The 121,896-nt window shown below is 50.2% G+C and overlaps 6 protein-coding genes and 2 long non-coding RNA genes across 18 annotated transcripts; 2 read left to right on the top strand and 6 right to left on the bottom strand.

The window, feature by feature from the left end:
- Positions 1-1,489: 1,489 nt before the first annotated feature.
- LOC132338720 (interferon alpha-inducible protein 27-like protein 2A) lies at positions 1,490-4,567 on the bottom strand. 3 transcript variants are annotated; one of them, XM_059868519.1, is made up of 7 exons: positions 4,449-4,567; positions 4,116-4,171; positions 3,815-3,874; positions 3,606-3,635; positions 2,608-2,658; positions 2,079-2,240; positions 1,490-1,853 (listed from the first exon to the last, which is right to left on the bottom strand). In XM_059868519.1, the coding sequence occupies exons 2-7, from the start codon at positions 4,117-4,119 to the stop codon at positions 1,762-1,764; spliced, it is 399 nt and encodes a 132-aa protein (XP_059724502.1). In that variant the 5' UTR covers positions 4,120-4,171; positions 4,449-4,567; the 3' UTR covers positions 1,490-1,761. The 3 variants fall into 3 exon arrangements, with proteins under 3 accessions (XP_059724502.1, XP_059724503.1, XP_059724504.1); XM_059868520.1 differs by having other exon boundaries at positions 4,419-4,513; XM_059868521.1 differs by having other exon boundaries at positions 4,415-4,487.
- Positions 4,568-5,458: 891 nt separating this feature from the next.
- LOC132338724 (uncharacterized) lies at positions 5,459-7,622 on the bottom strand. 4 transcript variants are annotated; one of them, XR_009489521.1, is made up of 6 exons: positions 7,466-7,622; positions 7,146-7,200; positions 6,832-6,891; positions 6,487-6,549; positions 5,953-6,040; positions 5,459-5,684 (listed from the first exon to the last, which is right to left on the bottom strand). It is a non-coding gene; the product is annotated as an uncharacterized LOC132338724 (long non-coding RNA). The 4 variants fall into 4 exon arrangements; XR_009489520.1 differs by lacking the exon at positions 5,459-5,684 and having other exon boundaries at positions 5,797-6,040; positions 7,466-7,621; XR_009489522.1 differs by lacking the exon at positions 5,459-5,684 and having other exon boundaries at positions 5,797-6,040; positions 7,462-7,560.
- A 1,020-nt stretch (positions 7,623-8,642) lies between these two features.
- LOC132338723 (uncharacterized) lies at positions 8,643-10,482 on the bottom strand. 3 transcript variants are annotated; one of them, XR_009489516.1, is made up of 5 exons: positions 10,325-10,482; positions 9,978-10,033; positions 9,671-9,730; positions 9,307-9,387; positions 8,643-8,849 (listed from the first exon to the last, which is right to left on the bottom strand). It is a non-coding gene; the product is annotated as an uncharacterized LOC132338723 (long non-coding RNA). The 3 variants fall into 3 exon arrangements; XR_009489517.1 differs by having other exon boundaries at positions 10,295-10,390; XR_009489519.1 differs by having other exon boundaries at positions 10,311-10,334.
- A 2,701-nt stretch (positions 10,483-13,183) lies between these two features.
- On the bottom strand, positions 13,184-15,186 carry LOC132338715 (uncharacterized). Its single transcript, XM_059868514.1, has 2 exons — positions 15,065-15,186; positions 13,184-14,530 (listed from the first exon to the last, which is right to left on the bottom strand). Exons 1-2 carry the CDS (start codon positions 15,169-15,171, stop codon positions 13,915-13,917), a joined length of 723 nt encoding a protein of 240 aa, XP_059724497.1. The 5' UTR covers positions 15,172-15,186; the 3' UTR covers positions 13,184-13,914.
- A 3,603-nt stretch (positions 15,187-18,789) lies between these two features.
- KIAA0319L (KIAA0319 like) lies at positions 18,790-49,234 on the bottom strand. Of its 3 annotated transcripts, none has more exons than XM_059868471.1 (21): positions 48,942-49,234; positions 47,698-47,894; positions 43,242-43,894; positions 37,961-38,234; positions 35,374-35,475; positions 34,447-34,544; positions 33,223-33,310; positions 32,124-32,216; positions 31,419-31,551; positions 30,329-30,557; positions 29,469-29,592; positions 28,788-28,920; positions 27,801-27,949; positions 27,346-27,497; positions 27,033-27,171; positions 26,548-26,707; positions 24,570-24,712; positions 23,474-23,596; positions 22,890-22,980; positions 22,451-22,542; positions 18,790-20,518 (listed from the first exon to the last, which is right to left on the bottom strand). In XM_059868471.1, exons 2-21 carry the CDS (start codon positions 47,867-47,869, stop codon positions 20,331-20,333), a joined length of 3,336 nt encoding a protein of 1,111 aa, XP_059724454.1. In that variant the 5' UTR covers positions 47,870-47,894; positions 48,942-49,234; the 3' UTR covers positions 18,790-20,330. The 3 variants fall into 3 exon arrangements, with proteins under 3 accessions (XP_059724454.1, XP_059724455.1, XP_059724456.1); XM_059868472.1 differs by having other exon boundaries at positions 47,728-47,894; positions 48,942-49,233; XM_059868473.1 differs by lacking the exon at positions 23,474-23,596.
- Positions 49,235-49,375: 141 nt separating this feature from the next.
- On the top strand, positions 49,376-53,131 carry NCDN (neurochondrin). Its single transcript, XM_059868492.1, has 6 exons — positions 49,376-49,620; positions 49,984-50,970; positions 51,113-51,339; positions 51,513-51,737; positions 51,956-52,098; positions 52,396-53,131. Exons 1-6 carry the CDS (start codon positions 49,519-49,521, stop codon positions 52,860-52,862), a joined length of 2,151 nt encoding a protein of 716 aa, XP_059724475.1. The 5' UTR covers positions 49,376-49,518; the 3' UTR covers positions 52,863-53,131.
- Positions 53,132-58,961: 5,830 nt separating this feature from the next.
- On the top strand, positions 58,962-81,117 carry TFAP2E (transcription factor AP-2 epsilon). 2 transcript variants are annotated; one of them, XM_059868495.1, is made up of 8 exons: positions 58,962-59,092; positions 59,200-59,646; positions 59,943-59,994; positions 72,726-72,944; positions 75,368-75,596; positions 75,812-75,930; positions 78,908-79,049; positions 79,586-81,117. In XM_059868495.1, the coding sequence occupies exons 1-8, from the start codon at positions 59,066-59,068 to the stop codon at positions 79,872-79,874; spliced, it is 1,524 nt and encodes a 507-aa protein (XP_059724478.1). In that variant the 5' UTR covers positions 58,962-59,065; the 3' UTR covers positions 79,875-81,117. The 2 variants fall into 2 exon arrangements, with proteins under 2 accessions (XP_059724478.1, XP_059724479.1); XM_059868496.1 differs by lacking the exon at positions 72,726-72,944.
- Positions 81,118-92,285: 11,168 nt separating this feature from the next.
- Positions 92,286-102,522, bottom strand: PSMB2 (proteasome 20S subunit beta 2). The gene is made up of 6 exons (XM_059868515.1): positions 102,386-102,522; positions 99,841-99,963; positions 99,240-99,310; positions 95,036-95,198; positions 93,357-93,406; positions 92,286-92,516 (listed from the first exon to the last, which is right to left on the bottom strand). The coding sequence occupies exons 1-6, from the start codon at positions 102,474-102,476 to the stop codon at positions 92,409-92,411; spliced, it is 606 nt and encodes a 201-aa protein (XP_059724498.1). The 5' UTR covers positions 102,477-102,522; the 3' UTR covers positions 92,286-92,408.
- Positions 102,523-121,896: the final 19,374 nt, after the last annotated feature.

Raw genomic sequence — 121,896 nt, 5'->3', positions numbered from 1 at the left:
ACCCAACTTACGCATGGTGGGCTGGCCGGGAGCGAGAGCTGCGACGAGTCTGCTCTAATCCCGGTACCTTGGGAAGCAAGAACAAGATTTTTCTGCATAGGCAGCAGTTGGGGTCAGCGGGGCTTTGCTGCTCGGCACAATCGCCCCCAGCCACCCCTCTCCCACCCAGCTGGCCGCCCCAGCCCCTTAAAAACAGAGACCACCCCCCCCCCCCCCCGCCCCCCCAGCCCCGCCCAAGCTCCTGTGCAGCCCAGGGATCGGTGGCTGCTCCGCCGGCGCGGCGAGGGGAGCAGCACCCGTTACTGTCCCCCCTCGGAGAAAGGCTGCTGTCCCCAAACACCCACCGCGGGACCGCGGCACCCCAGGCCACCAACCTGCCACCAATCTTTTTTGTGCTTATTGTGCTCCGACAACCAAGGGCGTCGGCCAGAAATATCCCGTCAGGAAGGGATGGGTCAGAGGATAGTTCAGAAGTTTATGAAACCGTTCGCTCATTTTCACTTTCGCCTTAACTCTTGGTGGTGCTGTCTCTGCTAGAGCAGGACTGGGGCTCTACGACGCGCAGGAGCGGGTGTCCTGAGCCCGAGGCTGCAGGGATGCACCCACTCCACCCCTGGGGCTCTGCCAGCCCTGCAGGGCAGTGCCATGCTGTCCTGAGGATTTGCTGCAGCAGTGCCAGGGTCCCAGGGACTGCCAGGACTGCCAGGCTGCAGTGGGAGCCAGCCCCTGGCTGTGCAGGGGGACAGGGAGCAAGGCTGGAAACATTGCCTGTGCAATCCCTTCCTGGAGCAGAGCACATCCCCAGCTGCAGGGCAGGAACCTGAGCCAGGACACACACCAAGAATCTCATTTGGGCATTATGAGGCAGAATTCCACAGGATGCTTTGCAGCCCCATGATGAAAGGTGCTATAAAACTGCAAAGTGTTAATTCAGAAGATGTAACTAGGTCACCAGTGCATCACAACCTATATGAAACAGACATTCTCTAATATGAGAATTTATAGAGTTCAATGTATGGTATTCATAAGTGGATTATTGAGACCCTCAAAAGAGTTTTTGTTTCAATCATATCTGTGTTCTGGAAAAGTGATTAAAAACCTTTAACCTTAATAAAAGAGTGTATCCCTCCTCCTTTCCTCTATGATGCTGGAATCTAAAAGCAGTTTACAAACCAGTACACAGCTTAAAAGCACAATCTCACAGATTTCAAATGGGGAGGTTCAGCAGTTTCTAAGCCACAGTTAAAATTGCAGCTGATCACCTGCACAGCCACACCTGGTGTTCCTACCTGGTGGTTCCCACTCACACTTGGTTCTGTTCCTCTGGTGTGGGCTGTAACTTCTCCCCTGCCCCAAACTGAGTGCAGGGGAACTGGGGGCACCATCAGCAAGCAGGTCAGTCCTGGGGACTGAACATCTCCTGTGCCCTGTCCCCCTCTAATGCCACCTTCACCCAAGAGCTGCAGCCACACAGAAACACCAACTCTGCTGCAAGCAAAGCACATTTATTGGCTTCAGGGCAATTGCTGCTCACAAGAATCCAAAGCTTTTAAAAGGGGAGGCAGAGCTCTGAGGGGTCTGTGGGGGTTTCCCAGCATCTGCATTTTGCAGGCAAGGCCTTGGGATCAGGAACCTGCTTTGCTTCTCTTGGTTTGCTCGTCTGGAGTTGTCTCCTCCACAGGTTTGTCATCTGAGTTACTTTTCTTTGGGTTTGTCACTCGGATTTTTATCTATTTTATGTTTGTCACTTGGAGGTTTCTTTCACTCAGTGAGCCAGTCACCGGTTGCTGCACCAGCTGAGCCCAGGGCAGCTGTCAGCCCAGCTTGGGCACCAGCAGAAAGACCTGCAGCTCCTGCAAAGACAAATCGAGATGTGAACTCCCAGGAGCATCAAGGCTGCCTGCTGAGGGACCGAGCCCTGGGCACAGCCAGCCAAGGATCCCTCCTGGGCAGGGAGAGCCCAGAGAGCTTGGAGCAATTCAGACCAGGGAGGAGTTAAAGGGCTGCTTTGCCCCTAGAGCCAGCATGTTTTCCCTGTCATGGAGATGAAGCCCAGCTCCCCTGCCCTCCCCACTCACCGATGGACTGCAGCACAGCCACGGTGCTGCCAGCAGCCACTCCGCCGCCGTTGGCGATGGCAGCTGCCGACATCATCTTGGCAGCGACGGAGCCGGCGGCGATGCCGGCGCTGGTGAAGCCCAGCGCAGCAATGCCCAGAGGGAGGCCAATCAGTGCCAATCCTGCAGGGAGGACAGAGCAGTGTTAGGGTGCTCTCTGTGACCCACATCTCCCCCTGTCACCTGCCACCAGAACCAGCTGCCCCAAAAGCACCCAGGGACCAGAGCGGGGAGCGAGGGCTGGGGCTGCAGGGATGGGGACAGCCATGGGCGGCAGGAGAGGAGCAGTGTGCAGGGCTGCAGCAGCCGGGACAGGCAGAATTGCAGGCAGCACCCAGAGCTGCCCCTCCTCCCCTCCTCCTCCCACCTGCACCCCAATTCTCCCCAGCCCTGGTACTTGCAGCCCCCAGCCCAGCCCAGTCCCCAGGACCACGCAGGGCTGGGACAGGCAGTGAACCAGAGCGCTGCTCATCCAGTGCCAGACCCTCACCTGCTCCCACTGTGGCTCCAATGACAGTTCCAATGACACTTCCATTATCCTCTGAGAAATAAAATGGCAGGAGGTGAGGAAGGACATGAGCATGGACAGCAAAGCTACCCTGAGCAGTACTGAGCACTCTGTGCCAGGCAGGGCAGAGTCCCAGAGCCAGCAGCAGCTCCTCCAGCCTCCCCCTGCCTTCATCTGCCTTCAGCCCCTGAAGACACCTGGGAAGAGGCCACTGGGTCCCACTGCCCCCCCCCCAGGTTGGGAGGAACAGTGAGAAGGGGCACACCCCGTAGTGCCCATCCACCCTGCTCTGACCTGCCGTGCCCTGCCTGCCGCCCCCACCAACCCAGAACAGAATGGGACACACGGCACGTGTCAGCCCAGTGTGTCACCTGCACTGCCCACATGGCCCCTGTGCCCACAGCCACCCTTGAGCACGGAGCTTGTTTTTTAAATTCTTACCTCGTATTTAGACCTATGGCCAACCCATGTGTGCCTCAGACCCAGAGCCCCCCAGTGGCTGGAGGATGCTCAGGCTGCTGTTTTGGGGGTGGCTGGCTGCCCTTTGTGGGTGATGGGATGCTCCAGGATGCAGCCGAGGCTCAGCGGTTTGGGCTGTGGGGACACCTGGAAGGCTGCACCCCCCTAAAGGTATCCCCAGTTTGTTCCAGAGTTGGCCTGCAGTCAGCTCTGCTCCCTGAGCACATCCAGCACCTTTCTGCTCTCCATTTCCACCTCTGACCACAGCTGCCAGTGGACACAGCAGTTCTTGTCACAGAGCAGTCACCTGCCTGCACAACCCATGATGCCATCAGTCCTGACCCCCTACCCCAGCAGTTCCCGACTCTTCCCACCCCATTGGGATGGATCCCTTTCCCACAGTTTGGGCACATTCAGACCAGTGATGGCTTCAAGGGCTGCTTTGGCTTCAGAGTAAGCCCAGGGTACAACCCCGTGTTCCCACCCTGCACAGCCCAGCCCTCCCTGCCCTCCCCACTCACCCTCAGATCTGTGGTCCTCTGCTGCTGCTCCTGCAAGGGAGGACAAAGAAGCGTTTATGTTACTCGCTGTGACCCACATCTCCCCCTGCCACCTGCACCAGAACCGGCCTCTCCAAAAGCAGAATTGCAGGCACTGCCCAGTGCTGTCCCTTCCCTCAGCAGCACAAGCAGCAAAGCGGAGCGCTGCTCATCCCGTGCCAAACTCTTACCTACGATTGTACATCCAATGACGAATAGAGTGACGATGGCAACGGCGACTGTACGTGTACCTAAGAAGGAAAACGGCAGAAGGGCAGCAGTGTGGGCAATAAAGCCCCTCTCAGCTGGAGCCCAGCCCCCTGTGCTGGCAGGGTCCAGAGGCAGCAGCAGCTCTCCCAGCGCCGCCCTCCTTCAGCCCTGCAGACACCCGGGAGGAGAGGGGAGAAGGGGCGAACCCCAGGGTCCCTGTGCCCCCCTCGATCTGCCCCCGTCAGAACCCACGCCCCCCACCCCACGAACCTCCCAGCTTACCCATGGTCTGCTGGCCAGGAGCGAGATCAGCGATGAGTCTGCTCTAATCCCGGTACCTTGGGGAATGAGAACAAGATTTTTTTGCGTGGCCGGCAGCTGGATTCAGCGGGGTTTTGCTGCCCGTCGTGATCGCCCCCCGCCACCCCTCTCCCACCCAGGAGACCCTGTCCCCTCCTCTCACAAAAAGAGACTATCCCTCCCCCCATCCGAGGCTCCCGCCTGGCTGCTCCGCGGGCACAGCGAGGAGAGCAGCCCCCGTTACTGTCCCCCCTCAGAGAAAGGCTGCTGTCCCCACGCACCCACCGCGGGACAGCAGCACCTCACGCCACCAACCTCTCGTGTGTCCGTTGTGCTCTGCGTAACCAAGAGCTGCAGGAAAGGTGGAGCTAAGGAGGGTTGCCGGTCAGCTGATTTCTGGGAAATCAGCTAGGAAGCCGCTCGCTCAGTTTCGCTTTCTCGTTGGTGCTTGGTGGCGCTGTCTCTGCTAGAGCAGGACTGGGACTCTCCCGTCCTCGGGGTCCCACCCTCGGGGTGTCCCCTCAGGGAGCCCTTTCGCCCCGAAGGCCTCGGGCGGGACCTGCGGGGGCTGAGGGGGACGGACGCGCCGGGCTGGGGCTGCTCAGGCTGTGCCAGGGCTCCTGTGGCTTCACGGGGCGTTTGCCCAGCAGGTGTGGGACCGATGAAACTCCGCGGCTCCAACGAGCACCCACAGCAGTCTGGAGGGGAGAGGTGAAAAAAGACATACCTCTTAACATTCCGTAGCGCCAGCCGGCTCCATATGGGGATATAAAGAAGTATGTAGGGTTGGGAGGGAAAGGCGAGAACTGCAGGGCTGGGGGCGCAGGGCACGGGGCTGTCCCTGTGCCGGCCGTGTCCTCCAGCCCCAGTGAGATTCTGGAAGGAGCCAGTGGCCATGGTGAAAGCCGAGACTGGGCAGAAGTTCTGGGGAGCACATCCTCCACGTGCTTGGATAGCGAGGCAGTGCCATGCCCAACCCATGTTTGCATCAGACCCAGAGCCCCTTGGCGGCTGGAGAGTGTTCAGGCTGGTGTTTTGGGGAGTTTTGGCTGCCCTTTGAGGCTACAGTGATGCACCCACTCCACCCGTGGGGCCCTGCCAGCCCTGCAGGGCAGTGCCATGCTGTCCTGAGGATTTGCTGCAGCACTGCCAGGGTCCCAGTGACTGCCAGGACTGTCAGGCTGCAGTGGGAGCCAGCCCCTGGCTGTGCAGGGGGACAGGCTGGAAACACTGCCTGTGCAATCCCTTCCTGGAGCACAGCACATCCCCAGCTACAGGGCAGGTTCCTGAGCCACGACATACACCCAAGTACTACAACACAGACACACCAGCACTGTTAATTTATTGCTTATCTACTGCTCCAAATCATTGAAAGCAGAAGCTGTGGGAGGGATTGGACTTTCCAGCCCCAGGCGTTTGAAGATGAACCCGTGTGCTTGGAAGGAAGGAATCTTGCTTTTGCTCCCTTGCATTGAACATAGGGAGCTGTTTCTGCGCCAGCATGCAATCAGCTGCTGCCCTAAGGGCAGAGTCAGGCCGTTTATGCAGCCCCTGCAAAGAGAGAGGTGTGATGTTCCAGGAGCATCGACGCTGCCTGCTGAGGGACAAGCATGAGGCAGGAACCTGAGCCACGATGCACACCAGGCACCACAACACACACCCACACCAGCAATGCACTTTTATTAAAGCTTTCAAAAGCATTTATTGCTCAAGGCCATCCAAATCTGTTAAAGGGATAGTTGCTGGTCAGTGAGGGCATTCTAGTTCATGCTGTGGGAAGACATGAAGCAGGCTGCTTGGAAGGAAGGAAGGAAATCACCTTCTGTTCACTGGCCATGGTAATCAGGCTTTCTTCTTCTCAGCAAGGCATTGGCTGCAGCCTGGGGGGCCGGTCTTTTGTTTCCCCCCTATAAAAACATGAGTATCAGGTCCCAGAAGCATCGAGGCTGCATGCTGATAAACAAGCTCGAGCCAGGGACAGCCAAAAATGTCTCTCAAGCAAGAGTCTCCCCAGTCTGTGCCACAGAGTTGGCCTGCAGTCAGCTCTGCTCCCTGAGCACACCCAGCCCCTTTCTGCTCTCCATTTCCACCTCTGGCCAATGCTGCCAGTGGGCACAGCAGTTCTTGTCACAGAGCAGTCACCTGCCTGCACAGCCCATGATGCCCTCAGCCCTGACCCCTACCCCAGCAGGTCCTGGCTCTTCCCACCCCATTGGGATGGATCCCTTTCCCACAGTTTAGGCACATTCAGACCAGTGATGGCTTCAAGGGCTGCTTTGGCTTCAGAGTAAGCCCAGGGTACAACCCCGTGTTCCACCCAGCACAGCCCAGCCCCCCCGCCCTCCTCACTCACCAGGATCACCATGTGCACCCCTGGCATTCACAGAGGCTTCCATGGGCTGATTCATTGCAACTGCTGCAGGGAGGACAGAGCAGTGTTAGGGTGCTTGCTGTGACCCACATCTCCCCCTGTCACCTGCACCAGAACCAGCCTCCCCAAAAGCACCCAGGGACCAGAGTGGGGAGCGAGGGCTGGGGCTGCAGGGACAGGGACAGGCATGGGCGGCAGGAGAGGAGCAGTGTGCAGGGCTGCAGTAACAGGGGCAGGCAGAATGCCAGGCAGTGCCCAGATCTGTCCCTTCCCTCAGAAGCCCAACCAGCAAAGCTGAGAGCTGCTCATCCCGTGCCAAATTCTCACCCAAAATTGCAGCGCCTATGACCAGAACTGCGAAGTATGCCACGGCAACTGGAAGAAAGCCTAAGAAAGAAAATGACAAATGCGCAAGTATGTGGGCACTAAAGGTCCTCCCGGCTGGAGCCCAGTGCCCTGTGCCAGGCAGGGCAGGGGCCCGCTGGCAGCAGCAGCTCTCCCAGCTGCAGCTCTCCCTCCTTCAGCCCTGCAGACACCCGGGAGGAGAGGAGAGAAGGGGCGAACCTCAGGGTCCCTGTGCCCCCCTCGATCTGTTCCACGCCAGGGTCCGGGCCCCCCACCCCTCGAGCCACGCAACTTACTCATGGCAGCTGGACAGGAGCGAGATCAGCGATGAGTCTGCTCTAATCCCGGTACCTTGACAAGCGAGAACAAGATTTTTTTGCGTGGCCGGCAGGTGGGGTCAGCGGGGCTTTGTTGCCCGGTAGGATCGCTCCCAGCCACCCCTCTCCCACCCAGGAGACCCTCGCCCCCTCCCCTCACAAGAGGAGACCCCCCCCCCCGAATTTCCGCCCCGGCTCCTGTCCAGCCCAGGGCTCGGTGGCTGCTCTGCCGGCACAGCGAGGGGAGCAGCCCCCGTTACTGTCCCACCAGAGAAAGGCTGCTGTCCCCACGCACCCACCCCGACACTCCACGACAACAAAATCTTGTTTATGCTCTGTGGGGCCAATGGCGTTCGGAAAAGCTCCCGCCAGTCAGGGCAGCTGTGGGTCAGCTGATTTCCGAGAAATTCTGAAGCCGCTGGCTCAATTTCACTTTATCCTTAACTCTTGATGTAGCTGTCTCTGCTAGAGCAGGACTGGGGCTCTCCCGTCCTCGGGGTCCCACCCTCGGGGTGTCCCCTCAGGGAGCCCTTTCGCCCCGAAGGCCTCGGGCGGGACCTGCGGGGGCTGAGGGGGACGGACGCGCCGGGCTGGGGCTGCTCAGGCTGTGCCAGGGCTCCTGCGGCTTCACGGGGCGTTTGCCCAGCAGGTGTGGGACCGATGAAACTCTGCAGCTCTAAGGAGCACCCACAGCAGTCTGGAGAGCAGAGCTGGAGCGCTCGGCCTGCCTCCTCCCCAGAGGGCAGCCTCAAAAACCAGCCGAAGCCCCCGTCTGCACCCCCCGTTTGCTGCTGCTGCTGCTGCCCTGGGTCAGGATGCAGCAAGTCATTTCCCTGCCCCCCAGAGGACGCCCAAAATCAACATTCCCCTGTCCATTTTTCAGAGCAGTGTGGAAGGCTGGTGCAGCTGGGCCAGTGTAGGGAGGCCCCCACCACCCACACCCCCATGCCCGTGCCCCTGCCCAACTTGTTTGCAGTGATTCAGCACAGACAGCCGTGGCCACACGTGCCACAGCTCCCGGCAGGCATCCCCTGGGTGCCAAGTCCAACCTCACATCACTGGCCCTGCTCACAGCACCCACAGGCAGCAGAGTCACTGCTCAGTGCCACCCCTGAGACACCAACCATTGCTGCCACCACAGCCCTGCTCCCCCCAGGCTGCTCTGCCAGCACCCCAGGAGCTCCCCCATGGCTGGTCCACAGGGATCTGGCCCTGAGGATCCCAGACACAGCTCCCAGGAGCCAACACAAGAGCCCAGCCCAGCAGGAGCGGTGGGCACAGCGTGTCTGGCAGGACCAGCACCCCTGTCCCACCCCAAATCAAACAGAGTGGGTGTGCAGGAGGACAGGGAGCAAGGCTGAAAACACTGCCTGCTGCAATCCCTTCCTGGAGCACAGCACAGCTCCAGGTGCAGGGCAGGAACCTGAGCCACAACACACACCAAGAGCCACCAGACAGACATGCTGGCACTGTTCATTTATTGTTTAACATGATTTTATTAGTAAAATGAATGCAAAGCATGTAAAGCAGAAGCTGTGGGAGGGATTTGACATTCCAGTGCTGGCCGTTCGAAGACAAATCCAGTGCTTGGAAGGAAGGAATCTTGCTTTTGTTCCCTTGCGTGGACCATAGAGAATCATTATGCAATGATGGAAGGGCAGAGTCAGGCCATTTATGCTGCCCCTGCAAAGACAGAAGTGTGATGTTCCAGGAGCATCGATGCTGCCTGCTGAGGGACAAGCATGAGGCAAGGACCACCAGGGATTTCTCCTGGGCAGGAGAGGCAAAGGTCTCCATGGAATGTGTCAGGGAATTGGCCTGCAATGAGGTCTGCTCCCTGAGCACATCCAGCCCCTTTCTGCTCTCCCTTTCTGCCTCTGGCCAATGCTGCCAGTGGACACAGGGGTTTTTAGTTCAGAGCAGCCACCTGCCTGCACAGCCCCTGATGCCCTCAGCCCCAACCCCTACCCCAGCAGGTCCTGACTTTTCCCATCACATAGGGGGTTTATCCCTTTCCCACAGTTTGGGGAGATTAGAACCAGTGTGGAGTTTAAAAACTGGAAATGCTTCAGAGCAAGCACAGGGTGCAACCCAATGTTCCCTGCCAGGACAGCCCAGATCTCCCGCCCTCCTCACTCACCAATTGTGACAATAAGGGCAGCAGCCTTGGTCATGCTAACCCCCGCTGCAGCGATGGCCACTGGTGTACCACTTGCCACGGCTGCAGGGAGGACAGAGCAGTGTTAGGGTGCTTGCTGTGACCCACATCTCCCCCTGTCACCTGCCGCCAGAACCAGCCTCCCCAAAAGCACCCAGGGACCAGAGTGGGGAGCGAGGGCTGGGGCTGCAGGGACGGGGACAGCCATGGGTGGCAGGAGAGGAGCAGTGTGCAGGGCTGCAGCAACGGGGATGGGCAGAATGCCAGGCAGTGCCCAGAGCTGTCCTGTCCTTCAGCACCACAACCAGCAAAACTGAGCGCTGCTCATCCCGTGCCCCACGCTCACCTATGAATGCAGCTCCAATGATAAGTCCTACGAAGAACACAATGCCAAGGCTTTTCAAACCTAAGAAGAAAAGTGACACAAGGGCAAGAGTGTGGGCATTAGAGGTCCTCCCAGCTGGAGCCCAGTGCCCTGCGCAGGCAGGGCAGGGTCCCGCTGGCAGCAGCAGCTCTCCCAGCACCGTCCTCCTTCAGCCCAGCAGAGGCCAGGGAGGAGAGGAGAGAAGGGGAAAACCCCAGGGTCCCTGTGCCCCCCCGATTTGTCCCACATCAGCGCCCATGGCCCCCACCCCTCGAGCCACCCAACCTACCCATGGTCGGCTGGGCGGGAGCGAGATCAGCGATGAGTCTGCTCTAATCCCGGTACCTTGGGAAGCAAGAACAAGATTTTTATGCGTAGGCAGCAGGTGGAATCAGCGGGGCTTTGTTGGCCGGCAGGATCGCCCCCAGATACCCCTCTCCCAGCCAGGAGACCCCGGCCCCCTCCTCTTAAAATCAGAAATCCCCCAGTCCCGCCCCGGCTCCTGCCCGGCCCGGTTTTGGTGGCTACTCCACCGGCACAGAGAGGGAAGCAGCCCCCCCTTACTGTCCCCGCCACAGAGAAAGGCTGCTGTCCCCAAACACCCACGGCGGGACCGCAGCACCTCACGCCACCAACCTGTCCTGTGCAAACTGTGCTCTGAGGGACAAAGGCTTGCAGGAAAGTTCGAGCCAGGGTGTGTCTGGTAGAATGATTTCCGAGAAATTCTGAAGTCGATCGCTCAGTTTCACTTTCTTCTTCACTCTTGATGGTGCTGTCTCTGCTAGAGCAGGACTGGGGCTCTCCCGTCCTCGGGGTCCCACCCTCGGGGTGTCCCCTCAGGGAGCCCTTTCGCCCCGAAGGCCTCGGGCGGGACCTGCGGGGGCTGAGGGGGACGGACGCGCCGGGCTGGGGCTGCTCAGGCTGTGCCAGGGCTCCTGCGGCTTCACGGGGCGTTTGCCCAGCAGGTGTGGGACCGATGAAACTCTGCAGCTCTAAGGAGCACCCACAGCAGTCTGGAGAGCAGAGCTGGAGCGCTCGGCCTGCCTCCTCCGCAGCGGGCAGCCTCAAAACCCTGCCGAAGCCCCCGTCTGCACCCCCGGTTTGTCCCGCTCCCTGCAGCCACTCCTCAGCCCGAGCCCGCTCCGGGCAGCACGGCGGAGGCGCTCAGGGCCAGCGGGTGCCGTGGTTCATGCGCCGCTGCAGCTGGTTGAAGGGGACCAAATCCAGTTGCAAGTTGATCTGGTTCCTTTTTACCAGCCCCAGGGACGCATCGTCTCTCCGGAGGCTCCGTCTGGTCTCTGCTGGTGATGGGGGCTCCTGGCGTGGGGGTCCCAGCCCAAAAATACATACTTCTTAACATTCCATAGCACCGGCCGGCTCCATATGGGCATATGAAGAAGTATGTAGGGTTGGGAGGGAGAGGCTGATGCCGCAGGGCTGGGGGCACAGGGCACGGGGCTGTCCCTTTGCCGGCCGTGTCCTCCAGCCCCAGTGAGATCCTGCAAGGAGCCAGTGGCCATGGTGAAAGCCAAGACTGGGCAGAAGTTCTGGGGAGCACCTCCTGCCCACCCCCAGTCCCATGGGCCTCTCTCCGGTGCAGCCCAGGTGGAGGCACTGCCAGATGGCCCCTGTGCCCACAGGCACCCGGGAGCTCCTCGTGTTTGGAGCCGTGGCCAACCCATGTGTGCCTCGGACCCAGAGCCCCTTGGTGGCTGGAGAGTCTTCAGGCTGGTGTTTTGGGGTTTGCTGCCCTTTGAGGGTGCTGGGATGCTTTGGCATGCTGCTGAGTCTCAGTTGTTTGGGCTGTGGGGGCACCTGTGCAGCTGCACCTGTGAGGAGAAGTGGGCACAGCCAAGGGCCATGTCCTGTGAGCCCACACGGGCCAGCACAGATGGGGGGCAGAGGTGGGTGCCTGTGCTTGGAGCCACTTCCAAAGGGGAATCCCCTTCAGCCCTGGCTCTTGGCTTGGCAGGGGTCCCCCCTGCTGGTGCTGCTGCTGCTGCACTGGGCCAGGATGCACCAACTCATTCCCCTGCCCCCCTGCATCCCCCACGACCCAAACTCACCATTCCCTTATCTGTCCGTGTGCCAGAGCAGTGGTTCAGGCTGGTGCACATGAAGGCAGTGTAGGAGGGCACCCCCCTCCCACCTCCTACACCCCCATGCCCCTGCACATCTCATCTGCAGGGCCAGGAGGAGGACGCAGGACTCTGGGCCCCTCTCACCTCCTCCCCACCCACCAGCTCTGGACTGGGAAGGCTGGAGGTGCCTTTCCCCGTGGGAGGAGGGATACAGCTGAGAACTCAGAGGCCTGACAGTCTGAGGGGACTGTGGGGGCTCCCAATGCCCAGCACAGCTCAGCCATGGCAGGGTGACAGAGGGGACGCACCCTGACTTCAGTGACCTTCCTAGCCCTAAATCTGCAGTTGGAATGGGACAATGGCAGGTACAGGGAGTGTTCCTGGTTTCCCAGGGCTGCCCCCTCTCAGGACAGGGGAGTGAGGGCTGCGTGGGGGTCTGGCTGTGGGCAGAAGGGGCTGGCTGGACACGGCGTGGCCGTGACTCAGCACCAGGAGCTGTGGCCACACGCACACCGCAGCTCCCTGCAAGGAGCCCCCGGGTGCCAAGTCCAGCCTCACGTCACCAGCCCAGCTCACAGCAGCCACAGGCAGCAGTCAATGCTCAATGACCCCCCAAGACACCAACCACTGCTGCGGGGCACAGCATGACACAGCCAGGATGCTCTGCCAGCAGCCCAGGAGCTCCCCCATGGCTGGTCCCCAGGGATCTGGCCCTGAGGATCCCAGACACAGCTCCCAGGAGCCAAGACAAGTGCCCAGCCCAGCAGGAGCCGTGGGCACAGCGTGTCTGGCAGGACCAGCACCCCTGTCCCACCCCAAATCAAACAGAGTGGGTGTCCTGAGCCTGAGGCTGCAGAGATGCACCCACTCCACCCCTGGGGCTCTGCTGGCCCTGCAGTGCAGTGCCATGCTGCCCTGAGGATTTGCTGCAGCAGTGCCGGGGGTCCCGGGGACTGCCAGGACCACAAGCTCACGGCTGCACTTACCCTGAAACCGCTAAGCCAGGGCTCTTGCTTCGCAGCCGAGTTCATCTCCAGTCACCTCGGCTGACCTTGGGCAGTCTCCCAGTGCTGGGTGTTAGAGACACTCCAGCCCGAGTGGCCCATGCAGCCCCAGCCCGTGGCACTGTTCCCCCAGCCCTCGACCGGGCTCTCCCGGTGACCTTGGAGAGCTGCACCCAGCTCCATGGGATGCTCACTGCATCCGGGGCACCTCGTGTCCCCTGTTCCAGCCCGGCCCCCCTTGTCTGCTCCCACTATCCCTCCTTGCCCCTGTTCTGTTCTACAGACAGGTTCTACCCCATTGCCCTCTCTGTGCCCTGTCATCACCACCAACCCCTCTGCAGCCCTGGGCGTGCCCCCCACCACCGAAGGCATCCCCGAGCCCTCCCCAGCCCCAGTGCTGCATTTTGCACCTGTAGACCCCGAGCCGAAACCCACCAGGGAGCTGTGACCTGGGGCAGCCCCTCTTCCACGAATTCTCCATGCCCGCAGACCGGCTGTGAGTCCCCGGCCAGGGCAGCCCCCCGTGTTCTCTACGTGCCCCGAGAGCAGTTCCGTGCCCGGGCAGGGTGGTTTGTGGGCACCAGGCGGCTTTGCAGGGGGAGATGGAGGAGCCGGGGGCCTGCCGGGGCCGGCCGTAGTGGCACCCACGGCCCGCAGGCACCCAACAACCCCAGCTTGGCTATAAAAGGAAGAGTCTTTTTTTTTCCCCGGCTCCGCCAGCGCCGCGTCCCTGGCCGAGCTCTGCAGCCGCTGCCCCGCAGGGGCCTTTCCAAGTTTTCCCATCCAGCGCTGCCCCCCCAGCCGGCTTCCCCCGGCTCATCCATCCCCGGCAAACCCACTGCAGCAGCTGCTGAGTGACTTATAAAACATCAAGAGGCCCAGCAAGCAGGAGGGAGGTGGGTGCAAGGAGAGCGCTGGCACAGGGTGCCTGGGGAAGCAGCCCGGCTCCCGTCCGACCGTCCCTCCGCCCGGCATTGCCCGTGTCGGGGCGGTGGGCGCATGACCCTGCTGCACCCGGCCGTGGTGGTCAGCACTTCCCTCCGTGCGAGTCCAAAATGCGATGCCGATGTCACCAGAAGTTGGGTTTCCCACCCTATCCCATAGGCGTGGGGTGTCCCCACTTTGCCTGGCGGAGGGCGCCTCAGCTCCCTGGGGAGGGGGCGACCCGCCCGGCTGCAGGGGGACACCCGCAGGCAGAAGGGCCGGGTGCTGCCCGCAGAGCCCGATCATTCACCACCCAGGACCTCTCTGCAGCCGGGACCTGCCGGGGGGCCCAGTGTGCCCCCAGCCGCACAGGGACTTGCTGCCACCCCCCGCTCCTCCGCCTGCACCCGGGCTGGCCCCAAACAGGGGGGGCTGCGGTGTCCCCCTCCCCAGGGTGTCCCCTTCCCGCCCACGCCGAGCCGCTGCCGGCGCCCCGCAGCAGGAGCATCCCCGGCCCCGGCGGGCTCAGCACCGGCCAGGCTCGCTGAAGGTTAAACCTTGGCTGCGGGGAAAGCCCCGCTGCCCCCCGCAGACCCCGCACCTCCCGCCCGCGAGGCCACTCACGGTCCTGGAGGTGACACCGGCCGCAGCAGGCTGGGCTGGCGGCAGCGAGCTGCGGTGACACCCGGCACGAGCACGCTGCTTCCCTGCTCGCCTTGACTTTGCCACAGGACTCCTCCGGCTCGTCCGCAGGAGCTTGCAGCATCCTCCAGTTCAGCGGGAGAAGTTCCTCGCCAGGGAGGGAGGGAGGAGGGAGGGATTTAAGGCAGACCCTGCCGGGGATGCAACATCTGCGGGTACAGTCGAAGACCCCTCGCTCGCTGGGCACCCCAAAGCTCCCTCCTCGCTCTCCGCATCCTGGTCTCGGTGTCCCGGCACATATGCCCGATTCTGGGTGATCTCTGCTGAGAAACCCTCTCCCTCCCGGACAGAGCCAGCCAGGGCTGCCCCCAGCATGCAGACAGCCGGCCAGCTCTGCCACCTGCCCCACGTCCCCCTGGTGCCCGCGGGGGTCCCAAAGCCATCTCGTGGGGGAGCCGGCACACACCACTGGGCCCAGCAGCATTCCAGGGCAGCTCGAGGGCAAAACGGAGCTCATGGAGTGCACAGAAGGGTAAAACCTGTCCCCACCTCAGCCACACGAGATTCTCACGGCCAAGGGACCCCGTGGGGATGGAGATTCCTGGGTTGACCCAGGCCACCCACTTGGGGTGTCCGCAACCTCGGGGCGGTTGTTCCAGCATCCCCAGCTCCCAAGTCCGGGGGTACAGGGCTGCTCTGCCCACCCGGAGCCCCGCCTGTCCTACCTGCGGAGAGCTGGCAGGGCAAGGGGGACCCCCTGCCCGGGGCAGGATGCTGGGAGACGCCTTAGCGTGGTTCCCAAAGGGAAAAGCCAGGGCCAGCAGCGTGGCATCCCTCCCGCGGCGGTCCCGGCAGCTCCCTGCCTGCCACGACACCCTCCCCACCCCGGGTGCGCTCTGTTTGCCTGCTATTTTTGGCAGCCTCCTAAGAGCTCCTCTCAGGCTATTAATAATGAGAGTGAGAAATTCGTTTGGCCTCTCCTATATAAGGAAAGGTAGAGGCTTAGAGGCAGCTAAATATACTGGCGCGTGCGGGAGCGAGCGGGGAGCCTTTGGCACCGCGTGTGGAAAAGAGATTGTTTGAACAATGGAAAGACGGACTCACTCGGAGCACGGGCCCCGCCTGGACCGACGGGCGAACGGAGGGATGGACGGAGGGTGACGGTGCCCGCGGGCCTCCACCGCAGCACCCGCATCGCCCCCGATGCCCCTCGGGGCTCTGCCTCAGCAGGAGGAGCAGCGGGAGAGGGGAGGCAGGAGCAGGGATGCTCTGCGACTCCGGCTCCGAGCCAGCCACGCTCGCCCCAAAATGCCTGTAACAATCCCCACCGGGCCAGCAGCGAGCCGGGGAGTGACGCTGGGTCTGTGCCCGGTCAGGAGGGACGTGAGGGGGGCTGGTGGCGGGGAGCAGGTGGGCTGTGGTGGGGCCACCAGTTCCCACTGGGACATGACCGGCACAGGGTCGGTCCTCCAGCTGAGCCCCCGCAAATACCGGCCCCTCTCAGGGCCGTGACCAACGCTGCTGCCCGGCTCTGGAACAGCCCCGGGGGCATCTTCCGCAGCCGGTGGTAGAGGTGCCACATTGTGGCATCTCTGGCACCTCTGCAGGGTGCCAGAGGTGCCACAATGTGTCCCCAGCTCCCAGGGAGCCACCGGCACCCCCGCAGCGTGCCCATACCCTCAGCGCAGGGATAATTTAAGGAGCACATCGTTACTGGAACTGTGTCCCCCCCGCGGCTACGGGAGACCCGGGCGAGGTGCGGGAGCTGCTGTCAGGGAGAGCCCGGCTGGAAGAAGGAAAGCAGCAGCAATCCAGGGAATCCTAATGACAGGAAGGCGCTGGGGAGCAGCGCCAAATCCACACGGTCGGAGCAAGGACAGCACATGCAGCAGAATGAGTACAAAGAGAGGAAAAACCGGGTTCCTCTGGCTCCGGAAAGAGCCTTTTGTGTTTTGTTTTGTTTTTTTTTTTTTTTTAACTCTTCGTAGCCACGGTGCTGCTTAGGGAGGCAAAAGTGGTGTAGCTGTGACTGCAGCCCCGACCTCCCCGGCTCCGTCACGGTCCGACAGGTGCCTGGCCTTGGCCTCGGTGCCTGCGGCCAAATCCCGGCACCCGAGGGACTGCGGGGCTTCCCCGGGCTGCTGAGCCACCACAACAGCGGGACAGCCGTGGTGGGAGAGCCCTCGAGCTGCTGCCTTGGCCACTGTCACAGCTGCCTCAGTTTCTTGAGCTGCGACATTCCAGCAATAAAACTCATTTCACAGACTGTGACTGTGAGCCTGGGGCTGCTCTGAGGCTCCAGCCCAGGACCTGTTACCCCCCCTTGGGGATATGACACAGACCAGAAACTGCTGAAGGCAGGAGCAGCTCTTTGCCCTCAGGGCAGTGAGAAACCCCATTCTCCTCTTCTGGCGCTGCCCCGGGGCTGCTGTAAGTTCTCCCCACCCACCAAGCCGAGCCAAGCTGGGGAGCTCAGCAGATCCGGCTTCCTCTGTCCTTAGGTGACATTGAGGGAAGTGAACTCAGAGGCTCCAGCCCACCCCATGGACCATGTGAACTGTGCACGGACAGAAGGACAACTCTGAAGGTGAATCTCCTTCCCTCTCCAAAAAATCTGTGTCTGAGTGCCATAGGTCCCTCCTGGCTGCCATGGTGCTAAAGTGTGTTCCCTACACAGCCAGCCCCAGCAAGAGCTGGGTGGCCACAGTCATCTCCACTAACTAATAAATGTTCATCTACTGCACGAGGAGGTGATGCTAGCCAGGTGTGGGGCAGCTGCTGTTTTGCTTTCCTGTGAAATCAAGTCTTAGGTGAGAACTGTTCCACAGCTGAAACTGGACAAAGAAGCAAAACATCTTCCCATTTGTAAGAAACATCTTCCCATTTGCAAGAAGCATTTGTTTAAAAAAAAAAAAAGACTTTTAGTCTTGACCCAAGTAACACTGGAATCACCAAACATCATTAACCAAAGTGCAGACAGCTTGGGCACCCCCAGCTATGCAGTAGGATGTGGAAAAGATTTAAGAGCAAACTATTGAAAAACTATAGAATCTGCCTTAAACATCTTCACCAGCACTTGAATATGTTAAAGGAAACAAAACTGAGTGAAGGTGCTGGTTCATCTGACAGATGTCTCAGCCTTTAACTTCCACACGTGGGCAACTTGTAGCCAGTGTCTAATTGTGAAATCATAAAGCATAGCAATGCAGAAACCTTCCTGAGCAAGGTCACGCTCACGGTGCTTGGGTAACAAACCGGCAGCAAAATCAGTGACACTGGGAGAGGAGGAGAGCAGGGAAAGGGATTCCAAAACCCCAGGGAAGCTCTGTGCACACACCTGGGGAGGGCTGTGCCCCTGGGGCACTACAGCAGACAGCCCATCCTGCTCTTGTCTCGGGCCAGAAGTTCCCACCTTCAGCCTGGGGGGGTCCTCTTCACCTCTGTCAGCTCCACACGTCCTTGTGCCCCACAAAGCTGGGGTGCAGAGCCTGTCCCCCTTCCTGAAGGCTTGGTGGCACTGACGGTTAACATGTGGAGGGGGAAGAGGCTGCACAGCCAGGGAATACTAATGGGAGCCAGGAATCTAATGTGAGCTTGTGCTGTGCTGTCACAAACCTGCACTCAGAGATGGTAAGTGACTTGGAGCTGCTGGGCACAGAGGGAAGGCCAAAGCCCAAACTTGGGTTGGGGTCCAGCCCCCCAGTACAGCACCCCACCTGAAGGGCTGTGACCCCACAGTGAAGCACAGGGTAAAGGAAACAACTGCAGCTGAACAAAGGTTTTGGAGGTAACAGCTGCACTGACTGTAATTCCTGTAACAAGCAGCCAGGCTCACTGAAAGCCCACCCTGTGTCTGTTGAGAAGAGCACTGACCCCTGCAGCACCCAGTGCCCAATGGCTGAGCCCCCACCTGCTGCTGGGAGCCCTCCCTGGGATGGGCAGGAGTGAGGGGCTCAAAAAGCACAATCCCCAAGGATCAGAACCATGCAGAGCCCAACAGCTCCTCTCTCCCAGCACAAAGTGCTCCCAAGTGCACCCTCAGGGCCACACCTGGTCAATCCCTGCAGCTCCAAACCCTCCTGTTCCCACAGTTTGTTCACTTACATCCAAATGAAGGGACACACAGAGGGTGGTGTCACCCAAGAGTTAAGTGTGGGGCCATGGGACAGCCAGCACTGGGCTGTGCCCTCTGAGGAGCCTCCCAGGGTCAGCCCTCCCCGTGTGTGGCCCTGGGTGGGTTTGGAGGGAAGGAGCCCTGGGGAGAGAGGGCACAGGAGCCTCCAGGAAGGGGAAGCCTGAGCCAAGCCCCAGCTGTGAGCCCAAGCAGAGGGTGGCCTGTGCTGTGACACCAGCAAATGCCACAGCCTCAGCACTGGGAGAGCTGCAGGCTCCAGTGCTGGCCTGAGGAACAGCTGATTGCCCAAAAAATAAACTCAGCAGCAGCCACGACTACATTCAGTGAGGGAACATCCCCTCACGTTCAATAGTGTTTAATCTTCATCTAGCTCAACACAAATCAGTAGTGCAGCAATATAAATACAACTGAGGAACTTAAAGCCTTTTGGCTTTCATAGCTCAAGAAGAAAAAAAAAAATCCAAAGAAACCAGTTTCCAGTTTTTAAATTAAACACAAAGAAAGGCAATGAACTGCCCACCCATCCCCAGAGAAGCAGTGGCATCCTTCATGCCAGCACGAGGCTGAGCTCTGCCCGAGGACAGGGTGCAACTCACGACAGCAGCACAGTGAGATAAGGGAGTGGGAATGGGAAAGGACCCCCCTGCCTGGCCCTGGGTTCAGGCAGCAGGGACACAGTGACACGCTGTGCCACGTGCTGCTGGCACTGCCCACCACCCCTGGGCACCCAGAGTTCCCTTTTCCACCACAAAAGGACACCACATGTGCTCTTGACACTGTGATAGGAGCACACAGGGCTCTGCAGCCACAACAGCACAAGGCCAGTGAGCTGCCAGCCTGAGGGAGCAGCCAGCTGGGGACTGCAGAGACCAATCCCCATCACCTGGGATGTGCAAATTTTAAGGGAAAAAAAAAACCCAAACCAAAAAACCACAGTACATAGTGTTCCATAACTGAGATATGGTTAATGTCCAGCCCCATGGACAGCCTGGTGACCAACAGAAGCTGCTGGGGCCACAGAACATGTCATAGCTTTGGAAGGAAGCCAGACATTGGACACAGGTACCAAAGGTGGGTGTGTGCATCCCCAGCTCTGGTACCAAGCAGGACTTTGCTGCAGGAGGGGGTCTCCCAGCCTGGGCAGCAACCACAGGTCAGCTTTTCACACACAAACAGGCACCAAGTCCCAACACTTCCCATGAGAGTGGCCTGACAGCGAATTGGATCAGCCACAAACCCCTCTCCTACCTGCAAACTGCCAGAGTGTGGCCAGAGTGTTTACATTCCCCCTCCTCTACACTCCAACAGCAGCAAGTGCGTGTGAAAGGACAAATCTACATTAAAATAGTGCTTAAACCATTAGGGAAGGTGGGAGTAAAGGAGAAGAAAGTTGCTGGACAGCACAAGTAGCCTGTGGTAGGCTATGGGAACCTGAAGGGAGCTCAGAGCACAGCTCAAGGACTTGACTTTGCTTCTCCAAGGAGCTCCAAGGCAAGTGAGCTGGAAGTCCACAGGTGCTGCCTCCACTGCAGTCTGAGGTGGCTTAGGAAGGTCCTGCACATTCACAGTTGCTCCAAGTGGTTCTGTCCTGCCCTCTCCAGATGCCAGCTCCATCCTTTTCTGACTCTTCTCCTGGGGTTCACAGTTGCCTTCTCCTCCCTTTGATTTCCCTTGAAGTTCAAATTCAAGTACAACCAGTTTTAACCGAATGAAAAGAAACCCACAAAACCAAAGTTATTTTCTGTGAAACGAGTTAGCAGCGTTGTCCTAGTCAAAGTGGCCTCTGAAGGCCCTGGTAGGACAGGGACGGGATTGGCCTTCCCTGCTGAGCTCCAGCCAAGGCTGCCCAAGGGGAGCTATAGGATTTCCTCCCTCTGGTTCTTGGCTTTGAGGGTCAGCTGGCCGTTGCGCAAGGAGCCGTTCTGGCTGCGGAGCAGTTTCCCTTTTTCCCGGTCAGGCCATGTGAAGATGGCTTCATCACTGTCCAGCTCAGACTCTGAGTGCATCAGGCTCGTGTTGAGAACTTGGGCCTTCTGTCTGCCACCTTGAAGAGGAAACATTCCCAGGTTAGAAAAGCTTTTAACACCAGTGAGGACCTCACCTTGCTCCATCCCCTCTAAGTCTCCTTTTCCAATCACGTCTAAGAGGCAGCAGAATCTGACTTTCCTCTGTGTGTCTCTTATTCCCTGTGATGCTGAAGCCAAAGTGATCCTGTCTAAGACACTCTGGCATGTCAGAGGTCACAACAACACTCCAAGACAGCACAAAGCACAACAAGCAGACAGAAAGGCAATGATGTGACCAGAAGGGGCTGTGAGTACATGTGGGAGCTCTGTCTCCCTGACCTTGCTTGGGGCATTGCCTAGAAAATGCTTGGAGGGCTCACAACTGGAGTAAGAGAATATGCAGGTGTGTGAGGGAAGACATCTGCCATCTCACTACCCTCTCCCTACTCTCCTCTCTGCTACTCCTGCCTGCAAGGGAAGAGAGATAAATTAGGATGAATTTAATCTACAAGGACAGGAGAGAGACATCTACTGATATTGTCAGCAGAGGAAATATTTAAATTTAGCTTTTCCTTAATGGAGAAATGCAACATTTCCTCTGTTAGCAGAAAGCTCCCTGGACATATAGAGCAGGGAAAAAGACTTCAGTCAGCAGCCAGCCTCAGAAGCAGCAAGATGAGTTTAGTTACCAGAGAGCAAATGGTGAGGCACATTTAGCACATTTATTGCACAGTGGGCTCTGAGGTGACAGATGGTCAGATTAAAGCAGAGTTGGGTGCTGAAGGAGGGAAACACACCCGGGTTTCCTGCAAGGGTATCCATGTTTGAGCAGCTGGGACAGCCTGGTCCTCAGAGGAACAGCTGATCAGTCTGTCACTGCAATGCCCTCCATGCTGCTCTTGGGCACTGCTCACTTTGCTGGAACACCATTAAATGGGATAATACCAGGATGAGCAGTCATTTTCTGCTAGCAAACAAGGATCAGGGACTCTTTTCCATGCACAGTTAACACATCCCCTTCTCTAAACAAAACCAGGACACACTCTGATATGAAACACACACTCAGCAGCTGCAGAGCTCCCTGGCATTCAGCAGGGCTGTACTTGGCACATCCTTCCCAACACTTCCCTCTTTTCCTGGTCAGTCAGCAGGTGGCCATGGCTTGGTTCATGTATCAGATAAAAACACTTCAGCCTGAAATAACTCCCTGATCTTTGCAAAGCACTGACAAGCACTCTCAGGTCAGCAATGCAGGCAGGAAAATGCTGGCTAAGAACACTGAAGACAATTCCTGCCTTTCTGGAATGGGCCAATGGACCTGTAGCCACATGGAGCACTGAGGAATTCATGGATCTCCCTCTGAAATGCATCTGCTTACTGGAAAACTAGAGGATGAGCTAAAATGTGAAATTTTCACAGCCTGATGCACACAGGAGCAAGAATAAATAAGTTGATGAACCAGTTGTTTGTGGTGGGTGAGCAGCAGAGCAGAAATAAACCTCAATCTCTCCAGCACACAAGTATTTTGAGGTTGTTCTCAGGTGTTGATCAGTTTAGTGTAATGTTTAGTGCCACTGAATTCCTGCTTTGCTGTAGAGAATGACCAAAGAATTGCATATTGGCAAGAAGGGAACTACCAGAACCTAGGGGAAAACTTCAGAGCAGAAGTTACAGTCAAGACCCAATTTTGGGCTTCCTGAGTCAGGCTGTTCTGCACAGCTTAATGCATCCACCTCCTACTTCTAAGGTACCAAGTGGAGACATCAGGACCAGGCCAGTTTCAGCCCCAATTTCCAAACCTAAAAGTTAGATGACTTTACTAAATACCTCATATACAGATCTGAGACAATCTCTGAGACCTCTCTGTCAGTCCCTACATCACGTTTGTTTCACTGTGATTTTAAGTCCACTGAGGAAGAGCCCTCAGTCAGCACTCTGGAAGTGCTGAGCTCTTCCCTCTCATGTTTTACCTGCTTTGGGATTTGGTTTTAACTCCAGGCTTTCTTGATCCGTTGCATCCAAAATCTTGTATTTGCTTTTTCTTTTGGATTTTCCTTTCCGTCTAAAGGGGAGAAAAAGGAATTAAGAAACAGTCCATTTCCAAAAGAGCCAGAAGAAAAACAACTCTGATCTTCAAAGCTAAAGCACTTGCTATTTAGGATTATGTTCACATTACAAAGCAAAACATTAAAATATTGCTCAGTTGCACATTTATAGGTTAATCCAAATTTCACTTCTTAACATAACCCAGAGTTCTGGAACTTCAACATTTAACTTGAAACACTTAAGTGAGAAAACCCAGCATCCCAAGGCTCAGCAGATGACCTGCTGGGTATGAATCTTTAACCTCCTACTGCAGACACTTGGCTGTGAAACCTGGATACAGCAGGGGTTTGGTCTCAGTCCCACCTCTTGCAGCAGCAGATCACCATCCACGACAAGATTCCAAAGGCAACCACGATGACAAAAGATGCAATGATGACATACAGCACACTCCACTCTGCAAGCAAAACCCCAGAGATAAACACATTTTGGCACCTCATACAATTGACAGTGCACATTTTAGGGGACTGTTTTTGGGAAAGGAAAAGCAAAGCCTGCCTCTTTGCAGAATTAGAGGCTGGCATTCCCCACTAGCAGCACCACCACATCCCCTTGGGAAGATCAAGATCCAGTGTGTGGACTTGCTGGGCAGTGTTCACGGTGTGCTGGTTTATAAAATTTGCTCTCCTGTGGCAGGACAGAGATGACAGAAGAGAGCTGTGATTTATACAGCCAGAATGGACCCAACTCTTAGTGAGTGTCCACTGGGAGGGTGAGAAGGGGACTCACTCCCCTGTCAAACATCTGCCCAGAGGTGAGACAAGGGTCTGTGTGCTGGTGTCAGCACCTCATCAGAACGACGGGGAGACAGCAGGTGCCTGGCATGTGCCCAGCCTGGGTTTCAAACAGGTTTCTCTGCCAAGGTGCCCACCCTGGGAGGGGTCACGTACCGCAGTTGCTTTCGCCGTCCCCCATCTGCACCCTGAGGAAATTCTCCATCCAGAAGGGGTCACACACGCAGCGCTTGGTGAAGGAGTCACAGCGCCCGTGCTCAGAGCAGTTCAGCTGACAGGCTGGGGGCCAAAACCAGCAAGGTGAACTAAATGACTCACAGGTGAGGCAAAAATGGGACAAAATAGTTCAATCCAGCCAACCCCTCCTGCAGGCTCTGATCTGAATGTGGCCCCTCTGTAGCTCATTCATAGCTGAGCCGTAATCACAAGAGGTGAGAAGTGCAAAGTAAGCACCTGGGCTTCCTGCCAAACTGAAACATCCCACTTCACCAGCAACATATATTTTACCTAATAAATCCTCATTTTGACATACAAGTTATGGAATTTGTATATTAGGCAAGTAAATGTTTTTAAACAAAGTTTTGATTTTCCAATTCAAACCCTGCCTGTGAGACAGACAAGAAACAAACAGATCCTTTGGAGGCACCAAACAGAACTGACAAATGGCTTCTGAAGGCCACAAAATGGTAAGATCAGGAAGTAATGAAAATAATTACTTTACACAATTCTAGTTTCAAATCTCTAACTGATCAGCAAATGATCCTCACAGGATGGATCTCACAGAAGAAAAGCAGTGCTAATGTAAAGATGTAAAATAATGATAGAAGAGGAACATTTCTTGCAGACTGATGTTTGTGCTGCACAGGAAATGAGTGGGTTCACAGCTACCAAGATGTGCAGTTTATTGTTTTCAGGATGACACTGATTTCAGTGGCTATAGTCCATTAACACTGTATTTTAGTTTCATAAGTATCAATCTGCTTTTGGTTTTGTGAACTCTTATCTTCACAGCAACACTGCAAGTAATTATTTATAAGAAGTTGAATAGTGAATAGACAGAATTAATTGGTAAATAAGTGATTAGTGAATAGTCTAACAGACTTAATTTTCTGTTTCCCATTTATTAACATAAAAGCTCCTGCAGTGAGTGTAAGTGTGTGGGCATGTGGGTGGTTTTAGCACCCTTATTTCTGTCAGGCAGCTGAAAAGAAGGTAAAAGATGTTCAGTCTGTCCCAAGAGACTCTCACTTACTGACTGTGTTAATCTCCAGGGCCCGGAAGATGAGGAAGTCTGACTGTTGTTTCCTCAGTTCGTTCTTCAGCGTCCAAGCCACCTCTCGTCCTTTGAATATCTGATGGGGAGGCTGGTTCTGCACAAAGAACACCATCTTCGTGCTGGAAGAAAGGGAAAAATTAGGAATTATCTGCTGCTTCTCCAAATATCAGGTGGAGAGCCATACTCTTCAGTCTGTCATTAGAGGGACTTACTCAGAATCCCAAATTTATCTGAAGATCAAACTTCTGTCTCTGTTTGAAAGCAGTAATGGCAGACCTGGACCTACAGTAGAAAACCCTTCAGGATATCTGATCCATTCATGTTTTCCAAGCTAGGGCTGCACTGTTCTTGAATTTGCACTTCAAGCAGATCTTTGCACATTCATGCTAAGCATCAAATCCCCAAACTTTAAGGTCTTGCTGTTTTCATACTCTCCTTCCTTCCTCGCTGTGGGATCCTGAGATTTTACTATCCTGAAACTTGAGGGTCCATTTACATGCTCAGCACAGAGCTGAAGCACCAGGCAATGGAAGTTTACAGTCTTTTGCAGAGTTGAGTTTGAATGCACCAAGTGCTGTAGCCCAAAAACAACCCAGGTGTGAAGGATTCTGTATTCTGCAGCTTTACTGCATTAACTTTATGATAGAAGAACTTGTTCCTCATGGCTTGCTCACCTTGCAGAGCCCTGTGGATTCTTTAGACTCACAAAAGGATGCATGAATGTTTGGGATTTATTACCACTAGTGAGCTTATGAGTCAATGGCATACCAGTGAAACCCTCAGGGTATGAGAAAAAGAACAAACCAACAGTCAGAGGTTTTAAAAAAAGCTCTTTTTTAACAGCACAAGTTACTTTGACAGTGGAAGTAAAAATGGTATCTTAAAGCCATCTGTCAGGATACAATCTCTGCTCCTATATAACACTTCCCACTCTTTTGTCTGCTTGAACACATAAACAGATGAAGCATTAATGACAAGAATCCCTTACTTGCCTTACTCAGGGGCGACTGGCTTGCTCATGGCAGAGACAGAGAGCTACAGTTACAACAGAAAGTGCTGGCTCCTCTGTTCTCAGCTCTCTAGGTTTGCATGGACAATGAATTCTGATTTTCCTGCTACAGCAGGCCAGGTGGGCACAAAGGAATCGATACATCAGAGCACTCAGCTAGGTGTAAAGTAACAGCAGATTTATTGCTGACTTGCTGCAGGACTTTAAGCATGTCCCTTAAATCTTCTTCAATGCTTTAGATACTTTAAAACTACTCCTCTTTTAATAAAAACTAAGTGCAATATTGCACTCATTTCAACTGATTTCCAGTCATGGCTTGTTGCCACTCTCCAGGTAGACAATACCACCCTGACACACAGCCCTGATCAGCAGCCAACTCCCATGTGTTTAGGATAAATGTAGAATATTTTTTAATACACTAAGTCAAAGCAGTTGTGTAGGCAATAAAGCTACTGCAGAATTAGTGGAAGATGTCCCTGCCTGGGGCTGCGTGGTTGGAACTGGATGATCCCTAAGGTGCCTTTCTACCCAGTCCAGTCTGTGATTGTACGAGCTACCAACTTGGCATGAATGTGAGGGGGATTGTTACACACTCTGGGGTGTTGTGAGTGTTTCAGCAAACTCCTGCACCAAGCCCCATTACCTCTCCAGCTGCAGAACATCCCTTCACAGAGTTTCCACAATTTTCAAAAACAAATCAGATTTGTTCTTATTTAACAGGTTTGAGGTGAAAATACATCAGCAGCAGCAGTTTTCAAGGGCAATGCACCATCTCCAGAGGGGAAAGATACTCAAGACCTGCTTGGCAACTCTGATCCGAGCGGGAATATCAACGCTAAGCAACAACTCCACATGTTCCAATGATCCAACCTGCTTTCCAAAAGGCCTTGATTTTCTAAACCCTCAAGCAATTCCTTGCTGTGCACCCTCCCAGATGAATCCCACCTTTGTTCAGTGTATGGCTGGATCTTTTGCACAGTGATGTCTGAGTCGAGGACCCCCAGCAGCACCCCAATCTGCCGGATGAACATCCCCTTCTGCCGCTCCGTCAGCTGGCTCACGTTCACATCCAGGATTATCTCCACCAGGTTATTTTTCCTAGGATCTAGAGAGAATGTAGATAGTACAGATCTTTAGAGTTTCTATTTAGCAGCTTGGACACAAGGCTGGGTTTTAGCTATCTTTCCAGGATGTTTCTGATTTGAACACAGAACTAGAGTGGCACTGTGGGAAGGGACACAAGTATGGCTTCCACAGGTAACAGAAGCAGTGAGAGTCAGCCCTCAAAAACCACAGGAAAACACAACCACATCCCCTGACACTTTTGATGTTTACAGTTCTAAACTGGACTAGATGACACATTTTAATACCAGTATACTGTATCCAGAGGGCTGCAGGCAAATGTGCTACAGCACAAAACCCAGACTCACCAGGTTTGACCTCCACCGTGGTCCTTTCCACATCACTCTCTCCTTTGGCATCTGTTACTCTGAGGTGAAATGTGTAGGTCCCTTCTACCAGATTGGACAGGAGGAGGACAGGATGATGGTCTGAATTATTTAAGACTTCCTGGAAGGCAGAACAAAATAAGTATGTGGAAACAAAGGATCAAAGCATCACCACATATTTTCATATTTCAGGATATGACAGAGTAACAGCCCAACAAGGAGCTTTGTATTTCCTCAGGAGCTGTCAACACTACCTTGCACTGATTTTTGTGATCCTTTACAAAAGAAAGCTCACCCCAGCTGCAGGGCTGCCCTCGTCCCGGGTCCACAAGTAGCTGACAATTCCCTTATCATCAGAGGACTTCGATCCATCCAACTCTGCTGTGTTCGTGGGCAAGGTGATGACAACATTACCAGCAATCTTTGCAACGGGCGGCTTGTTTATCTCTAAATAAACAGAGAGAAAACACTTGAAGAAAGATCTTGTAATGCCCAGTCGAAAATTACTGCATTAGATCTCCAGTGTACTCCAGAAATCCCAGTCTAACCCCAGGGAAGAGAAGGGAAATACTGCAGGATGAAGCTGAAAATACCATTCCTCCAGAAAAGGGCAAACCTCAAGGCCGTTTCAGTGCTCTCCACATTGTCTCCCCTCCATTCCTTACTTTTGCTGTGTCTCTGAACACAGGTTTTGCTGAACTGCTCAGAGATAACCTGTGACTGAGCAGCTCTGCTCGTGGCTGGACGTACCTTCCTTGACGATGACGTTGACAGAGCTTTGGCTCTGCAGGTTCCTCTCATCTTTCACTGTCAGAGTGAACTCATATGTCCCAACCTGGAGGCCTGTGACAGTGGCAATGCTGCTGTTGGCATTCTCCAGCTTCACACCATCTGGACCCCTAACCAAGACACAAGGGGTTTGGTTAGTTTTGGACATTTTTCAGGGGTTTTGATAAGTTTAAACTTTGCACAGAGCACTGGAGGCAACCTCACTCTAAACAGGAGCCTGGAAATAATAGGCCATTATAAAAATCAAAATTATGTTCTCCAGTTACAGCAAGATAATCTAAAGAATAAGTGCAGGATCCAGAACAAAAAGTGCAATTTCTGGCAGGTTAATGTTTTGGTTAATTTTAAACCAGAGGAAAACTGATAACAGCACTTAGGTGGTGTTTACAAATAGTGGTACTTTCAGCAACTTGGCTTGTGAACTGCACAATGAGCCAATTTTGTTTAAAATAAAGGTGCAAAGCAATGACAGTCCTTCATTTCTAGGGCTTTGTACAGACATTGCATTAACAAACAGAAAAAGTTACTGCAAGTTGCTCATAAGCTTTTTCCTGAATTCCCTAAAGCATTTCAGGGAATTTAGAGTTGAACAGAACTCTGCCTCCTTTAAACAAAGTGCAAAAGCATCAAGTTAGGAGGCCCTGCTGTTGTTGATTACAAGGGTCAGTCTCTCCAAGAGACCAAGCCCAAGTTCCACTGCTGTGAATGGAAACACAGCTGAGCCACACCATGCTCAGAGTGGGAGCCAGGCCTAGAGATGAAGGCAAAGCTATTTCTCATGCCCAAAGAAAACTCCACTTCTCTCCAATCAAACATAAATCCTTGTCTTATTCAGGTCATTGGTAAAGCTTGTCAGGCCCCATGTGACCATGACTGAACACCAGGGAGGTGTGGGGGTGTTTTAAATGAAAGACTTGGATACACAAGAACATGGAAGGTGATACACACCGTGTTTTTTCCCAAAGATAGAAGACAATCTTCTGGTCATCTGAGCTCTTGCTGCCATCTAGAGTGGTGCTGTCCACAGGAAGAGTCAATTCTTTATCTGGACCAGCATCTGCCTTTGGGGGCTTGTTGTTCTCTGGAAAAGAATGCAGGATTTCTCAAACACTCACCATAAAGGTGAAGCTTAAAACACCACCATTAAGATTTTCTGCATGATCTCCAGTACATCCCTTGCCCACTACCTTGTACTCAGATAAAGTGAGGTTGAAAGAAAGCAGTTAAGAATTCCAATGAGTATTTTATTCACACATCTGCAATAAAATGAGACTGAAAACTAGGAGTTCTGATTTTTGCTCTCATTCTCTCAGTACTGCTCCACTTTTCCTGCCCCTGCCCCAGGACCCAGAACTGTGGGCAGACACAGCTGTTTGGAAATACAATCCTGCCTTTATTGTAGGAAAATATCAATTAGGTTACATTGTGTAAAATAAGAGCATGGCCCACAAAGGTAATATTCCTACAAGCTTTCTTTTGCTCATTTATCAGCAATATATCAGCCCAGAATGTTCCTAAATCAGAGCAGCTTTTCTGAAAGTCTTCATAAGATCCAGAGGTTGCTGACAGATTGCTGCTCACCTCCAACCTCTCAAAGGGAAGCAGCAAGAGCAGGTAAAAGCAGCTTACCTGGCTGGACTATCACAGTGACCTCTGCAGTGGACTGGTGCCCAGCAGAATCAGTCACTATGAGCTGGTAGGTGTAATCACCTTCCTGCATTGCAGAGAGCTGCAAGACTGGTGTCCTCACACCCTGTGAGAAAAGATATTCATGGATTAAAAACGATCCTCATGCAGATGAGGGTGGACCAGAAGGCTCTGATTCTAAAGTAACCATTACCAGCACATTTTAGGGGGGTTATTACCAACTCCTGCTATGGGAGCAGGAGTCTGTGCCACTCAGCAAAGCTCTTGCAGCTAAATTTATGCATACTACAAGGACACTGTTGTGGGACATAACAAGAGTAATGCCATACAAGCAGATCTTTGGGGATTCAGTAGTTCCCAACTCCAGTAAAATCTCTGGGGAGCCATGTGCAAATCCCACACATTGTGAACCTGATTCATGGACTTTCTTATTCTATAAATTTGACAGTAGTAATAATCTTTAAAAGAAAAATGATGACATAGAAACAAGTTCCAGCATTTACTGTTTAGCACTGAGGAGAGTCTGGCCAGTATCAGCAAAATTTAGACTCCAAGATTCAGCTCTAAACTTCCCACCTCTCTCAATCCCCCCTCTTCAGCAGGATTTAAAACTGCATTGCCCAAGAAAGGAACAGGATGCCAGTGGTGAGGCTGGTGCACCAGCTCAGCCACTAAACCAACACCAGCTTCACAAGGATTTATCTTCAAGCACATACTTAATCATCACCTATTCGCTCTGTAGGATTCTAAAAAACATTTGCTAACAGTCCACTAAAATTGGTTTGATTGTAGATAAAATCCCAGCTAGTGAGCAATCCAGATGGAACACAGGAGACACTGACCTGCATCTCCATCACCTTCCCTTTGCTGTTGGGGCTGAGCAGCCACTCGTAGCTGACGATGCTGTGGTCGTCCGTGCTCTGGTTGCCGTAGAGCGTGATGGAGTTCTGGGGCAGGGTGATCACCTGGTTTGGGCCAGCATTGGCCACTGGAGGATAATCCACTGCCTTCTTCACAGTCAGGTTGGCAGTGGTGGAGTTGCTGGCACCATCTGAGTCCACGACTGTTAGACTGAAGAGGGAAAATAGAAGTGAAAGCACTGAAGAGTGATGGGGACCAGAGCTGAACACAGCCTGTTCTGAATAGAAACTTCCCCCAAATGTCCAATTATCAGCCTCAAAGTGATGCAAGGAATTCAACAGCCACATCCATCTCTCACTTGAAATCTAACAACCATTTCCAAGGTGAAACACAGAAGTGCATTACTAACCCACAAGTGGCCTGGTCACAGCACATCTCCTCAGGGAGGGTGGTACCACAAAACACAAATGCTTTCTGCTAAATCTACACCTGAACATGGATCTGATTAGTTCATGCCAACTGCTTAACAAGAAAGCAGTGATCAGTAAGAGGTACTCCAGGTTATTTTACTTTAAATAGATCTGCTGATGCAGTGATGGACATCACACCAAAATACAGACCAAAGGAAAAACACAGGACAAATACAAAAGTAAAATCAGCTACCACTTATTGCCCAGGCTGTGCATCAACCCATTAGACCTCATTCACTTATCTGAGACAAACACATTGCATTTAAAAACTGGATTTGAAGACTGCATTTCTTCCTAAGCCTCTACCCAAAGAGTTTGGATTTGACATTTCAAGAGACATTTTGTAGCACTGACAGACCAGCCATCATCTCAACCAGGGCTACAAGTCAAGAATAAGAAGTAGCTGGACAGCTTATCTCTGCTGAAGTGCAAAGCTACAAAACTACTTGAAAGTGTAGGAGTGGAGAGAGGGAACATCACAAAATGGAGTTCTTTCCATGTTTTGTGTTGGGTTTTTTAAAACCAGATTAACACTTCAGGAATCTCAAACATTTCACTCTTAAGGGATGAGAACTGATGGACTCTGCCAGGTGTGACCTACCTGAAAGTGTAATTCCCAGGTACCAGGTTGGTCAGTGTCAGTATGGGAGTGTCACTGGAAACCTTCTCCTCCCTCAGGGGACCCTTCAGCTCTTCCCAGTGGTAGCTGATAATTTTATCATCATCAGTGCTTTCTGTTTCAGTAATGGAGGAAAACACACACACACACAAGGAGTTGGAAAATGCTGCTTCACAGATTCCAAATAGCCAGTCCCAACTTCTGCCCTGGGCTTAGTGGGCAAAGGTATTTTTGGTTGAAGCCCAGAGTCTCTGTTATTCTCAGACACCCAGACTGTAACAAATCAATGCTAGCTGGGGCTATGACAACCTGAATTTGTATAAAGGAACTCCTGAAAAACCCTAGTGCAGGCCAGGATCACTCAAGGTGTCCTGTCAGTAACTTACACATTTGAAGCTTAGCCAAGAGCCCAGTAATTTTGACTGACAGTAATAATTTTTTGATTCTGAGCAGCAACCTCCAGATCTTTTCCTTTTTTAGGAGATTGGCTCAGGCCAGTGCCCTTCAAAAGGAACATGGAGAGGTGCTGGTGTGTGTGCTCTGCTCTCCTGGCCAGAGAGGCTAATTCTTTTCACTGAACTGTGTTTGACAGTGCCACTGTTTCTCTTAAACTTTATGCAAAAGGCCAGCCCAGGACCAAACACAAAGCCCCCTGCTGGATGCTGCATTTAACCTGCAGGTACTCACTGCTGCCGTCGATAAGAGTGGAAATGGTTGGCAGGGAGATCTCCTGGAACGGTGGGGACACGATGGCAACAGGAGGCTGATTCACCCGGGGCTCTGCAACAACAACCCAGCTGTTACCATGACACTACAGGCAGAAAGTCCTGGCCAAGGAACTGCAAAACTATCAGCAACAGTGATTTGTGCTTCCAGCACGTTCTACAGCAGCTTGGGGAATCAATGCTACCAAAAGGGAGTTCAAACAGTGTGGAGGTGAAGAGCCAGCACATCAGTGCTCTGGGAAGGCTGCACTGCATCAGTTTTCCCCTACTGGGTCAAGCACCAACAGCTTCTTGCCACAGTGTGGCTGCTGCTCTGAAAAGTGAAGGATTTTGGTGCATGCTGCCAGCTGCAAAGTCACTGCTTATAAGGAAATGACCAGCCACAGACTCTTGCTAACTTAGGGAGTGTAAGAGCCCTTCTCTGCCCACAAAGCTTGTACAAGAAGTCTTGCTGAAGACTGCAAATTGAAGGGGTTTTATTGACACCTGTGCTTGTCTCTACACAGGCCACTTTTAAAAGTGAGGCAGCACAAGATGCTGTATCTCCACCAGCTCATCTGCAAACCAAGTCTTACAACAGGGAATGAGATTTGACTTAACCTGCCTCTGGTTGGGAATGATATTCCTTATGGACAGGAAAGAAAGGAACCTCCAAAGGAGCTTCAAAGCTTTGGCCTCTCTTCAGTTTTTGCTCCTGCTGCTATAAGCTTTTTGTCAGACTGCAGCAAGTTTTTATGGAAGCAGTGGCCTTTCAGGGTGAGGTGTTTGCTGAGCACTTCCCAAGCAGGATTAGAGCCCTTTTATCAAGTGGTTGGTTTGATACAGTAGAGCAAAAATAGCTGTGTGTTAGCAATAGCTTCCAATCTCAGGAAATTATTTAAGATTTACATATGTGTGTGTGTGTGTGTGTGTGTGTGTGTGTGTGTGTATACACACATGCTGCAAGTTCACAGCACAATGAACTATCACCACACCAAACCAAATAATCTAACCCCATGGTACAGCTGCCTTGGCTTGTCAGAGATGGGTGAAGTCAAGGAAAATCCAATCCCAGCACTCACTTGGATTCACTGTTACATTCACATATCCCTCTCCATGAGCATTTTCCCCATCCACAACGACTTTGAACTCGTACAGGCCAACAGTAAGCTGGAAACAAACACAAAGGATTATTTACCTACAGGTTGGTGGCACCTTGTCAGGACCTATTGGAAGGTCAATTTCCTGTGCTTTGGCACAGGAGCACCCAGGCAATTGTGCTTCAACCCTCTGCAAAGGAGGGTTTCCAGGCCAAAATGGCATTACAGATATTTTAGTTTACAATGGCTATAAAACTTTTGTATTTCTCTCTGCCACAGGATTGACAGTCAAGCTTTATTTTCCAGCAACAAAAGGCAAACAGAAGAGAGATAACAGAGATTAGTTCAGGTTGTCTGGCCACAGGAATCTGAACTAGCAGATTGCATTTGAGGTGAAAAGAGCTGCATGCAAGAAGAAAATCTCTTCTTGCATATTTTTATAAATGCAAGTGTTTCTTCTTTTCCTTCTAGGTGAAATGAACCAGGCAGTCACCTCTTCACCATCCACTACTGAGCCAAAATGAGAGGATGAGGGACCAGGTGCTGGATAACAATCTTGATATCCAAAAGGCTGAAACCCAGACAGAGACTTGCACACTCCTTTCCAAAGTCTGGCTCTGTATGATATCCTCACTAAAGCCTGTAGATTTTTTTTCTGAGTGCAGTAGAATCCAGGCTGCTCAAAGAAATGTCTCAAGTACAGAACTGTATATTCACAGTACTTAGAGTCATTTCCTTGTTAAGAATCCCCACGTGCAGGAACTGGGAACCATCTCCCTGTCAGAGCTTGTCTAAGAGCAGCAGCCAGGGACATGCCACAAGATATTGCAGGGCTCTTGTTAATGGAAGCAGCAAGACCCTCTTCCAGTGGGCAGTACAAGGCTCAGACCTAAGCAGACTACCACACTGTTCCAGGAATATTCCCACCCCTTGTTACTGTTAAATTGTGCCATGTGTGTGCCTTGTCACACTGCTTGTAGGCAGCTTGTCCCTCCTGAAATCAATTTCTTCCTTCCCTCATGCCAGATCAATCTCCTTTTTCTAAGAGCCTCAGAAGAGGGCTTGCAGTTGAATGTTGGCTGCCTGCCCATCATGTAATTTCCTACTCATCCTGAAATCCCACACAAGTCTTTCCTGGCTGCTGGGGTCCCCATCTTCTCCACTTGGCATTTAACACAACAGGATACCAAGTAGCCAAAGCTTTACCTTAGACAACTTCAGGGTCTGGGAGTGCTTCTCTGCCATTACTCCACTGTAGTCTTTTGGATGAGTAATCAACTCCCACTCATAGGAATATGTAGTTCCTTAAACAAAAAGAAAAGGTCCAGATGTTTGTTTTCAAAGCCTGCCATGCTAAAGAACTGCAAAGGTATTAAACATTTACAAGGCACATTCTGCTGCACTGTGGAGAAATGAGACAGCTTGGGCTGTGGCTTTTTGGGAATATACCCAGGAAAAGAGACAATCTGTGCTTCTAAACTCATTTACTCTGGAATCAAAACCCATCTTTCAGCCTCCAAGGCAATAAAGAGCTTTGGAACAATCACAGCTCCAGGATAATAAGAGAGAAAAGCCTTATCACATCCTCAGATCCTGCAGACACAGGAATGCCAATTTTTGAACAGGAATGAATCAATCCCTGCTGCCCACAACATGGAACACACCTGCCTCTACAGCTCCCACTGCCACAGTGGACAGAGTTAAGAGAAGAACTTTAAAAATAGCTGCCAACAATTTGCATGATGAAATGAGGAGGGTACAGAATGTGTTCCTCAGCAGGCAAATACCCCAATTCAGATTTTGATCACTTGTTAATACAGCTCAGTTCCTATCAGCAAATATCAAGAATAGATGCTAAAAGTCCAATTCCTCCTCACACACCACCCTGAGAATGTGCCATCTCTTCCCACAATCTCCCAAATCCACTGGCTTTGTAGCACTTCCCATTTTTTTGTGCCTCACAATTTTCTCTAAGAGGAAGCACAAGGCAATAGCTGAGTAGGAAAAATTTCCACAGGAAAGTGCTCTCTGACAAAAGACATTTTCAAGACTGCCCTTATTACATGCCATACATAATGACTGTTTGCCTTCTCACATCCCAAGCCCTTAGCAGAATTCCCAGGGAAGCTTTACCAGGTGGTGGTTCAGGAAGCACAAATGCATTCAGCTGAACTTCATTCTTTGGCAGGGTCACTTCAACACTGTCTCCAGCAGAAACCACCAGCTCCTTCATGGCTGAAAGGGACAAACACAGAATTGGAGAGGAAGAGGGGGAAAAAAAACCCACCTTGGTTTCAGTTTATGGAATAAACCCCAGCAACAAATGATGATGTATTTTGTAAACATCCTGTTCCTCAAGAGCCCTCCCATTTCAGGTTTGGCTCCCCTTGTCAATGCAAAAGCACTAATGGGATTTACAATTTATAGACAAGCCCAAAACTGCTCTGTCACCTCTCTCCTTGCAGGTACTGAGCTGAAACGTGGCCCTTGGGCCCTGCACAGGGAGTCTCCTCACCCAGGTCCAGCAGGGTTTTACTTGACAGCTTTTTGGCAGAGAACTCAGCTGCAGGCTCACGGCACAGCAAGACAAACACTGCTACTTCCAAACTGCAATTCCAGAGCTTCACAAATATATAAAGAATCCACAGAATTTCTTTTTTGAAAAATTGCTTGAGGGCTAAGAGAATTTTTTTAAACTTGCATAGCTGACACACTGGGTATGGAAGCTCAAGATACAAACCTGGTCTCCTTCTATTTGTATTTTCTTTTCTACCCTCGCTCAAGAATTTTCTTGCCATTCCATTTCAATTAAACTGACAGGTTCCTTTTAAAAACTACAGGGTAACCTTGAAAACTATAGCCAGGGACATATTTTTTTCAGCTTTTTATTAGCATTAAGATAACCAGAAAGTTCAACACATTTCTTAAAAACACCTCTTGGCCTCCTCATCTCTCTCTTCCCTTCCCATTTGCTTTATATTTGTCTTTTTATTATTGGACCAGGGAATTATGCATAGAAAATATTCTTTCTTTAGTTTGACCCTGTCAAAGACAATGTTTCAGAGGTATGCACAAAAAATCCAAATTAAAAAAATGGGAAAAAAGGACCTCAGACATTCTGCTATTTTCCCACCTTTATTATCTATTATTTATCTATCTTCCAATTTTAATAGCTAGTGGAATTAACCATCTTTCTTTTTTCCCTCTCAAATACTCCATCAATCTTTCACCTTCAAAGAGTCCCAAGGCAAAAAGCATTCAGATCTCATTAGGAAATAATGAAAACAAAATCCAGACAAACAGATAAAAAACCTTGGAAAAACTACTCTTTACATCATCTTTGCATTGGTTAGCAAAACCAGGTGGCCCTGGCTATGTTAGTCTTCCCAGACAAACCAATGAAGGTGTTTAAAGCATATTTTCCAGTTTTAGTTGGGGTAAGCCCTTAATTAAAAAAAAAAAAAATTAACTTGTCAGCACAAGCAGCCAGTGAGATTCCTGCCAAAACCATCTTTGGATGCAGTGCTTCCCTTCCTTTCCATTTGTTCCCTTGTAAGGGAAAGGCACCCTAAATTCAAAAGAAATTCAGCTGTGAATGCTTCAGCACACTGGATGAAGTGAATTCTGAGACACCACACGAGCTGCACAAGCCATTCCCTGTGCGTGGCCAGACCTGCAGGGAGAGCTGACAGCCTGCCTGAGGGAACAGAGCTGCCAAAGGGCACTTTGGCCTGGGTGCACTTCCAACAGTCTGTTTTAGGAAATACCAGTGTGAACAGAAACATCAGCATGCTGCAGAGCAAAGCATGGGCTAACAGCCAAGTGCACTGTTCTCCACGGCTGAACTGTGCAGTGACACTTCAGGGACAGAAAAGAATCACTTACACCCTTTTTTGAGCACACATTAAGATTTCTGCTCGATTTGATGGATAGCAGCATGCCAAGGCTACTGGAAAAACACTTCCCAGGACTCTGCCCTGCATCACATCTCAGCCTTCACTTTGGGAACTAAGATATCCTCATTAGTTCCCAGCTGTCCTCACATGAAATGCTCACATGCAGATTTATGATGCTCAAGTCCCATTCCAGACCTCAGGAATTACTGGGATCCAACAGCACATGTGCTGACACACATACCTCAGTATTTTCTCCAAGATACCACAATTATCTATATATCTATCTATATATATAAATATATATAATATATATATTTAATACATATTTTATATTATATATAAAATATATCTATATATAATAGATATAGAGATATATACACATATATAGATAGATATGGATATATATACACATAGATATAGATATATAGATATCTATATATTTTATACATATTTTATATATATTACATATTATATAATACAACTATATCTATATATAATATATAGAGATATGTAGATATATATACATATATCTATATAGGTATATAGATAGATATATATAGATATATACACACACAGATATAGATTATATATGTGTGTGTTTATATATATAAATATGTATTTTTATATATTCATACATATTTATATATAATATAATATAGCTATATCTAATATATAGAGATATATATAGATATAGATAATTAAGGTACCTTGATACCATATATTTATAGATATATTTATAAGATATCTATATATATTTTTCCACACTGCTGTGGTTTGAAAAAGCCTGAGCAGGTGACATTTGCTAGAACCCTGCAAGTCCTCACCTGGAGTGGTGGCAGCAGTGCTTGGGGCTGCAGCAGTGCTGCTCTGGGCTGTAGGAGCACTGGCATTTGTGGGGACCCCACTGGGCACAGAAGTCTCTGCCTGTGCCTTTGCTGTGCTTTTCACTGGCACAGGGCTGGCTGTGGGAAACTGAGGGTGGGCATCATCAGGCTGCCCAGGCTTCTCAGTCTTCCCTGGAGCTGTCAAGTCCAGTGCCACAGGGCTGGAGAACGTAGCCAGCACTGATGATTCTGGTGCAGATGTTCCTGTGTGGATCTGTAAAGGAAGAAATTGTCTGAGTTTGACCTGAACACTGAATGGCATTTTTAAGTTGCCTTTCACCTCCTCCACAGTTAGGGAGGCTGAAAAATCCCTGGTTTGCTTTTTCCAGAAGCAGGAATTTTTACAGCTTCCCCTTCTCTCTTTCTGAAGTGTTTCTCCATGTTCTCCCTCCAGAGCAGACAGGCCATTTCTACCCCTGCTGAACACCAGTTAACACCAGATTTAGCTACAGTATTTAAGTACCAAGGCTGTTGATGTGGCAAATATAAGATAAGATATAAGATCCAGGTTCAAAATATAAGATCCAGGTTCAAAACTGCAGTGAGTGGAGCCAAAAGAACAGAAAGGTGGGATAAGACAGACCCTGAAGACAGGGACCACAGACTGGGGTCATTTACTCTGGTTGTGATTTCCTTTTCCTGAAGCTGTGCAGTTGGCCAGCATGAAGCAGGAGGATTGCAGTGGCATTTTTATGTAATAACTGAATTGTTACAGCAAGAGGAAATTTATTTTGGAATCACTCTTCAAAGCAAGGTGAGCTGGCACACACAGCTCCCTCCGTGCCTGCCCCAGGAGATGCTGCTGGGGCAGGGAAAGGAGCTGGAGGGCACAAAGCCTGCTCACATCCACACAGGATGAACCACTTGATTGAAAGTAATCAGAGTGGCAGGAACAATTTCCTTTCCTTCATCAAAAAATTCCTTTTACCTAGCCCCATTCCAGTTCCCAGCCTGCTAGGCCATACTCCTGACAATTTACTCTCCACTGTGAAGCCCATGTGTGTAGCACAATCTTTTTTTTTTTTTTTTTTTTTTCTAACTCTATTTTGAGAACATCTGCTAAATATTTAAAATGGAGCAATTTACCATCTTTGACTCAGAAAGTGCTTTGGAGCTGGATTTCCCACCACTACTGCCCATTAGAGGAGTGATTAAAACTCATATTGAAGGAAATATACTCAATATACTTTTAGACCATGCTGTTGGCATTCAGTCCAGGAAACAGGAACTGGGAAAACACTCCAGACCATGGTGGGCAACATCCTTGTCAGTAAATGGGCTGGGCTTTAGAAAACACTAAATGTTGGTTGTAAAAATAAAGCTGTGCTGCCCACACTGAACAACCAGTCAAGCCAGGAGCAGCAGTGAATTCACTGAGGGCTTCTCTGCAAGGTTTTTGTTTCAGCCTTGGGTAAATAATTTCTTCTCACCATATCTCAGCTCCCTTTGCTCACAGAATGTAAAACAATTGATTAACATCTGAGCTTTATGTACCAAGGAATCAAACACTATTTGTTAGTGTTATTACAGACAAAAGCTGTCTTCCTTTATTTGGTTACTTGCTAGTGGGCTTACTTAAACAGAAGTATGGATTCTTTGGAATCCATGCAGGAAAAATCTGGCATGCTGCTCTTCCTCAGTGGCCTCAGGACAGCTGGATGTCCCAAGCTGTATCATCTTCCACCCACTGACAGCTGCAAAGGGTACTCACTCCCTTTCCTCAAGATAAAGTTTGAAATGCTGGCAGAAGAAAGAGGGGAACAGCCAGGCAGGAACTCAAGTGAGACAGACTCTTTAAGAAAGGCACAGGAGAAGAATGTTCCCATGACTTCCTACCACTGTGGGAAACCACTTTTTGCTTCTCAGGAATCAACCCAGAAGGGTCACAAGAACAAGAGCCACAAAAAACACACAGGAGATCCACATTCACCTGCTGGTCACAGCAGAGTCCCCACTTTGCTTGGCAGTATTTCCAGTGAGCTGAATGCTTTCTTGACTCACTTTTAATTCCCCAAAAAACCCCACTTTACTGTTAAGAGAGATCCTCTTCCTTCCAAAAATCTTCAGGATGAATTGACAGCCAAATGTCTGTGGAGAGCTGGAATTAGATAAGCTTTGCCTGGGGCAACACAACAGTCAAAAATGCCTCTAATGCTTGCAAGCTGAGACATTTCTTATCTTTGCTTCATAACTCTGAATTCTTTAAAGCAAAGAACAGATTATTTCATTCTTGGGTATAAATGACAAGGAGACTAGAAGTTTGCCAGCTGTCCTATCTTATTAGCTTAGAAAATAGAGAGGAGTGACACATTGGCCTGAGTCAACACAGGAGCCTCAGACAATTTTAATTCCACCCCTAAATGCCTTTGGCCTGAGACAAATAACCCAGTGTCCTTGTCTGAGAGTCCCATGTCTGGTAGAGGGACTAGAGCACCCTGTGCATCAGAATCCACACTCAGCCCAAGTTACTTGAGAGAAAAATACCTCTGTCCTGGAAATTACTTCTATTATTTAATTTAAATAGGCCTGGTCTGAATTTACAAAATGGGCTCTTTTCAGCTTACATGGTTTCCTTGCTGTCTGCAATAAGTGCCACATCTGTGAAGATTCTTAAGACACTAAAATGTAGGTAATGTCACAAACCATTACAGAGTTAGTGCTGGTGGTAAAGAGAGACATTTCCTTGTTCCTTGTGGATGAAAAGCACCCAGCACTTGCAGGAAGTGTGACAGCAAGAGCCAAACAGTGGGCTTGATGTGAGGGCAGGAATGAGTCCTCTGGCTCTGTTGCAACACTCCTGCTCCAGCCTTTCCCAGTTGTCTGCAGAGCTGCTGCAGTGCTGCAGCAGTCCTGCTCATCAGCAGTGCTACAGTTAAATATTTCTCCTGACTGGCTATTAAACATGGGGCTATATTTTAAAATTGACAAGGAATTTTACAACGAGACAGAAAAAAAAAAAAAACTGGTGCCTGGAAAATGTCACTCACTTTAATGACAAAGTACCAATCTCCCTTAGTTAAGGGCTGATGAGCAGGATGCACTGTGGTTTATCCTGGTTCCATAGGATACAGTAAAACCAGAAATTAATGCTCACTGCACATTAGCAAATGCCATGGCAGATGGCTGTGGAGCCATCAGAACTGCAAGAGGAAAATTAAAACCCACAGAGGCAATGTTTTCCCAAAACTATCATTTTCCTTCTCTCTCAGCCTGCAAAAGCAAAGGAAAATATTTACCTTCCATACATTCAATGCTCAGCAGCAGCAGAGAAAAAGCACTTTGATTTCAAATATCCTTTCCTACTTCAGGTGTTTGATGCTCTCAGGTATGAACAGCCAGTACTGTTCCCATCTTCCTTCCTAAAGAACAGCATGAAACACCCAGCCATGTGCTCCATGGATTGGGCCTAATGTAGCCCAGGAGAAATTCTACTGATTTCAGCATGGGTGTAACTTCATTTTGGCCCCAGCTTGGAATACCTCCCCCCTGGAAGGTCTGGCCATGTCCCAGGAACACAGCCCCCAATGTTTTATCCTTGGCTCACATTAAACTGCTCTTGGATTTGAAGTGCAAGGACAGCTGCAGAGCTGGCTTTGCATTTTGCAGGTAAAGTTGGATGGTTCAATAATCCTGCAATTAGCCCAGGTGGATATTTTAATTCTTCCTTCTCTTAAAAAACTCCATCCTAAACCTCAAAAATGCAAATGCCAGGAATTCCATCATGTCACTATATTCTTGTAGAATGTTTTTATTTTTAAGAACTTGCATTTTGTTAAGAGCCACAGACTTTCTTATTAGCAAAAATCATCAAGGAGAGTAAAAACCTCTCCCCAGCACACATCCAACAGTGCACATTAATGACAATGGGAGCAATTCCTAAAGATGGGAAATCCTGCATGTTCAGCAACACTCAGAAGCTGATTAATCAGTGTAATTTAATATTTGCAACCAGTTTACTAGACACACATTGGACAGTAATAGCAGGATAACCTGGAAAGCAAAACTGCAAAAAGAACAAGCAGGGAGATGTAAAACTGTTCCCCAAGAGCAAGAGAAGAGATTTAAGAGTGGCTGCAAAGACATCTCCTCACATGTATGACAGCTGAGAGAATGGGGTCACCATGCTCAGCTCAACTCCTAGGAGAAGGAAAGAGCAGGGAGGGTGGAAATGCTGCAGCATTGCAGGGGAGAAAGAAATCTGAGCTCAAGTCAGCCTCGAATGCTGGGGGGGTTCTGGAAAATCAAACATTTGTCAGGTTTTAGTGCCTGGTTTCACACGTCACCCGGGCTGCCCAGGAGCTCTCAGCAGTGTCCCTTGGCTGCGTGCCACATCCTGCTCCAGGGAGGTGGCTCAGGCAGTCACAGCCCTACCTGCAACCCGGATTTGAAAGTCAGTCATTTCCAGAACCAGAGGCACCAGTTTTGTACAAAGCCAAATCCCTGAAACGTGGCAAAAGCTATTTCAGGAGCAGTTTAACAAAGTAGAATTGTATTTCACCATCAGGAGTGCACAAGCATTTTTGAGATAAGGCTCAAAAAAATCATTTGCAGATGTAAAAATACAAACATCACTTAACAATTCAAATGTGCCAAATTGTCTGTAACATCATGATTTACTGGCTTAACACTGTATGTATTTGGAGTAGAGACTAAACTGATTTCATTCACCCAGTGCCAAGGTAAGCTTTGGAGGATTTGAGAAACTGGAGCACTCTTCAAAAAAGAGAACATTTAGAATTAAGATGCCAACTCAAGCAAGCAGATTGACATTGAAGTACACTGTGAGCTCTATGCATGACTCTATAAAATAATGTATTTAACTGCCTCAATTCAGCATTTAAATGAAAACAGCTTTTTTTATTGTGTGGATCTGAACAGGTACTTTTACAGGTAAGTCTTCAGCTCCCAGACAATTCCCATTAACATGTCACCTTCTCATCTGGCAAGCACACTGTGTGGTTATACAGAGGATAAGCATTATGACAGACTCCATCCTGCCTCACCTTCCAACTTCAACACAGTTTATCCCAGCCAAGAAAAGGCAGCAAAGAAACCTACCCCAAAACCCAAACAAAACCCCAAACCACTGGCCATGCCTTGTTGATAGGAGGCTGAAAACTGGTAACCTGCAAGGGTATCTCACCAGTTTCAAATCAAAATCTACCTAAAGCCAGACTGAGGAGGGAGACAGCTGTCCCAGACAGCCCCACCCATCACTTACCTGGGGCAAGTCACCATCAGCATCCTGTGACCTGTTCACATTATTGCTCTTAGGAGGGAGTGGGCTTCTGGGGTTCAGTTCTCTTGGATTCTGTCCATTTTTCAGCAAGTCTTGCTTTTGATTTTCTTTCTCAGGAGCAGCTCTGTCTGCCACTAAGTGCCTCAGGACCTGATCCTTCAAGCGTTCTGTTTCTCTTCCACTGCTTCTGGAGTTCTCTGCCAGATTCCTTCTCAGGAGCTGCACCCTGTTACCTGCCAACCTCCACTTCTGCAGTGATCTCTGCAGTCTTTTCTTCCTCTGGACAGGGATGTCCCAGTCCAACCATTTGTGATTCCAAATCTTCCCATCACCTTCCATATGGAAGTTTAACAAGTGCTCTGTGCTTTTTGATTTCTTTAAAAACACCAAAACAGAATCTGAAAAGCCAGTCTTGTTGGCCTGACACATGCCAGGCATGGTGCAGTTCACCTGGATGCACATATTTTCCAAGAACCAAAAGGCATCACAGGTGGGGCGCTGGCAGCAAGTGGTCTGACAGGAGCTCAGAGTATGGAACCCTTCCAGAAGCTGCAAATGGTGACCTGCCCACGATCTCAAACGGCCACCAAGCAGGATCTTCCCCAGCTCACATTTAGATCTGTTCCAGTTTGCATCTGGGAAAGAGGAGGGAAGACAAACAGATAATTCTCAGTCCTTTAAAGCAGTGGATAATAGATCTCATCACTATTTGGGACACAGGAATAACAGAGAGAATACAGGAAAGTAAATCTGACTTCTCAGAATCCCTACCTGGCCTCACTGTCCAGTACTTACACAAGATTTTAAGGAACAATCTGCTCCTCCTGCCTAAGCCACCATCACCCTTTCCAACAGGGATGGAGAAGCAGAAATGAAGACAGAAATGTTTGTTTCAGAGGAGCCCATAATGCCCACACTGAGCAGCTGGACCAAGGTCACACAGTAAGTTCAGAGCCAGAAACTGAACCCTGAAATCCCAAGCACAGTTCTTTAACCAATTATGGCCTTGTCTCTCTGCCCATAGTCTGCCTAGAAGAAAAACACTGCAAACAGTGCCACTGGCTTGGTGCACAGTACAGAGGCATTTTTAACTCTTCCATGCTGATATTTGACATAAGTTGCTTTTTCTGACTGCATTTACTCCACTTGGGAAGTTGTTAACAATTTCTAGAAAAGGGTTCTTCAAGGAAAGCCTTGCCACCCACCCTGCCATAGTGTTTTTCATTAAAATCCCTCAACATTTGACATAATTTCAGTTAAGAGTCAAGTCACTTCAGGTCTCAGCTCTGCAGTAAAGCAGCAACTGCTTTTCATATGGATTCTTTTTTTTTCTTAGCATGAAAATTTTGAGCGCTTGCAGGGATCAATGGATTAAAGGCTTCCAAAATTCAGAGCTCTGCAGATTAAGGACTCCCTAAAAATAGCCTAATGACCTATGGGACTGTTACACTGTGCTGTGTTCAGCATCCAAGCAATAATAGGTCATTGCAAGATTACTTTACAAACAGTGTTGCTGGACTGGGAGTTGTGCAGCTGGAGAATATGCTCCAGATCTGGCTCCCTCCCTGTCAAGAATGGAGTTCTTCAACACAACACAAATGGGAAACATTTTTCTCCATTAAAATAAAGTCTGAATTTATATTACAATATCCTGATTGATAATGAACTCAAGTTTAGTGACCAAGTCATGGGGGACAGAGCTCCCTGTGGGTGTCTGAACCCATCACCATGCAGAAGGGGGAGAAGATCCTCACTCGAGCACTGAAAGGTGTAAAAGAAACTCTGCAAATGTTCAACAGCAACAGAAGTTGACATCAGGATCTTTAAAAACCTCAGCACCCTTGTCACACCTCATCAACACACAGCACTTCCTTGGAGAGAGAGCAGACAGGGAATCTGTGTGCCCAGGGCAACTGCCAACCTCATCACACCTGAAATGCCAGGACTGCCAGTCCCTGGCACCAGTGTCACAGTCCCAGGCAGGGACAAACTCCTGGCACCAACCTGATGGGGCTGGAATTAGAGCAGAATATGGAACGTGTGTACACACCAACCCCATGTGTATGCACACACACTCTCTCCAGACTTGGAGAAACAATAACAAATGGAAGAATTACACCATCCCTGTGAATTTCATCAGGATCTCATCCACTCAGCTTTACGTTTTGCCTGTAAAATTCCCTTTCTGTTAAAGGTGAATCACTGTCGCTAATATATCCTGTGCATGAGGGAAATGTGCTGCTTCCCACATTCCTAAAATCCTTCCTCCTCCTCCTTCATCACTGCTCATCATCTCTCCTCATGTGTCAGGCCTGGCTCACACATACCACTCAAATTAAGGCTTGATATGGAAGCAGTGAAATTCAGCAGCAGTTTCTAGTACCAGGCTTGGAACTGGGGCACACACAGAAGGGGGCACATTTAAAAGAAAAATGTTCCCAGGGTAGATATGTCTTGTGACAAATCCCTACATAACACAGGTATTATATTTATTCATCTCAAATGTAAAGCCTGGACCCCCAGAAACATCTCAGCATGTCAGAGCCATGACTTAGCCTGGATGACACAACACTGCCATGCTGAGAACATTCTGCTTCTCTTTTAACACACTGCTAAAACAAGATTTGAATAATATTTTGGCTACATTTCATTTCCAGAACTCTGTTAATGGCCACTTGGGACGTATTTATTTGAAATTAGCCAGTATGTTCTTCTGAATTGCTGTACATGGACAGCTTAAAACTCAGATAACTCTCAGGAAAGACAGAAGTGAACAGGCAACTCCCAGCATGCCAGATGTGAATTTTCCACAGAGACACACTGATTTTCACTTTGCATTTTTGAATTCCATGGCTTTTGGTGGGCATCAAACATTCAGACAACTTTACATGCCCTGGGAGAAAACAAAACCTACACTTGTACTCATCTGTGGAGAGCAGGAACATTCCTGAGGATGAGTTCCCTCCTAAGCTGAGCACCACACAAGTCACAAGACACCTGCACAGTGGGTGTGCTTAGTCACTTTTTCATACTGTTTTTGTCACATCAGTGGAGAAAACTGCTCTTCCCTGGAACTCAGGAGTTCCTGTCCCTGGGATGCAGCTCACAGCTTTGCTGAGCAGCAGGGGAATGGAACACACAGGAACAGCTTCTATTAATAACTTTAGGTTTACAGGCTTGCCCAGGCAGTTAATCCTGCCTGATAGCAGATTAATGATTAAAGACTTGACTCTATGGACTTTTAAACCTGCCACACAGTCAGTCAGTCAGTTATGTCAACACAGTCCCCCTTGCGTAACTCCACATGACCACACTCATTTCTAGGCAGCCATAACTCCTCCTCAGCTTCACAAACTGCTGCCTGAGTGACACAAACAAGCTCAAAATAACAAAAACTCTGCAATGGAAAAAATGTCCACAGCAGGGCAAGTATGCCCATATAATTATATTTATTTCTGCACACGCAAAAGCCTTAATTTAATGGACTCTTCACTCATTTAACAGTTGGACTTGATGATCTCAGACTTGCACTGTTCCAATGTTAACATTTCTATGAGTCCTGGCTTTAACTCTTCCAAGCATAGCAGCCCTTAAACACACCAACACTGTCTACAACACCCTCTAGGAGTCTCATAGGAGCTCCAACTCTGAACTTCCAAGAAATTACTAAAGCCAGGAAATGCAGGCAGGAAGCTCAGTTGACAAGGAAACACTCATCATCCAAACACACAACCCTTACCAGGAATACAAGCATGTTTTTCCAGGGTCTGAATTAGCCGATTAAGATCACACAGCTCATTAGCTTAATCAAATCTGCCACTGGGAACTGTCCAGGAAGGTCCAGTAACACAACAGGGATGCTGCAGCTGCCTGGAGAACATGCCCACATAACTGGGAAACAAAGCAAACCAAACCCCCTCCCAAACCAAACATCACACAATCCATTAGAGGAAAACTTCCATCCAAGCCACTAACTTGGTTATTTACTTGAGCAGGAGGTTGGTTGCTCAAGTTTGTACAGGAAATGAAAAAAATAAACATAACCATTGCCTGTAGGCAAATAAAGACTTCTGACACACTGCTCCTGTGAAGAGAATTAAACACCTTAGGGCTAAAAAACATTCCTGCCTTTCCAGGTTGCTTTCCTTAAATTAGATTATTTTCCACATTATCACTTGTCACTTTTGTCAAAAATTAAGGTCAGAAAAAGCTCTCTCTGAGATGCAAGCTACAATTTTGAGAGCTCATTTAGTAACTGCTGAGGGTGGTGCTTTGTTTGGTTTGAAAAAAACAACTGTTTTGGTTTCTCAGTTAAAAAAACAATTAAAAAGGAAACCAATAAAAAACTGATCCTATAATGTCTACAAGTAAATAATTTCACTTTTCTCTCACAGTATTTTAAACAAGTAAAAGGGATAAAGACCATAAAAATCCATACACAGTGTCCCAGAGAGATCAGAAGAGTCACCTGCAGAGGAGCACGAAGCACACAGGCAAGTGCACAGGTAGAACAGCTGCAGAATTCCCAGCTCCCTCACAGCTTTTCCCAGGCAGTATTGGGACAGGAACCGGGTGCTGATGCTGGGCTTGGCTTCCAACCTCTTCTCCATGGCCTTTGTGGGCAGCAGCAGGGTTCTAGAAACACACAGGGTATGAAACACAAAACATCCTGTGGCAATTGAAATGTTCCTGTACAGATCCAGCGAGAGTGCAAAGTGAACAGAGCATTTGTGGAGGAAAAGGAATGGCTTATCAGCTGTGCTTAGTCCAGCTGTTGCTAAGGAACTATCAATGTCTGATACCAAAATGAAATCTGTAGTGGCACAGCTCCCAGTGCTGAGTGCAAAGAGCCTTTCCCTTGTGGTTTTCTCCTCCAGACCCCATTTTTCATCTGATATCACAATAGCTGTCACTGGTTTCCAAACAGGCATTTAGGAAAATTCAGTTTCAAATATGCCTGAGGATTGGACACCCAGCAGCAGCACAAGGATAACACAGGCAGGGACAGCCCCTGCACATCTGCCCGGCGATGTCACCACAGGCACGTCCGTGCTGGCTGGTGCCAGCCAGAAACAGGGAAACGAGAGCACAACAACGCTGGGAAACTGGCAGCTAACGCCCTGGTTTGCTTCTTGTTTTGTCCCACAGGGCAGAGATCACCAAACTTCTCTGCCTTTCTATTGCCAAAGGTTATTTAATTGCCTTATATGCTAATTGAATGCAAATTATCTCTAGGTGATGCGGTAGGAGAACATTAATTATTTCACAGGTAATAAACAGTATCTATTTTAAGGGAGCAATGAAAGCATCATTAGGCACTAAAGGGCATTAAATAGGCCAGTTCTGAAGAATCCAAAGGGAATGCTGTGACAGGGAACGCAGTGACAGGGAATGCTGTCACAGCCGGATCCACCAGCGCTCCGCAAGCACTCAGCGCTTGTTACACCTCGAGGAATTGCACTCAACCGTCCGCAGCAGAGCAGAAACAGATATGGGAGGAAAACTTCACGGGGGAGCATTTAACACGCGCCCGCTCAGCCAACAGGTCCTTGAGGAAACTTTCCGCCGCCCCAGCCCCCGGTGCCCGCTCCTGCCCGGCCGGAGCCCCAGCACGGAGCCCCCGGGGCCGGGCCCGGGCCCCGCGGGAGGCGGCAGCGCTCCGTGCCGCCGGCGCGTACGTACCAAGGGCGCATGGCGAGGCTCGGCGGCTCCTCGGCGGCTCCTGGGCGAGCTCAGGCGGGAACCGGGCGCCGGGCACGGCCGGGACTCCAGCGCGGCGGGCCCGGGGGCACCGCGGCCTCCCGCCCCGCGGCCATGGCGGCGCACGCTCACCCGGAAGCTGAACCGCCGCCTCCCGGCACCAGGGCTAGGTCCGGCCGTGCGGGCAGTGCCAGGGCTGCGGAGCCGCGGGTGCCCGCCGCTCGCTCCCCCGCCGGTCCCGGTCGCACCGGGCGGGGCGGGCACGGAGGCCGCGCAGCCACAGGTGATTTGCCCACAGTTCCGCGCGGAGGCGGCGGCTTCGGGCACCGCCCAACAAGGCGGCACGCGGTTGGCCGGCGGCGCGGAGGCTGCGCGCGGATTGGCTGGAGGGGGAGGGGGAGGCGGGGCTGGCGGCGCGCGCCCGCAGGCGGGGCGCCGTGAGGGAAGGAGCGGAAACCGTGAGGGAAGCGACCGGAGCCGTGAGGGACAGGGCTGAGGGAGCGGGCCGAGAGAAGTCTGCCCGTGTCCCCCTCTAGTTCTTCAGCCGCGCTTCCCAGCCATGGCCTCGGATTCCGGGGACAGGCTCGCCACGCTGAAGCGGTGCCTCAGTGTGCTCAGAGACGCGAGGAACGACAGCGAGCAGTTCGCAGCACTGCTCCTGGTAAGGACCCGTGGGATCGCCTCAGGAGAGGGCAAAGGAGAGGCCGGACACCCTGCTGGACACGGGAGTACCCGAAGGATGCGGGGAGGTGGGGATTGGGAGCTCAGAGAAAAGCTGCTTCAGAGCTTTGAGGTTCCCTTCAGCAAAGCAGTTGAGCCTGGCCTTGACCTGGGTATGTGGAGCTGCCACACTCTTGAAACACCGTGGTTAATGTCTGGATTAGCACTGGACCAAGTGCCACCTCAGTGCTTGCTTCCCTGCACTATATAAAGTTGTTTTGGTCTCTGGTTTGCAGCAGTTCCTTCCTGTACGTATACCAAATCCTTTTGCTATGCTTACGCTCACTCCTGTTTTGTCTCGTAGGTGACCAAAGCAGTCAGAGCCGGAGAGGTGGATGCCAAGACCCGCCGCCAGATCTTCGACGCGATCGGTTTCACATTCCCGACCCGCCTGCTGATCTCCCAGCAGCCCCCAGCCGACTGCCCCCCGCACACCTTCCGTGCCCTCGGCCTCACCCTGCTGGCCTGTTTCTGCACCGACCCAGAGCTAGCTGGGCACTCCCAGATCCTGAACAAAATCCCGACCTTCAATGACATCCTGCTGTCCCCCTGCGACCCAGACTGCACAACCATGGTTGATGATGTGTACCAGTGTCTCAGTGCTGTCCTGGCCACAGCCAGGGGCCCCAGGGAGTTGGTGACCAAAGGGACAGTGTCTGCCCTGTGCCAGGCCTACCTGAATGGTGGTCACGGCTCTGAACGTGCCCTCACACTGCTTGTGGGGCTGTTGGCCATAGCAGAGGCCAGGTGCTGGCAGAGAGATGCTCCACAGCTCCTGTCTGTGCTCAGCAAGCTCTCCAGTGACTTCCTCAAGGCTGAAGACATGACCAAATTTGAGCTATGTGAGGTTCTGCCTCACTTCATCCCCCTGTCACCTCCTCTCACAGAGAACTCGCTGGGCTCCGAGTGCCTGTGCAGACTTTACAAAGGGCTGGCTGATGTTTTGGGCAGCAAACTCAGCCAGTCACAGCGGGACCCCGCTCTGAAGCTCGCAGCCAGCCTCGTGCAGGCCTGTGGGGCTGAGTGGATCCCAGCAGGGAGTGCTGGCAGCAAGTTCCTGGCCCTGCTGGTGAACTTGGCTTGTGTGGAGGTCCGCCTGACCCTGGAGGAGCCAGATCCCCTGGAGGTGGAGGGGAAGAAAGAAGTGGTGACAGCCTGCTATATCCTTATGGAGATGGGGATCCAGGAGTGCCTGAGGGAAGAGAACCCTCTGCTAGACAATGTGCAGAAAATGCAGCTCATGAGGATTATGGAGGAGGCATTTGGAGCTGTAATATTCTACCTGAGACAGGTAAGGCAGGGCTTTTAACAAAGAGCAGGTTGTGGGGGTGTCTGTGTGGAGCAAACTCTCCCTCTTGTCCCACTGTGATTTCCAGACCTGTGGTAGTTGATGTACAGTGACAATAATGTGTCACTTTGTTTTCTTCATACAGGTTAAACAAGAGGAGCTGCAAGATCCTTTCATCTTTGCCTCTGTTCGAGTCCTTGGAGCTTGGATGGCAGAAGAGACATCCTCCCTCAAGCAGGAAATCTGTGACCTCTTGCCTTTCCTTGTTGATTATGCCAGGAAGCTTTTCAAGGAGGGCAGCCCAGCTGTGAGTCTTCCCCAGGCAGAGGTGGTCAGCACCGAGGGCTCTGCCTTACCCCAGGATGCTCTGAGGTGAGCATTTTAAGCGCACATTTATTGCATTTTAGCGCAAACCTGCTCAAATATTTTTTCTATTTCATTCTCCCTGCAGTGCCACTTCCATGGGGCTTTCTCCCCCGAGATGGATGTAAATGCAGGGCTTAGACCCGTTCTACCTCATGCTCCTAGTTTCTTTCCCCTTCCAGATTTCTGCTACCTGGCTTTTGCCATTTGACAGCAGAGGACAGGCCCCGGGACATCCTCATTGCCGAAGGTGCCCCAGCACTGCTGTGTGAGTACTTCCTGCAGCAGTGGGAGGTTCTGACCTCTGAGTCCACGGTCCCAGCGCCTCTGACGAGCACTGAAATGAGTCTGCAGACCACGTGTGGGATTTTCCTTAACCTGGTTGTGACTGCTCCGGACCTGGTCAGGTAACAGCTGTGGGAGCTGGCTCTGAGGTTGGCAGTGGGAAGAAAGGGTGCCTTGTGCATCAAGCTTGAGGAGCTCTTAACCTGCCATGCTGAAAAGGGATGTTCCTTTTTCAACCCCAGTTTCATTATATTTTTGGTGCTGTGTTTAACCTTGACATTCTCAGGTGCTTCTGGCTCTGCTCAGGAAATGTGTCAAAAAGAGTTTATTTTCTCTCTAGGCGTGACAAAACCTTTTCCTCCTTGATGGATGTGTTGCTGAAGTCTCTTCCACTTCTGCTGCCCCAGAAGCATCACTTGGTTCTGGCAGCAAACGTTGCCACTCTGGGCCTGATGATGGCCAGGATCCTCGCAGGATCAGCAGGTAAAGGAAGTTCCCATTGGCAAAGCCCACACTGTGCTGAATGGGCAGAGACCAGGAGCTGGGAAGTTGGGCTGCAGAAAGTAAATAGAAGGGAAACTGGTCCAGTTTGTCATTGGAAAAGCGATCAACCAGAAATGTTCAGGAGCAAGAAATCCGTGAAACAATCAGCAGGCTGATGTGCTGGGATGAAGAGATTTCTAGGGCAGGAAGATATTCTGCTCCACACAGCCCCACCACAGGGCCCTTTTCTGACTGAGCAAACTCTGCATTGTGACATTCATTTCCTTTTATTTCCAGCCCTTCAGGGAACACAGTGTGCCAAGGAGTTTTTTGGAGCTGCCATTCGCTTCCTCTCCCAGGCGCACACGGCGCAGGCAGACCCCAGCAGTGACGGGCTGGCCCTGGCCGTGTCCCCCGCCTACGCCAGCGCCTGGGATGACATCTGTGAGCTCTGGTTCCTGGGGATGCAGGCCTGGGCTGGCTGCGTGCCACTGCTCCCCTGGCTGCCACACGCCGCTCTCCAGGCACGCTGGCTGCAGGGACTGGCACAGCTGCTGTCCCACGTCGCTCCAGCCTCCGTGGATTGTGAGCTCGTCACTGCATTCCAGGCTGTGCTGGTGGAGCTGGCCAGAGCCAGCCAGCAGTGCAGGGATGTGATCCTGTCCCACCACGGCACGGAGTGGGCCAATCTGTATGGAATGGCAGCTCTGGAACAGTGTTTGGCTGAGCAGGGGGGAGCCAGCAGCACTCTAGATGGGAAATGAAGCCAGACAACTGCACAAGGTCTGTTCAGCACTTCTGCCGTGCTCTTTGCTGCCAGATGGGCACAAAAGCCCCCGCTTAAATGACCAAACTTTACAAAACTGGAGTGATGCAGCAGCATCCAAAATGGTCAGCACTGTCCACATCAGTGTGCAGAACTGCTGCTGCCTCAGAACATTTCACCATGCCCTTGCTCAACCTGTTGTGAGGATTTCTCTGTAAAAACAGCCTATTTTGTTATTAAAGACTTTTTGTCAGTTTGTTTTTTAAACTCCTCAGTGCTGGGAGTTCTTTCTGTCCAGGGCCCTGACAGGATGCTTGCTTCTCCTGTTAATATGGTCACATTAAGCTCTGCAGGTTTTCACCTTATTTTCTCTGAGTCCTGCACGTATTAGTAACTACACATAGAACCCTGAAAAATGCAGGAATGGGAAAAAGCTTTATTATTTACTGATAGCATTGGGAATAACTCCTTGTGACTTGAAGATGCTGTGCTGCCAGATAATCCCCCAGTTCGTATCCTCCACTGGTACCATCATCCCAAATTCACACCTAAAAAACCTTCCCAGCACCACTTGCTTTGCCTGTTTTGCCCCATCAAACACCTGCACAAAGTACATCCATGGGATTTTCTGTTTGCTCCCTCTCACTGCCAGGATGGGATGTACAGGGAGAGATTTCCACTCTTGCAAGGTGAAGGATTCAGTCTGCCTCTGCTCCTTTTAGGGTGTGGAAGCCAAAATGAGCGAACTCGCCCTTGTTGAGTCCCTGCAGACCAAAGAACATCTTGCTTTACAGAAGAGAAGGGCCATGTGTACCGTGGAGTAAACCTCTTGTAGCACCGGCTTTCCAGCTTGGCCTTGCAGTTCCTGAGTACCGAGTTGTCCCGAGGGTATTTCCCCGAAGGAGCGGCTGCGCAGGGTGGCTGCTGAGGCTGATCCGAGCGGCGCTCCCTGCTCTTGCTGTTCCACCAGGTGTCAGCCGAGGAGTTCTCTGGGATCTGTTGCCTCGCCGGCACCGGCTCTGCTGGCAGCCCGAGGCGCTGATCAGAACTCATTGGAGGGGGCTGTGGAATCGTCTGATCAAGGGAAAATCAAGCACGAAGCTGCCTCAAAAGGGGGGCTGGCTCTGGGTGTATTCCTGCTTTATACTGTGTTTTTGGCTCGCTGCTTTATTAGAGCGAGTGCTTTACACAACTGGAGAGGAGGCTGCTGCTCAGGGAAAGTATCTTTAGATCTTTTCAGCTCAGCCCTGAGCAGCCAGTGCAAGTTGGAACAAAGGCAGGTGCTGCCAGCAGAGCGGTGCGAGCCAAACCAGCAAATGAGCCTCCTGGCCTTGGAAAAGAGCAGAACTTTGTGGAGCTGGGCTGGGAGAGGCTCCTCAGCCTGCCAGGAACACATCCCTGCACCGCAGGGACACAGCAGCAGGAAAAGCTAGGAATACAAAGCAGTGTCAGAAAAAACACCCAAACCCTCAAAGCCTTTACCTTCAAGTGTTCCCAGTCCTGTATGCTCTCTTGCCTCTGGTCAGGGGTGCGGGCTTCCCATTAATGACAGCCACTAATTAGTGCTAATGAGAGATATGACCTGTATCACCAGGAGGATGTTCTGCTGTCCCAGTGCAGTGCTGGGCTTGCTGTGGGCAGCTGATCTGGTTTGGCCATGATTCATTCCCATGGGTAATGGTTGGAGCTTCAACACCGTACCAGAGATCCAGCCTGTGCCCACAGTTCCAGCACTAGCACAGTCTTAACCCAGAGGCCTTTGGCTGCTGGTCTTTAATTCCCTGACAGGCTACCTGGGAGCAAACCAAGAACCCAGTTTTATCCTTCCCTATCTTAGGGAGTGGGGGTTGGCCACCAGCAGGTGCCTGGAGAGGAGCATCTGCACCTCATTCTCACACTCTTTGGTGTAAAGTCCCCTCAAGTGTGAGCAGGACCATCTGTGCCCTGCCAGAGCTGGACCCTCCCTGGGACCCTGATATCTTGTCATGTACTTGTTTCCTTGCATGAAACAAAACACGCTCCTCATGACTCCCTCACAGCTCTGAGCTGACAGTGGAAGGGGTGAGACACCCACGTGGCTCTGGGATGTTACCAGGCTGAATGCCAGTGGAGATGGCAGAGCTCCTTGAGCAGTGTCATTGCTCTCTTGTCCCAGGGCACTTCCCAAACATTCTTGGACAGAGCACCCCCAAAAAGACGGTTTTGCCTCCCCAGGACTGAGTGCTAACAATATAAGCACTGCATGTTCAGGAGGGGAGGGCACTGGAGCTGTTGGAAGCCTCCTGCCACGTGGGCATCTCCGCTGGCTCCATGTGTGCCAGCCCACAGGCCCCAGCACGCCCAGCTGGCTCAGCCCACGCGAGGGAGATGGTGCCCTGGCAGCCTGGCCAAGGCTTCAAAGGCTGCAGGATGTCCTCAGCCACCCCAAGCTTTGCAAGCCCAACCACAGGTTCTGCCTCTGGCAGCTGGCATCCACGGGCACTGATGATCTGGTGCCAGAGAGGTGGATGTGGCATCATCTAACATCCCCTCTCTGCCAGTGTTTGAGATCCCAGCACGGAGTGGGATTGCAGCCAGCAACACCCAAAGCAAACTGTGCTTTATCTCCCAGTGCATTTCCAACACCAGGACAAGCTGTCCAGGAGCAAGATGATTGTTCACTGTGCTCCAACAAGATGGACAAGGCCCCAGAGGAGCAGATCCACGTTCTGTTTCTCTTTGACAGCTTCAATGTCATAATGCCATTGCAAACCTGACCATGGTGTACTTTATCTTACAGCATTTATTCATCTCACACCGAAAGCACTGACAATAAAGTTAAATATTTCATAAGGTTGTTATTTGGCTGCTGTGCTGCCAGAACCCAGTGCAGCACCCCCTCCCTCCTGCCATGAGATGTAGCAGGGTGGTCAGAGTGAAGGCTGAGGAGCAAGGGGGCTGCCACACTCCCTGCCCACCCCTCAGCAGGCTCCCTGATCTCAAAGCCCTGCCTGGCTCTCCAGCCCCATAGCAAGGACACTCCTTCTGAGAAGGGGATGTGGGAATTAATAGGGGCAGCCTGTACTTCCCTGAGGTGTGGATGGGAGCTGAATTTCTGGAGAAGAACTGGTTCCTCTTTGACTTGAGAAGAGCTCTGCTCACATACTTTTGTCTCGGTGCTCTCATCACCCTGGCTCCACCAGTACATTTGTTGCTGACCCCCAGGAGCAGAAGTTGCTGCCTCAAGCCCCTTGCACATTTGTGGCAGTGCTGGGGATCTCCTGGGAAGGAGCTCTGGGACCTTTGTTACAAAACCAGTTTTTCAGATATTTCTGGCTTGGATCCATGTGCAAGAAGTGGTCCTTGGGGTGGAGACCTTGCCCAGACTCACAGCAAGTGCTCCCTGTAGCTGGGGAGTGAGGGGGCAGCTCTGGTGTTGAGGTCCTCAGCAGGATCACGTCACTGTCAGGAAACACAAAGAATGTTTGGCAGAGAAAAACACAAGCACAGCTGGATTGTGGTCCTTAAACAGGCATGCTAGAGAACAGGTAGCAGGGAGCTGTGTTTGAGCCTCCTGTGGTCAGGTGACCCCAGCAATTGTCCTGGCCAGGTTGAACCAGTAACAAAACCAGGCAGCTGCTGGGAAAATGTGTTGACAACCCCCTGTGTGACAGTCCTGGGCCCTGCCTGGGACCTTGGGACAACAAAAAGTGAATAATTGTTCATCATCAGCACTGGTGGCTTAATGAGTGCCTCCTGTCCATGAGAGGTCCAGGGGTTTGGTTTGCCCTCATCATCAAACAGGTGTGGTACAGAGGGTCTGGGGCAGTGAAGGACTCAGGTGGGTCTTGGACATCTTGCAAGGACAATTCTGCTTCTTGTAGGGCTCTGAGGGTGCTGTTGGACAGGACCCCAGGGCTGGGAAGGTGCTGACTGTGTCCCCAGAGAAGGTGAGAGAAGGTGCCAGGGCAGGGGAACTCCTGGGGGTTTCCTAAAGCCCAGAGTCTATTGCAAGGTCCCTTTTCTCCTTCCTGAGCACTGCTGTGCTGTGCTGAGGAGGGCAACACCCCCCACAACCCTACAGCCCCACAGCTCCAGGCTGGCCTGGCCTTGCCCCAGCCTGATGCGTTCCCACGACCCCAGTTCACCCAGCATGTTCCATGAGGGGCAGTGGGACAGCTCTGCCTTTTGTTTTTCCTTCCCTTTGTCTGTCAGTGTTGCAGGTTTCCTCTGCTCTGTCTCATTTTTGGGTGGAAACAGAGCTTCTCTCCAAGCTGCTGCGAGGAACCATCCTCCTGTTTGCCTGCTGTCCTGTGCAGGCTGACTCACAACCCTTCCTGGCTGGATTTTGCACAGTTTCACCTCTTTCAGATGAATAAAGACTCAACATTATACGCACTAGACGAGCGAGGGACATTAAGAATGAACTGGAACATAACTGCAAAATACAGCATGTCCAATCCAATTTTTCCTAGCAAATGAAATGGATCTGGTGGAAAATAAATACAGAACTTCCAGGAGCAGCGTCCTTGAAGAGCATTTGAGGGGGATGAAGAGATTTGAATGGATCAACCCTCTATACCTCTTCATATCCCTCCTCCTACCCTTAAATGCCATCTTTAACAGAAATAAATTAGAATAAACGATCAGCCCATGCCTCCTAAAGACAGGTGGCAGGATAATATTAAAAGAAATGAATAAAAATTCATTTAATGAGCATTGTTAATTAAACCTGGAAATCAAAGAGGTCTGAGTTGTGGGAATTCAGAGGAAAAATGAAAATGAAGGGAGCTGTAGCTCGGGGCGGGAAGAGTGGAATTAAATTAACTGCAGTGTGGGGCTGTGTTTGTTGATGTCGATCACACAGCGCGGCGTGCTGCAGCTGGGGGTGAAGGGTTTGTGCTCCGCTCCACGTAAAACACGCGCTGCCAATGGAACGTCCCGCCCAGCGACGGGCGGCCGGCACCCGGCGGGTGGCACGGTGAGACCGCGGGGACCTGCGGTGACACGCCACCCCACAGCCCGGCCGCGGCGCCCGTGGGCCCAGGGGAGCTGTGACCGTGGTGTCCGGGAGCCGAGAGTGTGCGCCGGGGTGTGAGCGGCCGAGCGTGTGCGTGTGCCCGTGGGGATGGGCATCGCCGCTCCGCCGTGGGACCTGCGTGGCCGTGACATCGGAGGGAGCGGGGGATGTATTGGGGTCACTCAAAGCCGCTGACGGGGCCTTCCCGTCTGCCCGGCTCGTCCCGCCGGTGTCCGGTGCCCGGTGCCGCGCTCAAGGACCCGGTGTTGCGGGCCCGCCTCGTCCTGCCTCGGAGGGAGGGCTCAAACAGAGAGTGAGGGAGGGATGGGGAGGCGGAGGGAGGGCGGGATGGAGGAGGCCGGAGAGGCAGGCGTGCTGCCCGTCGGTGCTCCCCTTTTTCCCCTGGCTCTGTTGCCCCCGGCTCCCGTCCTCCTGTCCATCTCTTCGGGCAGGGAGCCAGACCCGGAGCATCCCCAGACAACTCTTGCTGTCCCCAGTCCGGGATGCAGCTCCCCGTTCCCCTTCGGGGAGGAGTGTGAAGTGCCCCGGGAGGAGCCCCGAGCTCTCCCGGCAGCACCGGCCCCGGGCCCCGCTCCCGCCGCGCTCGCGGGAGGTCGCAGCTGCCGCCGGGGCCCTCGCAGCGCTCCCGGAGGGGCCCCGCACCCGGCTCGGGCTAATAAAGTCAAACCGTAGAGCATCGCCGCGGCCCCGCAGCCCGACCGCACTCTTGGGCTCTCCCGACCCTCGGGGCTCGCTCGGTGCGGCTCGGGGCGCTCCGAGACAGGATTCTCAGGCGCGGGGCAGGGGACCCGGGGTGGCACCGGGGGAGGGTGTGCTGTACCGTGCGACTGGGGACCGGAGCCGCCCGACGGCGCGGGGGTAGCACTAGCCACGCTCCCAGGGGGCGGCGGGTGCCCCTCGCCCCCCGGCCCGGCCGCCTCCCGCTGCCGTCCCGCCGCGCCCGCTGTCGGGAGCCGTCGGGGCCCCGCGGGAGCGGGCGGCGCGTCCCCGTCCCCGCGCTCTGACGCGCGCTCCCGGGGCGGCGGGCGCGCCCCCGCCGCTATAACTGGCGTGCATGGAGTCGGGGCCGGCGCAGAGGAGCGGGCGGGCGATGGGAGACGCCGCTCCGGCGGGATAGAGGGGCGGAGACGGGGGCACCCCCGGGGCCCGGCCCGCCCGGGGCTTGCCGCGGGCCCGCACCGATGCTTGTGCACAGCTACCCGGGCATGGTGAGTGCGGGACGAGCCCGGGTGGGGCGGGACGGGACGGGACGGGAGTCGGGAACTGGGGCCGGGGGTCCGTGCCCGCCTCACCGTCGCTTTTTTCGCCGCCGCAGGACCGAGCCGAGGGGCTGCCCGGGGCGCCGGCCGGGGCCCGCCTGCCGCAGCTGCCCTCGCTCAACCAGGCGCCCTATGGCTCGGCGCCGCCGCTCTGCCACACGCCCGCCGCCGACTTCCAGCCGCCCTACTTCCCCCCGCCGTACCCGCAGCCGCCGTTGCCCTACCCGCAGGGCCAGGAGCCCGCTTATCCTCACCTGGCGGATCCCTACGCGGCTCTCAGCCCTCTGCACCAGCACCAGCAGCCGGCCTGGCCCCCGCAGCGCGGCCGGCAGGACGAGCCGGGGCTGCTCTCGCAGACTCACCGCGCCCTGGGGCTCGACCCTCGCCGCGAGTACCCCGCCGTGCCCCGCCTGCTCCACGGGCTGCCCGACGGCGGCCACGGCCTCGCCGACGGCCCGCTGGGCCTCCACGGCCTCGGCCACCACGGCCTCGAGGACATCCAGGTACGGGGGGACGGCGGGAGCGCCGGGAGACTGCCCGGGGTGGGTTGGTTGCCCGGGGACGGGGCCGGATCCCTCTGCCTGTGCGACAGGGGACTCCAGGCCGGGACAAGTCGGGCCTCACGGCGTCCGTACCCCCGGGGAAGCAGAAGCACCGGGCCGAGGATTCCCTTTACTGGGGCTCGCTCGTGCCCTCAGAATTCCTTCTGGCCGGGGGCAGCGGGGGGATCGGGCCGTCCTCGCCCCGCGGGCAGCCGGTGCCCGGAGCCGGCTGACGGCTCTTCCCTCGGTGCTTTCAGGCCGTGGACGACGGCGGGATGAACCTGCTCGATCAGTCCGTGATCAAGAAAGGTAAGAAGAGCGCGGCGGCTCAGCGGAAAGCGGCACCGGGCCCCGCTCCTGCCCTCGGGGCTCCCCAGCGTCGGATCCCCCCGCGTCCGCCCTCCCGCGGAGCTGCCCCCCGCCCGTCGGGGAGGGCTCGCTGCTGTCCCCGGCGGGACTAAAACGAAACCGGCCGGTCCCGGAGGGCCAGCGCGCCCACCCACCCCTGGCCCGCTGCTCTCCCTCGGGCGGTACCGCGGCCGCCGCTCCTTCCCGGTACCGGAGGGCCTGGACGGGCGGACTCTGCTGTCGGGGAGCCCCGGGGCCCATCCCACCGGCGGCCGGTTTGCGTGGAAAACCCGGGGATGCCGCGGCGGCGCTCGGCGGCAGCTCCCGGTGCTCCCGGTCCAGCCGTCCCGCTGTCGGAGCCCCGCGCCCGGCGGCGGGGGAGGCAGCATGGGCCGCGAACGGCTTCACACCGCGGGTCGGGCCCGTTCGGCGGGACTGGTACCGAGGGGAAGGACGCGTTTAACGGAGATGAGAAGCAGCGCGGCTTTGGGGCCGGTGCTGCCCGTCCTTGCAGCCGGGAGGGTCTCACAGCCCCATCTCGGCAAAATCCGGGTCTGCGGAGACCTCCCTCTGCCGCTCCAGAACCGGGGCTTCGCTCCGGGACCGGAGGGGAGGAGCAGCCTTCCCCTCCGGGGCTGGCGCGGGGATCGGGGCTGAGGACAGAGGTCCGGCTCGACTCCCGAGATCTCCCGCGTTCGGTTCTGCCCTGCACCCTGACCAGTCCCCCACACCCCAAGGAACCAGTGGGTAAAACACCTCAACTCCCTAAAATATTTCTGTACTAAATTTTCCGCCGGGCGATTGCGAGAGCGAGGAGGGGGCCCGGGAACGTCCAGTGCGGTGCTCGGGGCGATCCCTACTATGGAATATTCCAACACTGCTCTTGGCTTCTCCCCGCGACTTTTTACAGAAATAAGTGCATGGGAACGACGCGTTTAACCAGAACGGAACCGCAGCCCCTGGGACGGCTCGGTAACGTGGGCCGGTGGGTGCTACAGCCCCGCGGTCCCGGTGCTGGTCCGGGCCGTAGCCGATGCCCGGTAACTGCATGAAAAACCTCCCGATCGTGGAGTTCTTCCCCAGCTGCCTCCGGTCGTTTCGGGGGGAGCGGCGCTCCCGGTGCGCCGCATCCCCTTTCCCTAGAAAAGGCTGTTCTAGGAACACGCGGCTGCCAGCGGGACATTAATGACCCGCATTAATTGAGCTTTAATCAGAACGCTGGAGAGGCGTTTCATTAAACATTCGGGAGTGAGGAATGGTTGCAAGAAGCTGAGGGATGCGTGAGCCGGCACCGACCTTACCTCCGCGGCTTGGGCCGGGCAGGAGCGGCCCAGAACGCTCGGGCAATATCCCGCAGTGGGAATGTTTGTTTGGAAGTTCGGTTGGAGTTCTAGTGGTTCATTGGGGTTTTTCCCCTCCTTTTTCCAAAAGCGCCATTACTTAGAAATTTTTGTCTCCTATCGGGAGGATTGGTCGTTGTTTATTGCCTGTTTTTTTGCCCTTGGAGATTTTCTAGTTTTCTAGCCTTGGAAAGAAAAAAAAAAAAAAGGAAAGGAAAAAATAAAATTAAAATATCTCTGGCTGAAGGCAGGAACGGTGCAAAAAGCTCGACCGCAGCCCCTGTGCTCACGGACACTTGTTCTTCCACGCCCGTTCTTGTTTGGGTATTTTTAATTTTTTTTAATATTAATATCTATTTTCCGTCCCTGTGTTTGCCCTTTTTATTATCATTTTAATTTTTTCTATTATTATTCCTGTGTTTGGATAGCGGAGCTCGGAGTTTGCTGGAGAAATCGATAAATCCAAAGCCAAGAGCGTGTTCGTGGGGGGAGTTGGGCAGCCCCACTGGAAGCGGCGGGACGGAGCCACCGGGGCTTCCCGGGGCGGCGGCGGCAGCAGCTGGGGCTCCGTCCCGGCACAGCTCCGTCACCCACCCCGCTGTCAGGGATCGGGAGAACGGGGTCCCGAGCCGATGGCCACGCTCCCCTTTCCCTGCCTCTGGAAGCTGCGAGCGGGCGAGTTCAGCTCTAAAGAAATCGGAGGAATTATGGAAGGTGCAGCCGGGAATCCCGGATCAAGCGCCTCTGCCCTCCACACGGCCCGGGGAATAAATTCCTTTACATTCGGCTTTATTTAATTTTTTAGAATGTATAAAATGTGGCTCTGTCAGCTTTGAGCTGTGTTCTGGAACCCCAGCGGGGCCAGAGCCGAACCCAGGCCCCCGAGGGTGCATGACACCCCAGGAAAAATAAAATTAAATTAAAGCCATCTGAGGCAGCTCCCGGCGGGTCCCGGGCAGAAAGAGCCGGAGGGAGCGGCCGGGCAGCAGGGCTGGAGAACCCCCTCTCTGAAGGGAGCGAGGCTAAACCTAAAAAGCGCAGTTTTGTCCTAAATCGCACCGAGATCCCAAATACCGATTAATCCTGGAATTCCTGACGGAATGGCCGTCGGACAGAAACCTGATAGAAATCTTCGCGTGTGGAAATAGATTTATCTCGCCTAATTAGTTGCCCAGATACTATTGTCCTGGTTCAACAAAATATTAATCACCTGCCCCAAATCCCCAAACCTCCCTTTTAACTCCCACCCTTGGAGCCGCATTTAGTCCTCGGTCAGAAAGAGCCCGGAACGGGAGGGAAGAGCCCGCAGCCCCCCGTTGTCCCCGCAGCCTGTCCCCTCCCGTATCCCGGGTTTCGGGGCCATCCCCGCTGCAGGGGGGTCACTGCCGATGTCCCCCCGCTGCCCGGCGCGGGGAAGATGCTGCTCGGAGCTCTATGTGGGAGCATCCCTGACTGCGTGTCTGTTTTCCCTCCTTTTCCTTCTTAAATAAACTTCCAGCCGTTAATATAATTCCAGGGATTTTGCGGGCATCTCGGAGACGCGGTGCATTGCCACCCTGTCCCCTCCGAGTGTTTTTCCCAGCCCTGCTTTCCTTGTTTTCCCTGCGCTCCGGCCCCTTGGCTGCAGGTAACTTCGAATGAAACAAGTGGAGAAGAAAAGCGGGGATTCACCCCAGAAAGGGCTCGGGGACAGCCCCGGGACCCCCGTCCCGCAGCCCGGTGGTGGCTGCGCGGTGCCGGCATCGCGGCGGGTGCAGCCCAGGGAGAGAGATCCCGGCTGGAAATAGAGGTTCAAATACCCTTTTCCACCGCTGCCCTCGGGACTGGTTCTGGTTCGTTATCGCCGTGGTGATCCCTAGGGCTGGAGGCGCCGGGTGATGAAGGGCACCGAGAAATCCCCGGTGGAGGGGTCCAGTTTGGTTGTGGGGTGCGGTGTGTGACCTGCGATTTCACTTGGAGCAGGGAGAGATGTGATAGCTCTGAAAAACGGAGGGTGAGTTTTTCCCCCGTGCTGTCATGACAAACGGGGTGATAGATTTCGTTTGGGAATTAAATGGATAAAATCTTGGATAGGGCAGCAGAGCATTTATCAATATCTTGTACCCCCATTTGTTCATTCTCCCTTTTTTCCCAGCAGTATTTCAGAAATTGTTTTCTTTGCCTTTCTTTTGTTGTTGTTTTGTTTGTACCTGTGTTTTTTATTATTATTATTATTATTATTATTATTATTATTATTATTATTATTAATTTTACTTTCCCTTCCAAGAATTTATATAAGACCAGGAAATATTAGACTGGGAAACATTAAAATTAGCTCTGAAAAAGTTTAGTTGGGGCTCTGGCTGCTTTAGTCTACAGCAGCTCAGGAATTTTCTGCTCCACTCACCTGCTGCCCTGATGTTTAGTTGCCCAGGTCAGCTACCAAGGTCTGGCTGTGAGACCCCCCAGGCATGAAACTGGGGACTCAGCAAATCCTGAGCTCCTGGTGCAGGGTGCGACCTTCTGGTTATGAAATCAAGCATTTAGGTCGTTGTGCTCAGTAGCAAAAAATCCTGCAGCTTGGTTGTAAAATAAGGAGGGGTTTTATTGCTTTCACATCCTTTTGGGATCAGCAGAAAGCTTCTGGGAGAGCCTTTTTATTACAAAGAAAAATACAAATCTCTTTCCCTGGCACCTGGGGACACGCTGGGGTGCGGGAGCAGCCCTGGGTCCTGCTGGAGGTGGGCAGGAGAGAGCTGGGGCCCTGTGGCAGCTGGAGCAGGGTGAGCCACAGGGGCCGGTGCACCCGCTCGCGGGCACAAGTTTTGGCTGTGGCATTTTACAACCTGGAGTAGAGACAGAGTAGGGTGTGACCGGCGTGGGCTCACACTGGCACCCAGGCACGCACAGTGCACGTCCCTGGGCTCCGTGCCGGGGCAGTGGGACCTGCTCCTGCCTCTGTGCCTTGTGTTTGTGGATCTGGTGCTGCCACTCTCCCTCATTTCTGTGGATCTGGTCCTGGCTGCTGCTGCCCTCCCTCATGTTTGTGACTTGTCCAGTTTCCATCGGAGGCTTTCGAGCCGCTCCGAGGGGCAGTGCTAGCGTTTCTGCTCAGGAATGTGGACCTGTTTGGCTGGATACTGGACAGGCAGATGGAAAGCTGTGTCTCAGAGCCCACAGTCAGGAATATTGCAAGAAGTAGCTGTCACTACTAAGGAATGCGGCAGAGGAGGGAGATTAAGACCAAGATCCTTAGATCCACTCGCCACCGCACGCGAGCTCCAGGTTTTGAAGCTTCTCAGCTTCTTCTCAGGCTGGTGGGATTGGGGCACTGGCACCATGGCAGCAGTGCCATTTCTCCTTTGTTTTGGTGCAAGGAGGAATTGAGCTGTAAGAAGCGTTAGAAGCCAGATGTGGCAGGGGAAAAAAAAAATCCTGAAAGAATGGTAGATTAGATAAACATCATTTCCTGTGACGAGCAAGGTAATAAATGAGGTCATCCTGTAAAACACCTGGGGCTGTGAAGACGCAGCTTTTATAGGACTGTCCAGGGCCGTGGGTGGAGGTTCTTGGCTTCCAGTCAGCTGCAGGGTGCTGTGCTCGTTGGGGAGCCCTCCCAGCTCTCTGCACCTTCATCTGCGGCGGTAGTTCGCCTGAGTAGGAAAAGGGGCTCACCCGGGACAAGCCAGGTCTTGACTGGAAGTTTTGCTGCCTTAGTGCTGCTCATGAATGCTTTAAAGTTTCGACAAGCCCTCGCACACACCGAGAGCTAGAGCAGCGTTCCTCAAAACACAGTCACACCTCCCGAGCCCGCCGCTTCTCCCTCGCGCGCACACGCTGCGCGGCAGGAACACCTACTAATCAAACAGAGAAACTTAAAAGAAAGTTTTTACTCTGAACTGCATCCAGATCACCATTCCTCCATTAAAATTATATTTTTAATGTCCTATAATTGCACCAGGATAAGCCCAGGTGTGTGTTCATGTGAGATAACACACGCGGGTACTGGTGAAGGCGCTGGGCTTTGTCTCAACCTCCCCAGTGCCTCCCAGGCATGTGTTATCTCCAAGTTTCATGTACCTTGTCATGACTTACTGTTTAATTAGATGTTTCTAAATGAATTTTTTTCTTTGTTTGAAATAAAGAGCAACTCTTAAAGGGTAGGTTCAGGAAAGCCAGCTTGGGTTGTTTATTGGCATGTGGCTTGAGCCAAAGCAGCAGCACCTCTGCTCTGGGAGGAGAACCTCAGGTGAGGCTTCTCCATGGACAGCACCAAGCGAGCAGCACAGACATGTTGGGCTTGCTCTGGAGCACCTTTCCCTTCATTCTGGGGGCTGTTAGGTATTTTTGCAGTTTGGTGGCCACTGTCACATCACTGCCCTGGCTCTCACAGGGGCTATTTCATCCACAGGTGGACTGGCAGCAGGACAGCCTTGGCCAGGTGACACCTGTGGTGTTTGTCCCTGCAAAGGAAGTAGTGCCAAGATCTTAATTTGTGTGGCAGCACAGGTACCTGCCTCACTGGGGTCCATCAGGACACATACCCACAGCAGCACGGACACAGGCAAGACCCATAGGGACCCATCAATGTCACTCCAGCCCAGAGTCACACTAAACCTGCAGCAGAGCAGAGGCAAACACAGACTATTCCTCCCAGTTTAATAATATTCCAAGATAGATGATCTCAGAAAAAAAATGTTTGCAATCTCTCTTAATTATTTGAAGAGCCTAAATGAGGTTCTCTGAAGTCCTAGACTAGCACTCTAACCACTAAACCATCCCACCCTTTCCTGTGTGATCCAGGGAATTACTCACTCTTGCTGTCCTTCCATTTGTTTGTTTATTTTAATTCTTAATGGAGGAACTAATTAGCGAATCTGGATGTGATGCTTGGAGCTGCTGCATGCTCAGCTCTCCTCTCCCTGGCCTGTCCCCAACCCAGCTCCGTCGTGGCCGGGTATTGCCTTCCCTTTGGTTGTGGTTTGGGGAGAAAGGGCAGAGAATGGAGTGAGAGGGAATTGCTAGAAAAGAGCCCAAAGTGCCCATTGCAATTAAACAACCCCAAAGCACAGCATGGCAGGAGCTTGGGGCTTGGAGCAGGACATGGGGAGCTGGGAACAAGTTCACCTTCGTGGCTTAAAAATCCATGGCAGTGTCTGCTGTGCGTGCTTGGGATTCCAGCCGGGCTGAGTCTCCCCACCCTCTATCTCAGGCATTTATCTGGCATCAGTCACCAGAGTGCCGAGGCGCCAGGGAGAGAGGGATTGGGTCAGGCCCTGTTCCCTCCGGACTGGTCAGACAGGTCCCAGGGAGCAAGTGGTGTCCCCAGGGCTCCCTGAGAGCCCCAAAGTGGCCACATGCATGGGAGAAAGCAGAGCCACCATCCCAGGGCTGGAGAGGTGCGAGCAGAGGATCTGACCGAGGGTGCTTTGGGAGATTTCCAGCACTAGATGTTAGCAAGAGATGGGGTGGCCATTGAAAAACCATCATCAGTGGGTTTGTCTCACCAACACACTGGTGTCAGCAACACAGGGCATCTGAGCAAGGAAAAGGAAACGTGACAGTGGGTGAGCAGTGCCTGTCCCCAGAGCGATCCCTGGACCAGCCGGCAGCTCCGAGGAGCCGCTGAACCCAGAGATTCACGTTGCTGTGCTCAGACCCAGACTGAAACCCCGCCAGCTCGGCGGGCTGGCAGCGAGCTCAGTACGAGGGGAAGATTTTTTTCTGTTATTATTCATGTCTAATCTTTTCTGGATGGTCTTTTGCCCTTCAACAACCTGAATAGATTTAACAAATTGACAGGAACATCGCAGTGGCTTCCACGGGATCGGCCACCGCTCACCGCCATGTCACAACTTTGTTCTCCCCTTTTAGCTTGTGGAGATCCCAACCACACCAATTCAGGTGCATCTATAGGGAAAATCTCCCCTGCATGTTATTGTGAAATGGATTAAACTGTTTAAGCACATAAAGATCTCATAGACTGGGCACCAAAGTGTTTGTGCTGCTAAGGGAGTAAATTTGGGGTGGTCGATGCTGCAGGCTGAGTTATGGGGTCTGTGGGGCTGGGAGCACTTGCTGCAGCACAGCCAGGGGTGACATTGGATGGGGAGCTTCCCTTGGTGTCAGCATGGAGCAGTGTGGGTTTCCAATTCCTCTGGATTAAATCCTCTGGCTCTCCAGCCTCCCGTTTCTAAACCTGCTTGGTTTGTGCTGAGAAACATGAATTCTATACGGGCAGAATTTGAACAGAATTTTAAATAATTATTCAGTAATTGAACTGAAATTGAAACGGTTAATTTTCTAATGTAGATATGGAATGGCATAGCTGCAGATTCACAAAAAGTAATTTAGAATCAAGGGGGAGGGAAATAATGTGAATTACCAGACTAAACTGACTTCTCCAATGAAGTCGCTGCATCGGGGTGGCTTCCAACCAACAGTGCAGGAAATATCTCCAAACACTTTGTCACTCAAAAGCAGAACCCAAATAATTTTCATTCATTCCCTTTAAAGGTTCAGACACCTGAGTTTTACTATTTAGGGGGATGTTTTATTCATTGATGTTTGTGCCTTGCAGTGAAGTGTTTCTGCAGTTACTGCTCAGACTGTGACATCAGGGTTGCCCAGACAGCAGAACCCACTCCATGAAATGAAACATGGATAGGAAACATGTGGGAGCTCACCACAAATTAATTGTGAGCAGTTTCCAAAAAACTGACAAACTATTCTGAACAGCAGCATATTTGAGGTCGAGTCATTCCTAAATGGTGAAGCAGAAAATGCATTAGCTGAAATTATCAATTGCAAAGCACTTTCTAGTCTCCTTCCCAAGTCCTGCAGGAGCACAGGGGGCTGAGTAAATTTTAATATTATATCAGCTGGCCATTCCTATCAAAGCATGATGTACTCAGCAGGGACTGTACTTAACCAAGTCATTGTACCCATGGATTTGGGGCAGTCTGAACCTTCCTGCTCCATCAATCCATCCCAAAGCTCCCCAGGAGACACCTGCAGTGACACATGGTTGGGGCTTCACTGGGTCAAACAGAGGTACAGAACAAAAAATGGGATTAATATCTCATGGCAACTTCATATTTCTTTCCCAACCCGATGAATGGATTTGCATGGGAAACAAAATGTTAAATATGGGAGTTTTGCATAGGCATGGGACCTCTCCTGATCAGCTTTCTCATGGGAATAGATTGAGGTTGTATCCCTGCTCTCCTCTGGGGGTCCGAGATTCATTTCCCTATCAGAGCTCAGCGATCTCTCGAAAACCCACAGATAAAACCAAGATTCTTTCCATCCTTCCATTTGAAAAGGCCGATGATGGTGGTTCCTAGAGAGGCTCTTTGACTGGGGGACTTGGTTCAGGTTGTGCATTCGAGATAAAGAGAATACCTGTATAATCCCCTCTGGGAACAGAGGATAATTACAGACTGCTCGTTTGAAATACAGCTGATGGCTCTGACCTCCTTCCCTGGACCATCAATAAATACCTCTCTGCTGAAGCACCAGGAAATTGGTGCAGCTGAACTCTGCAGCACCTCCTCCCTGAAAAAGGGCTTTTAAAGGGATGGCAGGAGCAGCTGCCCCGGCTCACACCCACATCCAGATCTTTTTTATATATGTATCTCCATCTTATAATTTACATCAGAGACATTCAAACGAAGGCTAGATGAGCTCGCTGACAGCTCTTCCCGGAAGACAACAGCAATCCCTCTCCTCTCTGCAGCACTTCCATCAGGGGCTGCACACAAACATCCATCAGCCCGGACCCGGAGCGGGTCAGAGCAGCGGGACCCCCGACCAGGGAACAAACCGGGGGGTTGGGGCTGTCACCGCTGCACCTGCAGAGCCATGGAACCAGAACCTCGGCACCTGCGGCAGGTTTGGAGGGTGCAGGTGTGCCCTTGCCGGGCAGCACGGCTCAGCTCTGTCCCGCAGCGATGCCCGAGGCAGCCGAGCCGACCGGGGCACGGCCCTGGAGAGGGACAGGGGGCTGAGAGGCTTTGGTGGGGGGCTGGAGACAGAGCTGTTGTGCCTGAAGATGAGCGATTGCTTTGTCCCAGGTTGTCTCCTAAGGCGATTCACTGCTACCTCTTTAAAATGCAACCTCAACAGTAGCACACTCCCACTTTTAAAGGGATGTCGCAATAAAAGCTCCGATATTCAGGGATTCCGCCTTGCCGAGGAAGAGAATTTACCTGCAGTGTATCTAGAGAGAGAAGAAAACAGACTTGTAAGACGGGCAGCGATTTGCATGTTCCCTCTGGACCTGTTTTTCCCCTTACAGCACCCCGAGCTCCAGCTGGAAATGGAACAGAACAAATAACACCACGATAAGCAACTCAGTTCCCAAGTTCCACAATTTTTCCTGCTTCCAGATAGTTTTGCAAGCAGGCAGCGCATTTCTCCTATGGAAACGAGTCTGTACTTCGTATTTTTCTCTTTTTGTAGGCAAAGTTTCTTTTCCCTTAAACCCAAAAGTCGATGGTTTGCTGCCAGCCCTGAGCACGGACACCGGCTCCCGCAGCTCCCGGCAATCCCCGCATGGAAGACTGCGCCGGGCTGCAGCTGCACCTTTTTCACCGAATATTTACATTTCAAAGTGCCCATTTCCAGGATCACAATGGTAATTTCACCCACAGACTTTGGTGAACAAATATGAGGAAGAAGAAGGAATGCAGGAGCAGAGGGATGGAGCATCCTCAGCCCGGACCGTGCGGGAGAGGGAGGATGAGGAAGCGGAGGCGCAGGGCTGCGGATCGCTTCGTGCAGGATTTCACTGGGCAAAAGCAGGACATTCTCCGAGGTTTTCTAGGTAAAAGCCTTTGAAGAATGGGTTTGTTTTGCTCCTTCTTTTTACCTCTTAAACTTAAAAGCCAAAGGAACTACCTCTGCAAGCCAGAAGTGGCAGAAACTTTGTGCTTTCTTTTGGGACACTTTGAGGCTCCTTATTCCATTCGCTGGATTCACAGCTGAGCAATCCATTCAGCCGTGTTTTTATCTTTCTCCCGGCTGTCTCCTGAAAAACCTTCAGGGAGACAAGGCTGTGACATCCTATCCCATGGGCTGCAGCATCGCTGGAGGTGTGGGACTCCTGTTGTTCGTGGAATTGCCTTTCCACTGCCTGTCTGCTCCAAGGGGCATCATCACATCCCGTGCTCAGGGGCTGGACCAACTCCTCCTGGTGCATTCAACACCCAAGGACTTCTCACCTGGAGAAATCTCCCACCAGACATTACTTGGAAAGTTTTAATTGGGTATCATAACATCCCTCCCAGGTAGACATTATTACATTATTATCTGCAATTTGCTGCTGGAGACAGTCAAGCCCAAACTGGGATAGTGACTTTTCCTGTGTCATAACACAATTTCATCCTGGCTGTGCCAGATACAAAGAGATAACCCCAGGCAGGCAGGGTGTTCTGCAGCTCAGGGAAGTCAAGGGATGAAACTTTTGGTGGTTTTGGACACCAGGACTTGTTTGAAATCACTCTCCACATCAGGGTTTTTTGGGCCACGGCAAATGAAGTTGTGGGGGTTCACCATCTGACAGTTACACCAGGGTACATTTTAAAGACAAACCAGAGCTGGCTCAGGCAACACAAAAGGCTCCTCTGATGGGAGATCAGAAACCTTGAGGTTCACAGGGAAGATGAAGCCACATGTACCTGCTCCAAGCACGGGGGCAAGTGACTCACTGGGAGTTTGGGTCTCTCCACTGCTGCTCACACACACCTGGAATCGAACAGATTGCAAGTGGCACCTGCCCTGTGAGGTTCCAGGCTTCAATGAGAGGCTGAGTCTGATGGAAAAGCTTCCTGTGAGGTGTACAGAAGAAATGAGGATCATTTCCCTTCCCACACTCAGCAAGATTCTGCTCTGTGCCTGTTACTGCCATGCTGCCCTTCTCCAAATCACCACAGCACCAGGATCCGAGATGATGGGGTGACAAACAGCTCGAATTCACAGCTTCCTACAGAAAATCCAGAGCTATGAAAACAGAGGCTGTACGTAACCAGCCTGCAGCACAGCACCTCCTGACACCTGGGCACCAGCTGAGCCTGGATTGCTTAGAAAGGCATTCCCACAGACTGGAATGGCACACACACAGATCATGCCCACGTACCTGAGCTCTGGTAAATCATTTAACTTGCTCTGTGCCTCAATTTTCCCCAGCTGCACTAAGGAGCTGGCTTGAGTCAGGAGTGACTTAATGGCTTTGGTGGTTGCTGCTGTACCTGCACTGGGCTGAGGATCAGCAATGTGTGAAGCCCTTTGAGGTCTGCCAGCATAACCTTATTCCAAAATCTGTTTTCCCTTTCAGATCTGACCCCTCTGACCCATGCCAGTGCTTACCTGTGTCCAGCCCACCTGAAGCATCCCCAAGGCAGGTCAAAATATGTCACAGGGGCTTTAGTTTTTGAAATCTGCAACCAAGCTCACCTGAATTTGCTGATTTAGAAGTAGCAGGATTAATCTGAATAAACAACACTTCCATGGGAAAAGCCCTCTCAGAAATGCCAGGCAGTTTAAGAAAAGGAGAAGGACAGAGTAAAGCAATCAAGCATCAATAAATAATAGTTGATAAATAATAAGAACAGAAAACAAAGAGGACCTTGCATTCCCCGGGAGTGCTCTGAGCAGTTTTTAAAGGTCTGAGGTCTCCTTCTTCTCCTTTCTTTGGCTGAATCAACCCAAAGTCCCACTTGTGCCCAGCCATTTATAGCTTCCTGGGGTGGGCTGGGGTGAGCCAGGGGTACCCCATCCCACTCACCAGGCAGGGCTGGAGGTCTGGTTGTTTGGGCACGAGTATCCAACCCTTCCTCATCAGCCTTTGTAGCGTGTCACTGTGTGCATGAGCATCTCTGGGATGTGTTTCTGGTTTTCCATGGTCAGGACTGGGACCTGAGCCTGTCTAAGCTCCTGCCAGAGGGACCAGGGAGGGCGAGAGCTGGGTCACTGTGGGAAAGGTGATGTCCTACTCTGCCAAAAACGGGTGTCTCCTATGGCTGATCCCGCAGAGAGGATGACGAGTGCAGTGACACGATGTGACATTCCCATCCCCAGCTGCAAAGCCACGCGGGTGGCTCTCATGTCCTCGTTGTGCCCGGCTGCTCCTTCTCTCGGCACTGCAATCCCCGCTCCCATCGGGGCTCTTCAGTACCTCAAACCTCACCGTGCAGACCCTGTCTCTGCCCCGAAGGGTCTCTCCTCTGCGCCGTAGCCGGGATGAGCCCTGGGCAGGAGCTGCGGGAGCAGCTCGGAGCGCTGCCCGCCGGGCTCGGAAGGCGCAGGGGGTCGGCGCCGGGGCGCGGGGCTGGCGGCGCCCGCACCGCTCTCATGCTTCCTTCTTGTCTGCAGGCTGGCTCAGGTGCTCCGATCACCTGCTGCTTGCGGGAACAGGAAAGCAGCAACTGAAGATCGAGGGGGACTTTTGGTTTACTCAGATGACAAGAGACAATTTTGGTTCCCCAAAAGCCAAGGAAACAAAGCTGTCAGGCTTTAATGGTAGCTTGTCTCCCTCCTGCAGCATGTTTATGGGCAAACAAGCTGCAGATCAGACCAGGCAAACAGCAGCAGGTGAGGCTCAATAACAATAATTCGTGATTAATGGCGAATGTGGCTTTGTTTATTCTTGTTGTATTGAGGCAACGCTGTCTAATGGATGAAGCACTGCTGCAGGACTCCGGGGCCCGGCTCAGCTCCCAGCACTGCTGCCTGCTCCATGCCTCCCTCACATCCCCCGTGAGGGCACAAGCTCTACGTGACCCAGCCACCCTGTCCCACACCGGCACGTGCCCAAAGTCACAGGGCTGTGGCCTTGGCTGAGGCTTCAAGGCAGAAGAGCAATGCCAAAACCCACGCTCAGTGCTGGTGCCTGCCTGGTTTGCTTGTGGCACAGAGCTGGGCTGACCCAGCTGTGCTGGGCTTTACCCTTCACAGCAGTCAGCTCCGGGGCACAGCTTTCCAGGGCTTTGTTTCTGGCAGTAGCATCATTCCCAAAACCTCCAGTACGTGTTTCCCAAGTGTTGTGTCTCCATGCTGCACATCAACATCACCCGTGCCTCCCTGTCCCTGCCTGTGGGGTGACTGGCAAACACAGAGCTGTGTCTGACCCCTCTCCATGGGCTCGGGTGTTGAGTCACACTGGTACCAGCTGGGTTTGCCTCCTCCCCAGATGCTGTCCCATGGATGTGTGGTGAGGCTCGAGCCCTCTCCCTCTCCCTGCATGGCTCTGCTGTCCCTCGGGTGTGTGCAGATCCCGGCCACGCATGCGGCTTGAGCGCAGCCACGGCATGATCGCAGGCATGCACAGATGTACCCAAATATATCCAGATTACAAAGTGGATCAGTTACACACAGCTCTTCACACCATACTACAAGCAGCACCTGCTCCCCAGGGGAGTCTGGTTTGGGGGTGGCCCTTTCTGCAGCAGAACCCCATCACTGAGACCCTGCAGGGCCTCACAGCTCAGCAGCCCTGCACTGATATTTGCAAACCACGCTCTGACTTTTGATTTTAAGGGATCCCCTAGAGACCAACCTAACCTGTTCTGGGACTGCGGAAGAAAGCTTTGAAGTTGCTCCTTCCTGGAAATAGTTCTGGTTTCCTACATCTCAGGGGGATGTTCCTGTGTTTGTTCTGCCCTAGACCAGCCTCAGCCATGGCAAACACTGACTGCAGCTGCCGACTCCAGCAGGGCACTGGTGCATCTCGCCCTTTGCTCCCTGACTTTGTGCAAGTTTTGTGCTGGGAGGAAACTCCATGTCCTTCAGCTCCTTTCCATTCATCCCTTAGTCTTAAAACATGAGTCATTTTTATGGAGCATGTGCTGATTTTTATTGCCCTGCTAGCACGTCGCTGAGCTGGATTTACAATATGCTGATTGTAAGCGCCCCTCATAGGTCCAGTCCGTGGACCCTCCCTGGTTAATCCTGGGGCTGCTGTTTCATTTTGAACATATGTATTTCCTTTATAAACCACAGCAGTCACTGCTGCATTACTTGCAGGAGCCATCTGACTGTGGAACAGCCATTCCTGAGGAAGCACAAAGAATGCCAGGGCTGAAATGATCTTTGGATTCCTTCAAAACCTGATTTTTTTCCCCCTGAGTTAAACTGGTTATTAATTTCAGAGCATAAAAGCCAAAGAGAATTGGCACAAGTTTCACCCACAGTTTTACCTTACAAACCTTTATTGCATCTAGGAATGTTTCTTATGGGATGACAAATGGGAAAACTGAGCCCCTTTGCCCTGGTGTGATGCCATAGGCCCAACAAGATGCTGCAGTTACCAGGGCCTACCTAACTTTGTGTTAATTGACTTTCGCCCATTAAGCAAAGGGAAGTTTGTGCTGGATTAATTGGGTTTGATCTTCTCAAGCTTCCTTTAAGCCAGGGATGATGAAAGTTTAGGGCTGTGGCTATTTGTGGGGTTAATCCCAGAGCTGAAGGCAAAGAAACTCTTTCTCCTGGTTCCTGTGGGCACATAATGGAAGCAGAGCTCTGGGCCAGCCCAGCAGCTCCTGGGTTTGGGGCAGGGAATGGAGGTGGTTGATCCTGCCTGGTGGGATGCAGTGTGTGCTGGGCTGCAGCTGCAATCCCTGGAGAGGACTGGCATCCTGGCCTGCGGGGCCAGCCACGTTTTGCCTGGCCACCCACCTCCAGGGAGCACCCAGAGGGGACAGGGAGGGCAGCTGGCCACAGGTCCAGCCAGCCACACTATGGACAATCCTCAGTCTTCCAGGAGACCAGCCCAAACCTTGGCTTTAATTACAGCTGGGCTGGGAGGTGTGGGAACGCAGGCGAGGGCAGCGTCCAGACTTCTTCCTTTCCCTTAACCTTTATTTAGTTTAGTTTCATCACCCCACCTCGCTTCTCTCATGGAGGAAAATAAGGAACTAATGAGACATCCCAGCAGGCGTGCTGGGATGGAGAGCTGCCTGGAGAGTCTGGGTCTCTCAGCCATGGTCTCCTCTTCTCTCCCTCTGCCTTGTCTCCAGTGCCCATCCCCTCGAAGGCCAACGGCACCACCATCTCCACGCTGTCCATGAGCAAGGACGGCCTCATCGGAGGGGTCACCAATCCCAACGAGGTTTTCTGCTCCGTGCCCGGCCGCCTCTCTCTCCTCAGCTCCACCTCCAAGTACAAGGTGACGGTCGGGGAGGTGCAGAGGAGGCTCTCACCCCCCGAGTGTCTCAACGCCTCTCTCCTTGGCGGGGTCCTCCGCAGGTAAGCTGCCCCAAGAGCCCCAAGATCTGTGTTCAGCACCAGCTTTTGCTTCAGATAAAGAGATGAGAAATTCTGGCGTGTGGTACATTAAGGAATAGTATTTTGTTGCTTTTTTTTCCTTTCCTTTCAAACCTCAAAGCTTAAATTAGGATGATGGTTACTTTAACATGAATTACGTGGAAATTTATTTTCCCTCTTTGTTTTCTCTTTTTCAGAGCCAAATCAAAAAATGGGGGTCGGTGTTTAAGGGAAAGGTTAGAGAAAATTGGACTAAATCTACCTGCAGGAAGGCGCAAAGCTGCCAACGTCACCCTGCTCACATCCCTCGTGGAAGGTAAGGGTCCCTCCCTGCTCCCGTGGAGGGTGGAGTGCCAAAACTTCCATCCCCTTAATTTCCAGCTTTTCACAAACCAGAACTCTTAAAATACGGAGTGGTCAGCACTGAATGAGCATGGCAATGTCCCTGTGTAAGTCTCCACACTGATTCAAGGATGTGTCCTTTTAAATGAGCAGACTCTTGGGAAGGAAGGGGGCAGAACACAAATGAAACCAAGACAGAAAATGTCCAAGAAAATGTCCAAGCACGGTTGCCCTGCCTGTGGTAGGAGGTTGGAACTGCATGATCTCTAAGGTCTCTTCCAACCCAAACCATTCTAGAAGTCTATGTTTCCATGTCTGTTTTCCAAAACTCAGCCATTTCTGTTGGATCAGGTGTGGCCCATGGAAAAGGGCTCCTCGTGGGTGCCCAAGCAGGACTGTGAGCATCCTTCTGGCTGGAGCTCAGGGTGTCCCTCATTTCTTTGAGCTGTTTTTAATAGTTGGGTCAGAGAGACAAAACACAAAAAAAGCCTGAATAAAGCTGCCAAGAATTTCCCAGCTGCTCTGCAGCCCCATGTGCCCACCTAAGGCACAGCTCAGGTGCTTCCAACCATGCTGCCTGTGGGCAGCATCCCAAGCTCAGGTCCGGGTCATGTCACCTGTAAAGAAGGAAATGCCCCTCATCCAAGTCCTTCCCTCCTCCAGGAAATGGGTGAGACACCAAGGAGATGTCAAACTGCTCTGAGGTTTTGCAGGTGGAGCTCAGGTGTGGAGCAGCCACGCTCAGAGCTATGGAAAAGGTGCTGCCCTGGCAGGCAGAGCCCTGCCCAGACGTGTCAGGTGCCCCTGCCTAACTCGGTTACTTCCTCCCCTCCTACTTCTCTCCACCATGGAAATGATGATGTTGCCTCTGCATCCTGGGAGAAAAGCACATGGGGATGCAAACAAATGGAATGACAGCTCTGCCTCCCTCTGAGCTCAGGAATCCATTGTGTCCCTGCCCAGCTCGGTGCAGGCAGCTGCCTTGGGATCCTGAATAGAAAATCATCTCCATTGTCGCCAGCAAATTAAATGACCCGCTTCATTAGGCGGAGGTTGTTACCCAGGGCAGTTGGTTGTGCTGAATGAAAGGCTGATTTCCATGAAAAGAAAAGAAAGAAAAGAATGAAGGAAAGAAAGGAAGGAAGAAATGTACAGTTTGATTTCAAGTGGCTGCTGATGTTTTGGTTCCTGCTTCCCAGCTCATAGTAAATAGGAGTGGTGCCATGTGTGTTTGATGGATATAATTTCCTCCTGCTTGTAAGCATGATGGAACCAGGGGATGTTTCACCCAGAGGAAGGTGCTGCTGCACTGCCATCACCCAGCACACACAAACTGGTTTGTCTCCCTCTGCCTCAAACACACTCTTTCCTGAACATTTGCTGTCTTGGCTTAATTTGTTTCTGCCCTTATGCCTTCCTGAGGTCTAATTATTTAAAAGAGTCAATGGATGGGGTCTTGAGTGCTAATGAAATATTTTTTCTTACACTGGAAAGGACCCACAGCCTCTCATAGAGATGGGGAGGATGTTCCTGCAGAACCCAGGGAGCACCAGGTAGAAACAGCTCCCTTGGGATTCCTCACCATGTACACCAAGCACTCACCCTCTCTCCATGAGAGCACCTCCAGCCTGGACCCAGGGGAGCAGCAGGACTCTATTTCCACTCCAGAAACATCCCTAAGCTCTTGGGAGGAGGTTTGCCCTCAGCCAGGCTCTTGCTGCCCACCATGGCCCTTTGTGCACTCTCCTGCAGCCTCTCCTCCTCAAGATCTGGCTCAATGTGTCTTTAACACTAAAGCCAGAGTGTCCTGTTCCCCCTGGCACCTCTCTAATCCAGCATCCAAATTGCCTTTAAAAAACATTAAAATATGCAGCCACTCACCCACTCATGTAAGAAATAAATCCTGGCTCCAGCCCTGGCTCTGATATGAGGTCACTCAGGTTTTTTTATTATCCCAGTATCAGTTTTTCAGCCGTTATTCCTTTCTGACTGCTTTCTTTTAACACACAAACAACTGCAATTCTGATTCTTTGGGTTTACCCTATTTGCTCTTTCTCTGGAGGAGGAGATGAAGTGCAAAGTACTATTGTTTTGTGGAAAGCAGAGACACTTCCCTGCATCAGGGCTCCACAGACTGAGCCTGGGAGCTGGGCAGGCTGGGATGGGATCTGGGTTAATGCTATTAGGATGGATGGCCTAATACATGTGAGCAGCAGGGGGGCAAGGCAAATTAGCTCTGCCTGCCCGACCAGGATTTCGGGTGTTGGGCATGATCAATTGCCATCAGCTCTGATTATTTCCACGGGGACGCCTGGAGATGGATCAATTCCATCAATGGGTGGGCATTTCCACGGGGTGATGGATACGCTGCCTGCACGTCCAGCCTGAGGGCCCTGTGGGGGATGTAACCCACTTCCTCCTGCCCCTTCCTCCTGCCCTGCCTCGTCCAGCAGTCACGGGGCTGAGGTCACTCTGTGACCCTCCACTTTCCCTTTCAATCTCTTCTCAATTTGGAGAGGCCAAGCAGGAAATTTGGGAAGAAGTAGGGAAAGATGCAGCAGAGGATGTTCCCCAGTAAGAAATGCCTCTGCTATTCTTCCTTTTGCAGCAGGTGCTCAGAGTCACTTCTCACCCTGCTCCAAGGCCAGCACTGTTTTGTAAAACGTAGTAAAGGAAGGACCCAGCTGCTGCTTAGAGCTGGCAGTGGCTTATCTGGCCCACACAGACTAATTGTCTTACAGATGAAAATAAGAAACTCAGTGGTGTTTCTGCAGCAAGACACAAAGTTGGGGAGAGCTGTTGGGTGGGCATGGAGACAGGGAAGGGTGCCAGTCCCACCAGAACTGAGCCCCAACAGCGAGATGGCTGAAGCTCTACAGGAGTTCCCAGTTCCCAGTTTCCTGTCCCACTGGTGTTGGCACAGTGCTGATGTCCCTCTGTCCTGCTCTCAGGTGAAGCCATTCACCTGGCTCGGGATTTTGGCTACGTCTGTGAAACCGAGTTCCCAGCCAAGGCAGCAGCAGAGTACCTGTGCCGGCAGCACTCCGACCCCACGGAGCTCCACACCAGGAAAAACATGCTGCTGGCTACCAAGTGAGTACAGAGGGCAGGGAGCCACTGGTGCATTGGGGATCTGCAGCCTGGCAGGGCAGCAATAGCCCCCAAACTTTGCTCTTCTGTGGGGAAGAGATGGGCTTACACTGCAGGAAGGTGCCCAGCAGCTGGGATGGCCTGCATGGATTGAAGGGTTTGTTCCTGCATGGGAGAGGGTAACCCAGCCCTGGAGAGCATTTGGGTACTGCCTCATGTGCTCTTTCAAAGCTGTGGCTCCAGTTCTGCACTCAGGGGCTTTCACCAGGCTGGAGACAAAAACTTCCAGTGGGGAGGTGGCTGTTGAGGCAGGGAGCAGGAAAAGAACCCCAAAATACACCCAGAGAAGTTGTGGATGCCCCACACCTGAAAGTGTTTTATGCTAGGTTGGATGAAGCTCTGAACAACCCGGTGTCCACACCAGAGGGGCTGGACCTGGATGATCTTTTAGGTCCCTTCCAACCCAAACTGTTCCATGATCCTGACTGTGTCCTGCAGCTCTCCACGTGCATTACAGTGACCAAACCTCTCTCTTCCAGGCAAATTTGCAAGGAATTTGCAGACCTGATAGCCCAGGATCGCTCTCCCCTGGGGAACAGCCGCCCCTCGCTGATCCTGGAGCCCGGAGTGCAGAGCTGTTTGACTCATTTCAGCCTGATCACCCACGGCTTCGGGGGCCCGGCCATCTGTGCTGCCCTCACCGCCTTCCAGAACTACCTGGTGGAGTCCCTCAAGGGGCTGGATAAAATATTCATGAACAGCACGGGGAACGGGCACACGGCCGGGGACTCCAAAGCGTCAGACAAAGAGGTGAAGCATCGGAAATAACAGCGCTGCCTCCCCCCGGGAGCTCCCCCGGGCACCAGCGGTGGCTCCAGGGGGACAGGTGACCCGGAGCACTGTTTTCTGAACTGCTGAGTTTGAACATGCGGGGAAACTCATAAATCAAACAAAGAAAAGACAGGAAAAAAGAAGACTTAAAGAATATAAGAAGAAAACAGTGCTAATGAACGTAGTGGGATTGAGAGAAGCCAGGCTGATGGCTTTGGGGTTTTGCCTTTTTTTTTTTTTTTTTTTTTTTTTTGTAACGTGGATGCAGGAAGCCAAGTCATGTGCAATTTGATTTTATTTTGCTTTTTAAAAAAACCCATAGTGAAATCCTGGAATTTGTTCCAAGTGAAAAACTGAGAGGAAAGAGCAAAAGCCTCATCAGTGCAAGACCCAGAGCAGGAGCAGCCGAGGGCAGGGGGACAGAGCCCTGGCTCTACCTGGATTTATCTGCTGGTTTTGAGGCAAACACCCAGGAAACCTTCCCATTTCCCCACCCACAGCCCAGCCCTGACACCAGGCCAAGGAAAACTGCTGGCAGAACTGCTGTGGATTTAAAGCAGGTCCAGGCTTTGTTTACAGCTTCAAACTGAGACTCACTGTGGATTTTCCAGTGGGCTGAGGAGCCCCAAGCCACGGCACGAGGGAGGAACAACCACACAGCCAATGGGTCCCAGGGCAGGATCCAGGGGAGTCCCCCTGACTGCTGCCCTCCTGGCTGGGGAGAAGGCAGGTGAAGTTAAACCCAGGACTAAATAAAACCCCACAACCCACAGATAACAGCACACAAGTTTCTAAATTTAGTAATAATAATAATAAATAAAGCACAAGGAGCAGAACTTGAACCAGGCCAAACGGAACTCTTCTAAATCTGTATATATTTATTTATGTGTAATTAAAATCTGAAAGTTTTAAAATGTCCAGTGCAAGTTATTTATATCAAATTGAGTTGGGTTTTTTGTTTTGCCTTTTGTTTGTTTGTTTGTTTGTTTGTTTTGGGTTGGGTTTTTTTCTTTTGAAAGATGAAAATCTTTGGATTTTCTGCCATTAGAAATGGGAATGAAGTTTTGGATCCACCAAACTGTAGCATGGACAAGCTAGGCTGTGATGATGATGACTCTAGAAGTTCTGCAGGATTTTGTACTTGCTGTTGTTTCTCTTAATGCTGCAATAGATGTACAACACCCACACTACAATGTCATTCTCATTCTCTTAATAAACCTCTTTTTATTTGAAGAAAGCACCTCCATTGTCTTTGTGAGAAGATCCTTCTCCTCTGTGGTTCTATCTTAAAAGGGATTATACAGTCTATTAGATGGAAATTATATAAAATTGCATAGATTGAAGAAGGAATTCTCCAGTTTCATGGCTGGGGGTTGAGTGCTGCCACAAAGAGAGCTTGGGGGTGCCAGGAGCTGGTGTTCCTGCCCATGTCCCCAGCCCTTGTGCTGAGCCAGCTGGCGCCAGTGGAGATGAATGAGTTTGCTGATGTTTCAGAACTACTCAGGGTAGTCAAATCTAAACCTGTCTGTGAGGAGCTGCAGAAGGACCTCATGGTATCAGTGATAAAACAGAAGATAAAACAGCCCCACTGATCTCCAGGCAATGAAGCTCCAAATTAGTTTTGTTCGTGGCGTCGCCATGAGCAGGACTCTGCACCAGCTCCCAGAGTTTAGAAATAAACACAATGGGAATGGTCAGAAAAAGGACTAACAAAGCAAACACCAGATGATGTGTGCTAGCCCTGTATTGCTCTGTCCTGCATGGCACTTACAGATCTGGTAAAATCCAGCAGGTAACTCCATGGGGAACTCAGGTGGGAGCAACTCCCACATGAGGCAGGACCAAGGGCTGGAGCTGCAGGAGGAAGAACATGAGCAGGATGTGACAGAGGCATGGAAAATTATGGGATAAAAGAACACAAACAGGGAAAGATGACACCAAACCAGGAGGCAGGACACCCATGAAGTGGTCAGGAAGCAGATTTATGTAAATTTTACGTGCCTCAGGTAAGAAGCTGTGACTTTTCACGGGAACAGGTGTAAAAATGGCTTTTGGCACACCAGAAGAGGGTGATTTAAGGGACCCTCCTTGCTGCCTTCCCTACACACCATTACTCCTCACAGAGGAGCAGCTGCAGGGACTGAGCTACAGCAGCACTCCCTGCATTGGACCCTTCTCAGAGATGCAGAACAGGCTGATGGTAATAGAGGGAAAACCCCAAACAGTCCCTAAAGAGACCACAGGAGGTTTGAAACACAAACCTCCATTTCAGGAAAGTGTGAAAGGAAACATTTAATGTCCTAATATAATCTGTGGGGATGGCTCAGCGTCAGAAACTTGCATTTAAATATTCCCTTCAAAGCTTAGGGAGGCATTTAAATTGGGAATTGGATTGGAAACGTCCCTTGGTATGAGGTTTGTGAAAGCAAAGACCTAAATGACGGGCTCTGCAGGTCTGGTTTTGCTCTGGACCTTCCCAAAGGAAGAGCCAAGAAACAAGGAGGAGTCAGAGAGCAGAATGGAAATATTACAGACACATCAGAGGCTTGTTTACACTTCAAAGCCAGTTTGGATAATGCAGGGCGTGAGCCAAAAGCACAAAAACTATTCCTATTTAAAATTATTCCAAAGTAGGAGTGCCCTGTTCTGCATCAGCATAATCCACATTTAAATGGATTATGATAAAGGAGAGTAAGGTGCTTTTGTGCTACAATACAGGTTTCCCTCCATGGGGTTATTTAGGATAACTATGCTGAAATAATTCCATTTGCAGACATCCTCTGGTGCTCGGTATCAGAGCAGAGCAAGCGACGCTCCAACACAGGATGAAAGTGTGTGTGTGCACACTGTAATATCCAGGCATGAAATATCATTTCCTAATTTGATCACATTATGCAAACCTGGCTTGGCTGGGGCACTTTGAATATCAAGGAATTCTTAGACACAGCACGGATGAGCAACGCAGACAGAGAATCAGGATCTGCCTCCAGTAATTACACACCACATCCATGGGGTGGAAAATTCCTCCCTCCTCATTTTCCTTTTTGGGTACCTGCAAGTCTTTGGAATGTTTTATGAAGAACAGTCTGGTGCCTGAAAGGCCAGGACACCTCCAATGACCTGGGAGTGGGAGGAAGTTGCATGATTTGGATTCACTTGTTGATTCCACCACAGATGCTCAAGATGAGTAATGGACATGTCACACAGGAGCAACTTTCTAAAAGCATCAATACTTCTCAAAATTTTGGACACCCTCATTCCTGCAGGCCCACAGAGACACTTCAGAAGAGTCAGGGGTCGTGCAAGGCCAATTCTTGCACTGAAGTCCCCTCCCAGCTCACTGTCAAACAAGGCCATCCCCTGACATGTCCTCTCCTTTTCCATCCTAAGAGAAAAAAAAAACATTTTACACAATTCCAGGCTCAAGCCCAGTATAAATTCCCACACTGCTTACAAATCTCATCGTGGGAAAATACATAGGATTGTGTCAAAGAGTAAAAATAGATTCAGGCTCAGGGTTTCTATGCTTGTTACAGAACACGTTGGAATTTCAATTCTAAAGGGGAATGAAACAAAACAAAAAAAAAAAACCTTTTTGAATTAATTTTGAATGAATGACAAATCCACATACCAATCCTTGACAAGTGAAAAAGAAAAAGAGAGAAACTCTTCAATCCCTAAGAGTCAGCTGTCCCAAGGGCAAACCAAGGGGAACATGGAGCTGTGACTGTGCTGCATCATTAACAGCAGGGAGCAGAGGCTGTGTTGGAATTCCACACAGCTTTGGACAGACTAAATAATTACCTTTAAACAGGCACCTTAAAAGCAACAGGGTAATAACAGCTCTTGGTGTGAAACAACCCAATAACCAGAGTTTGCTGACCTGTAGTTAATGCATTCCTTCCTATAGGAGAGTCCATTAAATTCCCAGCTTTACATGCAGAGTCCAGGAGAAACACAGCCTGTGAGCAGCTGAATCAAAACACCAACACTGGAAATGTTTTCAAGTCAGGCAGTGAAATAAATGTTATTTGTGAGGGTGACACCTTGCTCTCCCTGTCCAGGTGCAGGATGTGGAGCCTGCATTATCCAAACAGAGAGAGTCTGACCCAGCCATCACCCAGAATGTGGCAAGGCTGAGCCACAAGTTATCACTTTGGTCATCCCACCTCAGCTCCTTTATATGGAAAATAATTCCCACTGTGGCCACCTGAGCATTTCCATAGGGTGTTATAAATAGAAATAATAATTGCAGACATTGAACATCCACCCAAGCTTTGTCCCCATGATTGTGGTGCTGAAGCATCCCAAAACTTTTCCAAGGCAGGAAAAAATATGGCAGTGAAGTTCTGGATGGTTCCAGATATTTTATCCTGATACCTTCAGATGATAATCAAATTATGATTATTTTCAGCACAGAAAAGGCTAAAATCCCTGAGATCCAGAAGGATTTCTCATTAGGATAGCTTTGTTCTAGTAGTAAAAGTTATAGCCAAAGAAAATGTTAAATGGAGACAGCTCAGCTTTTTTTGGGGGTGTGAAATGAGTTCAGAGAAAGATCAATTTATTTTCCAAGCCAAGAAGTTCTGCAGCACCTCAAGATGTGTCTGGATGCTGCAGCTTCTCACCTGAAAATGGCTCTGCTGTGCAAAAGTGCCTTAAATCCTTCTTGGGTTTTTCCACTCTTTAGAGCCCTAAATTCACTAAAAAATCCCCAAGAGGCAGCATTTTCTTGGTGTAACTGAACAACTTGCACCCAACAAAAACCAACTGGCCCATCATCCTCCTCTGGCCCAAAATTCCATGTGCTTTCTGTGATTCTATTTATTATTTCCCAGAACAGAGAAATTTCAGCTAATTCTGCAACAGCATCTTGGATTTTTTTATCATTAAACACTTGTTATAAGTAAATCACATTCTTCCCACTGGAAAGTCAAAGTCTTCCCATCCAACTTTTGCTCTGTCACAGGCCTGATCAAAGTGGATCCACGGATTCTTTTACTGGATGAGATTCAGAACATCAGTGCCTGAAGTGCCTTTATTCAGGAGTGCTGAGAGTTTCACCATGTGTTGAAGACCTCATTGCCAGCCACATGGAATTCTGACCAGATTCCTGTGCAGATTGGATCTTCCAGGGATGTTGCTTTGCCAGAGATATTTTTTTTTTCCACCATGCAACAAATACTTTCAAAAAAAGGAGCATTTCCTATGAAAACATTTTATCCAATCTGAATATCTGCCTCTGTTTCAGGAGGGTCACATTTATGTTCCCACAGTACCTTGTTGTGCCATCAAACATCAAATCCTCATTGTATTAGACCTTGTGCTGAAACATCTAACCTGCACATTTCTATTTCAGCAGATTGGTTTACAAAGGAAACCTGCACCTCACTGAAAACAGGTGTGACACAAAGAGCTGAAGGGACCTGGGGAGTTTAGGAAATGGTTGGGATTCAAACACAGACAAATAACTTGAGCACCATAATTCCAAAAATCCCCAAAATTCATTTCAACAGTTTCAAAGATATAATCTGTATGTTTATAATTTTATTTCCAATGATAAAAAAACTCTTCTCCTTTAAGCATCTCTGTTCTACTTCACTACCTGCAAAAGCTTTCCAGCAGGGGGGCAGGACACAGGATGCAGGCACTGCTGAGGAGGAGGAGGAGGAGGCTGGTGGAAAGGCCAGTTTGCTCAGTTTGGACCATGAAAACAACCTTTCTTACACCCTCTTGGTAATGTGCTGCTGTTTTGCCTCTTAAATGGACCCTGGCACCACAGGGAATTATTTCAGCCCAGGCCTCCCACTCCTGACCCATTTTCATTTCATTTCCTCTCCCAGCCCTGTCATATGGCAGCAGCACATTATATATTATATATTACAGATTATGGCTTTTGGAGTTTCCTGCTAATTTGGTCATCACAGGGATCCTCCAGGAGCACACAGTAATCACCATGAGAGATGAGACCAGTCCTGTAGCACAGACAGCCCTGACTTGGCCCTGTTCAGGTTCTCTTTGTGAGGAAGATGGGGTTTGGCACAAAACTTCTCCAAAAAAACTTCTCCAAAGTTCTCCAGAGCCAAAACAGGCACAGGGCATCCACAGCCCATCCCTGCCTTGTCAGGGCACTGGGAAAAAGGGAAGGTTTCAGACAAACTGAAGCATTCAGCTCTCCTCAGGAAAGTGAGGAAGGCCCAAGAGATGGGAAACCCCTATGGATTATCTTTCAGAATATTTGGTATATGGATCATTTACAGAATACAAAGATCTTACCTGGTAAAGCAGAAAACTTAGAATGCTAAAAAAATTAAGGAACATCCTTGTTTTAAACTACTCCTAAAAAAAGTTGTCAATGCCTTTGAACCTGCTGAGCCAAGGAGAAATTCAGCAAATCCTGAGAGGAAAAACAGCTCTGTTCAGCTCAGCTTGAGGCAAAAATGTTTTCTATTAATTCCATGTGTTAATAAGCTTTTTCACAGCTTTTGAACATAAAGAACCTTTTGCTTTAGTACCCTGTAAATTTTGGAGCCAACATGGAAACCAAAACCAAAGCTGTAACTGTGTGGCTTCACAGCTCCTAAACACATCAGGAGGGGTCAACCTCAAATCCTTTCCTGGCTGATGTGAACATGGAGCTCACACAAGCAGCCTTCCCCTGGTTCATCACAGCCCAGGCCATCAATCCTGAGGCAAAAACCACCAGAAAAATCTTGGAATATCAGATGTGCCCAAGCAAAGCCCCCAGAGTGATGCTCTGGGCAGGTTTCTCATGTGTGTTGAGTGAATACTGCAAGACAAATTAAATTAAACCCCTATTTTAATTATTTTGTTCTTGAAGGTGTTCACTAAGACTTATGTGAGCTTAAAGATGATTAAAAAAAAAAAAAGATAAACAGGTTTGAACTGTATCATTTTAAATCAGAGAAAATAAGGAATAAGTAAACCCTGGAAATCCTTTCATACCCCAAACTCAGAGTAACAAAAGTTTCAAAGAAACAAGGAACTGCTGTCCAAAAAAAGGAAAACCACCAAATGAGCTGACAGCTTTGGCAATGTTTTCCTAATTCCCATGTCAGTGTCTGGCTGTGTACTTGAAAGTTTCTGATTCCCATATAATCCAACTGGGGACACTTTAATTACACAGACAAGTGCATTTTCTGCTCCAGCCAGGCCCATAATGCCACCCTTGAGCCACAGCCCCAGCACACTGCAGGCTTGTTGGGAGGGAGCAAATGAGTGGCTTGTGATCTCCCACATTCCAAACCAGCCTTTGCAGACTTTTCCTGATTTTTTTTCTTCAGCAAATTTTGCTGTGGGATCACAGAAAGTCCTTTGAAAACAGTACCATGTGGTGGAGGAGCTTTTCCTCCCTGGCACAGCTGCTGATAAAATCCTGTGAGCATTCACACAGCAGTGAATGTCCAGAGCAGCTCTGCAGGGGAGAATTGTAACATCCTAAAAACCCTGAAGATTTACCTTAACTTCACATCACTGCTTGTCAGTGCTTGGATGAACTAGGACAGGATGGATTCCAGCTGCTGTTCTTTGGGTTTTTGGTGAGTCACTGGCTATCTTCCTTTGTGAAAATATGGATAATTCCCTGTTTCATGGCACAATTGCCCAACATTTGTGAAAAATAAAATTGTTGAAAAATAAAATAAGTGTCTTCCAAGGGAAGAAACAACCCTTTACATCCCACCTGCCACTGCTGGACAAGGCTCTGGTCCCCTCTCCACGGGTTCTGTGACCACCAGCTGATCTGCAAGGCAGGAAGAGGACAAACCAGTTTGGGAGAAGGCAGCAGCGTGCGAGATCACTGCCCTCTGCTGAATCCAGAGCTGGGGAGACACACAGGTGTTCCCTACAAACCAAAACCTCTGGGAGCAGGAATGGCATCAGCCACATTCCCAGTGCAACATTTGGCAAGGGGAGATCAAGCACCACTGAGGCCCACGGGTGTTTTGGTGGTACAGTAGCAGGATATTGTCAATAATTCCCAAAATAATGACACAAAAACCCCCAGAGTTTCCTTTGTCTGATGTAAATTAACTCGAGGAGATCTACAATTTTCATGTTTGTGCATAAACACGAGAAATATTCAACAACATCAAGGAAAAGGTAATTTAACCAAATCAAAACACACCCAACCAAGAAATCACTTCAGAGGATTCAGTGATTAGGTTGGCCCCACCTTGTAGGGCTGTCTTAGAGTTGATTTATAGATCAAAAATTATTCTGCACATGCTGGCATTCATTTTGATTTTCTCTCTATAGATCTGATCAGTAGAATTTAATTTTTCATAAATCTTGCTAACTTTACTGTATTACACAGGGGAAAATACCATCCTGGCAGTTCTGAAACAGATCCTTTTAGACACCCTCTCCCCATGCCCCAACAGCCAAGGGTTTTCTCTGCCTTCCACAGCTGTCTCCAGTTAAACTACATGAATCAGCTTATTGGATAACGACCTAATTGCACATTAGCACAGAAACAAAACACTTAAACTGTCACTTTACATTTTCAAGACAACTAACTTATTTTTTAACATAGTCCTCAGCCAGTCAGATCTAAACCAACACAGTCAAGGGCATGGAAAATAGACAAGTTATGTATTTTAATTCCACCATTTACATTTTGCCTTTTTTTTTTAAATCTGTTAAAACAACTGATGTCTGTTTAGCTTGATCAGTGAAAATTTCCTGCACTAAATTACTGTTGATGGCTGATAACAACACATGGAAACTCTATGTAAGGTTAAACCCTGAAAGAATTAAAAATGGCTTGAAGGATAAACTTTTTACAAGTAGGATAAATTAATTTTTCCTTAAATATATAAATATAGCGCTTCACAGGTAGCAAACAGAGGGTTTTTATTCCTTAAATGCCAAGTTATTTAATACAAAAGGAATAGTCTGTCCCTGCTTCAGATGGGAAAATGGACTCAACCAAATCCTGAGCATAATCCCAAATGTCAGCCCTGGCATGGGCTAATACCTCTTGGAGGAGCCTACTGTCAAAACTAGAGACAAGAGCAAAGGAAAACACATCCTTGGGAGAGCTCAGCCTGATCTCTCCCCTCTGCTCCCACATCTTGACTCTGGGAAGTGACAGCTCCATTTGGTGACAAAGCTTCTGCCAGTGCCTGATCACCCTGAGCAGAAGTCAAACTCAGGGACTGCTGAGAATATGCTGTAGGATTGATCACACACACTTTATTTCTATTTATTATTATTGTTACTACTACTACTGGGCAGTCTCACCAATTTCTGCTGAGGACACTCAGGTTTGCACTGAAATCCAGTCCCTGCTTGAGGCTGCTCACCTGCCCAGGGCTGGAGCATCTCTTGGTTTAACAGAACAGAGCCATGGATTTCTTGAAGAAACCCTGGGGAAAGGAAGATGAATCAGCCTGGGGGGCTCCCCCTCACCAGCAGCTCCCCACAAAAGTGAATTACAGCAGCATGGGAGACAGTTTCACCTTCCAGGCATTTCAGTTTTTGATTGATGTCCCTGCTTGGCTGTCACTTCACTCAGGGAGGACTTTTGAGTTGTGGAGTCACTTTTAGGCAGCAGAACTGCCTTGGCACCATTACAAATTTCTGTGAGACCAATTCCACAAGGCAGCTGAGCTCTGATGGCTCCTCTGGGCCAATGCTTCTGGTCACAGGGAGGTCTCTCCCAAAACACAGATTTTCTTCCATGGAAGGTGTAATTAACACCAAGAAAAAGCCCTGTGAGCACTGCACCTACGCTCACATTCCTCTTCCAGCAAAGCACTCCCAGCCCAATGTGGCCTAAGGCACAGAGAATCTGTAAACTGATCTCGGAGCTAACTCCAAGCTCTGGAGAGATGAGCTGGTGATGATCTGCTCCCCAGGAAAAGACCATCCTTAAACAGGAAACCTAACACGAGAAAAAGGGCCTTGTTAACTCTTTGGGCCCTGAGGCTTTGAGAGTGAAACATATGGTCAGAATTACCAGGCAAGGCAAGGCAGAGCAGCTCACCGTGGCCACAGTGCCCCAGGAACAAGGTACCTTGACTACTACATTCATTTCTCATAATATGAACCACAAAAATTAGTACAAAGCAGTATTTTCTTGCAGTGCTCAATTATTTCAGAGATTTCTTATGAAAGAGGTCTGTCATGACAAATACAAATGGGGAGGTGAATTCTTTTGAAAAGGGATTCCTGGATTCCAGGCAAAATATGGTTTTCAGAAGCTTTAGGGCTAAACGTGAAGCAGGTAAGAAGTTTTCTACTCTTTCATTAACTTAAATATTGTTTTTTCAGATTCCATGTAATACTGTCAAAAATAAAAACTGCCTTTTGAATTTGAGTATCAGCACATTTTAAAAAGTAAATTATACAGCAAAAGTATCACACTTTCTTTAAAAAGTATGAATTCTTGGAAAGTCCTCAAAAAAATCTTCTTTGTTAGAGGCTACAGTCCAATCTCATCATGGGCCAGTTCTTTTGTTCCTGGTTTGGAATCAAGGGCTGTATTTATTCATTCCTCAAGGTTGCTGCTCCATTGGCTTCAGATGCAGCCCCTTGGATCTTCCTTTCCTTGGGGGATTCAGATCCTGGGCCCTGCCCTTGGGCAAAACATATGTTCCACTCCAACCTGGATCCAACCAGAGAATAATTGTTTTATGTTTATTAATCACCTGCATGCAAATAGGTGCCAATAAAAACTACAGGCAGATTCTCTGCCAGGCTCACATCATCCAAAAGCTCCACACCACAGTTTGGTGTCTGAACAATGAATCCCTCCAATGAAGAGGCATTGCTGCTTTGATATGCAGTGACAAAAATATCACATCAGCTCAGCCCCTCTGCAGTGATGAGTTTGAAATGAGACAAGAAACCTGCAAAAACATTCAACATCAGTGGTAAAATAAATTAGAGATGCTGCATTAAGCTAAACAAGTACATTAATGCAACACGAAGGGGTGAGATTTCAGTGGCGGAACGACAACGCTCCAACTCTGCTCGTGTTAAATGTGACCTGCCAAGAGGAAATCATCAGGCTGGGGACTGCTGAGTGTGAAAGTTTAAAAGGTTTTCAAGAGATAAAGTGAGTTTTAGCAAAATGTTTTAGAGTTCTGTGCCATTGGCCTTAAATAAAAGCCATTGCAGCCATTACAGCAAAACCAGCTGTAATTAAACTCATTCTGGGAAGAATTAAACTACAAAGCCTGATGGGACTCCAGGGAAGAATTAGATTTAAGAGGCAGGGTGAGTTAAGGCATTGGAGCTGCAAATTTCTTCTGTGTCATTAAGCAAGTCTCAGTCTCATCCAGTTCTCATCCATTCCAGAAGACAGGAATACTTTAAGACTGACAACTTTTTTTTGGGAAGAAACAAACTTTCTCAAACAGACCACTAAGACCAAAAAGCTTAGACAAATTAACAGTTCAGTCTGTCACTCACCTTCTCCAGCTGAGAACTTGGGTGTTGTGCCACAACACACAACTATCAGCCTGCACACTATCCTGTACACATCTACCCTACTTCCAAGATTCTTTTTCTGAGCTTATTCAAACATAAAACAAGCACCCAGAGCAATTTTAATCCAATTCAAGTAGGGAAGGAGTCACACTAAAAACTGTTCTCAGAATTATCACTTCTGGGCAGACCACAAGTATCAGGCACATGATAATGATCTGAGGCTGTTCCATGAATGGGGGTTTTATAGGGAAGCAGCATCTTGAGCCTAGATGGATCATCAGGGATTATTCTCAAGGAAACAAAGCTCTAGCTAGCTGAGAGTAATTCAAAGATTTATGAGGAGTGCTGCAGTTTAATTTCTCACTGAACTGCTTTCATGTACTTCTAAATATACAGACACATCAATTAAGAAACATCACACAATTGCTATATTAGTTTCTATTTTAAATACTACTTAAATTCTATTTAATGTAGTTATGAACCCACTGTGCCAGCAAAATGCCCTTTCCCAGTAACAGAACCATTGCCAGGTGAGTTAAAAGTGAATTTCAAAATCTGTTCTACTTGGAATCCTTTGTATCAATCTAATTCAAGTGAAAAAAAAACTCTATCAAAAGCAACTTAAGTCTTTGAAAACCTGATTAATATTTTATACAGCAAAGAGTGGTAACATCTTTGAAAAAATAATGTAGATGCTGCATGTTTGGCAGGGACCACTTGCCTGGGGTTTGATGAGCTTTAGTGATGAGAGGGATGACAGCACAATGTCATCTAGAAAACAACAATTTTCCCACAAATAAGAAATTTGGAGAGCAGTAAAATCTCAGAAGAGGAAAGATAAATAACCTGAATGTGCCCCCATGAACTGTAAATCAAGTTTCACTTTCGCTGTGGAACAATTTACTCAAATCCTCTTAGGAAGGATCAGTGGAATAAAAAGATAAAACTGGCTATATAAATGTCAGGCTTTATTCGAGCTCCCACCTCAGTACATTACTCATGTACTTCAAATGAATAGAAAAAAAAAACCAAGAGAGAACAAAACAAGAAGATTGCTGAAGCAAGATTTGGGGGTTAGGACTCCACTTTGGCAAGGGGTATATTGTCCACTTCGTGGATGCCCTCCTTGTCAATGAACCGGGCGCTGAAGGAGGTCAGGTTGAGGATGAAGCGTTTCTGAAGCTGTTCAGCAAAGACAAAAAGACAGAAGAAATGAGATTCACTTAAAGCTTACACCAAAGAGAAGAGAATACTTTAAATTTCCATCCTGGTTCTAGTGACCTGAAATATTAGGAACTAGAGTGGGTTTTTTCACTGCTCAGAGTGAATTAGTGGGAGTTTGTTGTAAGATGGTCCACATTAGACCAGCCTTGGGGAGAGATGTAAAAGAGCCAGGCCTGTTAACAAGGAAGACATTTTAACAGGAAAACTAGAGTGGGCTAAAATTTTGGACACAAAGTGTACATATCACCAAGATACTTCAAACAGGACCTCTTTGGAGCACTTCTTCATGATTCAAATCTACATTCAAATCAATCTCTTAAAGACAAGGATAAAGACTATTTTCCTACAATAAAAGCCTTGGTGTCTGAAATGTCTGGAGTCTAATGTTGACACTAAAATTGGTCATGAACTTTAAGGTCAAGGCTTTACCTCAGGTATCACTTCACAAGCTGGAAAAGAATTAGTATATGCTTCTAAGAGCTCCTAAGTGTAACACAAGTGACAAGTATGCTGCAGTACATTCAGAAGAAACATAAGAGGAAAAAGTCTGGATCAGTATTTTGCTAAGCATGCAAAAAGCTCAAGTTTACGTTCTGGAGGACATGAACCATGCAAAGGCAATGCAACTGCCTGTAAATCCTTTTCCTCAGTAGCTATTCCACATCTGGCCAGTGCCTTTATTGCCCTTCTGGCAAAGGCAGCAAGAAACGTGACAAGAGGAACAGGAAAGTATCAGCGAATGAATGCAAACAAACATTCCTTTCTCAGGAGCATCAGGGCCTGAGTTCAGCAACTCACCTCCTCTAGACATTTTTTTAAGAGCTCCACAGCTTCCTCACGTGTGATACCTGAAAGGGAAAACATCCACAGATTGATTTCATTAGAGGCCATCTCTCTCCACAGAAACTTTTATTAAATTTAAACAACTTTTCAGCTGAGCACCAAAACCTCTCCTTCCAAGCTCACAGAAAACACTTTCCAGATGTCCCGAGGACGCCCTGCACTGCAGTGCTCACGCCCCAACAAGCCATTGAGAATCGATTTGTTACAGGGAATGGGAAGCATGACGGAATTCTGCCTCCCATGGCCAGGGCCTGGCTCAGAGAAGCCCAGCCACCTCCCTCTCCTGCAGTTTATTGCAGCTCTAAATCAGCTCCAGCTGCCCTGGCCGGCTGCGAGGCCAGGGCAGGAGGTGGAGATGGGTTTAGTGTGATGTTCCTGCTGGGTATGAACTCAATAAAGGGCAAGGCACGTGTGGGATGCTCCTGCTATTCTCACACTTCAGGATAAAATCCAGCACTCTATAGGGGTGACAAGCCATGACAATGAAGTTCATTATTTCCCTCGGTTCCACAAGGAATGGTGAAAATGGAACAATAGATTGTTGAGGGACATGACTAGAAAACAAACAGGGTTGGTGGATCTAAAACTTCTTTCTAGGCTTTGTTCCAGACCAGCATCCACTGCTCGGGCAAGTTAAATGAAAATGATCAGTTTATAGCTACATTTCTTGAAGGAGGCAGATGAAAGGATTTCTAATCTCAGTGCAGAGATAATAACTTAAACTCAGCTTTGCACACAGGAGTCAAATAGTTTGTAGCTAAAGCCAAAGATCTCAGATTAACAATATTCCATGCTTTGCACATTTCCTTATCTGCACAGTGGGGATGGGGCCATGTATCTTTCTTGGCATTGGATTATGATGCTAAAACCAAAAGCTTAGACAGGTACAAACATGTGCAAGAGTTATGATGAGCAGCTGCCAAGTGCACAGAACTGTGAATACTAAAACCTCTCTGTTGCCCACAGAAGCTGTGGCTGCCCCATCCTGGAAGTGTCCATGGCCGGGTTGGCCAGCATCCTGGGATGGTGGAAGGTGTCACTGCCCATGGCAGGAGGTGAAATGAGATGAGCTTTAAGGTTCCTTCCAACCTAAACCATTCCATACTCTGTGATTCATCACTACCACTTCAGAGTGCTGGAGATGATCTTGCTAGGAATATCTTTTAATTTGAATGTTTTTAATTTATCATACACAAAGCCAATCCAAGACATGGAGCAACAGGATCTGGGACTGACCTCTGAATACTGATACTCTGGGAAAATGTACATGTCAGAGCCAACAGACAAGCAAGAAGATAGAGCTATCAAACTGTTATTTATTAAAAGCAGACTCCCAGCTGCCAATGGTCCAGGAAAGTCTAATCATATTTTAGAATAACTGAAATGTCCTTTACTCCCAGTCTGTTATGCTGCAAACAGGAAAAAAAAATTAAGGAGTTGACTAGTTTTCTGTTACCATGCTAGCAAAACCAAAGGCAACCTTTCGAGCTCCATTTATCTAACAAAAAGTCAAGTTCCAATCTGTTGCACCACAGCAAGGCCACCTGATTCAGCAAATGTCAGTCTCACTGGTTAATAAACTCAAGGCCTAAATTGAAGCAGGAAAAATTTTCCTGTCCAGTGGCTCCACTCACCTGGCTTGTAATAGCGGTCCAGGATGCTAAGGGTAAGGAATGCTCCATATCCATGTGCTGCAAAAGGAGCCTTTGCCAGAGCTGCCAGGTAGTCCATGTAGTACAGGGCAGGGCCCTCGTGGTCATCATAGCCAGCCAGGAGAAGGTTCACATGGTAAGGGGTCTGCCAAGAGAAATGATGTTTTTGTTAGAGCCCTCACAGCAAATCTTTGCATCCTGATTTCCCATGCACCAGGAAACAGCAGCAGAACAGATTACCCAATTCCTTATCAAAAAATGCTACATCAGTCCTGTCTGCAGCACATTCTCAAGCTAAAAGTGATCAGGTCTTCTGGTAACATGGACTGCACAAGCAAATAAAAACATAGAACTCTTATTCTCTTGAAAACCCGTGTATTTGGGGGTTTTTACAGCTTTCACAACACACTCAAACTTTAAAAAACTTGAATGAAGTTTTCACGCCAGATTCTTTCACCTCAACATAAAAATTGTGGATTTTTACTGCTGACACGTGAGCACAACGTGAACATTTTGCAGTTTCTAAGAACTCTTTGTTCATTTAACCTGCCCTGTGCTCTCTTCCCACTCCCCCTCCCAGTGAGCACGGCCCGTCTCAGCACGTATGAAAGCTCTCACACACTGCACTTACACACAGTGTCCTGTTCACTGGCAATTTGGTTTTTATTGCATGTACCGAGTTTAATCTTTAATATTTGGCAGTTTACTCCATGTTCTGGGTTTAGTGTTCCACCATCATGAATAAATCAGACATCTCTTCTTCTCCTATATCTCCTTCCAAGATCTGTACTTTGTAAAACCATGAAACACACATGCACTGTATTATTTTTAAACACAGGATCAGAAAAAATTTGGGCATTGTATGTATTTTTAAAAGCAGCTTTTATATACTTCCAGTATTTCCATATCTACACAATGTTTCTTATTAAATTAATTGTACTAACAGGATATCTCCAAACTGCTGGAAAACCTGGATCAACAAAGCAACAAAATAAGAAAAAAAAATGATGATGCAACTACCAGATTAAAAAAGCAAACAAAATTTCACCCTAAAGCCAAAACATTAACTGCATCATAGGAAAAGTCCATTTTGATACCCTATACAGTAAATTTCCACACACACCAAAAAAAAAAAAAAAAAAAACACACACCACTATATTTTTACTTTCAGACAGTATGAAAGAATAAAGCAGGCTACAGTTATATATAAAACATCACTTTAAATTGTGTGATTTAATCTTCAAAGCATCCAAGAATATTTGGAAAGAAGTTACCATGCAGCTGTATTGGTTTAATTAGTCTGTATTTCATCATTTATTTATTCTGAAACATCACACAAGTTGATATTTAAGAGCCATGACACAAGATCACTCAAATTATTGTGTGACTTGGAATTACCAACATTGGCATATGCGAGATACTCAACCATAAATAAATGGTGTTATACAGACTTAAACCCATCTGTAAACTGATTTTCAGTTTTAAGTTCTCCTGCTAATGGACTCTGAGACTTCTTAAAACTCAAATATAAATAATTATCCCCCCTGCCTTATTATTCTAGAAATGCAGGATTTAAACATTAGCAAATATACATAATCTATTTACTACTTCCATGATTATAAATGAAATTTGCAGCATAACACCTCAATGCTGGGACTGGAATTTCTTCTGCATCCCATTCCTTTTGTCCATTCCTTCCTTGACTTCTGTAACTCGGTCCATGCCAACAATTCTCAACTCTTTACAAGGCTGGTGTTGTTAAAGGGCCATCAAATGAGTGACTAACACCCCAGGACATTATTTTTAACCCAAACTTCCCTTCCTACAGAAGCACCATTTCTCATCCCAAGCAGTTTTGCACTTGGTGCTGTTTGATTTAAAATAACAACAGCAATTAGGAGATGTGTGAAATTGTTCAGAATTTACAGCTGAAGAGCACAGTTGTGCCAAACAGCCCAACCCCAGCTCGGTGGTGACACAGCCCTGTGACATCTGGCGGAAGCCAAAGTCACAGCGAGGGGGGAAAGGTGGGAGCAAGGAAGCCTCCTGCCAAGTGTGGACATGGGGAGAGGAGCTGAAAGCTGCCTTTGGAATCCAGCCAGACCCTGTCACCTATAATTAAACAGCATCACAATCAGAGACTGAACTTCATCACCTTTGGAGGGCAGGGGGCTTTTTTTCCTACTTCCCCCCACACACACAACCTCAGCAGTGAGATCAATGCACCAAACATTTTTGTACCTAACTTTTCCCCACCAAACTTTTTACTTCTCAACCATTTTCCTACTCCTAACAGGAGACACTGGCATGTTTTACCTTTTAATTTTTATTTTCATGATCCACACGATTACATTAGTAGCCTCCAGGAATCCCTTATGCAGTTTCAAGCACCAGCATTAATCCTTCTGGTATCGCACACATTATCATGAAAATGTAACAAAATTCACAGGAAAAAAACCAACTCCAACAGCAAGGTTTGTATTGTAAAATTCTAAATGCCATAAACAAACCATGAAGTGCTAAGTTAGAGAAAAAAGCTTCTGCCTGCAATGTGGAGATCAGTGTAGTGTGACAGCAGTGTCAGAGAGCGCCGCGCGCCCTGGGGCGTTGCCATCTGCACCGGAGCAGTGTTTTGTCTCCAGTAAATAAACACATCTGCCTCTGCCAGGGTCCTCCCCACGCTGCTGCCCATCTGGAAAAGGTGAGCTGGAAGACAGGCGTGGGCTCAGCAAGGAGTGGAGCCACACAGAGGATCAGGCCCCAAGGGATGTGGCACGGAGGAAGACAAGGTGCCACATCAGTGCTGCCTCCTGACGGGCAGGTTTACCCAAAAGCCTGTTAAAGGTACTTTAAATCATATGTAAGACATAGCTGCCTCTGCTGAAAGGGGACAGGACACTCAGACTTATTTGTGCAGGTCATGTCCCTGAGATGAGCCATCAGCACCAGGGCCAGGCTCCAACAGCATCACTCCTTCACATCGCCTCCAGAACTGCACAGGAATGCACAGAACACATACAGACCTTCCAAATCACACCTCAACACAAGCTAAAGCAAACAGCATCACTGCCAACCATCACCTGCCAGCCATGCCGTTGGATGAAGTCATTTAAACCAGAAGAGCAGTGTGGAATCACAGAATATCTTGAGTTGGAAGAGACCCACGAGGAAAAATTTCTACCTGCAGCTGTGATCCATATCAGAAATCAGAACAATAATCTCTGGCTGTTCCTGTGCATGAGTTCTGGAAGAACTCTCATTCCACATGTGTAATTCTCAACAATACATCTCTGAGGTTAATACTGGCCTTTATTTGCTACTGTAAAACCTGATTTCAGGCCTGAGCAGTGCACTGTCAGAACAGCAACACAATTTAACCCCCACTCTATCCTTGAAAGAGCTGAACAACTTCATTCTCAACATCCTCTTTCTTCCTCTTTTCTTTCATGTAGCACACTACATTCTTCTCAATGAAATGCTTCCTAACCTTAGATCATTAAAGGTTTGTTTGCCCCCTCACAGCAGCTTTTCATACTTTGAAAAAAAACACCCTGGGAAACATCACTAATTGCAGTTCAGTAACTTGAAAACACAACCCCAACTTGGATGTGGTATTTACCAAAAAGCCTCATGTTGCTGTTTACAAAAGGCACTTGTTTTCCTAAGTACATCAAACAGCTTTGCTCTATGAAATCATTTTCCAAGAAGATTAAACGGATTTGGAGCATTTGCATGAAAACCCACAACCTTATCTCGATGTTCAAGAAGTTTAATTCACTTCATGTCTGCAGTGTGTGACAAAGTATTTATCGGGCCCAAGGCTGGAATTTTAAGTCGATGGCTGTATCAGTTATTGATAAGTGATGTGATAAGTTTTTAAAATAAGCAAATCAAGTTCTATTTTACTAAGACATTATTTCAGCAGTATGAACTCACAGAATCTCAGAATCAGTGATGTTGAAGACCTGCAAGATCATCAAGTCCAACCTGTGACCCATCAACCCCTTGTTCCCCAGACCAGAGCACTGAATGCAACATTCAGCTGTTCCTTGACTCCCCTAAACCCCTGAGCAGCCAGTTCCAAATTCATCACTGAAGACAGCAGCTCCCACCTTTCCAGACTCCATTATTTGAGGATGGAAATGCTCCCTGGAAGCCTGTGCCAAAATCTCTCAGCTTTACTCACCCGACTCCGGAGATAGTCCGCGAGGTTTCGCCGGGTGAAGTTTGCAGCTGCAGTGGGAGACAATTCATAACCTGGAGAAGAAATGTGACAAATATTTATTTGGTAACAGCCCAAACCACTCATGGTTCACCTCCCACCTTCCCATGCCTTCTCTGAAATAACAAAATGTTCTTTAGTGACAAAATGTAGGGCCTTTTGTCTAATTCTGGTTTATTCTGAAAGCTACAAGCATAAACACAGAACCACAGAAATACATGGCTTCAAAAAATTAAAGTATTAAGGACATGTAGCTTGACTTTTTTTGTCCAATATATCAGAAGCCCTGGTGACAGTTAGCATGCAATGGACATATTTAGAGAATAGTAAGTCTGTCAGCAAAATATTTGTGTCATTTATATTGCAAAGAAGTTTGCTAGGATTTGGATAAACCATTTAATTTATACTGTACAATCCAGACTCTATTTCTGCATCCTGCCTGAATTATCACCTTTGCTGGACACTAAAAATGCAGGAATCTTCACAGAAGGTTTGAGAACAGCACTTTCCACCAACATTCACCTGAAAACCACCCTTAGCTCTGCTCATGTCCTGCTTCACTCACCATTTCTCATTTTGTAGAGCTGAACATTTTTCTGGATGTATTCTGCAAACTGCACCGTGTCTCCAGGCTCCCCCACACACAGCAGTAAGATCTTTTCACTCATCTTAAACATTTTGTCATGGTCTAGGCAAAGAAAAGTAACATTGAGTGCCATGGTCACAAGGAAGAATAAATTATTTTGCCAATATCCTGCCACAATAGGACTTTACAGAAGCAAGAAAGAGATTTGGAGAACTGCATCATGACCTGGAGCACCAGTAAAAAGCTCTTCTGTGCACAGACTGACATTTGGTGTCTCACAGCTGGTGACACAGAACACAAGAGTTGTCAAAGAGAAACACAGCCCTTCAGGAAGGGAGGCATTCCAAAAATATATAGTATTTCCTACCTTAGAAGCAAGGTAGGAAAGAATAAAGCTTCACACAGATATTGTGTTCAAAGCATACGGTTTTGCTTCCTGGGATCAGGAGTAAGAATTTTGCTCAGTGACTATTCAACTTTATTCAAATATTCTGCAACTGAAGCAAATAATTTATATAAAGCAGAAATATCAACACATTGAGCAAAATCAATCTTAGGAAATCCAGAAACAAATTCCATGTCAAATGATGCCCTTTTACTTATATCCAGCAGTCCCAAAAACCAGAAGTTTACATGAATGAAGCTTTTCCAGAAACATTTCTTTTGCTTGTCATTTTTTGAGGAAAAAAACAAACCAAACTACCAAATAGAACAAAAATTAAAGTAATGATTATAAATCATAAAGAAGCCGACTTATAAGCAGGAAATTAAGGAAAAACAATCCATATTTTTAGATGTAAGTGCAGTTTAAAACAGTTTTAAGTTGGTCTTGAGGGGATCCAAGCTGTTGCAATGACAGTGCTGAAGACAATCCTGTGCTCACAGCATCTCCTCTCACAAGACACTGAAGAGCTGCTGGAGTGAAGGGAAAATCCCTTTTCTCCACTGAGGGCTTGCACAAACACCAAGCCTCCACCTCTGAGCTTCCCCTCCAGCTCACCAAATGGTGCTGAACAATCTCTGCTGCAAGGCCAGCACCGAGTGTCACAATCCTCTAAGATGATGTCAAAAGTCATCACAGCACTGAGCTGCTGTCTGGAGCTCAGGGAAAGCCACTGCCACTGCCCAGCCCTGCAATTCCAGACTGGTTTGGGCTGGACAGGAGCTTAAAGCCCATCCCCTGCTGTGGGCAGGGACACCTTCCACTGTCCCAGGTTGCTCCAAGCCCCATCCAACCTGGCCTTGAACACTTGCAGGGATCCAGGGGCAGCCACAGCTTCTCTGGGCACCCTGTGCCAGGGCCTGCCTACCCTCACAGGGAACAATTCCTTCCCAATATCCCATCTAACCCTACCCTCTGGCAGTGGGAAGCCATTCCCTCTGTTCTGCCACTCCAGGCCCTTGTAAATTGTCTCTCTCCAACTTTCCTGCAGGCTCCCTTCAGGTACTGGAAGGGGAAATCAGGTCACCTCGAAACTTCTCCAGGCTGAAAGTGATTTACAAATAAATAGTCTAAATATAGATCTGAAATTTATGGCTAAATATAGATCTGAAATTTATGGGTCCCCCCACCTCTGCAAAAGCAACTAAATCCTATGTTCAAAGTACATATTTCTTAAACATTGTGAACAAACCTACTTAGAAGCAACATTAACTTACAAAACATTATTTAAAGTGATTCAATTTTTATTTTGTATGCTTTGTACACCAGCTTTGTATGTACCACAGCCTCTAACACTGCTCCAATTGGCTATCACAGACTTGAAGTGAAATATTTGATGTAAAAGCAGTGCTATAACATTTTTATATAGATTTATTTATATTCATTTGTACAGATCTAGCAATGCTCTATTCTACAATTTTTTTTTAAAGAGCTACTAAAGCACAGTCTTTAGAATAGAACAAGCTTCAGTCTAGGTCATTGCAACAGCAGGAAGAAAAATTGATTTTAGAGAATTCCAGAGACTTGGTGATGCCCCAGATGTTTTACCATACAAAGAAACAAAAGCCATGTTTCAGTCTGGCTCCTGCCCCCTGTGCTGTGAATTTCACTGATACTTTAAGTCCCCATAATGCCTTTTCTCCCATTAATTACGTTTTATCAGTGATTTAGGCAAAAATGAGCACCTCCTGTCACACATCGTTATCCCTGTGCAGTTTTTAAACACTTTTACATTGCTGTGCAGAGCGAGGTTTGGGATCACAAGCCAACGCTCACCTGAACAGGTAAATTAAGCTGATAACCCAATGCAGAGCGTTCACACTCGGTCACGACTGGGGACTTTACCCGAAGCAAGCGGCTCCACGCTCCAGAGGCCGCCCGGCACTTCCTACAGCCACTACACCTCCCTGAAGAGCCCGGCAGCGCTCAAAGCCAGAAACCTCCCCGGGAACAGCCTCCCCTCAGCCCGAGCGGCGGGCCCGCCGCACCCCAACCGCGCACACCGCGGGCGCGCACGGGGCCCTGCGACACCCTCCCGGGCCAGGGCTCAGCACGGAGCCCCGGCGCCTTCCAGGGTCTCACCGTGCTTCATCTGGATGATGCTGGTGGCCGCCACGGTGTCCGCGGCCACCAGGACGTAGTCGGGGCCCTGAATGCCGATGAGGTACTCCATGGCGGTGACACAGCGCGGCCCGGCCCGCCCCGCCGCGCCTGCGCGCCCGCGCGCGCCGATGGCGTCACCGCTCGCGAGAGCCGCCGCCCGCGCGGGGCCGTGGAGCCCTGAGGGGAGGGGAGGGGGGGGAGAGGTGGGAATGTGAGGGGGAAGAGTTCCATCGGTTGGGAATAGCGGGGTGGTTAAAGGTGGAAAAGGAGAGGGTAGCCTCGAATCTGAGAGGGTTGGGTTCCATCCCTTTGGAATAAAAGGACGGGGTGGCCTCGAATCTGAGGAGGTCAAATTCCATCCCTTTGGAATAACGGGGTGGTTAAAGGTAGAAAAGATCCCAGAGACACAGAATGGCTGAATGAGGCACTTAGGTTGGAAAGACTTCCCAGGTCACTCTCAGGCCACCGTGCCCCCAGGTTCTGAATCCATGTATAAGATTCTCACGGAATCATCAAGGCTGGATTTAAGATCATTCAGTCCCTCAACCAGCACTGCCTTTGGAGCCACATCACCCAGCTCCTCTTGGACACTTCCAGGGACAGTGACTCCACCACCTCCCCAGGCAGCCTGTTCCAATGTCTGACCATGCAAACAGTGAAAATTTTTTTCAGTATCTGATGTGAATCTCCTCTGTCTCAGCTTGAGGCCAATTCCTCTTGTCCTTCACTGAGCTCACTTGTCTCACCATAGGAGAGATGTCCCCACCTCACCCACCTGCCTGTCAGGGAGTTATGGAGAGCCAGAAGGTCCCACCTGGGCCTCCTTTTCTCCAGGCTGAGCCCCTCCGCTCCTTCAGCCATTCCTGGCGCTCCAGATGCTTCCCCAGCTCTGTTCCCTTCTCTGGACATGCTCCAGCCCCTCAATGTCTCTCTGGCCGTGAAGGGCCCAGAACTGCCCCGGGATCCAACGTGCAGCCCAGCACTGCCAGCACAGGGGGATGAACAGTGTCCATGTGCCCCAAACCCATTGGAAGTTGGTTCCCCACAGCCAAAGAGACAATCCCAGGCCTACCTCTGTCTCCCAATCTGGTGATCCCAATATCCTGTTCTCCTTCCAGAAGGGCTATGCTGAGCCCTCCTGGGTGCATTGCTGCTACCGTGGGCTGGGAAATGGTGTCCTGAGGGATCTGGGCTCAGCTTTCTGCTCAGTCTCCATCTCATATGACCAGTGTGGGGCTGTGGTGTGACCCAGGATGGTGGGATAGGAGGGATTTGTCATTCCAGGGATTGTTTGAGCAATGCTTGCACCAGCTTTTGTCCTTTATTGTCTCTCAATGTGACATTAGTAAAGATGACGTTACAGTTACTGGAATACCTGGATGAAGTTTCCTGCAGGAGCTCCTGCTTGCCAGAGAAGAAGAGAAAAGAATCTGCATGTTCCTGCTGTTTCAGGTGCAGGAAATGAAGGTGCAGAGAGGAGAAATGATTTAGGAGATCACAGGGCAGGGTAACACAGTGGATGGGAATAAAATGTCTTGATTCACTGAGCTTCTCTCCAGCTGCTGGAGCGTGTGTTTCGGATCACCAACCCCAATATGAACCCTGCAAGGCTTACACGGGGCTTTGCTCCTAATCTCCCTGTCTGGGCTCCACAGAGCTTCTGGAACTGACTTTCCATAGGCTTAAACATGGTGCCTTTTAACAGATTCCCCTGAGGGATGGGCTGGGACAAGCTTTGCCTTATTCATCCCATGCCCATCCTGTGGCAATCCTGGTGCCAAGTCTGGCTCTGTCTTTCCCACTAAAATGCCTGGAGAGCAGCTTTTGCTGAATTTTTACTGAGCAAAGCTACAGAATCTCTTTCACATGTTTATTTTGACAGTGTTAGAACACTACCTGAACGGAGGTGTTTGTCAGTGGGATTTAAATCCTGAGCCTGGCTCTCCTGGCATGCAGAGCAGGCTGGGCATCTCCCTTCAGTGCTTGCTTTCAGGGGCACAGCAGCATTGCAGAGGGATTGTTCTGACCTTGGGGTGCCCCATTTCCCTTCAGACATTTCCCAGGCTAACATCAGTGTGCAGACACTGTCCTTGCCCACCACCAACAAAACTCCTTCCAAGGGTCTTCATTCTTGGCAAACGTGTCAGGGAATGTCAGTGCCTGGCTCTGTGAATCCTTACAGGCATCCCTCTGCCTCCCAGAGCTGCTCTGCTCCTCACTGCCAGGCTCACTGCAGAGTGTTTTCCTTCCACCTGTTGGGCATCCATCAGAGTGTGCAGGTGAAAATGGATTGTAACCTGCCCTGCCAACAGCTGATTAACGTTTGTATCTCTGGCAGGATTGATTTGAGGGTGAGAGCATTCCAGAGTCCAGATGGGGCCCTGCTCCTCAGCTGGATGCTCCTTCCCTGTGCTTCTGTCATGGTCACCATTGTCTGCTTGGGGTGGGGTAGAGGATTATGCTCTTTTTTCACTTTTCTCCCTCCCCAGCAGTGCAGACCATCTCCCCACTGTGGTAACCTTGGGTTCCCTCTCCCAGTCTGATTTGTCACTCAGACCTCAGTGAGGTGGGAAAGCAGCAGGCGCTGCAGGCTCTGCTACACAAACCCAGGCTGCTAACCCCAAAAGTATGTCCAGCACTGAGTCGTGTGAGACTCAGAACTGCACATAACAGCAGGACAATCAATTTCATGATTGTTGCTAATTATAAAATCAAACCATAAAAGTAAAAGCTGCTTCAAACCAATGAATAGTTTTTTTCTCCTGTGTAGAGGTAGAAATCAAGAAATCTAAATATTTAGCCAGAGATTTCTGCAATGCTGTGGGGGATTTATTGACAGCCACATCTAGTCAAAGCTTCCCCCAGTTCCTCTAGCTCTTTACTCTTTGAATTCCTGCTGGTCACTGAATGATTTCTTTTCTTACTATTTCCTGTGCTTTAAAAGTGGGGAAAGCACAATCAAATTATCGTCATGCTCATTTGGTTAATCACCCATTTAGTTACTTATTCAGTTCATTAACAAGACGCTGGCTAGTGTCAGTATGGAGGAAATTCTGAGAGGCAGGCAGTTAGGAGACAGGATATAGGAGAAATAGGCCATTACTCCAGCCCAGTGAACGGCAATTTCTGTCCCTCTTTTCTGCCACGTCACTTCAGTGCACAGTTTGTTCTGGATTTAAAAAAGCAGCCAGCAAACACGAAGAAAGCATTCTGCTGCAGATCACTGTTGTTTGTTAGATTCCATTTAGGTTCAATCCAAAGCTCTGCAGAAGACTAAACCACCTATTTTAGGACTCCTTTTTTTTCAGTTGAGAAAAATGTGCTGCTCCACAGGTCATAAGATGCCTGTAATTATGACCCCGAATGGATAGAAATGTTGCTTCTTGAGACAAATTCTATCTGACAGTTTTTACAGTACGTTCGTTCAGAGCAAAATGCCCTGTCCCCTGTCACCCGGATTGAAATTATTAAGGAAGACAGACATTTCACTGACAACTCTAGCCTCAGGGGGGAAAATATTCCTTCTGTTCCCCTCTGAAGGTCAGAGCTCACATAATGCAAAACACTTAGAACACGTGCGTACACATGCTCACGCACATGCGGATGAAACTTTCTCTTCAGCAGAGCTCTGGATGGGTTTGATGGAAAATAGGAGCCCACTGTGCAGGCAACTCAGGGAGTTTGGGCCAAAAGAAACGGGCCTTGCATTTCTTCAGTGTTAATTCTCATTGTCTTGTAAGTAATCTCTTTCTCCTCTGCTTGTAAATCACATCAGGAGATGGTCATGTGTACTCACATGTTCGTACTTCCCCTCACATGATACGTGCCCAGACGTGGCACATCAGTCACTGGCAACTCCTCCGACAATGTGGGATCTGTGGGATAGTCACACTTCCCTGGTATCTGTTTATTCTTTCAAAACATTTCGTGCCTTCTTTTCCGTGCTGTTAAAAGCCCATTTGCAACCTGTATGTCCCATTTCTCACTTAAGCTGCATTGCCAGCTGTCATTTGGCCCAGTCTGTCACCCAGCAGTGTCCCCGTGCTAGGGATGTGCAGGTGCTCTCCTGTGAGAACACCAACTCTGGCTGCTCCAGAGCTTTTTCATGCTGGAGGAAGGGCAAAGCCTGGCCCTTCAGTGCCTCCCCAGCCCCGGCTGGATGTGTGAACACAGCAGTGCAGCCGCAGATGAGCTGTCAGTCACCGTCTTGTGCCTGTAGATCACCAACCTCACTTAATCTAGGGCTGAAAATTGGACCTGAGCCAAGGTGACCAGAGGTGAGAAACCAGCCCACAGCTCATTAACCTCTTCCCATCGCACAAGGGCTCTGTCTTCCCCAGTCCCAGTGATTTGGATGGCATCAGGCTCATACTGGGTCCCTGCTGACCACACACGTGTCCTGGTGTCATTTGCACCGAGTTTCCCTGGCAGGACCCAGCTCCCTAGCACTGACCCTCCTTTTCCAGCCTGTCCTAGAAACACTTTCAGGGTGTTAATGGGCAGCTGCAAACCAGCTGCCCTCCCAGTACCCCAGGATTGAGCCCTCCACAGAGATGGCCCACACATCTTCCAGAAGCCCCTGGATTAATGCCACCACTTGCCTGTGGACCTGAAAGACCTGCCCAGACCAGCTCATTCCCATGACAAGGATGTTCTCAAGTGCACACTGGTACCAGTGCAGAGTGGGAAACAGAGCTGGGAAGCTTTTGTGCTGAATTTACTCTCAGAAAAAGGGTGGAAATCCCAAATCCCACTCTGTACTGCCTGTTCCATGCATCCTGCCCCACTGTGCTCCTGCCAGGTGGGAACACAGCCCTGTTCTGCCCAACTCCTGCTCCTGTCGTGGCTGCCCTTCCCAGAGGGACACCAGCTCCTGCTCAGCATCTTCCTTCAGATCTGGAGATCTTCCTTCTGCAAGAATCTCCAAACTTTTCTTTCTTCTTTCTCTCACTCCTTCTTTTTCTAAGTTTAATTCTGAACAGCCGGCTGTGTTCAGCCTGACTGGTTTGTTATGGCTTATAATTTGTGTTAGGATTAATTAACTAATTACCGACAAATGTCCGTTGGCAAGATTCTGCTTCTGCTTGTCAACTTGAAGTATTTAATTATTTTAATCATTTACTTTCATCTTCAGAATTTATGCTCTTCCAAGAGCGTTTCTAGGCATCTTTTAATTATTATTCTGATTTTTTTTCAGAGGGGTGGCGAGCTGGGGGGAGAGAGCTGGGGGATGGGATCAGTCCTCATTAACTATTTCAGTGAGGAAATTTCCTTGGAAAGCCCTCCATGATTTTCAGACACTGGTGCACAGAAGGGACAGTCTGGAATGCAGGTGTGTGGGAATGCACAGAGAGGGATGGGCTGGGCTTTCACTTCCCAGTAAGAGTCCTCCCTTTCCCCAAAGGATTTCAGGGTTGCAGACTGGGGATGCCATGGGTCCTATTCCTTGGTCTGGGGGTCAAGCAGATGTTGATTTACACAGACACTTTATCCACCAGGAATAACCCCTAAATCCAGAGGAGTGCTCAGGACACCCTATAAGGCACAGAAGAGTCTCTGCAGGATGAAAATTGAAGTGGACTCACAGCCACTGTGCCAGCAAGTAAATAAAACAGGATCATAAGAAAGCATCCATTGATAGAGGTTTTTCATCTTTAAAAGATTGTGAATGGCTGAAAAGCCACAAACTGAACCCTGCTTTGATCATCCCGTGGGTTTGAACATGGAAAGTGGGAATGCATCAGAATAGATTTGGGCTGGGATCCTGTCCTGGGGCTGTGGGCATGTATGGAAATCCCATCCCACAGCTGTGGGCATACACAGGAATCCCAGACCCTGGACATGCTGCCAGCCATGGGACAGGAGGGCAGCAGGTAGCTGGGGCAGTGGGGAATCCAGTCAAGGACATCTTTTTTTATACCCATGTGGGTTCCACAGACAAGATCTCACCTGAGCACACTCTGAATGAAAAGTCAGTTTGCTCAGAAAAACAATGGACCACCTGAAAATATATTGTATAAATAATTCAATGTATGCATTTAATTCCTTCCTTCCAAGCACACTGGCTTTGTTGTTCCTTCCCTGTTTTGATCTCCAGGTGGGGCAGAGCACCACAGTGATGTGAAGGTTGTGCACTTTTGATTTGCACCTGCTTACACAGTATGATCCCCGACTTAGAGTGTCTTCCCTGTTTTTCCTTCACACACTGAAGCTGCAGCACTTATGTGGGATTCAAACACAAGAGAAGGAAGCATAAACTGATAAAAGACAGTGAAACTGAGTCTTTCACTAATACTTTCCAGAAGGAAAGTATTAGTGAAAGACTTTATTTCCCTGCCAAATTCTTTATGCTGCCAAGAAACCAAATTCTGAGGGGCTTGTAAAGTCTTCCTGTGGTGGGCACTGCCCAGGCAGGCACAGCCCCACATCCTCCAGTGGGACACACATACCCCACTGACTTCAGCAAGAGTCTCTCCAGGAAAGACTAATGAAGGATTCAGCCCCAAGAATATTTCTTTCCTGAGACAAATGAATCCCTTGGACCAGAGCGCTGAGGAGAGTGTGCTATTTAAAAGGTTTCTTGAGGGTACGTAATTATATTGAAAATAATTAGGGGCAAGGCAGCAGTATTATTACTACTTATCATATCACTCTAAACTTAATCCAGACTGATCTTTGGGAATGCAGAGGATGGACCTTTCTTGAACAAGATGGGTCCGTAATGTTGCTGGTTTTGGTTTGACATGGGAGACAAAACTTTCTCTTTAGGAGTCGCCTGTGGAGACAGCAGCTTTGTCCCAGAGGGGAATGGAGGACCCAGGAAGGCTGGAGCATGGTCCTGGAGTCTGTGGAGTCTGGACTTCCATGCTAGTCCTTTGGTCCTTGGACAAACATGTTCCTGGCAGCCTTTAAGGGGACATCCCAGACCCTTCCCACAGACACAGCAGCCCCAGGGGTGTGATTTGTGAGGTGAGCGGAGGCTCAGAGAAGCAGCATTGCCCTTGTGAGCACTCATGGAGTGATCTAAATGAGATTGTTTTAATTAACTTCAGAACCCTGTTAATTAGAAGCCTCTCTGCATTAAAAATTGCTCCAGAGACCAGACCAAGTCATGGCTACATATGAAGGCAGAGGAAGAGGCAGGTCAGGCATGGATGGATCACAGTCTGGACCTGTTTGGAGCAGAGGCTGCTGAATGTCAGGGTTAAAAATCCAGCTGGCGTCCCAAGGCTGCTCAGAAGGCCCAGCTGAGAACCCCTGGGCAGGTCATGGCATGGCAGGAGCAGAGCAGGACTTTTTGGAGAGGCTAAGAGCTGCTGTGGGACCTTGGGAGACAGGAGATGTGACCAAATCCCCAGGAGAGCTGGGCTGGAGTGTCGGGGAGAGCCTGCAGCCAGGGAAACTGAGGCATGGTGGGGAGCACAGGGTCAGGGGAAGGTGCTGTAAAGCTGTGAACCCTGGGGTGGGCTGTATGTTCCCCAAGAAATCATCCCTGTGGAGAGCACAGGGGCTTGGAGGGCTCTCCAGTGGAAGGGGAACAGCTCTGAGGTCACAGAGGAGCAGGAGCTGGGCTGGGGCTGAGGGTCCTTGTGGGAAGGAGAGCCTTGTCCTATTGAAGGCTGACAGAATGAACTTCAGTTTATGCCCCTGGCAGTTTTTTACAGCTCAGCTATTCCATTTAGGGGTTGGGAGCCAGTGGAAGGAAGCTCGGATCGCTTCACTGACCAGCCATAACATCCAGCCAGTACATTAACTGCCCTGCTGCCCTGATCTGATGTGGTTTTACAGACAATAGCTACTGGCTATTTAGGCAATGTATAAATTAACATATTCTGCACAAACTAGGAACATATTTAAATTAAAGGAAAGTGCCCTTTATTTGTCAATCATCCAACATCCACATTTTTACATTCCTTTAAAAAGACAATTTCAGCCATCTTAATCCTACCTCAAACTGTTCATCTTCATGAGGGAAAAATGTTGTTTGATTGCTCGATTGTTGCTCTGCCCCCCTTCCCCTGCCTCTTTCCTTTAATTAAAACAATCCCGATCTGCTCTCCTGGAATTTCTTTCCCAGATTGGCTCAGTAACTTGTGACCTTCATTTCTGCCCAGGCTGGAATCTGCTGGCACGCAGGGTCAGAGATGAGGAGATAACAGAGTCACCCCACAGGGTCACCACCAGAACATGGGTGCACACAAGTGTTTGGGGTGTTGCAGCAGCAAACTTTATCTGCTGCTGTTTCACTCTTGATATCTGACATGGCACTAAAGGAGAAATGGGCATTGGGGAAGTGTTTGATTTGACAAAATCATGTTCAAAGGGTGAGAAAAATGACCTGAGTGATATTTTCCAAACTGTATCAGCCTCAGTCACTCAAGTCTCAAGTGCCATTTCCAGTAATTTTAAGACCTACGTGATGCTGGTGAAAAACATTTCCAAGAAGCTCGGGGTTCCTTGGAGCTCTACAGCTCTTGCAGATGTGAATTGCCACAGCTCAGCAAATTATCAAAGGGCTTTTCTCTTGACAGCAGCTGTCGGCAGTGAAGCACCTTTCCCTGCTTGATGGTCTGATCTGGTGACTGTTAGCAGCATAATTCTGTTTGAATGTTTGAACTCTATTTTTCTTTCTTTCTATGTTTATGGAAGATGCAAGTTAAATGAATAAAATGCAAAATAAATCTGTTCTGAAACCTTCCTGACTGCCCTGTTCTAGCTTCTGCCTGGCTCCCATGGCATAGTGCTAAAAGAAGGGAAAAAATTTCAAAAAAGGGAAATATTGCTAAGAAATGCCCATTTGGCAAAGTTTGCCTCTCTCTGCCTGTCAGCCAGATGCCAACACCTCGCTGTTCCCAGCAAACCAGGGCCAGTGTGTTTATTTAAGACCCAAATCAGCATCGATCAGGGTCTGTCAGTCACTCTCCTGGAATAAAGCACTGGGGTCTGGAGCGCGGACGGTAATGGACACACGCTCCAATGAGCTTGCAGCCATCCCACCACATGCCCCAAGGCTGGAATTCTTTTATTATTATTATTATTATTATTATTATTATTATTATTATTATTAGGAAAATACAGATTTTGTTTGTTAAGAAACTGTATTTAAGGTGCTGAAATGGAGCTTTCTTTAGCACAGAGGGGCCTTTCCTGTAACTATCAGCTATGGAGGGGATTTGGAGAAGCTGGCTGGGTGCTGAACCTGGAGTGTGGGGCAGCCTCAGCTCATCCTACAGTGGTCCCAAGGGGTGAGGAGGAAGAGAGCTGCTCCAGCAGGCAGCATGGATCCTACATAGTCTGACAGCATCGTGATGCTGGCTGGAACCAGGCTGTGAATAATGTCTGAGAGGTGTGAACGCTGCAGTGTGCAGGAGCCTCCAAATTATAACAACTCACCAAGGGAAAACCACCCCGACAGCCTTCAAAATGGAGTTGCCTCCTCCCTGCTCCCCTCCTCCTCCCACCTGCCTTTCATTTTTCCTCATGCATGGAAGGTATTAATTACCCAACGTGCTTTAATGGCTCGCAGGAAGTGCCCTGCAGCGATCCCGGAGTGCAGAGAGCTTTGCCCCGTACGTGGCCAAGGAAGAGGAGCACAGTGTGACTCTGCTGGGGCACGAGCTGTTTCCTGTAGCTCTGTGGAAGGGACCCCATTTTTCTGACTCCTCTCAGCAGCTCTTTTATCTCTGGTGTTCAGCTAAAGCAGCTCCTTTGCCCTTAGGCTGGCTGTGCAGGGTTTGTTAACCTCTGGGACAGGCAAACCATGACCTCTCTCCTCCTGGGAATGAGCACAGCCGCTTGTTCCTGCTCACTGACATTTGCTGCTGCTGAGATGTTCCTAACCTGGCTGAACTGTGCCTAACCTGACTGAACTGTGCCTAACCTGGCTGAGCTATGCCTAACCCTGTTCACCTGTGGGGAGAAGCCAGAGGAGCATGGCCAGGTAACCCACTCCACTATGGGACGATAGACGGGGACACATTCCACCTGCATCCCCCATCCTGCAGCAGAATGCAGTGTTGAGATCAGCAAGTGCTGGGCTCCAGGACTCCCCCTTTCTGCTTCTAGCTCTGTGCTCCAGCTGTCAGAGGAGGAGTTTGGGCACCAGGCTTGTGTCTGGCATGAGGAACTCACCACTACCCTCCTCCTGCTCGCAAGGACTGCAGGAACCTCCTACAAAACTGTGTTTGTACCAGTAATTTTAATAAATAACTTGGAAAATAAGCATTTGGAGCAGCAGGCCACAGGGAATTTTTAACCCAAACAACCTCTGCCTCAGCACTGAAACCTGGGATGCTACTCCCTGGGGAGGCCCTGAGTTTAAATCTGTGCTGTCTCCTACTGCCAGACTCTGCTTTCATTGCACCAGCCTAAAATCAACAGCAAAGCACTCAGCAGATTGATCTACAAAGAGGTGGATACGGGCCAGTTCCACCCTGTCCAAGGCTGCATGAGGCAGGAACCAGGTCTGAATCTCAGTCCTGGGATTCCTGAAATATGCTGGCCCTTGATGGACACAGTGCTGTGAAGCTCTGGGAGAAAAGGTGATAAAAACCCTCTTTCGAGAACAGACATTAATTCACAGACTACCACGGCCAAAGATGAACCCTTGGGTTTGCTCTGCCCTGCCCTTTTCCACCACTGCCAGCTCCATCCCTGCTTTCAGCACCAGGAGAGCTGAGCACCATCCCTGAAAGCCAAGTGCCTGGTGCCTGCCGGTGTGGGACCTGCCGAGGCAGCAAGGCTGAGCAAGGGGAGCACGGAGCAGAGCAGCAGCGCACGGGAGCAGAAGGGCATTAATCACCTCGCTGTGATTAGGGGCTCAGTGAGCACAGGCTGCCTCGGGGCCTTTCTGCTCCCTCTGATGCCCCAGTTTGCCGTGCTCTCAGACAGATGCAGCCCAGCCGTGTGCACCAGCCCTGGTGGCTCCAGCTCCTGCCCACCCTCTGCCAATGCTGCTGCAGGTTGTGTTGCCAGGATGGAAATGGTCATTTCTTGATTGTTTTTAGTGCTTTGCTGCACTGGAGACAGGTAAAAACTGAGTGTGCCTCCCACTGTGCTCCAGCTCCCAGCTGTGAGTCCCCTTTGTGGTTGAAACTGGAGTCTTGGGTCCATTCCTTGTGGAGAAATGAGGTGGCAGCAAGGACAGGTTGGCCAAGGGTTGCCTGGGAGCTGAAGCCTAGAAGGGGCCATCAGGAACACACCAGGGCAGCAAAGCTGCTGGAAGAGATGTGTGGAAAGCAGGAGCAAGGGGACACAATGCTCCACTAAGGGAGAGTGTGGCCTGGGCCACACTGCCCTGGGGAACAGTACCCACCTCACCAAGTCAAGTGTCAGGACATGCAGAGATGGTTTTTCCCTCATCTAGAAATACACAGCTTTATTCACTCGGAGCCATCCTTTCATTGCACGGAGATGGATGTGGCCACACACGTTATTTTAACTTCACGGCTCTCCCATCCGTACATAAAACAGCCCAGGGAGCTGGAGTTGATTCATCTGTTTGCCACAGAAGATGGATCAGTTAGCAAATTATTTTATTGACCCGCAGCACTGCTCAAGGTCATTTGTTTCAGTGGACAAGCAGCATGCCTGGCATGCAAACGGGGCTGAGAGGGAACCTCCATATGCGACTGGCATGTCCCAGCCCCTGGCCTCATTGTGGAACCCTCAGCTCAGGCTGGAGCCCTCACAGCCCGGCTGTGCTCATCAGATAAGCTCAGCATTTGGGCTGCGATGATGTAGCTTGCTCAGCTGTCTCCAGGCTTCCATCCCTGGCTGCTGCTGGGAAAGAAAATCCATCCTATTTTATCAGAATGTGGTTTGGAATCTTTTCACTGTGTTCTTAAACGGCAACAAAAACCATTTGTGGTGAGGAAGGGAAGAAATGGAATTAAGTAGCTCGGTCCTCATCCAGACATAGTCCAGGTCTGTAGATTGTAAGGATGAGACATGCACTGTAGAAAATCCACTGTAGAAAATCCAGGCCCTTCCCAGGCTCTTGGTCTCCCAAAAATCAGGCAGTGAGAAAAGCATATAATTTCTTACAAAAATGGGGGTGCTTCTGCAGGTTTGGTGAGCATCCCTCCTTTCCCATAGCCTTGTGAGGTCCCACCAATTGCAGAGACCCCTGGCTGCCCTGGCACATCCCACCCTCAGTGTCCTGCTGCCATCCACTGCTCCGGAGCATCTCCACTTCCCACTGTCCTCCCTGAGCTTCCTGTGGAGCTGGGGCCTTGCTAACCTTCATTGACTTGCCTAAACATTTATTAATTGATTGCTGCAGGGTTACCACAGGCTTCTGCTGGCATTCGGGGGAGATGGGATGTCCACGGAGTATCCTCGCATGAACTCCCGCCGTACCTCCGGCTCCGCGGGCTCCGCTCTGCATCTGCTGCTCTTGCTGCTGGAGCAGCTTTTAACCAAAGACATATGGGGCCCATTAACACGGTTTTGCTTGTTTGCAGAGTCTGATCTTGGGAAGAACTGGCTGATTTCAGCTCATAGTTAAAAGTCTCAAGCTTAGGTGATGCAGGAGTAGAGCTGGAGCCAGCCCTGCAGCTGGCTGTCAGCACACAGGGGTTCATCAAGCTGAGGATGAATGTGGGTGAAATCCGCAATGGACAGAGACCAGATTAATTTTATCAAAGCCACAGATGTCTCCTTTTCCCCAGCTTAGTGCTGGCTCCTTCCTATGGTAGGTTTCGTTCTACCTGCAGCCTGTGTAGATGGAGGGGAGGGGAACTGGGAGGAATGCCCAGGCTACAGGGATGTGCAAGGAAACAATCCTGATCCAAAGTACTTAAGAACACCTCTGTCTTTCACCTCTGCCTCAAGAAATGCATCTAAAGTTAAAGCTGGGCTTTCTCCATCTGTTGCCCCACCCTAGTCTTCACACTTTTTTTTAACTTTACAAATGTGCCAGATTAAAAAAAAAGAGAAGGAAAACCAAAAAGGGAAAGTAGCACATCCCTTTGTGCAAGGCTTTCTTCCAGTCCCTGTTAAGTTCCTGTACATGCTGACAGTTTTACAATTTACATGACAGCTGGCTTGCTTGGAGGAGATCTCTGTTAATTAAAATAACACAAAGGGAAAGAAGCGAAATCGTGTCAGCGGATAATTAATTCGGAGCAGGCCACCAGGCTGTGCGCCGATCCCGCTAACAAAACTCTGCAGGAATTCGCAGCTTTACAGTCCCAGTCCTGCTGAGCCTCCTGGAGCCACTCACTGCTCTGCCCCATTCTCCACACCAGGCTGTCCCTTCCTCCGGGACACACTGCCCTGCCCTGGGTGCACACACTGCATCCCAGAGAGAGCTGGGGTTCAGACACGTGCTTTCCTGAGGTGCTGGGTCCAGCCCCAGTCCTTCTGCCCTCGTCTTCATTGCCAGGGCTCTGACTCTACCAAAGGGATCCTTTCTGCTCCTGTCCTTTTGTCCTGAACCCACGGGCAGAGACCATGGAGAGCATCTCATCCCCCACTCCCTTCACTGCTCAGTGTTGGGAGCAGCCAGCAGGTACCCGGCCAGGGGCCAGCACAGCCAAGGCCAAATCCTTCCTGGCGGCAGCCGGGCGGGTTATCTCTTTCCTCCAGCCCCACTCAGCATCAGAAGCTGATCCAGAGGCAGCTGCTGGAGAAGAGCTCTGTTCTTCTTGGCCAAGCAGCAAATCTGTGGCAAGATGAGCCATCAGTGTCTCCCTGTCAGGATGGGACTTACGGGACAGGCAAGGAATTGGCCCTGGGTAGATTTGGGGAATCCAGGGGAGGCTGGGGAGCAGGGAAGGCATTCCTGCATGGAGTAACAGGGGATTTAGTGGGACTGAGGACAGTGAAGTGAGCCAAGCCCTTGGCTGCCAGCCGCAGCCCTGGGGCACTGGCTGGGTGCAGGCTGTGCTGTCACCATGCTCATGTCCCTCCGTGTCACCCCAGTGCTGTGGTGGCACCTCACAGTGCCCTATTGCTCCCTGTCCACAAGCAGGGACAGTGGGTGCTCCCAGCACCCTCCCCAAAACCGGCCACTCAACACCTCACCAGGCAAGTTGTGCTTCGTTAACGATTCTGCAGCTCGCTCTCGCTGCCTTAGTGTGCTGATCAGGCGGGCTCGGAGATGGGGAACAGGAAAAAAACATGGAAAGAAAAGAGAAAGAGCAGCCCAGGGCTCCAAAGCAGCTGAGGTGTCAAAGACAGAGATTTAATGAATGTGCCTGCGGTTCACCTGAACAGATGAGCATGAGCTAGAAGGAGAGAAGGAAGAAAATGGAAAAAAGGAAGGATCATTTTTCAGATTGGCAGCTCCCCTCCCAGACATCTTTTAACAAGAGAGGGAAAAAAAAGGCTTTAAAGGGCCAGCCAGCTGCTTCCCTGCATCGTGGTGGGGACCCGGGTGCTCTGCACCCATTATAGGGGTCAGGCTGGGTTGAGGCTCTGACTCCCAGCCCCCCGTGTCCCCTCAGCTGCCTCGGTGCTGTAGGACCTGGCTGCTGTGGGACCATGGTGCAGAGAAGGATGGGGAGCAACTGCTGAAAAGGGGTGAGAGGAGGCAAAGCTGCTGGCTCATCCATCCCTGCACCAGCCCCACAGAAAGGCAGCAGTGTCTGCCTTCAGAGCCACTCTGTGCCCAGAACATGGCAATAAATGGGGGGTGGGCAAGGGCCAGCACAGGACAGCAGCTCTCCCATGCCCAGAGCACCTGGGACACCTGGGCATCCCTTGGCTCCCAACAGTCCATGACTCTGCTCCATTTCATCTTCCAGAAGTTGCTCTGGGAGAGCCTCAGTTCCAGAGTTTCTTTGCAGTTTTTCAAAAGAGAGACATTTCTTCTCCAGTGCAGCTTCTTTTCTGTAACCCTTTGCCCTGCATAAACCAACAGTCCGTGCCCAAGCAGTTGGCCATCATTTTATCCAATGTCTCTCTTTCAAATGTCTACTGGGAAAAATATTAATAAAATACTGCATTTATATAATAAATATTAATACAATTTTATTTAATACAATTGTATTAAGTGCAATGTATGATTTGTCCTACGCCAGCAGCTTCCCTTTGCTCCTTCACATGAGGACCCACACCAAGGTTCTCATTCAGACATCACTGCTGAGCTCCATGGGCCTGCAGGATCAGGGACAGGAGTACTGCAAAAATAAAACCAGCAAGGCCAGCATATCCCCATTGTGTTCCTGCCCCTCCCAGCTGGGTGCTGGGACCTCTGGGTCCCCCCCAGCCCGTCCCCCACTCCAGCACTGTGCTAAGCACTGCGCGCGGCTGCCGCAATTAGGGCGATCTGGGTTTCTTCGTAGCTGCAGGACAACGTTTTTGAAGGCAGGACTTTGATCTTATTTCCTAAGAGTTTCTCTTTCCTTTCCTTTTCATGTGTATTTTCCCTGGGTTTTGTCTCATTACTCAGGTGAAGGCTGATGTTCCCCACGGCGGCCGTGCCGAGCACGGTCCCCATTCACCCCCGCCGTGGGGACCCGCGGGCTCGGGGACGGGGCATCCTCACGTCCTGGAGCAAGTTTGTCCATGGGCCTCTCCTGGGCAGAGGCTGCCAATTATGCTCAGCACGCCGAGCTCTGTCACATCAGGTTCTTGTCAGGGAAAACACGGCACTGGGGTCCTCCCTTCCCCTGTATTTTTTGGTCTGTCATTGCTTTTTTCTTGATATTTTTAATGATTTTGCAAAGGAGCCCTAACAACAGAGATGAGGGCATTGCCCATGTGCTGCTCTGGAGAGTCTGTGACTGTCACCCCCTGGCAGGAGAGGATGGGCACAGGCACAGCCCTGCAGCCTAGGGAAGTGCCACCAAAGTCCAGGCAGCCACAGGGAAGCTGTCAGTCTCTCAAAATTGGCTCAAGCCTGAATATCAAAGTCATCCTGGATAAATAAATAAGCAAATCTTGTCCCCTGAACATCAGCATTTCTTCTTAAAACAGGCCCAGCCTTCTAGCTGCCCTAATCCTACCCAACACCAATCTCCAATTAAAACTCCAGTGCTGAGTGAGTTGTAATTCTTAGCACCTCAGGGCCATTTTATTATTATCATTTTTTTTTTTTTACCCATTAAAACCTGTTTTCTCTAAATGAAATAAAATAGGGGCAGAGATAACAAAACTCATTGCGTTTTCATATATATATATATATATATAAAAGAAAGAAACAGTTTGCATTAAAAAAAAGAAGTTAATAAATGGCCGAGCCCCAACAGATGGGGGTGTGTGTGGAATTTGCATTTTTCAGATTAACATGCACGAGCAAAGATAGAAAACGCACTTGCCCCGGGGAAATAATTTGAGAAATCTTTGCATATTTTATTTAAAAGCATGCCACGTTAGGCAGGGTAATAATGCAGAGCGATGGTGATTAGGTTAGGCCTGGAGGGATTGCAGCCTGGGACCCTCCCTCCTCTTGATCCGGCTCATCCTTTTGCCAAGCCCCCCTCAAACCCTTGGAGTTACAGCCCAGACACCCATCCCAAAATCCAGCCCTGTTGGGGTGTTAGTGGTTTAACCCCATGGATTTGAGGCAGCTCCTGGCATGTGTTCCATGAGCTGCTTCTCTACTCACTTCCAGGGGACAAAAGGATGCCAGTTTAGTTTCATCCCAAGCTCCTGAGCCATGGGATCCCCATACATGTTGGGAGGGATGCCCTGCTCTGGGTTCAGCCTTCTCACAGGTGAGGTGTCTCCTTGAGGCTCTGCAGATCCTCTGGGATTTACAGCATTCCACAGGAGTGGTCAATGGTCCCAACACCCCAATCCCTCAGGATGTTTGGGAAATCACCAGGTGGAGTTCTGGTGTGGCAGCACCGAGGTCCTGCTTCTGCCAAAGCTTTTCTGCCATCATCTCCTCTTTGAAGGCAGGGAGTAGATCAGAGCTCATCCCCAAAAGTGCTGGGGACACTGCACATGGAATGTGCTTTAAAAATTCATGGACTTCCTGAGGGATTCAGGCAGCTTGGGAGAAATTGGGTGATCTCTCATAACCTCTGACAGCATGCTCATGGCATTTATAGAGCCCCAGACCTCTGAGCTGAAAGGTGGTTTTTCTCTCATCCCACAGTGAGGAAGAGGAAGATGAAATAAGCCCAGTTTCAGGTGCCAGTGGCCCTTCAAGACACACTTCCCCTAGACAGCAGAAACGGGCAGCCTGTGCCCTACTCCAGGGTCACAACCATCCACCATCAGCTCTCACCAACACCTGGGCTAGGATGCTGCTTTGGCCTTGAAAATATTATTCTCCTTTTTAATGTCAGCCTCTGCATTCTGGTGTTTAAAACTTAAGATCTTGTTTGCCAGGTCTCTTTCAAGTGATGAGATTTTGCCATCATTCAAGAAATTCTTCAGCTGGGGGGTTGTAGGGGAGACAGTCCTGTGCAGTGGAGCAGAGCTTGGAGCAGCTCCCAAGCAGCCAAACCAGTGGTGGGCACTGCCCATTCCTTCCCAGCCATATCTGGGGGGTTCCAGGTGCTCAGCACCCCAAGTGCTCCTCAGAATCACCACCAGCACCTCTACACCCTGCTGGAAATATGGCAGAAGCCCTCCTGCCTGGCAAAACCAGGCCCTTGGAAAGCTCCTGCCACTTCCCTGGCTTTGAAATCTGACCCAGAGCCTGACTCTCTCCCTGTCTGTTCCCATTATTAATAAACTTTGAAGGGCTCCCTTCTGTCCTTAATGAGATTAGTGTTATTTTCATGCATTGCTGCAGGGCAAAGGACTGAAAAAGTGGCTGATCTGTAAACTAAAGGGTGCTAATCTATAGAGGGTGGGTCCCCCATTCTCATGGCCTCGGGGGCTGGGTGAGAGTAATCAATTAAAAGAGGGGATTAGAGGTGCCGTGGTCACCTACTTTATTGAGGTCACCCTGACACCCTCCCAGCCGTGGGCACACGCGGGTCCAGCTCGGTCATTGAGGCTCTTAGAATTAAAAAAGCCTTAATCACCAGCCCCTGTTCAGGCTCTGGACCCAAAGGAGCAGTAGGGAAAATCTGTTGTTAATATATTAATGGGCACAATTTGCTTAGCGGGTCTGTCTGGGCTTTGTAAATTAATGCTAATTTAAAGCACAACCTCACTGTCTTGTGTTTATTTTTTTCAACTTTATTTAAGTGCCTCCTTTTTGCCAGGAACTTGGGGAGGAAAAAATACTTGACCTGGCCAAAAAGGGAGTTGCTTTTGCTGTGGTTTCATAGATGTTCCAAAGGCAGATTGTTTAAGGAAGGAAAGGGTGGCCTTGCGCCGACTGAGTGTGTCCAAACACTGTTCCAGTGGCCATAATTGTGGAGAGAAGAGATTTTCTCTCTGAGGATTTCCTTACCAGAAATGCCTTGGGTACCTCTGGGCAGGGATTGAGTCCCTGTGCCCTGTCAGTTAAAAACCAGCTGCACTGTGCATGTTGTACTCCTGGGATTTCTGTCCTTCACTTTGGATCACAAATCTGTGCCTGAAAATGGCCCAAAGCCTTGACCTGCCCTGGCCCATCTTTGGGGAGAGGAAAGAGCAGTTTGCTGCAGGACTTGGGCACTGACAGTAATTAAAAGCCTCTTTGCAGCCAGCAGGAGCCTCAGAGCATCCAGCAAGGACTGCAGCACACCTGAGCCCTGGGGAGTGGCATGTAGCACACCCCCTCACCTGTCCTCTAATGTCCTTCCCCTGGGATGTCCCACCCACCTCAGGAGCCCCCAGGGCATCTGCCAACCCCGAGCCCAGCAATTCTCCCCGCAGCCAAGCCATGCCCCAGCAGCAGCCTGGGCATGGTGGGCATGGGAAGCAGGGCAGGGGTGCCAGTTCAGGGTGCCAGCGTTGTCACCCGCAGACGCGGCTCGGTGGCACTGCGCTGACAATCATTCACCCTGAGCCACCGAGACTTGTCGCTGCCACTGTGACACGTCCCCGACACCCACAGGGTCCCTCCCCCTGCTCCCCACAGAGGACCCTGCCCTGCTTCTCTCCTCACTTCCACGTGTGAAAGGGATGTCACCTTGGGCCAGTCCCGAGCCCTGGTGCTGTCTGGGTGATAGTTCTGGAGTGCTAAAGGGATTAGCAGCCGTCTGCTGAGCCAGGCTCAGACTCATAACACAGAGACTGTGAAAATAATTGCCTTAATTTCAAGACCAACGTTAGACAGAGGAAAAAATTTATGCTATGGGGGAGACAGCATCTTTTCTGGGTGCTGGGGGAATGTCAGGCCCAGAGGAAGGAGTTTTCTATAAATTGAGGATGGGCAGCATGTGCCAGGAGCCAAGACTGTCCTGGATGCCACCAGGCATTTGGGATGTGTGGGAAAAAGAGGTGTGGGCATCCTCAGTTACCAGTCCTGGTGGTTGTAAGACTGCTGGTTTTATATGGGGGCTTGTGGCTCACCCCATGCCTGCCCCAGAAGGGAGATTCCTCCTGTACAGAGCTTTATATTGGGAATGTGGGCACCTGCTCCTGGCTCGGACCTGAGCTGGGAGCTTTGAGGCAGCAGCCATTAGGAAAAAGCAGCTGATCCAGTGACTCAT

Source organism: Haemorhous mexicanus, chromosome 27 (genome assembly GCF_027477595.1).
Source record: "Haemorhous mexicanus isolate bHaeMex1 chromosome 27, bHaeMex1.pri, whole genome shotgun sequence".
Taxonomy (NCBI): Eukaryota; Metazoa; Chordata; class Aves; order Passeriformes; family Fringillidae; genus Haemorhous; species Haemorhous mexicanus.
Note: the sequence above shows the minus strand (reverse complement) of the source record. Positions and strands in the feature narration are given on the sequence as shown.

Bases quoted from the DNA above. Each gene is read 5' to 3' on its own strand.
- LOC132338720 (XM_059868519.1), bottom strand. The intron at 2,241-2,607 runs GTGAGGGTCTGG...TCCTCCCTGCAG, and splicing joins TGGAGCCACAGTGGGAGCAG to GATTGGCACTGATTGGCCTC. The intron at 1,854-2,078 runs GTGAGTGGGGAG...TTGTCTTTGCAG, and splicing joins GGCTGTGCTGCAGTCCATCG to GAGCTGCAGGTCTTTCTGCT.
- LOC132338715 (XM_059868514.1), bottom strand. From the start codon at position 15,171: ATGCCACGCTGCTGGCCCTGGCTTTTCCCTTTGGGAACCACGCTAAGG. The intron at 14,531-15,064 runs GTAGGACAGGCG...CATCCCCGGCAG, and splicing joins GCCCTGCCAGCTCTCCGCAG to GGTCTGCCTTAAATCCCTCC.
- KIAA0319L (XM_059868471.1), bottom strand. From the start codon at position 47,869: ATGGAGAAGAGGTTGGAAGCCAAGCCCAGCATCAGCACCCGGTTCCTG. The intron at 27,172-27,345 runs GTGAGCTTTCTT...TCTGCCTTCCAG, and splicing joins AGGGCAGCCCTGCAGCTGGG to GAAGTCTTAAATAATTCAGA. The intron at 22,543-22,889 runs GTGGGACTGAGA...TCTCCCCTTTAG, and splicing joins GTGATCTGCTGCTGCAAGAG to ACGGAAAGGAAAATCCAAAA.
- NCDN (XM_059868492.1), top strand. From the start codon at position 49,519: ATGGCCTCGGATTCCGGGGACAGGCTCGCCACGCTGAAGCGGTGCCTC. The intron at 49,621-49,983 runs GTAAGGACCCGT...TTTGTCTCGTAG, and splicing joins AGTTCGCAGCACTGCTCCTG to GTGACCAAAGCAGTCAGAGC. The intron at 50,971-51,112 runs GTAAGGCAGGGC...TTCTTCATACAG, and splicing joins TAATATTCTACCTGAGACAG to GTTAAACAAGAGGAGCTGCA.
- TFAP2E (XM_059868495.1), top strand. From the start codon at position 59,066: ATGCTTGTGCACAGCTACCCGGGCATG. The intron at 59,995-72,725 runs GTAAGAAGAGCG...TCTTGTCTGCAG, and splicing joins TCAGTCCGTGATCAAGAAAG to GCTGGCTCAGGTGCTCCGAT. The intron at 79,050-79,585 runs GTGAGTACAGAG...TCTCTCTTCCAG, and splicing joins AACATGCTGCTGGCTACCAA to GCAAATTTGCAAGGAATTTG.
- PSMB2 (XM_059868515.1), bottom strand. From the start codon at position 102,476: ATGGAGTACCTCATCGGCATTCAGGGCCCCGACTACGTCCTGGTGGCC. The intron at 99,311-99,840 runs GTGAGTGAAGCA...TTTCTTCTCCAG, and splicing joins GCTCTACAAAATGAGAAATG to GTTATGAATTGTCTCCCACT. The intron at 93,407-95,035 runs GTGAGTGGAGCC...TTTCCCTTTCAG, and splicing joins GGACCGCTATTACAAGCCAG to GTATCACACGTGAGGAAGCT.